This window comes from Hyaena hyaena, unplaced genomic scaffold, assembly GCF_003009895.1.
Source record: "Hyaena hyaena isolate Hyena2069 unplaced genomic scaffold, ASM300989v1 scaffold_180, whole genome shotgun sequence".
Lineage (NCBI taxonomy): Eukaryota > Metazoa > Chordata > Mammalia > Carnivora > Hyaenidae > Hyaena > Hyaena hyaena.
In genome coordinates this window covers 907,569-1,051,747 of record NW_024080811.1, presented here as the reverse complement: position 1 = coordinate 1,051,747, position 144,179 = coordinate 907,569, and the positions used below count along the sequence as shown (strand labels likewise).

The 144,179-nt window shown below is 39.5% G+C and overlaps 2 protein-coding genes and 1 long non-coding RNA gene across 6 annotated transcripts; 2 read left to right on the top strand and 1 right to left on the bottom strand.

Annotated features, from left to right (window-relative positions):
* Positions 1–27,848: 27,848 nt before the first annotated feature.
* Positions 27,849–94,647, bottom strand: CD86 (CD86 molecule). Of its 4 annotated transcripts, XM_039240671.1 has the most exons (8): positions 94,532–94,647; positions 59,310–59,359; positions 45,990–46,325; positions 43,423–43,728; positions 40,422–40,571; positions 31,632–31,677; positions 29,703–29,793; positions 29,458–29,526 (listed from the first exon to the last, which is right to left on the bottom strand). In XM_039240671.1, exons 1-7 carry the CDS (start codon positions 94,543–94,545, stop codon positions 29,706–29,708), a joined length of 990 nt encoding a protein of 329 aa, XP_039096602.1. In that variant the 5' UTR covers positions 94,546–94,647; the 3' UTR covers positions 29,458–29,526; positions 29,703–29,705. The 4 variants fall into 4 exon arrangements, with proteins under 4 accessions (XP_039096601.1, XP_039096604.1, XP_039096603.1 ...); XM_039240670.1 differs by lacking the exon at positions 29,703–29,793 and having other exon boundaries at positions 27,849–29,526; XM_039240673.1 differs by lacking the exons at positions 29,703–29,793; positions 40,422–40,571 and having other exon boundaries at positions 28,604–29,526.
* Positions 54,818–59,932, top strand: LOC120237394. The gene is made up of 3 exons (XR_005529935.1): positions 54,818–54,848; positions 56,369–56,418; positions 59,666–59,932. It is a non-coding gene; the product is annotated as an uncharacterized LOC120237394 (long non-coding RNA).
* A 17,338-nt stretch (positions 94,648–111,985) lies between the features above and the next one.
* Positions 111,986–142,451, top strand: ILDR1 (immunoglobulin like domain containing receptor 1). The gene is made up of 8 exons (XM_039240600.1): positions 111,986–112,117; positions 124,564–124,734; positions 126,067–126,216; positions 129,812–129,931; positions 130,203–130,349; positions 136,985–137,116; positions 137,334–138,163; positions 142,377–142,451. Exons 1-8 carry the CDS (start codon positions 112,063–112,065, stop codon positions 142,416–142,418), a joined length of 1,647 nt encoding a protein of 548 aa, XP_039096531.1. The 5' UTR covers positions 111,986–112,062; the 3' UTR covers positions 142,419–142,451.
* The last annotated feature ends 1,728 nt before the right edge of the window (positions 142,452–144,179 follow it).

The following is a 144,179-nucleotide window of genomic DNA, read 5'->3' as shown; positions in this document are numbered from 1 at the left end:
TTCTCTCTCTCTCAAAATAAATAAATAGAACATAAAAAAGTAATCTTTTTCTAGATGATTCTAAAGTGTCCTTGAAAACATAAATATGTAAGAATAAACAACAAAATTTTAAAATAGGAAAGATATCAAGGAGATATTTTCCTCCAGCCAAACAAAACCTATTATGAAGTTAGTAATTAGAAAACATAAAGCTAGATCTAAGAAGACTATGTATTTAGTTTGTGATAAATGGACAATTGCTCAGATATTTTAGAAAAATAAAATCACTCTTCACAACATATACAAAGTGAAATTCCATACAGTTTAAGTAGCTAAATATTTTAAAAAATCATTATACTAAAACTTTTGAGAGTATTTTTATAATTGTGGGATTGGTAAGACCCTCCTAGGCTAGATAAAAAGATAGTTGCCATCTTGTTGGGATGAGCACTGGGTGTTATATGTAAATGATGAATCACTAAATTCTGTTTCTGAAATCATTATTACATTATATGTTAACTAACTTGAATTTAAATTTTTTAAAATGTAAAAAAAAAAAAAAACCCATAGATGCCAAAAGGAAGAGGCAGAGGGATCTGACTATATGAAAAAATTAAAAGTTTCTGTACAATAAAAGGCATTAAAAGCAAAGAAACAGAGAGGAAATATTTGCAATATACATAATAGGCAATATATTTTGGTAATATTTAGAGCCCTTCTGCAAATCAATAAGTAAAATATGAACAACTTAACAGAATAATGGGCAAAATATGTGAATAGGCAATTCACAGATGAAAAAAACACATGTAGCTAATAATATGAAAAGATAGCCTCTTTAATCAGTTGTTAAAATGTAAACTAAGGTGGTACCATTTTTTTTGACCACCAGAATGACAAAAAATCATTATTTTGAGTTTTATATACTCATGGTCTACAACTATGGAAGAAATGAATATACATGTTTGATATACAAACATCATGGTTGAGTGTTTAAATGGTACAGCCTATTTGGAAGGCAATTTGGCCTTGTCTCCCAAAAATTCAAATATGTGTACCTTTTGACTTAGCAATTCTACCTCTAAGAATGTAACCTCTAAAATTGCCTGTCAGTCTAAGAACATCTCCCTCCAGTAAATAAGTGGAACTTAATAGATGGCTTCCCTTGTGCAGAGAAACTGGGATCCTCATCAGTATTTGTGGAAATAGAAACTATATCAATATTTATCAAAAGTTCAAAAACGTCACACCATTTGACCTGGTAAATTCCATTGCTGGTAACGTGACATGAGGGAATTGTCCTATGATTAAAAAAAACTTTATAGATAATGATATCATAGCATCATCATCCTTTATAGCTAAAAAATTGAATGTATTTAAATGAGTCTATTATAGGGAAATATTAAATAAACCATAGCACATTTGCTCAGTGGACTACTCTGACACGATTTGAAATGATATTTTTGAAGATAATGTACTTCTGAGATTATATTTTGCAATAAAAAAAAGCCAGGGTACTAGATTATACACAAATTATCACCACAGATGTGTTAAACAAATAAATATCTACTATTTGGAAAACCTCTTCCCATATAACAGCCGCAAGGCCCTCTGCCCCTATCCACCTGTTTCCCCATTCCCTGCCCCCTTGTCTGCAGGGTCCTCTTGTGTCTGCCTCTCTGTGTTTGTCCACACTGAGGCCTGCCTCTCTGCTGTTTCCTGGCTTCTACCATTTCTTTCAGCATCTGTGGTCCTGTCTCCCCTGTGCTTCATTCCACAATAGACACCACCTTTCTTCCTTCATTCCCCAAGGCTGCAGGAATATAAGGTGCTTGTCTATACTTGATTCTGACTGAGGAGTTATTAGGGATCCTGGGGGGAGGGGGGATTTGAAAGTAGCCCTGAAAAGAGTGTCAGAAGAGTGTACGTTACTTTTGCTAGAACTAGTTGTTCTCTTCCTTTAGTAGAATTCTAGTGCTGTTAAAATAGTAATGTATTTTCCTCTCCCAGTGAAAAAATAATATGCATTGTTGAACTGAGGAAGTATGTGTTGATTTTAATCAGACATGCCTACTCTGATTGGTGGGGCTGCCAAGAGTTCTGTATTCTGAGGTTGGGTTTAGGTTCAGTTGGAAGGATTAGTGCTGTTCTCTGCCATGGCCCAGAAAAGGCCTCCAGTCAGCCATCTTCGTCAGGTTAGTATTAACATTCTGGGATTAAATAGGGTCAGATACTGAGCCCGTTTCCACAGGCAAGGTAGGAAATAAAATTCTCCAGCCTCAGAATAGGGACAGCTTGTGCTGTTCCAGAAGCACATGAAACAAAATTAAAAAACAAAATTGTGCTTTCCTGTGAGATGGTGCTGCCCTCATATCCATATGCTAGAAGATAGATGAATCATGTGGCTCCGTGCCCTGGTCATCCATGTCCACAGGCTGCAGCCACAAGTCAAGTACAGGGCAGGAAATGACTGAGTTGCTTACCAGTTTGTTGCTAGAAAGGAAAGCTGCCAATGTCTTCAGGATATTTATGGGGGGATGCAATCTTATTAAGCTCCTGTTAATAAGCACAACTTCCTTATTTATCAGGATAATGTGGTCTGGGATTAGAGAGCAAGCCTAGTCTTTAGCTTTCAGGAAATAAACTATTTTTTTCTGTTTTACCCCACAGCTGTGAACCCAGTATTAACCATTTTACTGTCACAGTACTGAACTTAACTATGATGAACCAAACTCATATTTGAGTGTTTAGGTCTGTGTCCATTCTTGATTTATAAAATTGTTTCCAACTGATTACTAAGAAACCCATAATTCTAAATATCAAACTTTCTTTCCAAAGAGTGGCTTAGACTGTTTGGAGAAGAAAAGATTCTGATCTTATTTTTCTTTGTGATAGGAGCAAATCTTGAATTTTAGATGATTTATTGATTAGGTCCATCAAATTTCCATCAGAATTTCTAAGGTGAAGTTTACCCTTTCAGGTGGGGAGCCCTGAAGAATGTCTCTTTCTCTCCCTGAGAATTCCTTCTTATTCTGTGTCACAGACTGGTTTGAGACCAAGTGCAATTCAGAAGGAGCTTCCTTCTACCCCAGGTACCAGGCCCCCAAGAGCAGAGTTTCCTGTGGAGCTGCAGATTCCATTAAACACTCTGGGAAGCAGCCAGAAATGGTGACCTTCTGGGCAGCTCCCTAACCCATACTAGGACAGTTTATGATTGGACATTTTATAGTTAGGGAAGTGAAGCAGATGATAGAATGTTGCATGGGGAAAGTTAAAGCATATGAGCTCACTGAAGACCATCAGGGTGTGGGATAGAATTGTGGTCAGGAAAGGGATATATGGGGCCTGGGACTGGGTAAGTGGTCTCCTGTGTAAATCTAATGCCATGCAACTGTTATTGGTAAGAAACACTATAGTGTGTAATGGAGGTCTTGGTTCTTGGATTCCCCATGAAAGATTTACATAAGGATCTGTGCTTGATTAAAGACCACTAGAAGGAAAGTATCAACCACAAAGCAGTTTATTAAGGACAGTACACTCTCAAGTAGGGAGAGTGTGCAGGCCCAGAGGAGGCAACTGCCCTGAAGTTACAGGGGTCTTTGCCTTTTATGTGAGTGGAGCCTTGGGTCATGGAGGGTGGTTTCTAATGAAGGCTGCTTCCAATCATTTGGAGGACCCTTCCTACAAGTTGGGAAGGGGAGTTTTTGACCCTATAAGATTTGCACCAGAACAGTTATGGCAGCCTTCCCCAGGGGGGCACTGAAATTGCAATACAAATGCATTATAGGGATTACCCTGAGGCAGAAATGGAAGGGGAGAATGCATGTGTTGCACTTGTGGCTCTTGGTCTGTTAGCCCTGGGGTCTTGGAAGCCACAGGACACAGTATGGAGGGGTCTTCGAAGCCACAAAGTCAGGATGTTGTGCCCCCAGACTTCTAAGGTATACCTATTTATTGCTGTTCTTACCTCCAACTCATGTCTAACTAACTGCCCACTCTATCACAACCTTCTGTGCTGAGCATGTGGTTGGCAAAATTCCTCTATCCAACTTAAGTTTTCATTTTAGCTCAGCTTGACTAAGAATATTAATAAGCATTACCCAGTGCTTTTTCTTTCTTTCTTTAAACAAATAAACCAAGGCACTTGGCCCAGGTAAATGAAGGAACTCTTCCTTTCCGTGCTTGGGGGTTTTTGCTGAGAGTATGTGTCTTAGAATGACCCTGTGTCATTCTTTGCAGACTTGGTCACCAGGCCTCTGAAAACCTCTATGAGGCTGCAGAGACCACCCGCAGAGACCACTTACTATTTATCTTAGAGAAGCATCCTCGTCTATGACAATACTACCCTGAACGCTCCCGATCTCGTCTGATCTCAGAAGCTAAGCAGAGTCGGGCCTGGTTAGTACTTGGATGGGAGAAGCAACCTCACTGTTTGAGAGAGGCCTCAATAATAAAAGTACAGCTAATTGAACAATAAACATTTATTGAGCATCTAATATATGCTGAGCATTGAGCTGGGTGCTGAAAAATTATTTGTTATAAAATTATATATAAAGTATTAGAATATATATTATATATTAAATAATATATTAAAATAATATGTGTTAAGTATTAAAACCCTCTAGAAGGCCCATTGTTATTCACTTTTTATGATGAGGAACTGAGCTTAAGTGAGTAAGATTAAATGATCTCCCTATAACCATGGAGGTGGTGGAAAGAGATTTAATTGTAAATGCCAGGCCCCCAGTCTATAATATGGCTTACTTCCCACACTATAGTGATGGGAAAACATGGGCTCATTAACTGCATGTTCAGTCTTCTGTTTGTTCACAGTCCAAATATTTAGGTTTGTTTTTGTTATGAGATCTCTACTATTATTGAGGACTTTTCTCAAGGCACTGGAGGTATTTATGTGCCACTGTTTCAAACAGTACTCAAAATGTACTTTTATTTACTTCACTATCTGTTTGCCCATCTAAGCACAGAGTATTTTATCTGTATCAGGTTCATCTGACAACTCCAGGGTGATTTTTCCACCCCTACATGCTCCAAATCCCTTACGCTAGGAGTTTTATTCTTCTGTCATCTCTTCATTGGCTCAATTTTCTCAGAACTTCGTTTCTCAGAGCACGAGTGACTCACACCATGCTAAGTCAGCAGGGTGGCCAGGAGGAGAAAGGGCTGCAGAGTCAAACTTGGGTCTATCCTTATTAGGGATGATGGTTCAGGGCGGAATAGTGTCAGACAAAAGACATGTTGGTAGCCAAGGAATAATAGCCCCAGGTATCAGACAATTACAATAAATCATGGTGCAAGCTTTGATGGAGGTAAACAAGGCACAGTTTAAGTTCCAACATGCATTCTCTCTCCCAGCATTTGTGTTTCTTTTTCATGTTTACTACAATATGAAATAAGTGTGCATGTTTAATTACCTGTTAAATGTATGCTTTTTACGCCAGCCCATGAGCTCCACGAAGGCAGGGGTCTTGTCTGTTGTATTCACTACCGTATATCCAAATTTAGTCACCCACTGTGCCTGAAACAGAGTAAGTACTCAGTATTCACTGATCAAATGAATGAATGAACGGCAACCATTCTATTCTGAGAAGGACCAGAAATTGTCTCTCATAGCAGATGCAGTGTAGAAATGTCGAACAGCAAATTAGATACAGGTAAAAATATAGTTAGTGAATTATAAGATAGAGCCAAAAAATGTCTACAGGAAAATAGCTGGGAAATCAGGTGAAAAATTAAGAGGCAAAAAGGGTAGTGTGGGAAGACCTAAATCAGTTAATCAGCACTGCAGTAGGAGAAGAAAGAGAAAATTGGAGATGCAATATATGAAGAGATACTGGATGAAAACCTCCTGGAAATGAAAAAGAGATATTAATACAGCGACTTAATAACTTCATGGAACCCAAGCAACATAAATAAAAAGAAATCCGTACCTAGATACATCATAATCAAACTTCAGAACTCCAAAGACAAAGAGATTTTAAAATAAGTCAGAAGGAAAAAGAAGACCAATTGCCTTCAAAGGAGGGACAGATTGTTAGCTGACTTCTCAACATAACAAGGAGAGCGAGAAGATAGTGGGATAATATCTTCAATACATCAAAAAAATAATTGTCAACATAGAACTTTATATCTCTCAAGTGTAAAGGATAAAGAAACAAAACAAAGAGTTTTTCAGTAGCAGACCCTCACTAAAAGAAGGTCTAATGTATATGCCTTAAGTAGACAGAAAATTATCCTAGAAGGATGCTAGAGGGAAGTCCTACAATTTAAGAAGAAATAAAGAACAGTAAAAGTAGTAAATATGTGGATAAATTAACTATATAAGACAGTAATGATGTATTGTGCTACCAAAAAAAGGGTATAATTAAAGTATATGACAAAACTAATATGTAGGTTGGAAGGAGTTTAAATGGTATTAAAAGTTTACTGTTGGCCTTGTATTGTCAAAGAGGAGACAGTGATTAATTGTACACCTTGCTAATTTTGTATATTGTTATTTCTGTAGTAATTATATAAATAATGGAATAAAATGCCTAATTTCACACCTAGTAGAGGATAAAACTAGAATACTGGAAAATAGTCTAAGAGAAGCAAGAAAAGAGAGGAAAAATACACATAGAGCAGGTGGAAAGGATAAAAAACACAAAATAAAGCAATATATTTAAACCAAAATGTATCAGCAATTATAATAAATATAATAATAATTGATAAACTGGATTAGTAAAAACTAAGAATAAATGTTTAGACACATCTACAACATAAAGACACTAAGAGGTATTTTAAAAGGATGAAAAAAGATACGGTATGGAAATACTAACCAGCAAATCTGGCATGGTTAATTGACATAACACAAAGCATATTTAATGACAGAAAGAATTAATATATGTAATGAGATTCACTCTATAACAATAAAAGGCTCAATATGCCAGGAAGGCATTACAATTTAAAATTTACAATGCATCTAATTATATAGCTTCAAAATATACAAAGCAAAAATTGACAGAATTATAAGAAATAGAAAAATGTTTAACTATAGTGGGTGATTTAACCAGTTTCTCTCAGTAGCTAATAGAATAACAATACAAAAAAGATCAATAAGGATTTAAATGATTTAAGTAACATTGATTAACAGATTTGACATACTGAACTTATATAGGACACTGTACCCAGCAACTATAAAAGTACAAGCCCATAAGGAGCATATTAAAAAATTTGACCAAATACTGAGCCATAAAGAACAACAAAAACAAAGGCTGGAAATCATGCAGATCATGTTCTCTGACTATAATATAATTAATCTAAAAATTGGTAAAAACAAAACAACAAAAACAAAAAAACTTAGAATATCCCTAATTGTTTAGATAATGAAAAATACATTTATAAGTAATGTACAAGTCATATAAGAAATCACAACAGAATATAGAAAATATTTTGAAATGAACAATAATGTAAATGCTGCATTTTGGAATACAATTAAAGTTTTTACAGGGAATTTATAATCTTAAGTAAGTAGATCAGAAAAGAAAAACACCTGAAGATCAATGGATGAATCATCTATTTCAGGAAGTTAGAAAAAGCATGACAAAATAAACCAAAAGAAAGTGGAAAAAAGAAATAATAAATATAAGAGCAGAAATTAATGAAGTAGGAGACAGTTTATAATAGAGAGGATCAACAAAACCAAAAGGTAGTTTGTTGGAAAGACTAATAAAATTCACAAGCTTCTAGTGAGATTGAGTGCATGTATGGGAGAGAGATTGGAATAGGGAGAGAGCACGGGAAAATAAAGTTACAAATAACTAATGTTAGGAGTGACAAAGGAGCCGTCACTACAGATCTTGCATACATTAATATATCAAGAAGATTTTATAAACAATTATATTTCCATGAACTTGAAAAGTTAGATTGGGTAATTTTCCAGAAAAATATAGCAAAACTGATTCAGAAAGAAAAAGTGAACTCAAATAGTGCCATACTACTAAAGAAATTGAATCAGTAGTCAAAATCTCCTTATAAGAAAATTCCTGACACAGATGGATTTACCAGCAAGGCCTGTCAAACATTCGATATAGAAATAATTCCAGAATGAGACAAACTCTTTTCCAAAAATAGAAAAGGAGTAGCATTTCTCCAACTCACTATCAGAAACTAATGTACTTTTGATATCAAAACTGGAATAGGACAAGAAAACTGGACAAGAAAGAAAAATTACCAGACATCTCACTCATGAAAATGGGTACAAAAATCTGAAGTCAAATTTGGCAAACCAAACCTAGTCATGTATAAAAAAGACCAAGGCCAAATTGCATTTATCCCAGAAATATAAAGTTGAATTACTTAGAAATACAGTAATATAATTTACTGCATTAATAGGATAATATAGAAAAATTGTTATTATTGTTGCAAAAGACACAGAAAACCACTGGATAACACTAAAAATCCATTTATAATAATAGTATAAAAATCTCTTAAAGTAGGAATAAAATTATATTTAATCTGATAATGAATATGTACAAAGACTACTACTGCAAATATTCTTAACTGTGAAACATTGGAAAGGATCTCCTTTGAGATCAAGAATAAAACAATACCTATTATCACTTTATAAAAAATCTTGTTACTTTTTAAACATTTATTTATTTTTTTGAGAGACAGAGCATGAGCAGGGGAGGAGTAGAGAGAGAGGAAGATACAGAATCTGAAGCAGGGTCCAGGCTGTGAGCTGTCAGCACAAAGCTGGTCATGGGTCTCAAACCCACAAACCATGAAATCATGATCTGAGCCTAAGTTGGATGCTTAATTGACTGAGCCACCCAGGCAGCACTACTTGCTATCACTTCTAATCAGTGTTATCCTGAAAATTCTAGGAAATACAGTAAGGCAAGGAAAGAAATACATGGTTTAAATATCAGAAAGGAAGAAATAAAACTCACTAGTGTCAGATGACATGACTGTGTAAGTAGAAAACCTGAAAGAATCTACTGATAAATTAGTAGAATTAACAAGAGCATTTAGGAGGTTTACTGCATACCAAATTAACATACACAAATAAATTGTAGTTCTAGATAACAAAAACAGTTCATTAGATGAAATAATGTGGTAGGAACCCCTCCCTAAGGAGAGAGAAAAAAATGAAGAAGAGAGGAGAGAAGACTTCAAGGTCACCTACACATGGGTCCAGGTGCCTACATCCCCCATGTTCCTGTAAACTGAGACAACTTAATCAGACTGCATGTTTATGTGTGTTACCATATATGGGAGACAAAGAAAAAGGAAATGGATTAAAACAAAACAAAACAACAACAACAACAAAAAAAGAAATCTAGGCCATGTAACGTGGGCGGCTCAGTTCTTTTGCGTACGAACCCAACTGAGCGGTGCCGGCACGAATAAAGTTGCTTCCTGGAAAGAAAAGCCTCGGTGTCACGACTCTCTGTGCGAGTATCCTGTAACGATAAGACTGCGAATATGATATCAAGTGCCAATGATCATGCCTATCGAAAGATGATCAAGTAAGCATGGCCACCATGGAGAAAATTTTAACATTCTATTGAAAGACATCAAAGAAGACATAAATGGAGAGTGCTACCATATTCATAGGATGGAAAACATGATTTGATGAGATGCCCATTCTTTACAAATTGATGCATAGATTTTAAAAAAATTTTTTTTAATGTTTATTTTTGAGAGAGGAAGAGAGACAGAACATAAATGGAGGAAGGCAGAGAGAGAGGGAGACACAGAATCCAAAGCAGACTCCAGGCTCCAAGCTGTCAGTACAGAGCCTGATGCAAGGCTCAAACTCACAAACCATGAGGTCATGACCTGAACCGAAGTCAGACACTCTACTGACTGAGCCACCCAGGCACCCTTGATTCAAAAAGATCCACTTGTGGAATTTGGTAAGCAAATTCTAAAATATATACAAAAGTGCAAGGGCTAAGGTTAGTCAAGACAGAAAGTGGAAGGACTTGCTTGCCAGACTTTATTTTAAGACTTCTAGGTAAGCCCTAACCAGACAGTATAGCGGTATTGGTGTAAGGATGAAAAATAGGTAAATGGGTAAAACACAGAGCCCCCAAACAGATCCATGCATGTCTGGACAAGTGACTTATGACAGAGGCAGTATATCAGAGCAGTGAAGAAAGGGTGGATTCTCTTAGTAAATGGTGCTGGAAATATTGGGTATGCAAATTGAAAAACAAAACGAAACAACACCATTTGGGACATTTACTTCATACCATACACAAAAATAAATTGTAGATACTATTCAATGTGAAAGTAAAAAAACAAAAATATTTTAGAGAATAACACAGGAAGAGAGTATCTTCATGAATTTGCATGTAGGGACTGATTTCTTAAACAAGATATAAAAAAAACACTGATCATAAAGGAAAATATTGATGCTTTTGACTACATTAAAATGAAGAACTTCTGTTATCAGAAGATACAAAAAAGGAATGAAAAAACAAGCTTATGGAGTAGGAGAGGATATTTATAACGTATAAATCTGACAGAAAAACCTTACTAATAATCAAAATAAAGAACTCCTCTGAATCAAAAAAATAAAGATCGACCATCCAATATAAAAACTGAATAAATGGGTTCTTTGCAATAGAGGAAATTTAATTAGCCAATAAGCATATGAAAAGATGTAATCAGGGAAATGCAAATTAAAACCAATCAACCACAAATGAAATGTCATCACACACCCATAAGATTGGCAAAAATCAAAAAGACTGTCAATACCAAGATTTGCCCAGATATAAAGTAGGGAAAATTGTCATACATGTTTATGGGAATTTAAACTGGAACAACAACTTTGGAAAAGAGTTTTGCTTTATCTAATAAAACAGAAGCTAAGTATGTCTCATGACCTCATGTATGAACCTTGGGGACACTTGTTCACATGTACCAGGACATGTGTGTGAGAATGTCAATAGCAGTATTTTCCATAACAGCTGTACTTAGGAAAAATTCAACTGTCCATCAAGATTAAGTGGATTCTCAAAATCATGCTTAGTGAAAAACATCAGTCATAAAAGAATAATACATACTAGTTGTCAAATCACTATGAAACTAATGTAACATTGTGTGTCAACTATACTTCAATATCTTTTTAAGTTTATTTATTTATTTTGAGAGAGAGAGAGAATCCTGAGCAGGCTCCACACTGTCAGTGCAGAGCCTATGTGGGGCTCAAACTCATGAACTGTGAGATCATAACCTGAGCTGAAAATAAGAGTCAGCCACTCAACTGACTGAGCCACTCAGGTGCCCTTAAAATTTGTTAAATTAAACAAAAGAATACCTACTGTATGGTTTCACTTATGTAAATTTTTGAAAATCAATCTGTCATCTATAAAAACAATCTATAATGACAACAAGGAGATCTGGGGGCCAGGATGGAGGGAGGAATGGACTGCAAAGGACATGAGAATCTTTTTGTAAATGTTCTGAACCTTGTTTTTGGCTGCAGCTTCATGGGTACATAAATATGTCAAAACTCATCTAATATTACATTTATATGGGTACAATTTTTAGGTTTTACAAATTGATTTAAATAGTAATGGACAAATGAACTGTAGCATCAAGGCTGGCCATATAATTTGCCAGGCCCAGTGCAAAATGAAAATGTGGGCACCTTCAAAATAGTAAAAAGAAAGCTTTTTCCTTTCTTTTGTGGTTTCTTTTGACATGTTATGGTGTTTGTGATTTGCTATTTAATGCCATGCTGTCTCAGGTTCAGGGACACTCACAGGGGCAAGTGCAGATCTTCTCAGACACTTAGGGGCCCCACCTCATTACTCCATACTGGTGCAGGCATGAAACCCACCAACTAACTGCTGGGTTCTCACCAGCTTCCAGACTTTGTCTCCAAAGTTGAGGCAGTCATCTCCCCTTTCCAACCCACAGAGTATTGCAACTTCATGCCTAGAAGTACTACGTTTCTGGACATGGGTGGATGAGAGGTTTGTCCCTGCCATGTCACCTCTGAATTCCTGGCCTAGAACAGGGACAATGGCCACCATACTCCACCCCAGATACTGTAGGAAGCAATCTTGACCCTCTCTGTGCCCTTGACTAGACCTCCAATAGGGAGTTAGTCATTCCTGCATTGGGTTGGGACCAGAAGGTGACTGGGGTTGAGAGTAGTTAGCCAAAAACCCAATTCAGGAAGATGGCAGGAGTTAGGATCATTCTTGAGTCAAGGTTCCAAGTCTGTGGTACATGCTGTATTGTTCTATCTGATTTCCCTTTTGAAACTAAAATTCAAAGATAAAATTATTAAACCAAGAACAGGCCTTTTGAGTGTGGGACCCTGTATGACTGCCCTGGTTGCATGTCCCATGAAGCAGAACTTGTATAGGATATTCATACAATAGAATAACATGGAGCACACACATATATGTATAAATCTCACAAACATAACATGCAGTGAAAGAAATTAGTCATACACAAAAAACCATAAGGAACAATTTTATTTATATAAAAGTTAGAAACTGGGGTAAACTAATTATATAGTTTAGGACTCATACATAGGATACAAAATAATAAACAAGACAATGTTTATCACAAAGACAAGATAAGGATTACCTCCAGGCTTGGGGAGATGGTGGGCTCGTGACCTCAGTTTTCTTCTCATCTGTTCTTGATCCTTTTTTGGTTATAGATATTAAACAGCACCTCTGAGGATGGCCTGTCTTCTTGCCCCTAGGGGTACCATTTCTGTGAGCCATCTCTAGGAATCACTGAGGCCCCCTGGCTACTGTTCCAAACTTGCTGCCCATCACATTCATGGTGCCCATTACCTCTGATGTTTAAGTGCTGCCCCTGAGCTTTAGCATTCCAGGGTCACGTCATCCTCGATACTGTAAAGCCCACTCTGGAACAGCATCTTCTACCGTCAGTCCTCATCTACAGAGAACAAATATTACTAGATTTTCAACAATGCTTATGTCCCATAAGCATATTTGTTACTGCCTTGGTTAATGCAGTGTCTTCCAGGCCCTCCTGAGAAACACAGTGATAAGTTTTCCAGGTTTTTTGTAGGCTCATTCTAGCATTCTAAGCCCTCTGAGATTTCCTCCACAGTTTGCCATCACAGTTCTGGCACCTCTACCATGTTTTTTTCCCCAATCTTTAAGTGTCATTTCCATAATATATTAGGACTGTCACCCAGGGTGCTTTTACAGCCAGATGTTAAATTCTTTATCTAGATTTTTCATTCTTCCTCCCTTGACCCAGCACCCTCAAGGCTCATTCCCAGGCATGCTTTCTCAGTTCCTGCCAGTACCTGCCAGCCAGGTCCTTCAGCTCTTTTGATATTTTTTCTCTCTGTTCCTTTAGTAAGCCTCAGACTTCCCAGTCAGGTTTTGCTTTGACTTGATATTAATGATGTGATGGGTGCATATTATGAAGAGGGCAAAGGCTGCCTTAAAAATAGTGTTGCCAGCTTTAGCAAATAAAAATACAAAATACAGGATACTGGGATACTGAAAGATCACTCATTGTTCATCTGAAATTCAAATTTAATTGCACATCTTGCATCTTATCTGGCAACCCTACTTATAAAGCACTGCCTCATTGAGACATCTTTGCGCCTTTAAGCAGCAAGTGGGCTGTATATTTCAACAAGGGAGAGTCAATCACTTCTGTAGGCCTAGAGTGCCCAGGCAATTCAAAGTTCTTGATAAATCCTCAGCCTAGTCTTCAAGTCATGCCTCCCCTCTAGCTGCAGGAAATAAGTGTTTATTTTCAATTTTTTTTTTAATGTTTAGTTTTGAGAGAGAGGGCATGCACGTGTGCACACACAGTTGGGGAAGGGTAGAGAAGGGAGGGAGACACAGAATCTCAAGCAGCCTCCAGGCTCTGAACTGTCAGCACAGAGCCTTACTCGGGCTCCAACTCCTAAACTGGAAGGTCATGACCTGAGTGGAAGTCAGACTCTTAACCAACTGAGCCACACAGGTGCCCTTAATTTTTTTTTTTAGTGTTTCTTTAAATGTTGTCAAGGAGACACTCTTCCAATGTTCAAAATTGTTCATTGATAAACCCGAGTCTTTGGTTTTTCTCTCTGCAAAGAATCAGTAGTGATTACTAAGAGCTTTCTCTAAGGTTCTTGTATCTTTTCTTCTAACGTTTTTGTATCTTGTAACTTTCTTACAGTCACTATTGCTCTCCTATTCCTCAACTGCCTGAGATAGTGGTTCCTAAACTTGTCAGCACATTGAAATCACCTGGGAGCTTCTGAAAATACTGGTGTCTTTATTCTTCTCTCTGGAAATTGTGACTGGGCTTAGGAAGTTTAAATTATATGTAGACTGGGCTTAGGAAGTTTAAAAATTTCTAGGTGACTTTAATGCTAGGACATTGTACCAGTTAGTGCATTTTCTTGTGTCTGGAGCCCAATTATAGCTCACTACAGGTAAGTTTTAATAATCCACGACCACAGCATCCAGACAGTATTGAAACCTAGATCTCCTTGTTACCCAGCTGGTGAGTAATCGAACTACAGGAACTCGCTTTTAGTATCTACTTTCTAGAATCCTTCCTGGTATCAACTGTTTTAGGTAGGGTTCTCTGAAGCCAGGGAATCTTATCTGAATAACTTACTAGGAATGTTTTCAGAAAAAGAGACCAAGGAAGGCAGGAAAGGGGCAGAAATAAAAACCAGCAAGGTGATCCTACCTGGAGACTAGCTGTAGGATCTGATCTCAAGAGAAGTTCCTACTACAGAATTTACCCCGTCTTGAAGCAATGGGGTTGACCTTTTGTACCCCTACGTCTGTTAATCTTTGACTGATGTCTGTCCCCAGAGGGGATGACAGAGGGCTGGGGTACAGCTTTTTAGCCAGGGCAGGAACTAGGGTGAGGGGGGGCAGGGTAAAATTGAAGAGTGGCAAAATAAATAAATAAATAAATAAAAACCCCAACTCAGTCATCAAGAAGAACACTATTTTAATGCAATATTTTAAGTAAATCAAAATTAATAAAAATCATAATGAACAAAATGAAATTTTAAAGATAGAATTAGGGGAAGAGGTTTCTATTTGGCCAAGGAAAAGTCTTAGAGAGAGAAGGCAGCTATGGGTGTTTAGGATCAACATTCACAGCATCCAAGGGGATGGATGCATTGGCCTTGGGTGGGGCACTAACATCCATCACACCATCTTTCCCTATACAATATTTGTTTACTGAGTTTGAGTTGACACTATTCCTCTGGGATTTGGGGGAGGGAGAAGTGGAGAGTAATACTAGGACCTGTTTGATACAGTCAGAAATCCCTGGCCATGGTGATTGCTTCAGCAATCACTTGTGACTCAAACAAACCTAATCAGCATCCTCTCAAGAATATTTCTGCTAGACCTAACAAAAAAGATTCTCCAGACAACATAAGCCAGAACTTCTTGTGACCATCTTTCCCAACTGCTTTGAAAGAGTCTGCCTGTAATAGGAGAGAAGGTCAACAAGCAAAGAAAATCCAAGCCAAAATGAAGCAGGGGAATAGAAGAGAGTAGCTTGAAAATATTGATTGTAGCTTTGGACTGAGTTGCACCAAGATTTTCCATTCTGTGATGCATCAATTAGGAATATCTTTGTTGTATAGAATAGAAAGTATGACTTAAGGAATAAAACCAACTTGAGGAATAAAAAAGGGTGAGGGGAGAAACAGAGAGGGAGAGAGAGAAAAAAACTATCGGCTCACGTGACTGAATGTGTGGCTAAAAACAGAGCCTGCATGACATCACTATGATCTATCTCTTAGATCTGCTTTCTTAGGATTGGCTCCATTTTCAGGTTAAACATGAATCAAACAATAAGCTAGGGGAGAGATACTCTGGTTTACTACTTACCCTTTGGCAATGGTTCCATGATTCCTGAATATTCATTACTGAATTCTTCCTTTAGTGTTGCCTAGTATTATCAGTTTTCTTTGCCAGTTCTGACCTCATGATCACTTATACCTGACTCTTAGTGTAGGACTGTGCTCCCCATGCTGCCCCCAATACAATAAAATACTTGTTCATTGCTGCTGTCATACTTTTTCCTCCCTTCTCTAAATTCTGATACTATCTTATTTCATTATGCTTTTATTTTGGTTCTCTCTTCTCAAGCAAGTTCTTAAATGTCTGCAATATGATGCAGCCTTCCTTCCTTCTTCCCAAGATAATATACATAAGCTGTTTAACATAGTGCCTGACATATAGTGTGCTCAATAGTGATGATGATAGTGATGATGGTGATGATGATGACGGTGATGCTGACGATGATAATGATGCAACATAACTTCCTCACATAGGTTTGGGAAGATTTGACCAAACCAATACTTAAGACCCTGATGCAAGGTTTTCTTTATAACTTACTTGTATTTCCTGAGGCAAATAAACTATTTCTAGTAAGTTATGGCTATAAGCAATTAGAGAGAATGAAAACTCTTAAAATTTTCATTGACCTATCACCTTGTTTCTTTAAGTCTTGCTACAATATTTTTTTTCCATCCAGACTGTTTAAACCCCGAGGACATTCACATATATTAATATGCATACCTGGTTTGGACACAGGAATATATTTTTAACATTAAGAATAAGGATTCCTTTTTTTCTTTTTAAATTGATAATGAGAGTCTCAAACTCTGAGACTATGACTCTAAGAGAATTCAGCAAATAAACTGAAAACTAGAGGGGGAAAAACAGTAAAGAAAAAACACTATGTTTTGGTTGTTTGGGTTGACTTTTTTTTTTTTTTTTAATGGAATAGACTTGATGTTTTCCCATCAAGTGGATACAGCTCAACTGTTCTACAAAGGTTATGAGGCCTGAAGCCTGAAGGCAAATACTTGATGTGTGCACTTAAAAAGTGGCTGGTGGACTGGTGGAAACAGCATGTAACTAGTTTTTGTTACCAGTCAACTTGGCAAGCATACCCTGGTGTGTTCTAATGAGAAGCTTCCGGCATATCCTCCGGGTTGCAAATACGAACTTAAAGAGTTTTATTTATTTGGTAGCCAGCAATCTGGGAAGCAAAAAAAGCCTTGGCTTCCTGCTCTGTATCCCTTGTCTCTCATTTGTCAAATCACCTTTGTCCTACTGCCATACTGGATCTATGGTATTGAAAAGGATCTTTTCATCTTGGTGACTATATCAAAAACTGTGATTTATTTATTTATTTTTAATTATGTTTTTAAAGAAAAGAGTTTTATTACTGAGTAATGCTTCCATTTCATAAAAGAATTCAGGTGCCTTTTCTTTAAAAATTTTTAATTCTGCTATAGTTAACAGTGTTATATTAATTTTAGGTGTGTAGTATTGTAATTCAACACTTCCATATATTACTCAGTGCTCATCACAGTAAGTGTACTCTTTAAAAAACATTTTAGTGCTTATTTATTTCTTATTTTTTACTTTTAGAAACTTGCATTTATTTAGAACAAAGTAGACAGAAAGGAGACCCAGAACATCTAGAATAATTAATTTTAACATTCTAGAATTAAATGGGATTGCTTAATTTGTTTGATGATGGGGGAAATGGTGGGAGAAAGGGAGAGAGGCAAACCATGAGAGTACTTATTTATTTTTGAGAGAGAGACAGAGCATGAGCGGAGGAGTGGCAGAGAGAGAGTAAGACACAGAATCTGAAGCAGGCCCCAGGCTCTGAGCTGTCAGCACGGATGCCAACATGAGGCTTGAACTCATGGACTGTGAGATCATAACCTGAACCAAAGTTGGATGCTTAACCAACTGAGCCACCCAGGGGCCCCATGATAAGTATACTCTTAATCTCCTTCACCTATTTACCCCTCCCCAACCTCCCCTCTGGTAACCATGTTATCTATAGTTAAGAGTCTGTTTTTTGTTGTTTTTTTCCCCTCTCTTTTTTTTCCTTTGTTCATTTGTTTCTTAAATTCCACATATGAGTGAAATCATGTGCTATTTGTGTTTTTCTTCAACTTGCTTCTTTCAGTTAGCATTATATTCTCTAGCTCCATCCATATTGTTGCAAATGACAAGATTTCATTTGTTTTTATGTCTGGATAATATTCCATTATATATATGTATATATATACCACATCATCTTTATCCATTCATCTGTTGATGGATACCTGGGCTTCCATAATTTGGCTATCGTAAATAATGCTGCCATAAATACAGGTGTGCTTACATCTTTTCAAATTAGTTTTCATTTTCTTTGGGTAAATACCCAGTATTGGAATTACTGGATCATACCAATTTTTAATTGGATTTTTAATTTTTGGTGTGTTGAGTTATATCTTTGAATAAGCTGTGTAAGGAGGTCTTGTGTACCCTTCACCCACTTGCCCCCAGTGGTAATATCGTGTATAGCTGCAGTACAACAGTTAAAACCAGGAAATAGACATTGATATAACCCACAGAGCGCATTTAGACTTCACCAGTTTTATGTTTTATGTGCTTTCATCTGTGTGCATGTGTGTAGTTCTATGCAACTGCATCACATATATAAATTTATGTAAAAACTGTCATTCATGTAATAAGGAAATCTTCCATTACCACAAGGCTCCTTTGGGCTATCCCTTTGCAGCGGTGTACCTCCTCCTTTCTCCACCACCTATAACCATGGCAACCACCAATCTGCTTTCTTGTCATTATAATTTTGCTATTTCAACAATGACATATAAATGGACTCATGATATGTAACATTTTGGGATTGGCATTTTGTAGTTTTGATTGATGGTTTCCTTATGATAAGTGATGATGAGCATCTTTTCATGTGTCTGTTGGCCATTTGTATGTCTTCTTTGGAGAAATGTCCATATCTTCTGCCCATTTTTAAATTGGATTGTTTGTTATATTTTGGATACAAACCCTTTATCACATATGTCATTTGTAAATATCTTCTCCATTCACTAGGTTTTTTAGTTTTGTTGATTGTTTCCTTCACTGTGCAGAGCTTTTTATTTTGATTATTTTTGCTCTTGTTTCCCTTCCATCAGGAGACATATCTAGAAAAATGTTGCTATAGCTGATGTTAGAAAAATTACTGCCTATGCTTCCTTCTAGAGTTTTCATGGTTTGGGGTCTCACATTTAGGTCCTTAATCCATTTTGAGTTTATTTTTTTAATTTTTTAAAAACATTTTTTATGTTTATTTGTTATTGAGACAGAGAGAAACCGAGCATGAGTGAGGGAGGGGCAGAGAGAGAGAGGGAAACACAGAATCCAAAGCAGGCTCCAGGCTCCGAGCTGTCAGCACAGAGCTGGATGTGGGGTTCGAACCCACGAACAGTGAGATCATGACCTAAGCCAAAGTTGGACACTTGACTGATTGAGCCACCCAGGTGTCCCTTGAGTTTATTTCTGTGTGATGTAAGAAAGTGGTCCAGTTTGTCTTTTGCATGTACCTGTTCAGTTTTTCCACCAGCATTTGTTGAAGAGACTGTCTTTGTCTCATTATTTATTCTTGCCTCCTTTGTTGAAGATTAATTGACCATATAATTGTGGGTTTATTCAAAGACTATGATTTATACTATTGTTTGTAGTCTACTAGCTGTGCCCAAATTATGTTGCCTTTCCAACATCATTTAGCATTTCTTTTATCCCATTCTAATTGAGTGCAGAGAACTCCTGTGGTCTATCTCTCCTAAAGCATCTCCCTTAAGTTTCCCTTTTTCTGTTGTTTGGATTTGTTTCTGTAGTGGAGTCTACTTAGACCTGCCCCTGATCTGTTGAGCCCAAGCACCAGGATCCAGCCTGGAAATGGAAGGAGGCTCTTCTAGTTCAGCAACTCAGAAATGCTAAACTTGCAGGGGCTAATTGTGCCCATTTTCTAACTGGTTTTCCTGCCTCTAATTTGAACACCCTTCCCCTCCAAAACCATTCTCTGCATAATTGCCCTCTAAGACAGAGGTCTTCCAAACTCTGGGCTTGGAGTCCCTGGCCCTCAAGAAGTCCCCTTTTTCTCTCAGCCTGACTGCATACAATTTTATGTTATATATAGTAAGGGCAGAACTCTCTGCCATCTTGATAGAAAAGTAGATGTTATTGAGTCTGGAAATAATCTTGACAAAGATAAAGATCTTAAAAAGATGACTTTGGCTTCAGCAGTAAGGATGGAAAAGTCCCATGCATATAAAGTGATTGTATGGATCATCTCAGTCCCTGGGTTGAGATGCTGAGAGAGGGACTTCTTTAAGTGAAGCTGATGTAGGAGTTGCAGGAACATTTCTCGCTTTCAGCAGGGTATGGAGGGACTTCTGGGCTAAGTGTTACATGAAAGAATCCACACCCACCACTATTACTCCATGATAGCTTCCTGTTCCCATCCTCTCACCACTAATGCCCACTCATCACCCCCCAAACCCACCCTACTGAAACAAGTGATATAATTGCTTGTTTGATCCCTTCCCTCCTCCCTCCTCTCCTCCCCTTCTTTCTCTCTTCTCAACTGTATAATTTTCATATCTTTCGGATTGTGCTTGATTTCGTGAAGTAGGTAGGTATTATTAACCATATTTTACATAAGGAAACCTAGAATCAGAGAGATTAAGTAATTTGCCCAAGGTCACATGCCAACTATAGCAGTGCCAGGTCTATCTGACCCAAAGCCAATGCTCTTGCTACATTATAATCTGTTGATGCCCATTCCCCAGCTCTTCTAGCTAACTGGAAGCACAGAGGACACCATAAGGTAGAAAGCACTAACCTGAAGATCAGGAACCTGAGTTCAGGTGCTGACTTTCTTTGATGTTTGGTGAATCCTCCTTCTCTCTGCCCTTGTTTGCCACATCAAATGGAAGGGCTCCACTGGATGATTTCTACATTTCTTCCATTTCTAATCAACTGTTAGGAAAATTTACTGACTCTTTACTCTGTATTCTACACATTTTAGAAACCTATGAGTTCACAGAGTGTAATCTCAGAAATAATGCTATACAATCAGATTGTGGGAGAAGAAGCCACTTTGCCACATGCAATTAGTAGGAGTAAGCTGTCACTAATGCCAGGGTGGAGAACTACTCCCTGAAATAAGTTCACATATATTTTTAAAGGACTTCTTTTCACAATAAGAATTTTATTTATTTAATTTTTTTTAAATTTATTTATTTATTTATTTCTAGGAGAGAGAGAGAGAGACAGCGTGAGCAGGGGAGGGTCAGAGAGAGAGGGAGACACAGACTCAGGAGCAGGCTCCAGGCTCTGAGCTGGCAGTCAGCACAGAGCCCGACGCGGGGCTCGAACCCACAAACCGCGAGATCATGACCTAAGCGAAAGTCGGACGCTTAACCGACTAAGCCACCCAGGCGCCCCTCACAATAAGAATTTTAAAAAGTAGTGAGCACTCTAATCTTTATACATAATAAGTTATGTTACACTTGTTTGTAAAAAAAAAATCCTATCTTGTTTTTTGTATATGTAAATAGGGAACAATGTAAATGGTGCCAGGATGGGAAAGGCTGGGTGCTTAGTCTCTTCTGAAAACATCATTAGTAAACAGCCTAGGTCCAAGACACAGCATCTGTGGTTCCCTCAGCTCTGTGATTCTGATTTAGACTTTATAGGTATAGGGCTCCATGAATACTGAGATATATTCCCCTTTCCTCATTCACTAAAGAAAATGTATTAATCACTGTAATAGAATGTGTAGATTAATAGGAAATAATCCAAGAAGTGGGAGATCTTATGTGTGTTTTTCATAAGACATGAAAAACTCCTGATTCTTATCTCTTTTCTGTTTCATTCATTATCCGTGCCTTTTACCCTTAATGCTTGTTAAAGTACTGTTTGCAGACAAATATTTTCATAGGGAATGTATAAGGAACAGACAAAAATAACTACTCACATAATTAGAAATGTTTTATTACATGCTGGTAAACTTAAAGTGTAGCAAGGTTCAGATATGTTGCTGTAAACAGACAGTTTTCCTTTTCTATTCTACTTTAAGCTTCCCACTACCCTACCCATCTCTGAGTGAGTTCATTTTCTGTTTCCACATCTCTCCGGCTCCTGATTCTTAATTCCTGTGGTATCCAGCTTTTACCTCCCATTAGGGTCAAGGAATGTTTGAGTTCTCTTAAGCTCTAAAAGTATATGATTCCATGAAATGAGAGGTTTTACTTAAGTTAATAAGGATGTTTACTAAAATTGAGGGGTAGGTACAGGGCACACCTTTACCTCCTGTGTAGGACCATGTGACTCTGTAATCCTGCTTCCTATTGGCTGGGAAGATCTGGTCTGGTGTGACTGCTTTGAAATAATGGGTTCAGAAGACTGAGATGGTTCAAGGGATGATTATCCTGGGTGGCCAGAGGCAGCATTTTTAGGAAGTGAATCCAAGTCATACTTAGAGTGTGAAATTAAGATTTTAACCTGGGAGGAGGAGTTGATTGTCAGGTGTCAGTGGTATGGCAAGGTCAAGAGGCAATGGGGTGATCAAAAGTCAAAGCGAGGATGATTGGTAGAAGTTGGCATGTAGAACATGAAACTACCCAGACTAAGATATTTAGGACTACAGCTATGTATAACAAAATAACATGTGCTATTTGGTGGCTTAAGTTCCCATGGGAAACCTAGAGATCCTCTATATATTGGCCAAGGGCCAGAATCATGGTGGTTGTTAGGGAAGGAAAGTTTTAGGATAGGAATGAATTCTTGCTGTAAGGGGCATTCTGTGATCCAAGGATATGGTGTTACTGTGCAGCCTGGGTAGTTGTTAAGTATGTGGCCCAACAGAATTAGTGATATTTGAGCCAGGTTTTAATGATGAACAAGACTCCATTAGGGATACCAGGGTGCCTCAGTCAACTAAGTGTCTGACTCCTGGTTTTAGCTAAGGTCATGATTTTACAGTTTGTCGGTTTGAGTCCTGCTTCGGACTCTGCACTGACAATGCATAGTCTTCTTGGGATTCTCTCTATCTCTATCTCTCTGCCCCTCCCCATCTTGTTCTCTCTCTATCTCTCTCAAAATACATAAATAAACTTTCAAAATTTTAAAAAAGGAGTACAATAAACAAAGAGAGAGATGGGGAAAAATATTCCAGAGATACGGAATAGTGTAAATGGAAACAATCCAGATACTACAAGCTATATTTCAGAAATTATTGGTAGCTAAATCTGGCAGTATCATGGTTTCCAATATGAGAAGAGGGAAAAATAAGATTGGTAGAGTTGAGTTAGTTTCAAATCACATTGTTGATGACTTTGGATGTTAGACTAGAGGCACTCAATGGTAGAGTCCTTGAATAGTGGAGTTCCAGGAACAATGGTAGATTAAATACTCACATCTAATTCCATGACCTTCTAAAATTCCACTAAAACTAAAGAAAAAAATTTTTAATTTAAGTGGACAAATTTAAAAGTATAAGAATTAGAAAGGACACAACAGTTTGGAATCTGAAAAGTACATGGATGAGTGGGTAAGTAACTTAATAAGACAGGATAGCCAAATCTAACCTGTCAGTGCAGAAGCCCAAAAAACAATATAGTTTATATTCCAGAATCATCAAAAGTCTCAGGAACTGGTAGGACCGAGAACCAATTGAGGGTGAAGGTTGAGGGAAAAGATAAGGGCCAAAATAAGGAAGACTGGGTAGAAGTTGTTTGTTAGAGCTGACCGCTCCTTTTCCACTCCACACCACTGGGCAACTTCCTTCTCCCACCCTGGCACAAGTCAGGAGTCTTGTTCTCTGGAGAGGGTAAAGCAGAAAGTGTTTGAATTGGGAAATATCTCACACATTTGAGGATTGAGTTACCATACTGAAAACATAGATTAAGTAAATTTATTCATACTGAATAAAGCCTGCAGAGACCCCACCACTATCACATGTGCACATATGGCTTTTCTCTTTTCTCTCATGTGGCTCCCAAAGTGCTGACAGCCAGAGAGTATCTTTCCCAGGAAAGATACTGGAAAACTGCCAACTGAAGAGGAAAGACTTAAATATGGTTTCCAGCCAACAAAGGGAATCCAGATCCCTTTACTGTAATGGTAAAGTTAACAAGCCCATCCATAGACTTATATCCTCCAAATAATTTTTAATTCCTTACTCTTAATCATGAAAAATCAAGCATCATCAGACATCTGAGGAATCCTCCAACATGGATGATATAGACCAAAGCCAACAAATAAAAAGAAACAAGTTGGAGGACACAGAGATAAGGGAGGAAAAATAATACTTAAACAACAACTTATTAACATCTTCAGAAAGTCAAGAGATGATATTGCAACTGTTAAGAACAGATTCCTTGCAAAAAGAAACATTCAGAGAATAAAAAAGAGCTCTTGGAAATTAAGACATGATAGCAGAATACAACAAAAAGGTTGGAAGTTATATTTGAGGAAATCTTTAAGAAATAGAACAAAAGAGGGGCGCCTGGGTGACTTAGTCGGTTAAGCGTCCGACTTTCGCTTAGGTCATGATCTCGCGGTTCGTGGGTTTGAGCCCCGCGTCGGGCTCTGTGCTGACTGCCAGCTCGGAGCCTGGAGCCTGTTTCAGTCTGTGACTCCCTCTCTCTCTGACCCTCTCCTGTTCACGCTGTCTCTCTCTCCTAGAAATAAATAAAACACTAAAAAAAAAAAAAAGAAATAGAACAAAAGACAAAAAGATGAAAAAGGAGAGAGAAAGGTAAGAAAATGGGAAGATCAGTCTAGGAGATCCAACATTGGAATCCATATGCTAGAATGAGAGATTAATGAAATAGAGGGAGGAAAATAATCAATGAAATAATTCAGGAAAACGTCCCTAGAGTGAAGGACATGCATTTTCATATAGAAAAGGCCACCTCAGATAAATCACAGTGGATGAATAGGCATTTTATTACAAAATTTAAGAACACTGGATATAAATAGAAGATCTTAAAAGCTTCCACATAAAAGGATAAGGAGTCAGAATTTCTATAGCTTTCTCAAAGTGGAAACTAGAGACAATGAAAATAACTTCTAATCTAAAATTCCATATCAAATCAAGTGATTAGTTAAGTGGGAGAGTAGGGTAGGATAAAGACATTTTAGATGCACAAATTTCATTAATTTCCCATATATTCTTTCTCAGAAAGCTATAGGTGGATATGTACCACCAAAGAGAGGGAGTAAGTCAAGAAAGATAAAACATGGGAACATTTGGATGGCTCAGTCAGTTAAGCATCTGATTCTTGATTTCAGCTCAGGTCATGATTTCACACCCGCATTGGGCTCTGAGCTGACAGCACGGAGTCTGCTTGGGATTCTCTCTCTCCCTCTCTCCCAGCCCTTCCCCCATTCTTTCTCTCTTGCTCTCTCTCTCTCAAAATAAGTATTAAAAAAAAAAAGAAAGACAAAAAATAAAATGCAATAAGTGGGAGATCCAGTTCAGGGTGACTGTTCATCACACCTAGGGTATAACTTGTTTAAATTGGAGCAGGCTCAAAATTTGTGTCTAAGGATAATGCAGGACTCCATATCTTTAATTATTTTTTCTTCTGCAGTGAACAGGCAGGTGTTGTAAAAGCCAATGGGATCTCACTTTTATTATAAGATTCACAATAATGTTGGCATATGGGTGAGACTGAAAGTCAATACAGTAATATATTTTTAATATGAAGAATTCTACTGGAGACAGGTGTCTCTTTCAATTATCTTAGCAAGAGTCTTATGTTTAGGCTATTTATTTGCTTAGGTGTAGAATAAAACCAAATCTGCCTGAGTAAGGGGAAAAATATGCACACACATGTGTATATATATGTATGTATAAATGTATGTATATACACTATATATGTATGTATATGTACACACACCCACACACTTATATATAGGCATAGTGTGTCTATGGAAAGATACATAAGAACCTGGAGCTCATAGTTGCCTCTGTGTGGTTAGGGAAAAGAAATGAGGGGAGACCTTTTCTTCATTATTTATCTCCTTGTTCCTTAATGATTTGGACAGGATGCAGGGTAAGAGAGACAATAGACTGGGATCAGTAGAGATTGTCATGTTCTTGAATTGAGGAAATAAGGACCTGAACGAGAAAAGAAGAGGTGGATGCTGAAGTCAGAAGAATACTTGCCTGGTCTTGTGATAACCAAATGTGGCAGGAAGATGGGTTGGCAGTGGGTACTGAGGGAAAGTCTAGAGGGCAGACGTCAGAGACGACTCTTTGCTTTCTAGCCCAGGTTAACAAATGTGAGAATGCTGAATAGATCAGAATGGCAGAAAGAGGAGGGTGGATTGCAGAAGAATAAGTGGCAGGGGTGGAGGTAGAGGAATTGGAAGCAGCAGTTGTAGTTTGTTTTCCTTCTGACCAAAATTTCATTTTTCCTCGTCATATCATGTGCCTTATCATCCACAGCTTCTCACCTTGTGAGATGATTGAATGGCTTCTAGAAATCTCAGTGATGTGTCATCAGGAGGCACCAACTCAGAGGGCTGAGGGAGTGTAGTGCAAAATGTGCTGTAGGCACTCAACCAACCAAAATACTCTCTATGGCTGAGAGACAAAGGGGTAGAGGGACTGATGCTTTGCAAAACTTTCTCCAGCTCTGTCACTTACTAAGTTAGTGACCTTGGGTTAATCACTTTGACCTATGTCTAGTTTTCCTCATCAACAAAATGGTCATTATATCCCAATACCTACATCACAGGGTCATTGTGAGGAATAAATGAGATAATGAGTTTAAAAGTTTAGAAGAAGAGGGGCACCTGGGTGGCTCAGTCAGTTAAGCCTCTGACTTTGGCTCAGGTCATGATCTCACAGTTCATAGGTTCGAGCCCTGCATCAGGCTCTGTGCTGACAGCTAGCTCAGAGCCTGGAGTCTGTTTCAGATCCTGTACCTCCCTCTCTCTCTGACCCTCCCCTGTTCATGCTCTCTCTTTCTCTCTCAGAAAAAAAAAAAGTTTAGAAGAGTGCCAGGTACAGGGTAAATAACAGTAATGTTAATGAGTACCGTTATTATACTTAATGCATCCTTTAACTTTTCTTTGTGTCTCTTCCCCCAGACTTGGAACATAGAAAATCTAGAGAATTTAATATACAAAGGAGGGATATTTTCACCAGAGTTATATTTGTGTTTCATTCAATCTTTGAACAAATAGTTTTGAGGTATTCTTAGGTGCCTAGGATTCATTGGTGAAGAAATTAGACACATTGCTGCCCTTACAAAGCCTAGAGGGTTTTTTTCCCAGAATTTCCTTGGGTCTTCTCACATGTAGCAATATATACTAAGTGAATGCTATATGCTAAGTGCATATACGTATATGTGTGTGTATATATATACATTTATTCATTTTTAGTAGAGATACAATCGACATATAACATTGTGCCAATTTTATATGTACAACATAATGATCTCATATATGCATAGATTGTGAAATGATTGCCACAATAAGGTTTGTCAACATCTATCACTACACATAGTTACAAACTTTTTTTTCTTATGATGAGAACTTTTAAGATTTACTCTCTTAGCAACTTTACAAATATGCAATAGTTATATGCAGTATAACTATGCATATAACTATGCAATAATCAAGGTATTTTAAGGAGTGTTTTACATTAAGCTTTTGTTTAATGTACATATGACCACATAATTTAAAATTACAGAATATAAAAAGTTACAAACTTAAAACGAAGTATCTCTTCTCTCTTTCCAAATTTCCCAGTTGACCTCATAAAGAACCTCCCTTACTTGATTTTTTGTGCCTCATGCCTGCGATAAACATATAGAATCATATAAGCCCCCTTTTATTATACAATGATTAGGGAAAGGGGAATAGGAGAGGGATTGGGATGAGTCAGAGGCCATTAATAGGGTAAAGTACATTAGGACGACAGAGGAAGTAATATCAGACTACAAGGGTTAAGTAGTACCATTGAAGTAGAGGCAGAAAATGTAGACTTTTAAATCAATTTAAGAAAAATGTATTAAGAACTCACTGTACAAAACATGTTAGGAAATAAGATGTTTATGGCCTAATGAAGGCAAAAGCAGGGCAGAACACACAAATGGTAATATTACAAGGACAAGCATGGCTAGTACAGCTGTCTACAATCTTCTAGATTCCTTTATGTAGAATAAGAAGAAATATTTCTTTGGTTGGACCTCTCAAAGTTCTCTCCTGGTTTGGGTTGAGGCTGCTTCATCCCTTAGTGATGCTGCAATGGAGCCAGGGTCATCTGACTCATTTTTACTGGGCTGGTATAGTCCTCTTGTGTACCCAGTTTCCCCATCATTTCTAATGACATATAGGCAGTCCTCAGACACAAATTCACCATCCTTGCTCTGGGCTAGCTTATCTCTACCTAGGGCACCTGCCAGCTAAATTGGCCTGCAGATGATTTACATCTCGGTCCTCCTAATTCTATTCTAGATCTTTGTGTCTCAGATACAAGTTGAAAGAGTCCTAAGCTTCCTTCCCTTTATCCTATTATCAAGATGATAGCTCTCCTTCCTCAGCTCTACCTGCAGCTGGATGAAACATTACAATAACTTGATTATTATCTGAACTTCTGATCAACCACCAGAGAAGCTACTGTCTGTCTTAAGTCCTTTTGGACAGACTGTCCACCTGTTGCTTGTCCCAAGGTTTATCAGAGGACTGGACAGGTGGGGCATTCATGTGTATCTTTGTTGTCAAGATCTTTCTTTTTTTTTTTTCTCTCTCTTTTGAGTGTTGTGATCTCTTAGTTGGCTCTTGCATAGTTGTCCTGGACCATCATCTCAGTCATTTCTTTCAAGAGAAGTAGGTTCACAATGCACAGTGCTTGACCCAGTATTCTCTGCTAAAGCTTATCTATAACTTGTTCGGCAGGTGGATCCTTCTCAGATAGAAGTGGTTCCAGGATCCGGGACTGATTCTGTCTTCATTGTTCTTAATTTTCCAAATCTTGGGTTGGTCTGCTCATCATTGTCAGTACACCAAGCCACCATTTTCCGACTGATCCTCACAGAGGGAGAAGAGCTCCCCAGCAGTGATTTTCTCAAGGCAGAGTAATTACATTATTATAGGACACATCTGTTTATGTTTCAAGATATTAATAGCAACACTATAAAGCCATAAAACACATAATTCTCACCCAGACTGAAGAGGAAGTTGTTCAGTCACAAATATAAAGACAGAATGAGGCACTACCTTAGAATTAATCATAGATAAAAACCATTATTCCAGTAATTGGGAATTATATATAAAACACAATCTGTAAAATTAAGAAAAAAAAGGCTGAATGTGAAACAGGAAGTGTTAGTCTTGTCAGGAGCCAATCAGGTGAGGTTGGCCCATAAATGCATTCTGAAATGAAAAGAAGCAGTTAAGGTCTGCTCCTGGGATAGGGAGCAGAGTGGCATTACATGACTCCTTCTTTCTCAGAGGGAGTCATGGAGCCCCCGCTATTAGTAATGGTAATAATAATATTAATAGACAAGAAAAAGCTAAGCCCAAAACTTGAAAGGGAAGGCATATAAACAACGGATAGTCATATGGACTTGACTCTTAAAAACGTGTAGTACTTTTGTCGCCTGAGGCTGTCTTCAAAATGTTAACACGCTGGGCTTCATCAGACCTCTCAGGTGCATGGTATTGTACTCTGGAGAAACAGAAAAAAAAAAAAACTGGGTGAGATTTCACAATAAAGCTGCTTTCCTTTTCTAGATTTCAGTGATAGGGTGGAATATAGGGGCCCACTGCAATACCAATAAGGAGGAACAAACTATTGAAGAGAGAGATAGAGATGTGCTCTTCATGCTACCTTCAATTAATTACCCTTTATTTTTGTCTGGGCCTGGCCCTGCCGTATGTTGATTCCTTGCTGCCTTCTCTCTGGAGGCTCTTCTGGACCATTTCTGAACTGGGTCTGTGAGGACAGGCAACATCTCAGCACCTGGGCTCATCATTCAGGATTCCTAGACTCACAGCAGCTTGTGCGTTAGGTAAATGGTGGGCACTCTGAGGGCTGTGCACCTTGGGGTTATGACTGTATCTTTGTGACCAGGCTTTTGAATTAGGATTGCTTTGACCCTAGGACTATGTGGCCAGAGCCTTGATATTCTTGAGAGCCCTGTTCCTCAGGGAGGATAAAGTACAAATAATCTGATTTCATCATGTTGTGGAAGGACTGATCACTGGATATCCTTATGTATGTTTCATGCATACCTTCATTCTTTCAACAAATATTTGTTACAATAGCTAAGATATGGCAACAACCCAACTGTCCATTGATAGATGATTGGATAAAGAAATTGTGGTATATACATACAATGGAATATGATTCAGCCATTAAAATGAATGAGATTTTGCTATTTGTGACAACATGGATGGACCTTGAGAACATTATGATAAGTGAAATAAATCAGACAGAGAAAGACATACATCATATTATCTCTCTTATATTTGGAATACAAAAATAAATAACAATAAACCCCACCTCATAGACACAGAGAGGAGATATGTGTTTTCCAGAAGTGGGGGCAAGGGGTAGGGGAAATGGACGAACTATTTTTGTTTTTAGTTTGAATAAATTGAACTTAAAAACAACTGAAAACTTGAACTCTTAAAAAAAACCCATATCACCACATTTGTCTACTATAGCCCCTAGTATGTGGATGAAAGATAATATAAAGAAAAGGATATACACATTTCCCCCTGTGCCATATTTAGGATTGCTTATTTGGATTTGATTAGGTAAAGAATCTAGAAAGAAAGCAAATAAATGAAAAATAAAAATCAAACAACTTATAATATTGCTCAGCTGAAAGCAAATATAAGAGAAAATAAGCCCTGATGAATAGTATTTACTTTTCCATGAAACTCTCTTTCAACATGTTATATATATTTATCATACCACTACTATGTAAATTTTATGAATATGTCCCAGTATCTGTAAAACAGTAGATGCCATGAAAATTATAACTACAGACAATTATTAGTATTAAAAAAAAGCTACTTTCTATGGACTAAAAATTATCTGCTGCTACAATTTCATAATAGAAAAAAATTATTGAGCACCTACTATATGCCAGGCACTGTGCTGGGTGCTGGCAGCTCAATGATAATCTTAACTGTTATGGTCTCTACCCTCTATAAAGTTCAGTGTAGTTCATAGAGGTTAATAATGTAATTGAACAAAAATGTAAGTATTACTTGGTGTTATGAAGATAAAGCATAGGGATCCATATGATTCTATAACAGGCTAGTATAATCTAATTTAATAAAGGGCTTTTTTGGAGGTGCAGCTTGAACCAAGATCTGAAGAATGAGTAAAGAAGTGGCAGAGGGCACAACAGATGTAAAGACACTGAAGCTAAAAACAGCATGTTCTCTCTCCTCACTTATTTCTTTATTCCTTCCACACATGTAGGATTCCCACTAGTCCAGGCATCATGGTAGGTACCAGGGTTACCATGTGAATAGTATACAGCCCCCACATACCACACAGACCCTGTTTGGTATTGATTTTTTACTTTGCCATGACTGAGCTTCCCATGCCCCTTGAGCATTGTGCATTGGATATCCTGCCATCCTTTTACAGCTAGAACATTTCCTACCAGATCCTTTCTAGTCTCACTTTCTTTTCTCTCTCCATTAGTTCATGTTTACTAAGGTCTCAGCATGCCCCAGACTCAACTGATGGTCAAATTATAGATTCTCTGCAGATGGTACCTCTTTCAGCAGTGTTGTAAGGTCAAGACTCACCTTTCGTTGGTCTGTTCACTCTCTTTTCTCTTCATTTTGATGGTTTCTGAAAGAGACCAAAACAACTTTAGAAAATGTATTGCCTTATAGACACTAAACAGGAGAAAATCTGAAGAGAATCCAAAGTTCTAGGACTCAAAGAGAAATCATGTGGTCTTACAGGTGGAAAAGATGGTTACTTGGTGCAATTTCAGGAGGACTGAGAAGGAGTTTTTCTGCATCCAAAGAGCAAATGCCTTCCTTTATTCACTGTGCCTTGAGTTCTAATATTGGAAATAGGTTTTTCACTTATAGCTCTATTCTTTACTAAAATAAAAGTACTGCTGGGAGGCATAACATATTTAGTTTTAGCAATCATTTAGTGATTAGAAAAGGTTTAAATCTTTTTCTGAAAGTAAAGGTTTAGAAGGAGGAAGAAAAGGAAATCCTAAAGATGTTGACTAACATCTAAATGGTTGAGTCAGTTGGTGCTACCCACTATTATACAATGTGGCATGGATGGGCCCAAGTGGAAATCTCTAACTGGCTTGATCTCCCAAAGCCTGAGTTGTTATTGATATGGACTTAACCACTGATGCAACTTGGAGTATGAATTCCTTTAGGTTGACTATTGTGATAGTGCTTTTATCTCAGAGCCTTCCAGCAGGGATTGTTAACCCGGGTGTCCATGGAGGACTTTAGGGAGTAAAACAATACCCTTGATGGTTTTGAGCACTTCTTACCATTAGAAGTTCTCAGGTGTGTGCGTGTGTATGCGTGTGTGTGTGTGTGTGTGTGTGTTTAAAGATAATCAGCTTTATTGAGGCATAATTAATACATGATAAAATCCAGTAATTTTTTTTTTAGATTTTGATGAGTTTAGCAAATGAATGCAGTCATATAACTACCATATGGAACTAAGATATGGAACATTTATATAAGCCCCAATAGTTTCCTCCTGCCCCTTTCCAGTCAATATTTTCCCCCTATCCCATCCTCTGATAATCACTGATCTGGTTAATATCACAATAGATTTAATTTTTTAAAAATTTCATAATTCTAAATGATCATAAGTGTGTAGTCATGTGGTCTTTCTGTGCCCGGTATCTTTCTCCTAGCTTGCTTTTTTTAAATTCATACATGTTGTTGCATGTTACTAGTAGTCCATTCCTTTCTATAGCTCAGCAGTATTTCACTGTTTGAATATACCACCATTATTGGTCCATTTACCAACTGATGGAAATGTAGGATACCAGGCTTTCAGTATTTCAGCTGCTATGGATATTTATGTATGTATCTTTGTGTAGACATATGTTTTTGTTTCTCATGGGCAAATATTTAAGATTGCTCGTTTGTGTAGTAATGCGTGAGAGTTTCAATTGCTTTACATTCTCTCTAGCACTTGATATTTACCACTACTTTTAATTTTAGCCATGTTGGTGAGTATATAGTGGTATCTCATTAGAGTACTATTTTGTATTTCCCTAATGACTAATGATGTTGTGACTGTGTGACTGTGCTCATTAGGTATTTGCATATTTCATTCTATGAAGTATGTGTTCAAGTTTTTTTGCTCCCAGCCTTTTGTTAAATGGATTGTCTTCTTTACTAGGTAGTAATATATAATTATATATTCTGGATATATAGTATATAAGTCCTTTTCAGATATGTATTTTGTAAACATTTTCCTCCAGCCCGTGGCTTGACTTTTGATATACTTAACAAAGTCAGAGGACAAAAGTTTTTTAATTTTGATGAAGCCCAGTTTATCAAGTTTTACTTTTTATGATATACTTTGTGTTTACTATGTCCTATCTATGATTTGCCTATCTGATCATGAAAATTTTTTCTGATTTTTTAAAATCTCTTATTTTTAGGTCAATGATCCATTTCAAGTTATTTTATGTGTATGAAGGTTCATATTTTTCAATGTGGATATCTAATTGTCCCAAAACCATTGTTGAAAAGACTATCCTTTTCTGCATGGAACTACCTTGGCTCCTTTGCCCAAATCAATTGACCATATGATTTTACTTTTTGATTATCCATCTTGTTTCATTGGTTGGTATGTCTGTGCTTTCACTAATACCACACTGTCCTGATTACTATAGCTATATAATAAATATTGAAATTAGGTAGTATAAGTCATCTGTTTTTATCTTGTTTTTCAGAATTTTTTGGTAATTGTATATCTTTTGCATTTCCACATAACTTTTAGAATTAGCTTTTTAATTTCCACTAAAGAGCCTGCCAGTATTTTGACTGGTATGTTAGTGAATCCACAGATCAATTTGGGCCAAATTGATATCTTATATCTACTCTTCTGATCCATGAACATGGCATATTTCTCCATTTATTTAGGCCTACTTTAATTTAGTCAGTAGTAATGTTTTTCCATTTTTAGTGTACAGGTCTTGTACTTGATTTTAAAATCTACTTCCAAGATTTTAATATTATTTGATGCTACTGTAAATGGCATTTAAACATTTTTTCAGTTTCCAACTTGTTTGTTGTTAGTATATAGATATACAACTGATTTTGATTTTGTGTATTGACCTTGTATCTTGAGACTTAACTACACACAATTAGTTCTAATAGCTTTTTACAGATGCCTTGGGCTTTTCTATAAAATGATCATGTTATTTGTGAAAAAAGACAGTTTTTCTTCTTCCTTTCCAATATGTGTGCCTTTTCTTTCTTTTTCTAGATTTTTGCATTGGCTAGGACCTCCAGCACAATGTGGAATAAATATAGTATATTTAAATGTGGTATCCTTCCTTCATTCCTGATCTTATGGGGAAAACAGTCAGTCTGTTATCATTAAATATGATGTTAACTGAAGGTTTTGTTATATGTCCTTTGTTAGGTTGAGGAAGTTCCTCTATATTCCTACTTTTATGAGAGTTTTTCTTTCTTTTTGAAAATTATGAATGAGTATTAATTTTGCCAAATGCTTTATCTGTATCCACTGGCATGATTACATGGCTTTTCTATTTGGTTTGCCAATATGGTGAATTTTATTGCTTGATTTTTGTATATTGAGCCTATCTTATATTCCTGGAATAAATCTCACTTGATCATGATGTATCATACTTTTATTTTTTTTAATGTTTTATTTATTTCTAGGAGAGAGAGAGACAGCGTGAGCAGGGGAGGGTCAGAGAGAGAGGGAGTCACAGACTGAAACAGGCTCCAGGCTCTGAGCTGGCAGTCAGCACAGAGCCCGACGCAGGGCTCGAACCCACGAACCACGAGATCATGACCTAAGCGAAAATCGGACGCTTAACCGACTAAGTCACCCAGGCGCCCCTATCATACTTTTAATATATTGCTAGATTTCAGTTGGTAATTTTGTAAAGGGTTTTGCCATTTATGTTCCCAAGGTTTAGGTATAGTTTTCTTTCCTTATCAGAGCAGCCTGGAAACTGACTTTAAGTAGTAAGTTGGGGGGCAGTCATAGGGCTCATCTCATCTTTTCCTTCTTTCAGGGACTACAGTTTTCTACAGCTTATTGTCCAATGCCTGAAAACAGTTGTTTTGTATTTTGTCTGATTTCCAGTTGTTTACAGTACCAGGGAAATTCCCATAGCAGTTAATCCGACATGGGAGGAAGGAGAAGTTTATATCTTCTATATAGTTTTAAAAGAGCCTTAATTTTTACAACTCAGTCATATTTCCTTATACCTTCTTATAACCATGCACAGTTAAGTACAATTTTTATACTCTATGTCAGGTCTTCAGATATTTGAAGGGAACACCTTTCTCCTCCCCAAAGCTTCTCTTCTGGCTAAGCATCCTCTGTTACTGGAACTATTTCTTATTTGACTGAGCTTCCAGACACTTTATACATCTGGCTAGGTTTTGTTTTTGTCAAGGTTCCTTTTTTAAAAATAATGCTTGGGGCGCCTGGGTGGCTTAGTCGGTTAAGCGCCCGACTTCCGCTTAGGTCATGATCTCGCGGTTCGTGGGTTCGAGCCCTGCGTCGGGCTCTGTGCTGACTGCCAGCTCAGAGCCTGGAGCCTGTTTCAGAGTCTGTGACTCCCTCTCTCTCTGACCCTCCCCTGCTCACGCTGTCTCTCTCCCTCTCCTAGAAATAAATAAAAACATTTTTAAAAATTTTTAAAAAATAAACAATAATTCTTATAGCTGAATACAGTTTTTCATATGTCTGTGGACCAACATAGAATATTTATATTGTTCTTTCATACCCATGACAAACAAAATCATCGCCATTTAAAAAAAAAAAAAGCTCCTATTTTAAAATGAAAGCAGACAACAAAAAGGCAGATTCTAATCTTGTGGAATCGATTACAAATTTAGCATTTTGAAGGCCAGAAGTGATGATATCACCAACTTTCAGTTTATAAGTCCTATGAAGGACTGTTTCTGTCTAAATAGTGGTTAAAATTATTTATTTCAGAAAAGACACTTGCCCTTTAAGAAAACATTCCTGAAAGAGCTGAGACTCTTCCAGGTTTGGTGGAGGGAGGCAAACTGTAAAAACTGTTGTTTGCTAGGGCTCTATTTCATACAGATTTCAGTCACATAAGACCCAAATGAGGAAGTACAACTTCAGGAGGAGCTATTTTTAGTCTCTTTCCCCCATGGGTAAACTGATAGGGTAACTTCTGATTGGGAAAAGACAGTAATTCAAGGTTACAATTTCTCATGCCTAATCTGCCCTGTTTGACAAATCAAAAAAGAGAAGAGAGATTAGAAACTAGCTAGAAAAACTGTGGCATTTCCCTTTTATTCTTTTAACAGCCTGAACAGAGTAAATGTTGATAGTTGGGGCATAGAAAAAGTATAATTACTAAACAAACAGTGGAAAAGACTTTTTATGCTGTTATTTAGTTTGAGAGCTGTCTCTTCTGAGAAATGGATTAATATTGGATTAGGAGGAAGCTTCATTGTTTTTTGGAGAAATTCCTACTGGTTATCAGTAAGCTTGTGTCTCTTGTGGATGGATCATGACTGCTTCCATGTCTATTTGTCAGCAGAATTTAGTTCCTTGTGGTTTTCTGACTGAGATCCCCATTTCCTTTCTGGCTTACAGCTGAGGGCCAGTTGCAGATTCTAGAGGCCACCTACAATCTTTGTGTCATGGTCCCTTCCTCTATCTTCAAAGCTAACAATGATGGGTTAAGTCTGTCTCAAGCTTTGGATTTTTCCTCCTTCCATTTCAACCCTCTAACCCAGCATGGGAAAGATGCTGACACATGTGATTAAATTGGGCCCATCTGGGTAATCCAGGATAATCTCATAATCTTAAAGTCAGTACCTTAATCACATATGCAAAGCCCCTTTTGCCATGTAAGATAACATATAATAGGTTCTGTGAATAGGAGGTGGACATCTTGTGGGAGGCATTATTTAGTCTATCATATAGGTAATGCCAAAGGTATCCACAAAGCAAGTGTAGATATTGCTGAATTATAGAACCCAAATTTACAAATACATCTACATGGGATGGTTACTTGGTACATCTCCTCCAATGATATCAAGACTCTTCTCTTTGACCAGCTCACTAGCACAGGTGATTGTCTGACCAAACTTTCCCTATCAATATTCTTTATCACATTCTTGGGAGGAAGAGGTCATAGATATGCTATGTTCTCTTGTTATTTTCTGCCTTTTACCACTCATAGCTCTGTTTGGCTATCATATGCATACACACAGCTTCTTTTTATTCTTTTCATATTTTTATTTAAATTATAGTTAGTTGACATACAGTGCAAAACTGGCTTCAGGAGTAGAATTCAGTGATTCATCACTAATATACAAACCCAGTGCTCATCATAACAAGTACCCTCCTTATACCCATCACTCATCTAGCTCATCCCCCACCCACCTCCTTCCATCAGCCTCATTATCAACAACAGGCAAGCTATGGAAAGAGCCCAAGTGTCCATCAACTGATGAATGGATAAAGAAGATGTGGTGGAATATTATTCATCCATCAAAAAGAAGGAAATCTTGTCATTTGCAGTTCCTTGAACCCTTTTTCAACTTCTTTCATGTATACATATACATCCTCTTTAACTCTCTTGTTTATTCTACTGAATTTTTCTGATTGCTTCTTAGGGGAAGAAGCATTCTTAATTTCTTTTTCTCCATTTCTTTGTCTTTGTTTCATTTGTAAGCTAATCATTCCAATGTGAAAGAAAATTTAGGAGACAGCTTATTTTCAAGCTGAAGCCTGCTTCTGCACATTTAGCTAATTCTAAATGGCAATGAGATTGAAAGAAAAAGCTCAAAATTGTCACCTGGAGAAGTCAAAGCTTTCGCAAGCACGATATATTTCTATATCTTTCCCTGTGCTCGAATTTTACAACTTCATATCATAGAAATCTATTATTATATCAGCCATACTTTGGCAGTTTGAATGAGTCTACTATTGGCTTAGTATTCATTTATTGAAATTGGATAATCATTCCCCAATTTCCTGTTTTTAAAGTATAGCAGGATGATAGGGTGTCTGAGTGGCTCAGTCAGTTAAGTGTCATACTCTTGGTTTCCACTCAGGTCATAATGTTACAGTTTGTGGGAATGAGCCCTGCTTTGGGCTTCCTGCTGACAGTGCAGAGCCTACTTAGGATTCTCTCTCCCTCTCTCTCTGCCCTTCCCCAGCTTATGCTCTCTCTTTTGCTCTCTCTCAAAATAAATAAATAAACTTTAAGAAAATATATAGCAGGATTCAATGAGTGACTGCTAATGTTATCCATCTATTTTCTAGTGGATCTTACAATCAGTACAATCAGCCAGCCAGGTGACCCCAAATTTTATCTATTTATATATTAAGGTTTATTTATTTATTTGTTTGTTTGTTTATGTAAGTAATCTCTATACCCAACATGGGCCTCAAATTCATAACCACAATCTCAAGAGCCCCATGCTCTTCTGAATGTCAGAATGGCTAAAATTAACAACACAAGAAACAACATGTGTTGACAAGGGTGCAGATAATGGGGAACCTTCTTGCACTGCTGGTGGGAATGCAAACTGGTGCAGCCACTCTTGGAACAGTATCGAGTTTCCCCAAGAAACTAAAAATAGAACTAACCTACAATCTAGCAATTGCACTATTAGGTATTTACCCGAAGGATACAAAAATACAGATTTGAAGGGGTACCTGCACCCCAATGTTTATAGCAGCATTATCAACAATAGCCAAACTATGGAGATAGGCCAAATGCCCATCTACTAATGAATGGATAAAGAAGATGTGGTATGTATATACAATGAAATGCCATTTGCAATGATGTGAATAGACCTAGAATGTATTATACTAAGTGAAATAAGTCATTCAGACTGACAAATACCATGTAATTTCACTCATCTGTGGAATTTAAGAAACAAAACAGATGAACATATAGGAAGGAAAGGGGTAAAGAGAGAGAGGAAAACAAACCACAAAAGGCTCTTAATGATAGAAAACAAACTGTGAATTGATGGGGGGAGATGGGTTGGAGATGGGCTAGATGGGTGAGGGGTACGAAGGAGGGCACTAGTTATGATGAGCACTGGGTGTTGTATGTAAATAATGAATTGCTGAATTCTACTCCTGAAACCAATATTGCACTGTATGTTAACTAACTGAAATTTAAATTAAAAATTATAAATAAATAAATAAAATCATTTGTGAACATTAAAAAAATAAAATCAGTACACCGAAATCTTAAATAAGATCCTGATCAGAAGCATTTATTCATCTGATGCTTTTTACCAAAGTAAGAAGGTTACCTAATTATCAGCACCACCAAACTTCTACTACAGGCATTACTGGTACAAAGTCAAATCTTACTCTACAACTTTGCCCAAACCAGCCCAAACCACAAAGAAGTATAAGATTATTATAAGGCCAAGGGAAACTTTGTCCCCCATTAAGCACATTCCTACTTTTGCAAAAGTCAATGAGGAGGCTGCTCAATGCAGTGCTATTTACAATAGCAAAACTACGGGAACATATTCTAGGTGTGTAACAATATAGAGTTAGTTAAATAAATTAAGGTGTATCCACAAAATGGAATATTTCACAGCCATTTAAAATGATGCTATAGAAAAAAAAATGATGCTATAGAATGATACTTAATGACATTGAAAATTTTCTTGCTACATTTAGTATAAATAAGTACTAAAACTCTGAAAAACAGTCCTTATAATATTATTCCACTTATTGAAAATAACACAGATTCCAGAAAAATCTAGAAGATACACACCAAAATGTCTATATAACTATTTCTTTCTTACTGGTGGAACTATAGATGATTTTTACTTTTGGTATAATTGGTAATGGGTATGTAATACTTGGTAAGCAATAAAAGTTAATATTATTTTTAACAAGTCAAGGGGGAACAATTCATTCCACTTTTTTTCCTTAGGAAACCTAGACTTTTAGAGATGAGAAGGTTAATCTTATGGTCATCTAATTCTCCCCTCCTCCCACCAAGCTTCCCTGCTTGAACTCTGCCAGGTCCATAATCACTGACATTTAGAAGTGTTTTCACCGTTTTACTTCATTGAATGTTCACAGTAAACTCATGAAGTGAGGAAGGTAAAGCAAGGAATAATCACCTTTGTCAGGAAACCAGAAATACGTTTGTAAACCTTAGTTTAGAAATGTTGCCTCTCCTAGAAATCCAGAGCAATGTTGAGTCCCATTTATATGGGCTCCAAACCCTGAGGGAAAACCTTTTCCTCCAACCACTTGCTGACTTTTTGCCTGTCTGAGCTCAGCCAATGAGCTCCAGAAGGCAGATTACGAGGTAGCTGCAAAATAGCAATCTGCAGAGAGGACAAGCACTGACTCACCACATTCACGAGAGGGGCCAGGCTGCTTCTTCTTCCTTTTCCTTAGTGTTTTAAAGGACATCATCCCACAAAAAACGACAAACATTACAAGTATAGCCGCAATCCAGAGGAAGTGGCCTTGTTTAGGGTCTTGTTCCTTAGGTTGTGCATCTAGAAATGACCACATGTTTTCAATCAGCCAGGAAGGTCTATTATAAAAGGTTTATATTACTGTTGTCTTGATTTATAAGTCAGCATCTCACCAGGGTTCTACTGCCAGAGGACCAAGAAATCCACAGTCTGAGGCCATTGAAGGCCCCAGTCACAGGACCTCAGCAGCTAAGAACCAAGCCAGTGCTTCTGGTTAAATGCTTGGACTAAGCTACCTTCTCTTCCCAGAGGTAGGGATGACAAGGACTGTGATATGGAAGAAGAAGGTCAACCTGGCCCTTGGTTCTGAGCATGGGTATGGTACCCATGCTTAAGCTTTTGAATGAATAGTCATCTGTGCAGCATCATGCTTCCTCAGCCCATGCATAGTTGGGCCTGGGGTCCTGAAGTTTCCCTTATAATAATTTCTCCATCTACTATCATCTGTAGATCAGGTGCCAGACATACCCCACTTGGACAAATATAATAGCTTCCTATCTCCAGTTTTTCTTGTTTGTTTATTTGTTTCTTCCACTGAAGTCACAGTGGAAAAAGCAGGTCTTTCACAATGTATCACCTACTAGCATAAGGACTTCTAAGTTTCTACAAAGTTGAAAAATAGGCTTTGGAGGGAAAACTTAGAACTGAGTGGCCCATTTTATAGACAATTTATGGGAATTGTTTGAATAGTTAATCTCAAATTATAGGAAAATAGAACCCACTGACCTATTAGTTCAGTTGCAATTTGCCTACACATGCCCTGTTCCTGAGACATTAAGAAAAGGAATTGCTGCCATTACAGGCCATATTCAACACTTTTTCAGTGTGTCCCAGTTTATCCCACTCAGGCCTGTTTGGCACTCCCAGTATAGGAGAGTTATACTTGATAACATGGAGACTGCTACCTTTTGACAACCAAGAAGATTCCTCAATTCAGGGTCAAGCCATAGAACAGGGATACAGAGAGAGGTGAGCCCTGGCTTCCTGAGGCATCTAGAGCTAAAACATTTCTGAGTATGGTGGTAGCTGGGAAGGTTTTTACAGTAGTTGAGAAACAGCAGAAAAGTGAGCCATGATGAAGCTACAGCGGTGACAAGGTCCTGCTCATTTGTAGACTGTGGGAGCCATGGCAGAGGAAACTATGGCAGAAGGCCCCAAGGCATGTCAGGTATGGTGGTGTTGCTGGCTCCAAAGAGGTGCTGAACCTCAGGGATAGCTTAAGAGAGGCTTCTGTTAGGCCAAGAGAGGCTATAGTAGAAGCAACCAGGACAGGCTATGTGGCCTAACTATTTACTGGGCTCTCAGAGCCAGAGGTGTCTTCGCAGAAGGAAATCAGTAGAAGGAAAGGATTGGCCCACTGGTAAAGCTTATTGGCCCCAAGGGCTGTCCATAAGAATGTGTCCATGAACCAAGTTACGTTTGAACAATGAGACACCAGGAGAGAGAAAGCAGCAAAGTTAGAGGAGTTGGATGGATGCCTTAGAAGAGGGAAAAATCAAAAGGTAAGAATTGGAGAAGGGGCCAAGGCAGATGTGTGGGAAAAGGGGTCAGGATCAGAAGCAGTGATAGGGGCGATGTGGGTGCAGGGTCCCTTTATTGCAGGAAAGAACTCTTTAGTTACTGCTCCTCATAAGTCAAGTCTCAAATATGGATGCATTTCTTCCAGGGCAAAACTAGGACTTCAAAGTGTCAGGCTCCTATTAGCAGATACCACTTATTGTCAACCCTTCCCTCCAGCTAGACTGGACCCTGTACTATACTGTCAACATGCCACAAGAATTTATGCTTCTGAGTCTTTCCTTGATGCATATCCCTACCACCACCACCTGAGCCCCTATCAGATAATGTGAATTGATTGTGGTCCTCTCACCTTTTTTTAAAAAAAAATGTATGTTCATTTAGAGAGACAGAGACAGAGCACAAGTGGGGAAGGGGCAGAGAGAGTGAGAGGGAGACACAGAATCTGAAGCCAGTTCCAGCCTCTGAAGCTGTCAGCACAGAGGCTGACACAGGGCTCGAACCCATAAACTGAGATCACGACCTGAGCCAAAGTCAGATGCTTAACTGACTGAGCCACCCAGGCGTCCCACCCTCTGACCTTCTAAACCTGGATGCTGTCTGAGAATTTTTCTTTCTGTTCAAGAAACCACTAGTCTAATACCTGTCATCTCTTCACCATACTTTTAAAGCTCAGTTATCTTTTATGGTGTTTTAAGGTACCATTTCCTTTAGGAAGAATTCTCAATGAACTTCCTACCTCTGAATACCTATAAAACTGATTATCAGTCATTCTTGTTTTTAAATTGGTCAGATATTTCCATGGGATATGCCTTAGATTCTAATTCTAATCTTTTTAAAATCCATTTTTCAATGCGTGTACATCATGGAGTTCTGATACTATTAGAAGGTCCTTGAGGGAAGAAAGCATGTCTTATACGTTTTAGCTTTTATGTCTGCAGTCCACAATGTGTAAAATGGTTCTATCTTCAGCATGTACTGTTATGTATGAATGTGTGTGTGTGTATGTGTGTGTGTGTGTGTGTGTGTGTGTGTGTGTGTGTGTGTATGAATGGAAGATTTCTAGCCTGGAGGAACCTTAGATTTCTGACTTAAATTTCAGAATCTTCTATCCAAAGATAGTCCCTAAAGACTGGGCTAAGAACATACTTCCTCAAGTGCAGCATGTGTTCATAGCTTCTGGGACCCTGCAGCACTCAGATGAAGAGAGGAGTCCTCTCTCTGGTTCCCTCCCAATAGTACCACAAAATGACCCTGTTGGAGGCTTCCTTGCAAGCAGGCACATTGAATGATTTGCCTCAACCATTTGTGTATAATACCTGTTGAAAGAAATAGTCTTGGGAAGCAGCTTTACCTATATTGAAAGGTAGGGAGAGCAGTATCTCCTGTGTCTCCAATTTCAGGGCACAGAAGACGGTCACACTGTGTGCTTCAGGGACTGAGAAAGACAAGTTGACAGAAATGTTGTATAGTTCTGTCACATTATTTTGAGATTTCTTCATGACAGTATCATACTTCGTAGTTGAATTCTCAGTGTTTAGCTGAAAATACATCTCCTTGGGTTCTGGGTAACCTTGTATAGATGAGCAGGTCAAATTAATGATGCCAGAATTTTCTGTTCTATTAGAAGTTACCATTATTTCAGGTTGACTGAAGTTAGCTGAAAGGAGAATAAAGATACAAAAAAAGAAATCAGTCTAAATTTAGATGTGTCTGGAAGACAACTGCAAATAAATGGCCCTGATGCGGGAACTCACTGGGGGCACATCTGGGAGCCTCCAGGTATCTAAATTGAGGGATTCAGCCCATAGTGAGAGCTATATAATGACCCCACATTTATTTTTCAAGAATGGAGTTTTGGGCCATGCTTACTTCCTGCTTGCCCAAATCAGGGGGCTCCTCTCTGAGTGACAGGAGGGCTATAATTGAGTCACCAAAAATTCACAATGAGGCCATTGTTCTGGGGAGTGAAGTCTTGGGAAGGAGAATTGGTGTGACTTTAGAACCCAGCTGTCTTATGGGGTACATTCCAGCTTGCCAGACTAAGGAAGCAGAAAGGGATTGACACCGCAGAGTTTATGGTGCTGGCCTGCTGGGCGACATATCTTCCAGAAACCCAAGCAGGAGAGTGGTAAGTGAGTGGATGGGGATTTTGGATTTAGAAATTCAGAATATTGGTTTTGGGCATAACTGTCATGTTTTCTACATCATGTTCAACAAGATGAAGGTCAAACTCAGCCATTTTAGGGGAAATATATGATCTTGATAAACACAGAGTTTCTCTCGCCTGGGTTTGCCATTTAGATTTCTGTGGCCATTGAGGACCACTGGTACCTAGCCCCTTCTGCCAACCAGATCCTTGTTCTTCTTCAGTAGTCACTGGGTAGTTTTCAGGTACAACACACTAATTTATAATTTAGTATATTGCCTTTAAAACCAGTGATTTGTGTGTCATCTTTATAAGTTTTCCTGTATCAACATACTACTTAAGTACCCTGCCTATATTTTATGGAGTCTGTAGAAAGTGGGTTGCCATGGTGCTACTTACCTTGCCCTCCTTAACAATATCTGTAGAATCACAGGTTGGGAAATGATTGTGTCCCACCTAAAACACTCCATGTTTCTCAATAGTATCTGGCCACACCTTAAAAACATTGATTTAGCACTTGTGCAAAATGTTCCAAAAGTCCTGTAGCCTACTTTGAATCACACAGGACTTAAAGGGAGGAACTCATCATTCTATTTATACTTTTGCCTTTGCTTTAACTCTGTGGTTTCAGAATCAGTGTTGCTCTGCCTTTACCAGTTTCATTAAAAATTAATCTGAATCTAGTAATCTCACACCTGGGTATCCACCTTATAGAAATGAAAACTTAACATTCACACAAAAACTTGTACATGTTTATAGCAACTCTATTTATAACAGACCCAAACTGAAAACAACTCAATGTCTTTCCATGGGCTGAGTGGGTAAAATATGATACTCCTCAGCAATAACAAGGAACAGGCTTTTGATACATGCAACAATTTAGATGAATCTCAAAGGCATTATGTTGAATAAAAGAAGCTAATCTTAAAAGGTTACATACTATGTGGCTCCATTTAAGTGACATTTTCAAAAGTTAAGACTGTAGGATGCAAAATAGGGGTTATGCGTATGGAGAGGGTATGATTATAAAGTGATACAGCATGAGGAAAATTTTTTAAGGTGATAAAAATGTTTTTTTATCCCATTTATAGTGGTGGTTACATAAATCTATTCATATGTTAAGTAGAACTGTGTATCAAAATAAAAAGAATTAATTTTACTGTATTATAATAAAAAATCTGTAGTTATATATAGGCTTTCCAAGGCTTGAAAAAAAAGAGGAGCTGAATTGTCACTTTTGGGGATTATGTGTCCCGAGTTATTTCCCTTCTGTCTACCGGGCTCTGGTTGGGCAGCAAACAACTCGTAAATGACCTCCAGGAGGTTGAAGGAAAAACCCAAGTCAATCAGCTGTCACCTTTGCCAGTTCCTCTAGGCAAAGATATAGTGGGTGAGAAATCTTGGACCAAAGGAAAAAAATGAACATAAAATCTGAGGCCTATTATAACTTTGCAAACTTAGTAATGGCCAAATTACCCATGGTTTTCCCTTGGCCACATTAACTTTGTTCAGTTAGCTCTATTTTGTCCACAAAGCAGATTCTTAGTGATCCTTCAGTAGCAAACTATAAAAAGTACAAGGACTTTCAGTTCCCTATTACTACCCTTGCCTTCCCTTCAAATGGGCTTCCCAGAAATGGCTGGCCCTTCTCTCTCCAGGTACCATCCCCACCCCTCTGACCTCCCCACTCCCCTCCTCCTGCAACATTTCTCAGCTCATTTTAGTCTCATCTGAGAAAGCCAGGGATCTGAAATATGCCATTTATTACATACCAAGCACTGATAGGTCAGAACTCATTTGGTGTATGGAAACCAGTCCTTTGGGCCCTTTATGATGAATGAAACAGTGATATGTGCCCTTGTCCTTGATCTGAACATTGTGGAGTCTCAGAGTCCAGTTGTCCTTGTCAAAGCTTGTGCGTCCCTTATATTTGAGATGAACATTTTGAGGGTTCTCTTTGCCTCTGAATAGGTCATACAGAACAAGCTTATCCTGGTCCTGCCAAAATACTACCAACTCATCCAGGCTTATGTTTTGAGAGTTTGTAAAATGGCATGGCAGTTCTCCAGTCTTGTTGAAATATGCTTGACTCTTCATGGAAGCAACACCTAAAAAAGGAAAGGTAGAGATTGGAGAAGGTGAAACAAGAAGGAAGAAGAAAAAATTAACTCCATTTATCTTTATACAATATCCAGATGCTATCTTACCAGTAAAGATACTAAAGAACTAGGTATAAAATTCTGGAATGTGCATATATACTGGCATCTGGAGATTGGGACCTTTGTCCTCACTCCACTGCTAACTAAAGTGGGCCTTGTATAAACTGCATCCACTATGAAGCTCACTTTCCTTATCAGTTTAATGAAGGGGTGGACTAAGTATTCCAAGAATCTTTCAAGTACTGTGGTTCTATGAATTTAAATCCCAAGACAGGGAAAACCATCAGAGTTAGACAACACATTCACCCATTCATTAACCTTCCTGTAACCTGAATATTGATTCTCTTCATTGTAGCTGTTACAAGGTCCATTACTTCTATACTGTCACCAAAAGTTCTCCCTTCCATATCCCCTTATTCCTTGGCCTGTTATAGTTGAAAGATTTCTGATAATGGCTACAAATTTGATATTCTCTCCCTTTCATTATGCCTTTGTAGTTGGATATTACATTGAGTAATATCTTTAAAATTCAAACAGTTCCCTTTACAGAGTTTCCCTCATGAATACTGCTTCCATGGTCAGCTCACCCAAGGATATAAAACAGTTTGGAAATGACACAGTCAACCAAAGCCTCTATTTTCAGTGACCTCTGTAAGTTCTTTCAGGGATCAGAAGGAGAACTGTGCCAATATGATGGTTGTTTTGGGTTTGTGGTGGTCAAAAACCATTTAAGGTACATGAATGAAATCCTGGAAATGAATCATAGATGAGAAGGTGAGGATGTGCTTTTGGAGTACTGGGGAAACCCCAGGTACGAGAAACTTGCTCTTCCCAGTATGTATTGCCACTGGAAATTTTTACAACCGCTGTAGGACATGCTGGGAAAGTTCAGAGAAAGGCTTTCACCCTTAAGGACATAGTGAAGGCCCATAGAGATATGGGCCACCTAACTCCTTAAATGTGACTGATTATAAGGTTTTGCAGACTTATTCTGGGTCACAAAATTACATAAGAGTTGGCCACGAAATTAAGTAGTGGTGAGTGAGAAGTGCAGAGCTAGTGGGAAATTAAATGCTGTTTCTTAGTTAATAAAAGTTTAATACCACCCTGGGAAAAATGTTTGGGTGGGTTTTGAATAAAGCTTCATCATTCAAGACTTCAGTGAAGAGACATTGACATTAAGGTGGAAAGGAGAGTAGGTTGGTAAAAGAGATGACAGGAGTTTCCTTTGAAGTATTCTTTGAGGGCGGTGGGAGAAATTAAATTGATCTGATCAACGGGTTTCTCTTCTAAGAGGGAGCAGGACACATAACAGTGACATGTTCTTGGCAAAATTGAACTATCCACAGAGTGGCCCAGTGAGAAGACATAATCAAGAGGTTTGGTGGTGGTATTGAACTCTAAGGGAAGAGGACTCTGGGCACTTGTGAACGTTAGCACAAGTTCAAATCACTGACTGTTGCAGGCAGAGAAGGACAAATATCATATGTTTGCACGTATAGGAGGATTAGGAGGAACTTAACGGAGGATCAGGGGGAAGAAGAAGGGGGAAATGGTGGGGGAAAGGGAGAGAGGCAAACCATGAAAGACTCTTGAATGCTGACGAAAACTGAGGACTGATGGATGTGGGGGGGAGGGGGGATGGGCATGGAGGAGGGCACTTGTGGGGATGAGCACTGGGTGTTATGTGGAAACTAATTTGACAATAAACTATTTGTAAAAAATAAAAAATAAAAATAAAAAATAAATCACTGACTGTTGCACTGTGCTCACTAGAACCCTGTAAAACACTTGGCAAGTATGAAATGCAACATCTGTACAGGATGTATTCCCGTATTGGAGGGTGGTGGGAAATTTTACCTGAGTACCTGGAACTGTGAATGGAGAACCCAAGGAAGATTTACTGTATTCAGCAGTTGCCTTACAAGGCAATCTCAGGGCTCCTGCTACTTCCTTGCTAAACTCTGAATGATAATGTAAGAGTGCCACCTGCTGTAAAAACTTCTAGTAGCTATATCTCTGGGGGAACTCACTCTGCTTTTATCGTTAATTTATCATAGATATAAGGCAGATGACCTAAAGGTGAAATCAAACTCATAGTTGAAAATTCTACCAGTTAATGGTCAACCTTATATTATTGCTTAGTGATCAACTGTGACTTCTAGGCCTGGAAACGACTTCAACTTTGGCTTCTTCTGTCTTTTTGATTTATGACTGTTTCTCTGCAGAACCTCAACTCTCTCTCCTTCCTAGTCACTCTTTCCACTCACAGATCAATCTAAATTCTCTGACTCAGGTCCCCTTTCCCTAAGATTATAAGGGCTTTTCCTTCCACCCATCTGACTGTCCCATTTCTCATCTACCAATCAAAAGTGAAAGGCATGGGATGGTCAGAAATGCGGAATCTCTGCTCCACCTCCACCACCAGACTTATGGAGTCAGAATCTTCATTTTAACAATAGCTCAGTTTGAGAAGCTACAAGAGGGGATCTCTACCTTTGTCTCCAGAGTAGAACAAAGATACTGATAGGAACAATTTGTTCCTATTTGTCCCTCCTCCCTTTCCCCTCACTCTAGGGTAGAAATCACTCTGAGGCCCATTTTGAGTGGAACTGAAAGTATTTCACAATTTACATTCCAAGTTCCTCACCAACCACTGGCTTCCATGACATCACTCAGAGCTGCACATGCTAATTCCCTCTCTGATGATGTGGGGAACATTTAGCTCAAGGTCTATTTTTGCTAAATGGCTTTAGGCTTCCCCTGTTATGACTCCACAGCTTACGTCACCCAGCTACTGGACTCATTGAGACTCCATTGGTGGGTAAGCATTGAGATTCTCTCCCTTGCCCAGCACCTGGGTAATAGAAAAGGTCTGTGTCTAGTTATAACTGATTGCTATGATGATGCCAGGAGCTAGGCACACAAGAATCCATCTAGACACCTCCTTAATCAAATAGAGAAATTTGTTTCAAAGGATACTTGAGGACTTTTTTAGCAATATAATGTTTAAAACTTACACAAAACTGTTGTGCTCTAACCTTGTGTGATCTCTGACTATACCTAGGACTTTAGTTTTTCCAGGCCACTACCCCAAATGAATGTCTTTTACATTTAAGGTCCATATTTTTCTCATGTTACTATGCTTATCTATACTCATAAATTTTTCTTCTTTTACTAAAGTTCCTTCAAAGCTTTACTACGCCCCTTGGAAATCTTATTCCCTTATAATAAACTCCTCTACGTCTTTAATCTCTTCATCAAATGTTTCCCCAATGTTGTGCTTTCATTGAAATCTGGTCCTACCTCAAGCAATCTCCTACTACTCAGTGCAGAGCCTGATGGTGGGGCTTGATCCCATGACACTGGGATCATGACCTGAGCTGAAAACAAGAGTCAGATGCTTAACGGACTGAGCCACTGAGGTGTCCCTAATTTTAATTAATTTAAATTTACATAGCTATATGTGGCTAGTGGCTATCATACAAGATAGCACAGGAATGGTATATCTTTCCATTCATTCTTTTGGCAATAAACTTGTTCTGTTGTGCAGAATTCATCCTAAGGACACTTAACTTTTGATCTACATACCTGTTCTTACAAATAAGTAATTAACCAGTACCAGAGAAATTATTCAATTGTTCAGACTGATGACATTACACATCTGTAGTCTCCCGTCTCACTTAATTTGTTCTCTGGGCTCATTACACTGCTACACTCTCCCTCATGGCAGTTACTTCAGCAATTCCTTCACTACTGCTTTTAGTTTCTTTTTCTCTTATAGTCGAAGTCTCTGAAAGAGTAAGCAGCAATTGCTGCCTCCACCCCCAGGCTCTGTCCCCCACCTCTCTGCCAAAACTTCCCTCACAGAGGTCGTCCGTGATTTCCCACCAATGCCAAATTCAGAGCTCTTTTCAGACCTCATGTTATTTGACTACTCTGTTGAATGTCACAGTGTTGGCCATATCTCCTTCTGCAAACTCTCATCTTTACCATTCTCTGACCTCCTGGTCAGTTTTCTTTTTAAAAAAAATTTTTTTTACATCTATTTATTTATGAGAGAGAGAGAGACAGAGTACAAGTGGGGGAGGAGCAGAGAGAGAAGGAGACACAGAATCCAAAGCAGGCTCCAGGCTCTGAGCTGTCAGCACAGAGCCCAATGCGGGGCTCAAACTCACAAACTGTGAGATCATGACTTGACCTGAAGTGGGTCACTTAACTGACTGAGGCACCCAGGTGCCCCTCCTGGTTAGTTTTCTATGATCACTCTTTAAATGCTGATCATCTCAAGTGTCGGTTCTTGATCTTCTCCTTACTCTCTACTTTTTCTGTTTTTTTTTTCTCCTCTAACCCCCTGGATTCATTTCTTCTCTATTCCCTTGTCAAGTATAAGCTAATAATTCATAGATGCTTTTCTTCAGCCAGTCACCTTCACTAGAGTTCTAGATGTCCATATTCAACTGTCTGCTGAGTACTGTTATTTATATGGCAACAGATAACTCTCTTCCTCCCCTGTATATGTTCCTGTCCTCTATCTTATTGAATTGTTCCCCCATTTGCTGCTGTCAGTACTTATCTGAATCATCTATAGAAAATACCCAAGAGAGGGTCATCACAGATGTGGCTGAGGAGATCTAGAATAGAATTATGATAACCAGAGCTGAACTCTAATATGGGAAAAAGAAGGGTGAGGAGACAATACGAAGCAAAGAAAAGGGCAACCAGAGACAAAGGATTTTGTATTTACCCAGAGATCCTGGAGATATTACCTTTTAGGTATGACAAAGACTCTTTGCTTGATCAAAATTTATTCAGGCTCCTGACCTACTCCCAGTCCCATCTGTGTACATAGGTATGACAAAGACTCTTTGCTTGATCAAAATTTATTCAGGCTCCTGACCTACTCCCAGTCCCATCTGTGTACATAGGTATGACAAAGACTCTTTGCTTGATCAAAATTTATTCAGGCTCCTGACCTACTCCCAGTCCCATCTGTGTACATCCTTGTAAAACTCAGTTTTAGCAAGAACCCTGTGAAGTCATTTTAGCCAGAATCCCCAACATTACTATCTGATTATACTTGAATATCTAATTGAGTTCCTCATCTTCCACTATCCCCCAGGTGATGTCTGATTACTCTGACCTGTCTTTAGCAATAACCCTTTTAGGCTGGTTTGGACAGAATCCCCCTTTACCCTTGTTTCTTCTTAGTAATTTTCCATCCACTGACCTCCCCCCATGTTGCCCCCTCTCTCTCCTTGGCTATAAATTCCACCTGCCCATGCTACAGTTGGAGCTGAGCCCAGTATCTCTTCCTCACTATAAAATACCTTTGTAGTGGTCTCTATGCCTTTCTCAATAGCACTTCCAACCTTTGGATAGTCTTCTTCACTGTGCTATAACAAGTGTCATCTAATATTTTTTTCTTTAACTGTTAACTAAAGAGAGATCCTCTGTTATAGAGCAGGGATGGTTCTTCAGGAGTTTTCATGGGCTACATGATATTTTAGGCCATGTTAATGTTAATACTAGCTTTGCTTTCATTTCAAGCTTACCATGTATCTTATTATATATATATTATATATATATAATATATATATAGTACAGAATATCTATATGTTTTATAAAATTATAAAAGTGTATTTTATGAAATGTTATCTATTAAAATATATGAAGCATCATATAATGTACAATGGAAAACATATCATTATACATTAAAAAACCTTAGTTCCTTTGAAGTACAAGCCATCAGACTATAGCATCCATAACCCCTCATGGCTGCTGTTGCCCGTCTTCTTCCTAGGGCCCCTTTTTCACTTAAGATCTGAGCATCTGGCTTGCTACAGCCATCTTCTCCTGCCTTCTCCTTTACTGCCCCTGTCTAGGTGATTTCAGCTATGTGCACACAGTGTCAAGCCTCCCACTTTCTTGTCCTCTTCCTCTCCAATGGTCCTATTGTCCACTTGACCCCAGCCATCTCCTCACTGGACCAGACCCCAGACCAAAGTTCTACCTCTATATCTCCTAAAACCTCTCAATATCAAGCACCTCACCTTATTATCACCACCTCCTGTATTTTCATTTCATTCCTTCTACTAATACCACTCCAACAATTCTTCTGCCTCACTGAGATAGATTTTGAATTGGAACATTTCTCACTGAGTTTGCAGATACTCCCCTAGGCCAAGCCTCCATTACATCTCCATTGGGATAATTGCAATTGCCTCCTAACTGATCTCCCTACTTTCATCCTTGCCCCCACATCTGGTTATTTAAGCCCAAATAATCCTTTAAAATATATCTCAGATAATATAATTCTCCTGTATCTGATGACTTCCCACCATACTGAAAATTAAATCCATATCCTTTCACATCATCCTGAGAACTAAATCCAAAAATCCATCCTATGGCCTATAAGGTCTTGTATAATCTGGTCCCTGGTACCTTTCAAACCTCTTTCCCCTCACTTACTCAGCTCTAGCCACACTGGCTTCCTTGCTATTCCTCTAAAAGGCAGGCACACTCTATCTCAAGGCCTTTTCTTATATTGATCCCTCTGCCTAGAATGCTCTTCCTCCTTACAGTCTCATAGTTATTTCTTCACTTCATGTAAGTCTCTCATAAAATGCTACCACCTAGGGAGATTTCTCTGACCATTCTATTGAAGATAGTATCCTTGTCACTCCCTATTCCTTATACTGACTTATTTTTTTATCAGAGTAGTTATCATGACCTGACATGATGTAGTATGTTGGTTATTGTCTGTCTCTCCCATGGAATCCAGCACCTAGTTTAAAGACCTATGTGTGATTTTTTTTAGTCCTGATCCTAAGCAATTATAAATGTTTTACCTAGCAGCCTTCATGGGGGAGAACTGTCCTTCCCACACCAGACCTAGTGCACAGCCCATGCACAGCAGTGTCTGATAGGAACCGTAGTCAAAACTCAAGATCTGTGGCCAGTCATGCTCATTCACATATTTACATTCATAGCCCAGGCACCTTCTTTCCTAGATTTCTTTGAGTTCCTGAGCAGAGGCCTTCACATGCCTTTCCTGAGGCCTCCTCATGTTGGGGAAGAGGAAGAGCCTTGAAGACACTTTTATTCATGCTGTCTCAGTATGTCCACCCTCAGCCCTTCCCTTCATCTTTCTTCCCCACCCCAACCTCAGAGTCCAAAACACTTATGGAGCCTTTTGTTCTGGGCTCCCTCAACAATGAGAAGACCCCCTGTCTGTTTTGATTTACCTGACCCTTTGGTTGGCAGGCTGTACAGAAAGAGAAAGAAGTAAAAATGTGGAAGAACAGATTGAGTCAGGAACAGTTAGTCTGAGAAGCTCTAGAGTTTCTTAAAGAAGAGAGAAGAGGGAATGGTAGGTAAACTATAGTTGAAGAGATAAAGATTGTGAATATTCAAACTGAGAAGAACATGGGTCCTCTGATTTAAAGTATATTCTAGGTATCATGGATGGAACTCAAGGGTGTTATGCTGAGTGAAATAAGTCAGGCAGAGAAGGATAGATAGCATATGTTTGCACGTATAGGAGGATTAGGAGGAACTTAACGGAGGACCATGGGGGAGAAGAAGGGGGTAAAAATAGTGGGGGAGAGGGAGGGAGGCAAACCATGAGAGACTCTTGAATGCTGAGAACAAACTGATGGGCTGAAGGGGGGGGAGGGGAAGGAGGAGATGGGCATGGAGGAGGGCACTTGTGGGGATGAGCACTGGGTGCTATATGGAAACCAACTTGACAATAAACTATTAAAAATAATAAATAAAATTTAAAAACATTTGAATTGGTAGACTGNGCTGAAGGGGGGGGAGGGGAAGGAGGAGATGGGCATGGAGGAGGGCACTTGTGGGGATGAGCACTGGGTGTTATATGGAAACCAACTTGACAATAAACTATTAAAAATAATAAATAAAATTTAAAAACATTTGAAAAAAAAATAAAGTATATTCTAGGTACCAAGTAAAATAAATGAAAATAAGTTCATACCTAGACATGTTGTGGTGAAACTGCTAAACTTAAAGCATAAAATATTTTTTTCAAATTTACAAACTCATTCTTTAAAAACTGAAGAAAGAAAATCTAAATGACAATAAGATTGAAATGTCCTTAGCAACCAAAGAAGACAGTGAGGTCATAACTTCTAAATGAATAAAACACATACACAAACACAATAAATTTTGACTCCAATTCAATGGACTAATACAATTTCAAAAATTATAAAAATAAAAATAATTTAGAAACTTTAGAAAGTATATATGAAATAATATTGAGTAAATATAAGGGATTCTCATATATATTGTGTTCATAACTGTATATAACTATTTTTACTGTCTTATCTGTTGCTTTATAGTAAATGCCAGGAAAATGATTTTTAAATGGGGAAAGGAGTTTAACGCCTTTTAATAGGCACATATGTAAGAAGAAGGAATGAAAGAAGGTGAAAATAAAACCAAGAATGGGTAAATACTCTTAAAGAGCTTAAAAGTGTTTTCATAGCTTTGGAACTATAGCCCTGGAAGTTGGCCCTATGGCCTGACAATATAAGAGGGGTCACTTCTGTGGAATAGATTGACTCTAGAAGTAAAATGTTGCTTATATAGTAAGGGCTACTAAATGTTTGTTTTTGTTTCCATAAATCACAACAGTCCCAAGGGGGCTAAAATCCAGAGTTACATATTCTGAAAATGGTATTAAGATCTCCCACAAAATAAAAATAAGCCACTGTCTCTCAAACTCATAACTCCTTTCTGAAGGAATGTGTCTACCATTGAAGCCTCTGTGATCCCTATTCGAATTGAGGACATAGGTCCTCAGATCAAGAGTGCATTCTAAGTACCAAGCAATGTAATTGAAAATAAATCCACACTTAGAGAAATTCTCTGTTCCCAGTTTTATTCTTGCTTCCAAGCAACCCAACACTTATTCTATTCAGTGACTATCTCCTACTAAATTATCATGGCTGACAGCCCATATTACTCTTATTTTTTCACTTTATTTTTTTAATGTTTATTTATTTTTGAGGAAGAGAGAGAGACGGAGTATGAGCGGAGGAGGGGCAGACAGCAAGGGAAACACAGAATTTGAAGCAGGCTCCAGGTTCTGAGCTGTCAGCACAGAGCCCAATGTGGGGCTTGAACTCACAAGCTGTGAGATCATGATGCAAGCTAAAGTCGGACACTTAGCCAACTGAGCCTTCCAGATGCCCCTTTTTTTCACTTGAAGAGAGAGTGTGAGTGAGGGAGAGAGGAGGAAGGGGATGGGGAGAAAGAAAGAGAGAGAGAGAAAGAGAGAGAGAGAGAGAGAGAAAAAAAATCCTAGGCAGGACCCACATTCAGCTCAGAGCCCAACATGGGGCTTAATTCCATGACCCTGGGATCGTGACCTGAGCTGAAATCAAGAGTCAGATGCCCAATCAACTGGGCGCCCCCAGCCCATACTCTTTGGAACTTACTAAGCACTCAACTAAAATGATTAATTACTTTGGGGTTAAGTTACTACCTACTGGGTTGTATACATGTATTTCAAAAGACCCTGAAACAGTAGCTTAACATGAAGGGGTGCTCTCAATAGGAGAACTATTAGGCTTCATGACAATTCTTTGGGAATTTTGTAATTAAGTCTGAACTATCTGTTTACCTCCAGGTAGTGATTTTAGTGACCACTATCAACAGTAGCAGGAAATAGGAGTCAAAGTAACCATATATATAAACATAATCCCCATGCAACCATCAACTAGGAACCTGCAAAAATCTGAGAGGAAACAGTGGACCTTTCCATAAGATGTGGAATGAGAGTCTGACCCAATTTTATGTAGATTTTCAGCTACACTCCAGGTACATTCATTGAGCCAGAGGTATTGATCAAGAGAAATGGGAAGCACTACCAGACAATAAGAGAGCCATCATCAAAAGTCAAACAAGAAATAAATTTCCTTATGATGTCTGAGCTACTGATTTTCTAAATACCACTCTGGTTCCAGCTTTAAAGAGGTACAGAGACTCTGGGACAGCAGCAAACAGAACTTGACAGGTAAATGTGTCTCTGCAAGTGGCACCTGGAAATTCCCTTAGCTTTATAAATACAAAGCACAAATTGTAACCTAATTCTGCAAGGCCCTCTGCCCTTTTCAGTCTTAAACTCTCAGCCAGTTTTCACCTGAAGGGCAGAGGTGGCCACTATAATGTCTAATTTCTACAACTGGGGGAGGACACAAAAGATATGAGGGAGAGGAAAAACAGAATTATTTTGCTACACTGTTTTGTCTCTGCCATCAAATAAATTATTCAGCCCTGCATTTTTGCTGAGGATTAACTGGGTCAATTGCATCTCTTTTCTTCCCTTGGATACCTGCCTATGGCCAGGTCAATGCTCACCAACCTAGTAAGCAGAGATGTGTCCTGAGAAGAGAGACAGATAAAATTCAAGTTGACTCTTTTCTTTCTTTAAAAAAAGAATGGTATCTGTTTTGTTGTTGCTCTTCTTGTTATTTTTAATAGCATGTGAAGTATTGGCAATGTCATATTCTAATTATAATCAGGTATCACATTTTCCTATCCCAGTATTGCAATTTATACTGCCAAATATATAATTTATTCTTTTAATGCCATAAAACTTAAGCAGTTACCATTTTGAGAGGTTATTTTTAAGGTTTCAATATTGGTAATCCTCTTTTCTGAGGCTAAGAAGCGTCCAGGCAGTTTCAAAGGCAAAACAAGGGAAAAAGTGACATCTGGACTCAGTTCTGATAGGACTTCTCAGCTTCATTCTCACTTTCAGTGTGCAAAGTCAGAAAGTTTAGGGGAAAATGGTATCTCAGTTCAAACTTTTCTAAAAATTTGTTTCTAAGCCATTTTTATTCATTTTTTCCCCCAAGTCATAAGAGCTGGGCTAGCCACTGTAATGAGAAAGGTGGGGGCCCAAACATTAGAAACAGCTGAGGTGTTGGCTATAGGGAAGGTGGATTACGTGCTGGTGGGGATATTGGGAACTTGGCTGAGGCATAAGAGACATTATCTACCAAAAGTGTTTGGGTCTTCAAGGAACAAATCCTACCACTAATGAGTGTTTCATGAGCAAGTTAGTAGAGGCAGCATAATGTCAAGGTTGAGTGAATGGATGCTGAATCTACACTGTGGGGTATGAATCTAAGCTCTTCCACTCATTACCTATGCTGGTCCTAGACAAATTACTTAAGCTCTCTGGGCTTTAGTTTCTACATCTATAAAATGGTGAATCAAAATAAGACCTAAAGCGGCACATTATTGTGATGTTATTATTGTGAGTTATTATTGATAAAATGCTTAGAACAGTACCTGGCACAAAGTAAGTGCTACATCTAAGTATTTGTCAAGTATATAAAATAGGAAGTGGAATGGGAAGGGCTTCCTGCTGGATAATGTTCTCCAGAGCCCCTTTCTCTCTTACTCTTGTTCACATATACTTTCTACCTCCCTAAGAGCTAAAAATAGCTGATCATTGGCCCTGGATAGTAGAAGCTTCTGTTCTGACCTAAATCAGTGAAGTGGTCAGTCAGCACATCTCGTACTCATACTCATGGACTCAACAAGCTCCAAGGCATAAGCAGAAAACAGAAATTACAAAAGGCCTGTCCCAGCCAGCATCAGTCTGAGGGAGCATCTCTCCCTAGAACTGTGACTCATCACACACAGCAGGCGTGAGGCCAGTGGCCTCGGGCCTGGTGTATACCCATGTGGAGGAGGTGAACTCATTGGGCATGCTGGTTACTCAGGGGCAGCCTGCCTGCTGCTACAGCCAAGAACGGGTTCAGCTCACCCTCCCTTCCTGCCCCACATCAGGACTGGGATGGTTTCTCTCTTGGTGCTGACGGTGTGGAAAATGAGCAGCAGGAAGGGGTGGGAAAGGAGAAACTAAAGGCCTCCAGTCACAGGGTATGTGACAGGAACCTGATCAATCCCAGTTTATAGATGAAGAAACTGAAACTCAGAGAGAAGCAGCAAACAGGGAAGACCTGAGTTTTGTGAGGTCTGACTCTTCTAAATCATCTTTGTTGGGGGTGGGGAGGGAGGGGCAGTTCTCTTTAAGAAAAAGAATACAGAATTCAAATACAAAATGCCCATGGCAACTACCGTGACACCCAACAGAAAAAGAATGTGATGAGGAGAGAAGCTTCAGTGGAAAGAGACAGTGGTCTTAACCACTGTGATTAAAATATCGTATTTATGAAAATTTTACCAAAGCATGAGACTCATGGTCACACTCCTACGGCCTCCCTTATGGGAGGCTTGGAGGGGACTTTGGAAAGGGCTTGTGTGAGAATCCCTGAAGCTCAGCTTCCTTCACTTTATGGTGAATCCACTGATGCAATTAGCTGAAGGTCACTGAAGTAGGTAGTAGCAGGGCTGGGCTTCTTGATCTTCCTAGTAAACAGTGGCCACTATGATCTATGGGCATGGGCTGGTAGGGAAGGCAGTGGAGGAGGAAAGGGAAGGGAGGGAACATGGAAACTAGTGCTCCCTAATGGAAGGCTTTTAGAAGCCCGTTAGCTATTTTCTAAAAGCCTGAGAATGCCAGGAATGGGAACAGAGATGACCAGAAGGAAGTACGTGTGGAGCAGAGTTAAGCCTCAGGGGTGCCAGAGCATGGGACTTACCCTAGCTCGCTGGGTGCTGCTGTGTACCTTACTTTGTGTATCTAGTACCATGGGTGTAATATAGGACAGGAGGAGGATGTGCAGAGGGTAGGGCTCCATCCCAGGCTATCATGATGCTGCCGCCTTCTCCAGGAACGTGTTTTTTTTTTTTTTTTTTGCATGTGGGATTGTGCAACACTGTATAGAAGTTAAGTAAAACCCACCAAGCCTCAGGCCTGGGCTCACAGTGGCGAACTCATCGGGAGACAGTAGAAGGATTTCTAGGACTTTAAAAGTCAAAGGTTCTTACCAGAGAGCAGGAGGGCCATCACAAAAAGAGTGTTATGCAGTCCCATAGTGCTAGAGTTAAAAAAGAAAAGATAAAATTTTATTAGAAAATGACACTGGAAACCAAAACATGACAGGTGGAGTTTGGGATTCATTTAGGCCCATGGGTGTAGCAGAGACCATGCTATGTGTTCACCAAGGTTATTTCCTCTTACCTCCTGGTTCCACAGATATGCCCTACATCCCAGCCTCCCCTGCAGTTAGGTGGGCCATGTGAGTGGGGTTCTAGCCAGGGGAATAGTGGACAGAAAAGACTGGTGTTGCTTCCAGACCTGCCACTAAAGCTTCCTCTCTTTCTTCCCTCTCCTACCTTCTTAGATGCAGAGAACCCAGAAAAGAGTCCAAGGCCCAAGAAGATGGCAATGCCTCACTATGAAAGGAAGCTGGTTTGGTGAACAAATGAATAAAACAGTTCTTTCCACTCTAAAGTGATCCATATTGGACTGTAACATGAGCAAAACATAAACTTTTATGGTATTAAGCTAAAGAAATTTTGGGGATTATTTACTGGAGTAGTTAGCACTACTTATCTTGACCAATACAATGGGCTTGATGGGACAAATAAAGAGTATGTTTAGAAATCAACTTGCCTTTGGTTTCCCTGTGATTCTCAAACTTTAATGTGCATAAAAATCATCTGGAAGATCATGTTAAAGCAGTTTTCTGGGCTTTGTCCTTAGAGATTCTGATTTAGTAGGCAGGGTGAAACACATGTCCTACTAACTCACAGGTGATGTTGCTGCTGCTGGTCTAAGGGCCCCACTTTGAGAACATGATGGAGCTGAGGAAAACAACAGGCATTGCTTTATACTCTCATCTCTTTCTTCTTCTCTCCCTCTCTCTTTCTTCACTCACCCTCTTACCTCACCTTAGACAAAAAAAAAAAAAAAAAAAGGCTGTAGAGTGGCTTATAGGGAAGCATAGAATAAGGGAGAATGACCAAAATTAGAAACAGCTGAAAAGCGAACCAAATGCAAGAAGTAAAAAAATGGAGCCTGGTACAAGCCCAACGCTAAATGCTTACCACAGAAATCTGCTCATGCTGCATTGGTTCAGGTTGTAAGTTTGGCCTATAGTTCTTTACCAAAGTGAAAATGAAAACCTAAACTGGTGAGTTAATCTACAGATCTGTCTAATTAAGATAAAACGAACCAATGCCCAGAAGAGGATGTACAACTATTTCTGATCCAATAACAGAAATGTCTTCGTTGTGGGGGGGGCGGGTGTCTGTCTAGGAGCCATCCCTGATCCATTTGGGCTATGCTACATACCCTTCCTCTCTGCTCCCGTAGCGCTCAGCATAGGGCTTTGGGCTAAAAGTCTGTTAGTGTTTCCTCCCTTCTAGACTATAACCTCTTCTTTTCAGTTAAAAAATTTTTAATAGATTATACCTGCAAGTTGAACTAAATTTAAAAGGTAAAGGTGACAAATGGTGGAAAGCAAGTCTCTCTCCCAACGTGTCCCCTAGCTATCTAGGTTTTCCCCCACAGATATAACTAGAGTGACCACTGCTACCTGTTAACAGTTTCTTGCCTATACTTGCAGTTATTTTGGGTAAAACAGAATGAAAACATAGACTCATACTCTTTTTTTCATTTTATTTTTAAGCACTAAAGGTAGTTTTTTATACACAATTTTGCACACTTGCCACTACCTTAGAAATTGATCTGTATCAGCATGTACTGGATATCCTCATTCTAACAGTTGCATATTCTGTTGTATTCTATTGAATGACAATAATTATTTTACCAGCCTCTATCAATAGACACATTTTGCTGCAATGAATGTTTGCTGTTATGTTCTCCATGAGCATTCTTCTTTTCACACAGCTTTTTCCAACATAGCATGTTTTCTAATTTGTCATCTTTACTGATAGGGAAAGTTAGGATGACAACTCACTGAAATTTTCATTCTTATTTAAAAAATTTTTTAATGCTAATTTGAGAGAGAGAGAGAGAGAGAGAGAGTGAGTGAGCAGGCGAGAGGCAAAGAGAGAGGGAGACACAGAATCTGAAGCAGGTTCCAGGCTCCAAGCTGTTAACATAGAGCCGGATGTGGGGCTCGAACCACGATCTGCGAGATCATGACCTGAGCGGAAGTCAGACACTTAACTGACTGAGCCACCCAGGTGCCCCCTCATTGTAATTTTTAAAAATTATTTTTCATTGTGGTAAAATATACATAACAACAAATTACCATTTTTCCCATTTCTTTTTTTGAGAGAGAGCCCATGTGTGCAAATGGGGGAGGGGCAGAGAGAGAGGGAGAGGGAGGGAATCTTCAGCAGTCTCCATGCCCAGCATGTTGTGGGGCTCCATCTCAAGACTATGAGATCATGACCTGAGCTGAAATCAAGAGTTGGAGGCTTAACTGACTGAGCCACCCAGGCGCCCCCCGCTCTTTTTTTTTTTCTTTTGAGAGAGAGAAAGAGTGAGAGCAAAAGCGAGAGAGAGAGAACATCTTACTCATTTTTTAAGTGTATGGCAGTTTTAAGTACAATTACATTGTTGTGCAACCACCACCACCACCATTCATCTCCAGAACTCTTTTCATCTTGCAAAACAGAAACTCCTAACTTATTAAACACTAGCTCCCTATTCTCTCCACCCAAGCTCTGAAAACCACCATTCCACCTTCTGGTGCCATGAGGTAACTCTAGGTAAGTGGAATCATACAGTATTGGTCTTTTTGTGACTGGCTTATTTCACTTAGCATAATTTAATCAAGATTCACCCATGTTGTAGCATGTGTCAGAAATTCCTTCATTTTTAAGGCTTAATAAAATCCCACTGTGTGTATATGCCACATTTTGTTTATCTCTTCATCTGTTGATGGATATTTGAGTTGTTTCCACCTTTTGGCTGTTGTGAATAATGTTATGAACATGGATGTACAATTATCTCTTTGAGGCCCTGCTTTCATTTCTTTTGGTTGTATAGTCAGAAGTAGAATAACTGGATCATATGGTAATTCTATTTTTAATTTTTGAGGAACTGGAGTACTGTTTTCCACAGCAGCTGTATAATTTTACATTCCCATCAATAGTGCACAAGAGTTGCAATTTCTCCACACGTTTGTCAGCACCTGTTATTTTTTTCCCTATGGTATTCATCCTAATGAATATGAGGTAATTTTATTTTTTTAATTTTTATTTTTTAAAAAATTTAAGTTTATTTTTAATTTATTTTGAGAGAGACAGAGACAGTAATGCATGTGGGGGAGAAGCAGAGAGAGACAGAGAGAGGAAGAGAGAGAATCCCAAGCAGATTCCGCACTGTCGGCCCAGAGTCCAATACAGGGCTCAAACTCACAAAACCGTGAAATCATGACCTGAGCTGAAACCAAGAGTCAGACACTTAAGTGACTGGGCCACCCAGGCACCCCCTCACTGTAATTTTAAAATGAATTCTGTTATTATGAGTTTGAACATCTTTTCAAATGTGTAAGAGATAACATTTTTTGTTCCATGTACTGTTCATACATTTCTTCTACATACTTTTGAGTCTTTGAGCTTTTTATAAGTGTTTCTTATAAAATAAAATTATAAAATAATTTATATTAATTTAATTTTATAAAATTAAAATAAAATTAATAAAAAAATTAGTGTTAATTGGTAACTACTTAGAAAAGTAGAGCTTTGTGACACTGAGTTGCAAATATGTTCACTTGCTGAAACACACAGTAGGTGTTCAGTGTATTAATCTCACGCTTGTTCCCAATTACTCTCTCTCTTCCTTCCAATGATTTCAGTAGGCTACAGAGCTTAGGCATCATCTGTTGGGCCAAAGATGACACCACTCAATGTAGAGCCTAGAAAGAGAGGTTCCTGTGCACTTCCTCATACTAAATTATCACCAGCATCCTATTTGTCATAGACTCTGAGGACTAGGCATCCTTTGAGTCTCAACTCCCATCTAATCTCCCATTGTTTGCAATCCAAAAATCAGCTTGCTTGACCTAACCAAAGATTTGTTTTTCCTAGGGGTTATGTGTTGAACAGTGACACAAAGTCAAATTATACTTCACTGTAAATTTAACAAATCACCTTTAATTCAAATTATTACATGAATCAGTCCAGCCCAAGAAATCTTGGACAAATGGCCTCTGTAATTCATACATTGAGGAGAAACACTGCATATGACAAGGAAATCAATACCATTTTAACTTCTCTATTTGGAGATTCTCTCTTCCCCTGAGTGAGAAACTGCCTCTCCTTAACTTCCTCTCATGGACACTGCTGTCACTCTCTGGAGCTACACAGAGAAACCTTAATACACTTCTGCCAAAGCCCTTTAAGAATTTGGGGACAGAGATTACATCCCTCCTCAAAATCCTGGCCCAGCTGTGACGGTCCTTCTGGTAAACGTTACTAACATTAGTTTAGAGAGTGCACACTGCCCTGGACAACACTTTGGACATTTTGTTTGTCAGAAACCCTCGTAAAATATGGTGCTAAAATACTTAAGATGGACATACTCCTCTACTACTCTACCCGTGTGAAGAATTTCTCTCAACTCTACCTATGGTGTATGTGCAAGGATGCGGGTTTAGGTTGGGAAGCCAGTTTCTTCAATGTTTTGGCTCTGAAGAAGAGCAGAAACGTCACTGTTCTCTCAGGTATGAATTCTCAACCACAACCACGAGGCATTGCTTTCTCCAGAGGGCCTGAGAAGTAGAAACTCTTGGTTTTGAAGGGAGCTAGCAAAAAGGGGAATGGGAGAGGAAAGAACCTAAGAATTTACGGGGGGATTCTCTGAGAAGAGATATCTGTCAGCGATGAGCAGAATAAGGTCTGTAGGTTGGGTGAACTGACCAAAAAACTAGTAGTAGGTTTTTGCCTCCATATAGCTGGAGGCCTATTGCAGAAACCAAAGCAGAGCACCTACCCTAGTACCCCACTTTCCCTTACTGTATATGCCTGGCTCATCACAGACCATGAGTGAGAGTCAGCTGAATGACTAATTACACTCTTATTCCTCACAGTCAAGTGGGATTATCTGCCCCCAAGTTACAGATGAAGAAATGGAGCCTCTGAGAGGTTAAGGAACTTGCTCTAGCCACCCAGCAGTAAATGACAGAGTTGAGGTTTAAACCCACACAGCTTCTCTGTGTTTCTTTTAACACTGATATACTTCCTTTAAAATTTCCAGCCAGTTTCAGCTGTGCTATGGGAGCAAGGAGAAAGGATTATGATTCTACCCACTCTTATGGTAGTGGGGGAGCAGCACATCCCAAAGGCCAGGTGTGAAGGTGGCTCCTGAAATCAGAGTGTACATTACAGGAGAGATACTGGGAGGAGCCAAAAGGTCCCTTCCTATCAGAAGAGTTTCTGTCCTGAGCTTCCATTCACTCCACAAAGATTACTTGAACACACCCTTTCTGTGTCCAGCAGGGAATGTTCCTCTCCACTCCAGCCCCAGACAGGATATCAGTGTACTAGTGTGGACTTAGCTCCAGGCACAGGTTACTGTGTTTCAGCAAGACTCACCTGGAAGAACTCTGGGGAAATTCAGGTATTTGGGCAGAAAGAGGAGCGGATAAAGAAGGGGTCTTTGGTGTCTCAGATCTGAAGGAGATCTGCCTCTATTTCAGGCAAAGAGCTATAATGAAGGGATGTGAGGTGGTGTTGGTCAGCTAGAGGGTGGGACAGGGGAGTGCAGATATGATGACACAGGAAGTGAGAGAAGAATTCAACGTACAAGTTGGGGGTCAACAAAGAAAAATGTTCCCTGTTTCATGACTTTATCTAGAATATTAGCCATGATCAGGGTATCAGGAAAAATGCTAAGTTTGCTGGTGTCTAAGGAAAATTGTTTGTTCATTGAGACCTTCTCTCTTGCAACATTTACTGAATTTACTCAGTGACAGGCTTGCTCTACAAGTTGTGGTGAATATAAAAATGTGTGGGCCTTGGTCCTTCACCCAATACTGAAAAAAAATAGTGCCCACATATAACTATAAATTAAGCTCTAGGATCAGTGTGGAAGGTGGCAATGCTTATCTCCTCATGGCACATGTGAGAGTCCTTGCTCCAAGCAAAGCAGGAGATGATGCTACAGCCTCCATGGAAGGAGGATTAGGTCAGATTCAGCCCAGTGCTCTGGGCCTGGTCCTTTGCCTTCTGCCAGTTCATCCTGTGACTGGGCAAGCCAAGCTTGCTGGACTGGCACTGTGAGTGAAGCCCAGGAGGATCACAAGCTGCCTGGGGCCTTGGTTTGCCTCTGGTTTGACATGCTGCATGAATTATTTCTCAGAGCTTCAGAATCTGAAGGTATACTTCTAGAGCAGCTATTATTACCTTTGAGGTACTGGGAGGAATAGAGCAGGCTTATTTTCTTTTTTATAAAGTTTTTGAACTACAAATTCATAAGATTTCTGGGAATGGAACGTATCTGAATTTTAACAGGGCTTCTGACAGGGTGTCTTGTGATATGCTTGAGAGCAATATGGAGAAATGTGGGATCAATATTATTAGTACAGTTAATGGGCGAAAAGCTGTGTCCTAATATCATTCATTCATTCAACAAATATTTATTAAAGTAGGAGTTGTGCTAGCTGCTCAGAATATATTAATGAACAAAACCAGGATCCTCTTCATATGGTTGCTGATAGTTTAATGGAGGAGCAAGAGAATCACACAGATAGGTGTAAAATTGTTAATGACGACAAGTGCTACAAAGGAAAGGTTCATGGTACCTTGAATGCCTATAATAGGACTAGTCTTAACTGAGATTTGAAGAATGATGTGATAGATTAAAGATGGACACATATTCTTTGTTACTCCTCCCATGAATAGGTAAAGTATAATCTCCTTCAATCTGGGCTGGTCTTAGAGACTTCACAGACTAATAGAATGCAGCAGAAAGGATGTTTCATAAAAAGCCTTGTAGCTTTTGTTTTTTTTGGAATACTCCTTCTGGGACTCTGAGCCATCATAGAAGATGTCCCACTACCCTGAGACCACCTTGCTGAAGAGGCTATGCATAGGTGTTTAGGTCAACAGTCCCAGCTGAGTCCTGCCTTCCAGCCATCTCTGCCAAGCCATGAGACATATGAATAAAATCTTGGATTCTCTAGGGGTGCCTGGGTGGCTCAGTCAGTTAAGCGTCCAACTCTTGATTTCAACTCAGGTTATCATCTCACGGTTCAGGAGACTGAGCCCCACATTGGGCTCTTTGCTGACAGTGTGGAACCTGCTTGGGATTCTCTCTCTCACTCTCTTTGTCCTTCCCCTGCTCAAGCTCTCTCTCTCCTTCTCAAATAAATAAACTTAAAAAAAAAATCTTGAACTTCTAGATCAGAGGTTAGCAAGTACAGCCTGCAGACCTAATCTGGCTACTATTTTTATAAATAAAGTTTTATTGGAATGCAGCTATACCCATTTGTTTAATTATTGTCTATGGCTGCTTTTTCATTACGGCAGTAGAGATGAATAGTAGTATCAGGCCTGCAAAGCTAAAAATATATTTTCTATCTGGGCTTTTATAGAAAAGAATGGTGACTCTTTCTCTAGGTTAGCACTGTCCATTAGAAATTTAATGCAACCATATGTGTAATTTGAAAATTTCCAGTAGCCATATTAAAAAGTTAAAAAGAAATAGGTAAAAATTAATTTAATAATGTATTTTCTTTAATTCAGTATATCAAGAATATAATCTCAACATATAATCAATATAAAATTATTAATGGATATTTTACATTCTTTTTTCTGTACAAAATCTTGTAGACATTTTACACTTACAGCACTTAGATGAACTACATTTCAAGTGATCAGTAGCCACGTATGTAGTGCCTACTGAATTGGACAGGTAAGCTCTACACTAACCCATTCACTAACTTAGTACCAACCACCACGTGACTTCAGTTGATGCCATGAGGAACGGAAAAATCACTCAAAACACTGCTCAAATTTCTGGCCCACAACATTGTAAGTTAGAGTAAAATATTCATTGTTTTCAGCTTCTGAGTTTAGGGGCAATTTGTTAGGTAAACAGAACAGACTGAAAAAGTGCTAGATAGGTGAAGGGAGTGGCTTGGAAGGATTCTAAACAAAAGGAAGAGCAGGTGCAAAGGCACCAAAGCAAGAGGGCACATGAGGGAAGGCTGATGTGGCTTAAATGACTAGAGGGGTGGGAGATAAGCCTGGAGAGGTCACTGGGGGTCAGACCATCCTTATCTTAGGAGCCAGCGAAGGATTTTGGTGTCTATTGTGAGTGCAATGTGAATCACTGAAGAAATTAGAGGAGTGACATAATCAGGTTTGGGTTTTGAAAAGATGACTTTGGCTACTGTGTAGCAAATAGATAGCAGGGAGGCCAGAACAGATGCCAGAAGACCAGTAAGTTGGCTATTGCAATCATTTAAATGAAAGAAGATGGCTGTTTGGTCTAGAGTGGTAGTAGCACAAGCAGCAGTGGATAGGTTGAAGCAATATTTAGGATTATAATTGACAGAATGTGGTGATGGATTAAGTCTGGGAGATGAGGATAAGGTATTTATTGATTGGTTTATTTATTCATTCATTCAACTGAGTGTCAGGAATCACTCTTACTTAATAGACTAATACAGTGGATGCTATAGGGCTTTTTAACTTTTTCACTTGCACAAATAATGGGAAGTTCATTTCTTTAAGTAGAGCAGGATAGCTTAATGCGGTCTGGTATGTCAGATGAGTTTATATTTGATGTGATAGAAAATTGAGAGTTTGGGTTTGATGGTTTGGAAACAGAAAACTTATGTAATGAAAGTTTAAAGAAAATGAGCCTATCGGTGGTCTGAGGAAGGAGGTGAGGGCTGGTATGAAGAAAGCCAATATTAAAGTCTCACAGACCTCAGATGAAGAGGCTGAACCAGCACTCGGACAGTAGGTGTGACAAGAAAGAGAAGAGCATGAATGATACCTTGATGAAAACATAAATACTTCCTGGTATCTGGGGGACACAGATGATTGGCTACTGATATGTGTCGTCCATCTTGAACTTTGCTGAGCTCCCTGACAGCCATGTCTCTTTCCAGCTCAAGTGGACCATGTGTCTGACTTGGTCTCCAATCTCTTCTTGGAGTACATCCTCCTGGGCCCCCATTTGTGGAGAATTTTTCATACCTAACACTGTCTTAATTTGATTAGCTGTCCTTTCCTATATCCATTTGGGAACACAATGTTTCCACACAGATATCAGGGGAGTAGCATCAAAGATGAATACAAAGAAGAAATATCTATGTAGATTCATATGGAGGAGAAGGCTGCTTTTATTCATTCCCTGATATGGTAGGTAACTAAAGTATTAAAATTAAGGGTCCATTCCCCTCACTCACCCGGAAGAAGGAGCGCACGTAGCATGGTTAGCTTTCCAGTCTCCTTATAGCAAGTTTGTGTACAAGACAGAGGCCTAGTTTTCCTAGTCATAGCTAGAATCAAATATTTCTGAGTCAAGGAGCATCCGTTTTCCAAATTATCAATGGTTTTGGAAACCATTTTTTCCTTTTTTGCAAAAAGGTGCCTGTGAGTAAGCGTCCTGCAAAGTTTTACAGGTGAGTTTGTGTGCATCTGGCTAAGGGCTCTGCCTACCACAAATAAGACCCCAAAACTCACTAAAAGGTATTTATGCCAATCCTGGTCCCTTAAGAGGGCCCCTTCCTGTTCTCTCAGAACCAGAAACATGGTCAAAGAGAGAAAGCCAATGTATCAAGGGAACAATTTGAGGGACGTCCCCTCTCCCCATTCTGTGTACCAGCCCTACCCCGGTGCTTGGAATTCCCAAATTACTCATTCCTTGGGCTAAGGCATTTTTGAAAGCCCCTATTAAAATGTAAATGCTAGCTAGAAGGAAGAAATGTTTTCTGTTTTTAGCCATTAAGAGTTAAGTTCAAGTTAATATAGTTAAATAGGAAATGGAACTCAGAAATACTCCTAAAAAGAGGGAGAATAATGAATGGGAACTTTCCTACACTGATGGAGAGATGGAAAGTGCCAAAGACATATTTTTCTTCTACATATATTCAAAATGGTGTCTATTTCCCAAACCCCAGCCTGAGTATACTCTGATGTATGCTTTAGAAACTAGTCTCTATGTTAGATTAGAGATGAGGATAAAGGTCCAATAAAAGATTGTGCACCTTTATTGTGCACCATCCTATGGCCCTATCCCTTTGTCCTGCCCCCCAAACACTCTTATTTGCCTGACCATGAAGGGTGAATTGTCAACACTTGTCTGGACACTGGATAGCCACTTAGGAACCTTCCCACCACCCTCCTTGCTTGTTTCAGACATGTTAGGTTCTTGTTCTATTTGTTCACAGCTTCAGCCTCCTGGCAGAGAGACCCATAAACTTCTCACCTTTATCTGATTTTTGAAACATGGTATTTGAACCTTGATTTTCTCTTGAAGAATCTGGCTTAGCTCACTTTTTCACCTTTTATCCTCTTTCCTCTCCCACTTAGCCTCAACTCCATAAAATCCAATTCTCATCACCACCAGGAAGAGATATCTGATATCCAAGAATATTAAAACAACCAAAATATCAAGCTCAAAGACATAGTTATTAAACAGTGAGTACATCACAAAAAGCCATTTCTTTCCCTTCAAAGCAATGTTGCTATACAGTTATTTTAGTGTGACTGCTAATACTGTTTTCCCACTAAGCTAAAAGCTTCAAGAGTACAAGGACCATGACTTTTATGCTCTCTGTTAAAATCCAGGACATAGTTAATCACTCAAATATATTTAGAACACACTAATGAACAGAGATTTATAAAAAGCTTCCATTATACACAGGATAGCTCATGTAAATAGAATTAATGGTACCTTCAACAGCAAACAGATGAAATAATATAGAACTGTGAGCTTGTGCATATAATTAGACTCATTTAAGTCCAGAGCCTTAGTCCCAAGATTGAGGTTGCATGTCAGAGGAATAGATCTTCTCCCTAGTTATTACAATTTGAGAGGAGGGGGAAGTTCCCTTGGCCAAAAATTATTTTCACCTGTCTCTCCTTAAATAACTATAAGTGGAGGCACTATTTTAAGCCTATTTGCAAATGCAAATATGTTCATGGTATACAGAACACGAGAAACCACTGCCTGGGCTCTTTTTTGACCTAAGACTTTCTTTTCAAATGAGCTATTGGTCTCTGGTGCCAAGAGGAGCCAATATTGTGATGGGGCATTTAGATGGGAAGAAGAAATGGAGACAAGAGAAAAAAAGAGATAGGGGAAAAGAAAGGCCAAATAAGAAATCAGAGACCACTGCAGAGGCTGTGGGGTTTGCCCCAGTTCTCTGGACTTCTCACTGGCACAAGGGGCTCAGGCAGGACCAGCATCCTTGGTTAGCTTCTCCTGCAGCAGAGCTCCTTGGAGCCCCTGGCACCCTGAGACCAAGGGCAGCTGCCGGTTGTTTGATAAGTGGTGGCTTCTGTTTCCTGCCTGTCCTTTCTCTTAGCTCACCAAAGCAGACAAAGGATCTGGCTGGAAGAGACACATTTCTATAATGTCCTACCTCCAATGTAGCCAGTCTCAGAATCAAGCCTAATGGTCAAATATGCACATATTCCACAATCCTTCTCACCCATTCCCTTACCAGCAATCAGCCCAACCTCTGAACACCTGCCCCAGATGCAGCTTTATCTAACACCATGCTCCCCAGGCATACAAGCTTCATAAGAACATACCTGTCACAAATGCCCATCCACTGCAGCTCCCAGAGACCAGGGATGTAAGCCCAGTGACATTCCCGAGGAACACAGAAACAAGGTATTAAGAATAAACCGTGAGGATCCTTTGTGCGCTCCCCATAACTTCCTAACACTCTTTGCAGAGAAAGAAATAATGTCAGGGCTGAGACTAGAACTCAAATGCAGAAAGGGGAACTGACAAGAAAGAAATAGCACCACAGACAGGGGCTGGTTCCAGATAACTTCTGATGGCAGGTGGGCATTTCCACCGATGAAAATGACTACAAATGCACTGGTGGAGAGTGAGTGAATGTAAAGCCCTGAGGAAACTCCCCAAAGACAGCCCAGCCACAAACATGACAAAGACTGACAGAGATCCAGGAGCGCAGCCTTTGAGGCCCATAGGTGAAGGTTCAGCTCAGTTTAACAAGCGTTTTATGGGGCAGCCATGTACCAGGTACTGTTTCCGGCTTAGCAGGGCTGCAGGAGACAGTCTGCAACCACAGAAACCAGAGACTGGGTATTTCTCTTCTCACCCCAACCCCCTACAAACCATTCATTTGAGTATATCTTCATGGATCCTGCTAGAAGCCAATTAACATACACAGCTCATTTTTAAATTATCCTCATCTAATCCTAACTGTCCTAATCTAGAATATTTGGCCCCTATTCCTGGAAGTGGGTGGTACTCTTGAGTCTGGGGACAAGTCACAGCAGAAAAGTGATAGTTGTATGAATGACAAACGTATTTTCCCAAACCTAGTGCTTCAGGAGGGATAGGCTTCACACATATAATCGTCATCCAAATGTATAGCTTCTTTTCTAATCCATTCAGACATTGAAAAGCCCTCTGCTCAGTGTGGAAGGCATGTATGTGCCTCTGAGCCTGCAGCATTTGCCCCTGGGAGAGCAATAGCTCCCTGTGAACATGCCTCCTTTGCTCACTTGGAGGCTAGCTGTGCCCTGCAGGACTAGAGAAATTAAAAGTAGCAAAGGGAAAGCTGTTTGTTGTCTGGGTTGAGAAGAGCACCCAAGCAAGGACGTGTGGTGCAGGCGAAGTAGCATAGCATGGACTTGGAATTGGTGGTACAAGGTCAAATCCTAGCTTGACCACTAGATCCTGGACAAGTTATTGAACATCTTCCATTTCAGTCTTCTCATCTAGGAAATGTGACCAGTATCCTTGCCGCATTTTTCTAAAAAAAAAAAAAATGGGATCTTGCATGTAAATCACCTGGTACAGAGCATGCATGCTCTGCAGCTATTTGGTCTTTGTTATTTCTTTTCTGTCTTCCTTTCAGACTTTACAGTTCTGACTTTGACCTCTGATCCTTAATCACTGGAAAGGTGATTATCATTCTTCCCAAAACAGGTCTGTAAACTCCTCACCTTCCATCCAGGGCCTCTCAAACCCAGGGGGCTCTTACGTGGGTCCTGACCCTGACTCATAGGGTCTTCACTTCCTCTCAGCTATTCTATGTGTGTACCTTGGAAACTTCATCCTTTACTCGGATAGGCCCCACCTGGGGTTTTCCTCTGGATTTTACAATCATATATATTTTTTTATTTGAAAGGGTCCATTTAGTTTCCTTATTGTAATACATGAAATTACCCATGTATCAGAGCGCAGGAGAATTAATTTACATACCACTCTGTTTTCAAGTTTCCTCCTTTTCCTTGTACTCAGCAGTCAAAATATCAGATAGGCTAAATTGGAAAGTCTTGCTATCAAAATATTTAGAATAGTATTGCCCAAACTTCAGTCATCCTAGTCATATCAGTGTAAAAATCTGCATTATTTTTTATACACTCATTTTAATTTTGGCTTACTTTAAGTCAGTTTATTTTAAAAGGAATCTTCATATAATTACTAAAAATTTTAAGGAGTAGTATTATTTACTATAAGTAAAGGGTAAGTTCAAACTGTGTGTGTTCAAACCTGTGTTCAAACTCTGACCCCACCAGTTAATACCTGTGTGTTCTTGAGGAAGTCACTTAACTTCTGAACCTTAGTTTCCTCACAGAGGTAATGCTAAATATCTCATAAACCTGTTGTGAGGATTAAGTAGGAAGACATATATGTGGTGCCTCACACAGATCCTGGCCTATGATAGGTTTTTTTCTTAAGTTGTTTCATTGTTTTCTCTTTCCCATATCCCTTCTCTCATCTCCTTATTTCAGGTCCTGCTTAGAGCACTGTACCATAGAATCAGTGGGAGATAAGTGGTGAAGCAGGCAGCAGAAATAAAGGACAATTCATTGCCAAGGAATTCTCTTACTCTATGACATAATTAGCATTGCAAGGTTTTTTCAGGGACCTCAGAAGTCATTTGTCTCTCACCGAAGCAAGTACTCCTCTCGGTGTTATCTCTAATAGATGGATGACCAGTCTTTGCTTTCTCACTTATGTTGGAAAACTCACTACCTGATAAGACAGTTATGAAAGAAAGGTCTTCTTGATAATAATCCCAAATCTCCCACCACTCACTCCCCAGCCCCTTAAGTATCACATAGTTGTCCCTGTCCTGTTTTCTAAAACTGCCAGTATATATATATTTACCCCTTCACATAGAACCCTCCAAATAATTGAAAGCAGATATATCATAAGTTTCCTTAATAATCTTTTCTCTCAGCTACATATTATCAGTGTCCTCAACTGTTCCTCATATGATGTGGTCTCTAGAACCCTAACCAGTTTGGTGGTTCTCCCACCAGCATTTGTCTCCCTGAATTTGTCAACATACCTCTTTGCAGAAAGGGCTTACAGAATGAAATGTATAGTGACAAGATCACTTTCATTAATGAGTCAGAGATCAAATTAGCCTGTAAACAGTTGTGCTGTAGTGGCTGACTGTGATTTTTTTTTTCCCAAATGTCATGTCAGATCTCTACCTCCTGGCACCATCTTATTTGTATGTCAGTGTTCAGCCAATCAAAACTACTCTGAATCCTATATATGTCTTTCATTGTACTAGACATCCCTTTAAGCCTGTGCCACTCAAAAATTTGATACTGAAGTCTACCCAAGGACCATTAGAGCCAAGGATGGACGGGGTTCAGCAGTGATGGTGGTCAACAGTATCAAATGCTGAGATGAGGTTAAGCAAATTGGAAAAAATCAGTTCCTTGTGTTTAGTGAGGAGGAAGTTACCAGTAACCTCAGAAAGCTGCTTTCTGTGTTGGGCTGCTTCCTCCATGCCTCACTCCCAGATGTTCTCATGTCTGAGGAGGCCAAGGCTATAAAAAAAGCAGCAGGAGGAGAGTGGCTATAGATGGTAGCTGGGTTGGGAAAGAGATATTTCCCAGGGACCACATAGTTAGGACCTACTCTGGGGGCAGAGGGGCAAAGCTAGAAACTTGTGGGCATTTGGAAAGATCCAAACATTTAGCTAATTTTCCAATTCCAGCTATATATTTGTTTGCTACACATAAATGGCTTCCTGTAACCACTGGTCAAGGGACACCCGTGTGGATGGAACTGGAGAGTATTATGCTAAGTGAAATAAGTCAATCAGAGAAAGACAGGTACCATATGTTTTCACTCATATGTGGATCTTTAGAAACTTAGAAGACCATGGGAGAGGGGAAGGGAAGAAAGTTACAGAGAGGGAGGGAGGCAAACCATAAGCGATTCTCAAATACTGAGAATAAACTGAGAGTTGATGGGTGGGGGAGAGGGGAAAATGGGTGATGCGCACTAAGGAGGGCAATTGTTGGGATGAGCACTGGGTGTTGTATGGAAACTAATCTGACAGTGAATTATGTTTAAAAAAAAAGTGGCACTCTAAAATTATTCTAGTTCTAATACAGGACAAAATAGTCTCCACAAATAATTGTAGAGGCAATACTTATTGAAATGTTAGTGTTTTCTAAGATTTCTTTTTTTTAATTTTTTATAGTTTATTTATTTTTGAGACAGAGAGAGACAGAGCATGAGCAGGCAGAGAGAGAGAGGGAGACACAGAATCTGAAACAGGCTCCAGGCTCCGAGCTGCCAGCACAGAACCTTATGCGGGATTTGAACCCATGAACTGCAAGATCATGACCTGAGCTGAAGTCCGATGCTTAACCAACTGAGCCACCCAGGCACCCCATGTTTTCTGAGATTTCTTGACACATAGATTTTTGCAGAGAAGAAAGCAGAAGAGTCAAAGTCAAAGGCACTTTTGGACTTTTGTGAAAGAGATAATATAGATGTCCGGGGGGGGGGAGGGGGGAGAGAAAATAGAGTGCTTTTGAGATGCAAGACGAAGGAAGGGCAGAGGTGTTTGGGTCCTATGAGCAGAGGGATGGAAGCACCCCCTCTCAGTGCTCTCAAGGGGATAACAGCTTTGGGAATGATGGCTCATACCTACAGAGGCAGTGCACTTGGTTCATGTCCTCAGGAAATAACCTCATTCCTCACTGTGGCATAGGGCTGCTAGACTTCACAGACCAATGTGGTTTAGATAGTGAGGTTGCTAATGGCAACCAAAACAGTCTAGGGATTTGAGGACCTTCCTCCTTTTCTAGGCACCAGGTAAATTTCCTGAATTCTGGCTGGGCTGTAAGAAGAAAAGGGCACCCCAGTATGATCAAGGTGGAATCTCCTTTCCAACTGGTAGAATGGGTTTCATAGGTGAGATTAGGTTGAATTAAAGGAAACACCGGAAGTGATCATCTCTTACATACTTGGATTCATGGACAGAAATTCATACCCTATGCATAGTTCCTAAATTATTTTTAATTTAGAAATGATGCAGCTCAGGGTGGTCCTGTTCTTATTCCCAGCCCTACTGCACAACCTCTCTCAGAGTGCAGGATAGCCAGCCACTGTCCCCAGGACCTGACTTTCCCCTTTTAAGAAAACTCTTCTGGGTCCACAGACAGAGTTCTCTGATACTACTCAAGAAAGAACATAAAACATTTGCTATGAATTTTTTATTTTACTGTTGTTGTAAAATTGTATTTCTAAAACCCTTCCTCCTTAAAACATAAAAACACTAAGTGTTGAGAGAATGAAAAAGAGAAGCCACAGACTGTAAGAAAATATTTGCAAAACACATATCTGATAAAGGACTTGTCCAAAATGTACAAAGAACTCTTAAAACTCAAGAAAACAAAAACTCAGTCTAAAAATGGGCAAAAGATCTGATCATACACCATACCAAAGAAGATATGCAGATGGTAAATAAACATATTAAAAGACGTTCAGTATCATATGTCATTAGGGAATTGCTAATTAAAACCATAATGAGCTACTACTACATAGCTATTAGAATGGCTAAAAAAGAAACCCAAAAAAACAAAAAACCAAAACCTTGACAATACCAAATGCTGACAGGGATATGGAACAATGGCAACTCTCATTCATTGATGGTGGGAATGGAAAATGATGTAAGTAATTTGGAACTCATTGTGGCAGTTTTGTACAGCACTTAACATAAGCCTACCAGATGAACCATCAATCATGCTCCTAGGTATTTACCCAAATGAGTTTCAAACTTATGCTCACACAAAAACCTGTATATGCATATTTATTGTAGCTTTATTCATGATTGCCCCAAGTGGAAGCAACTATGATGGCCTTCAATAAGTGAATAGATAGACAAACTGTGGTACATCCATACAACAGAATATTATTCAGAGATAAATAGAAATGAGCCATCAACCCATGAAAAGACATGGACAAACTTTAAATGAATGTTGCTTAATGAAAGAAGCCAACTTCAAAAGGCTACATACTGTATGCTTCCAACTAGATGATATTCTGTAAAATACAAAAACACTGAGACAGTAAAAAGATCAGTGGTTGCCAGAGGATGTGAAGAGGGATGAATACAGGAGCACAGGGGATTTTTAGGGCAGTGAAACTTTCTGCATGATACTGTAATTAATGGTGTATATAGGTTATAAATTTGTTAAAACCCATAGAACTGTAGAACCTAAAGAGGAGACTTTAATGTAAAGTGTGAGTTTTAATTAAAAATATTGGTTTATTAACAAATATACCACATCAATGCAAGATCATAATAATAGAGGAAACTGTGTGCAGGGGAGAGGGTCTATGGGAATTCTCTGTACAATCTGCTCAATTTTTCTGTAAATTTAAAACTGTGATAAAAATAAAGTCTATTAATTAAAAACATACACACACAGTACACAAGCACTGATTCCTGGTAAAGCAACTAAGTTAATGACATGACATTTTAGAGGACTTCTACCCAGTGGGTAAGAAAATTAGCAACAATTTCACAGTCGAGAGGTTTGCTTCTCCATGTTGCACACTTGTAATCAAATGCCATTTGTGAGACATTTCTGTGAAACATCTATAGCTTTGTATTTCTGGCCTTTATTTTGACATTTTCTGCATCTTTCTGGTGTATAATCATAGATTTTTATGTCAGTTCCTTGGGTACATTAAAAAGTCCCATTGTTTTCTAAGGGCCAGATTGATAAAAAAAAATAGCTTTCAGTTCCATGTTTCTGGAGGAACATTCTTAGAAATGTAGTAAGCTTCTTTTTTCTTTGAGTAGGAGATACAAGTTGACCTGTCCTTAAAAGCAATTTTATATAGTTAAGCATTGGAGGCTGAATCTTTTTCTTTGAACCAAAGTTTTACAGCCTCCATATTTATATCCTATAAGAGGGTCACCAAAGTAGGGAGAGACCCTCACTCTTACAACCTCTAGCGCATGCTTCTCGCTAGTCCTGTGTTGGTTTGTTTGGTCTCCCTGGCTGCCCTGAGGTATCTTATTTTTTTCACTTTCTCATGATGCAAATTCACACCCATCATTCATGCATGTTAAGAAAGAGGGAACGTGTATTGTTTCTTGATTTATATTCGATTAACTTCTGAAGACAGAAACTAGGACTCAGTGACACACTTTTGCCTAGATGTGCTCTAAAGAAGAAGTCAGAAAGGCAAAGGACACCAACAGTTATTTACAAGATTCTATTTAAGACCCTTGTCTGCACTTTCTCTCAAAACCAAAAGGTGGCTTAATAAAACATACCCAAACTTCAGCAACAAAATTTATTTGGATTGAAAATTACATTCGCATGTTATAAAAGGTAGGGTAAGGAAAAATTGTCAAAAGGTAAGTATCAGGATGAGCACATTTTATCAAAAGAAGTACTGTTGTACCTGGGATGGCTATGGCCTTTACATGATCTGTTGCTTTTAGCTATATAGGCAAGTGGGGAAGATAAGAAATGTGGCGCTGTGTAGAGCTCAGGCTAGGGACAGCAACCCCAGCTAGTAGGGAGCCAGCTATCACAAACTCAGGGTCTGACAGTGGTCAGTGGTCTGGTGGAGACATGGCAGAGTGGGGTGGAGGTGTGCTGTGGCACAGCCAGAATCAGGAGTTTCCAGGCAGTGTGATATCTACAGTGTGGTGTGTAGAGATACTTCATAGTTTGTCCCTGTGAAATAAGGCCCATCACTGGGAGACAGGCCCCAGGGACCAATGAGCAACGGGACCACAGATCAGGAAACAAAGCCATGCCAGAGAAGGACTAAAGCGTGGAGAACTGAGGAACTCACAATTCACCCCTCGGACACTGGAGACCAGGATTATAGCAGCAAGCCCACACCTGGAGCCTCCTCCCACTGGCTATTTATACAGACACTTCATAAAAGGGACTGAGCAGAGCTTCAGGAGTGGTTCCAGAGTGTCCATGGAAACTAGTAATAACTATAGATTCTAGTGACACACAAATGCACATATTTTTATGCTTTACCTTTGTTTCACCCATCTTTGTATCTTAACAGTATTTCCCACTTTTGAATAATATTTTAAAATCCACTGATGTAATTGTACCATTTGCAAATTTCTACTTTTTAATTTGCCTTCATTCATTCAACAAATGCCTAACCAGCCCTAACTGAGTATAGGACTTGGGCTGGTCCTGGGATACAAGATGAGGAAAAGCACAGGTACGGTACCTGCTCTGCAAGAGCCTGAAGGTGATTACGGGAGACCTATACCAATCTGGGAGTGTCAAGGGACCTGCCACCACGTGATTTTCAACATAAACAGCTTCAGTTACTAATGAATAAATAACATCTTAAGAGTACGTGGTAGATACCAACTAGGTTGTATAGGTCACAATTAAGGAAAATTTCCCCAGGCCCTCTGACTCAGGAATTGACTCCTCTAAGAAATATTGGTTCTCCTTCGGTTCATATTGTAAATGATCACTGTGTCTGCATGATCATCAGTCATGGATGGCGCAGTAGAGAACTCACTCTGAGAGAAGGGTAGACAAAAGTGAAACTTAACTTCTAATTTGATAATTCTATATTCTAGCTATTTAGCAATGTTTACAATACAATCTTAGAATTTCAGGACTTCTGAGAGTTTATACAAAAGATGGCCTGTTAATTAACAAATAATTAACTAAGTATTTGTTAACAAATAACAAAAACTATGTAAAATCTTTCCAAGATGAATGAAATACATACAGCAGCAAGTTAAAAAATTTGCTGGTAAACTTTTTGGTAAACTACCAGCATCAGTGATGGCACTTTTTTGAATTCAACAAAGTAAATATATTATTCCAAACATATTGTTTCAATCTTTAGTGGTACGTAGGAACACTAAACCCAAATTCATAAGACTTTGATCTCTGAATCAAAAGTGGCCCATTTGCTTAAGGATATGCCCTTATGCATTCTCAGAAACTGTCATCTCTTTCACAAAGTATCTGACATTTGCCATTTCCTTTCAACTTTAGTTAGAAGAAATAAAATGAGGTAATATTCTAAGTATAAAAGTTGCTTGAAGAGTAAAGTCCATATGCTTTTTCCTATTTGTGCACAGAAGGGAATGTAATACATAACAAAACTAACACATTTTAACAAATGGCACCATATTTCAAATTTAGGGAAGCATGATCTGTGAAAGCACCTTTTTATGCAAAATATTTATATAAGAGCATAAATAAAATGTGCTCTACAAAGTAAAATAAAATAGATTGAGGCATATAGAACACAGCCAATATGACTAAGCTTGTTAAAAAAAAACCAAAAAATAAAAACCACTGGATTTTTTAAAGCTTCCATTTCACAACAGGGTTGAAGGAGGGGGCATTGCACACGCAAAGGCTCACTTCCCTGTGGCATCTTTGTAACCAAAAGCAACTAACATAAGACTTCTGGGAACCTTTAAAATATGCACTTTTCAACGTGGATTTGCAATTTTCAAGTTGGTTGTACAGAACCATCAAGGTGTAATTTTGTAGCTCCCTTCACATGCCTTATCTAGAAGATTCTAAAGATCCCCCACCACTTAGACATGTTGCCATTTAAAGAAATTTTCCACATCCATTCATCAGTGATGGACATTTGGGCTCTCCCCATAGTTTGGCTATTGTTAATAGCCCTGCTCTAAACATTGGGATACATATGCTCCTACGAATCAGCACTCCTGTATCCTTTGGATAAATCCCTAGTAGTGCTATTGCTGGGTTGTAGGGTAGTTCTATTTTTAATTTCTTGAGAAACCTCCACACTGTTTTCCAGAGCAGCTGCACCAGTTTGCATTACCACCAACAGTGCCATTTCTCCACATCCTCGCAAATATCTGTTGTTGCCTGAGTTGTTAATTTTAGTCACTCTGATCCATGTGAGGATTAATAAATTTTTAAATCTATAAAATAAATAAACTAGCACCCTGCATCTTAAGAAGAACAACAACAAAATTTCCAGTAAAATAAGATGTCATTCTTCCTACTCTTCCACAATGTGAGTAAAGGATAGCCTCTTTTGAAAAATACCTTAAATAGCTTTCCTCAAATCTGGCTTAAGATGGGAAATGATCTCAAATAAACCTTGTGGGCTACAATTTTAATGTGAGGAATTGGAATTCTTAAGAAAGACAGCATTTGTAAACCAATTCGATCTTCGCGATTCAAGGATTAAAGACAAAATATTGTATTTGTCATCATACTTGAGTTGCATTTTCACTATGTATGGCCTATTTGCATACAAACAAAAGAGATTATTTTTAAAAGAGGTTTTCTATGTTTTTGTTTTGGTCCTTTGGGATGACTGTGGGATGACCAAGCCATTTTCAAACCATGGACTTCACACATTATATTTATGTCATCCTACACTTCCTCTTCCTCACCACCCACTTCCATTTCATTGGTAGCCAGTTTTGGGGTCTCTGTCACCTCTTGTCTGAACTACTGCAACAGACTCCTGGCTGGATCCCTTTCACTATCCTTTACCCTATCATTATCTTTCACCAAAAGCAATCTGACGATGTGACTTCCTTGTTTTGAAGACTTGCTCCTTTTTCCTCATGGACTAGTGGTCATATTCTTAGCAAGACATACAAAGGACTTCACAGCCTGAATCCAACATTTCTCTTCTGCTTTTATCAGTCAACCCACACAACTGTTCACTGACCCTTGGTCCTCCTAGACCTTTCAGGACTTTTTGCCTTCTTTGCCTTTGCACAGGCTATTTCTTCTGCCTGGAATGCCTTTCCTGCCTTTCCTGTATGCAGAACTCCATCCACTGTTTCTTTGAGACCTAGATCACACTACAGTTCACAGCTGGAAACTTCCCTGTAATTCTTCCCTCCTTTAACACTTTATCTGTATCTTTCTCCCTCCCAAATCACATCACTTATTCTTTCATTATAACAATTTCCTCATTGTGTTAAAATTTCCCTGCTTATATAGATGTTCTGTCCTGACTTCCACAGGAGAAGGCAACATCTTTAATTCCCTTTGCATTCCTGTTACTTAGTGCAGTAACAGGTATGTTAAACATAATTAAAGTTAATATCTGTTAACTGATCACTTATAAGCTAGGTATTTTGCTAAGTACTTTAAGTGCATTGCTTCATTTAATCTCTACAATAAATGCAGGAGGTTTTACAGATGAGGAAACTGAGTTTCAAAAAAGTTAGGCCACTTGCCTATGGACACACAGCTGGTGGTGACCTCAAGCTTTAGTAGGATATAGAATTGAATCTGTTTTAACTTCTAGCTTATTATGCTATATGACTATCATTAGAATGTCAGATAGATGTCAGTGTACTTTTTTGGTGTGGTTTGGCTCTTTTTAAGTAAGACTCTCCACTCTACCTTTTACTAATTATGCAACCTTGAGTAAGTTACTAAACTTCTCCAAACCTCAATTTCCTCATTTTTTTTTTCGGTGGGGGAAAATAATACCTAATTTACATGGTCATTATAAAGATTCAGGGACTACACCTATGTGAGGTTCATAGCCCATCCTTGCTCATCACAGCAATCACTTCTTCCTTCCTGCTGTCAGCCATGCACTATATATTCCTCCATTCACTCACCTAATCCTTACCCTCTGAAAATTGGAAACTATTAAACCTAACAGATGAATAAACAGTCTTAGAGAAGTAAGTAACCTGCCCCAAATTCCTTTAATCAAGTAAATGTTTTTTCCTAAGGTTCCCCAGAACTGAATGGGGGCCCTCAGATCAATACCTAAGTGTGTGTAAAGTGATCACTCTGCCTGTATGTGTAAAAACACAACTAGAGGCATTAAAGAGATTGGGTTTGGGTTAGTTTTCCTTTTTGTCTAACTTTTTTTTCCTAGTGACCTTAAACACTTAACAAGTCAGAGAATCCTCTTAAAAACAGAATCTTGGGTGAGCCATTGCTTAGGCATATTAACTTTTTACTCCCTGCTGTCTCAATTCTCCATGTCCCTCAAATTCCCATCCTCTCCACTGAGACCTCAATCAAGTTCCCCCTTCTCTACCAGTCTACTTCGTTCTAACCTGCAAGCAAAGAATTTGGACCACTTCCAGCCCAGTTAGTAGGGAAGAGTTGTAAATGGTTTCTGCCTTAAAATCTGGTGCCCTGGGGGAAGTATCTTGCTGGGTTCATATTTTCAAACATCCCTAGCTTCTGTAACTCCCAGCTCTCACTTGTCTTCATTCCATTTGGTTACTCCTTCCCACCTGCTGATGCCTCACTATATAGGCCAAGGCTTTTAGATGGTCCTGGCAGGTAATGTAAATAAATGAGCAAAGTAGGCCATCTTGGAAAAGGAGAGCTTTTATCCCCTTGGAAGTTGAGCAGCCTCTTCCAGATTCACCTGTTGTTACTATATGGAAATGTGGGTTCCCTGTTACCAGGTATTCTAATTTCCCAGAGGAGCTGGATATCCAAATTTCTGTGAACTGTCCAGATTTTTAAAGAATTGGCAAATAGTTATAAAGATTTTTAAAAAATTTTTTAAAGATTACTGTCTATCACTATGTTATTTTTGGTCTACCAAGCTTTAAGTTTTCAACCTCTGCCCCAGACCACTTGCTCCCCAGTTTTTACTTTTATTACTTGGTTGCCAGAGCTTGTTTTGGGGTCTGATGTAACACAGCTTTCTCCAAGCACAAATATTTCTACCCACAAATCTTCTTGCTGCTAAGAGTAATCCTCCCCCATCTCCCATAATGTATGCTCCCATAATGCTGCTCAGAGCTTTGGTCTAGATTTAGATTGGGGGCTGGAATCCTGGCTCTGTATCAGCTGTGTGACCTGGACAAGTTATTTAACATCCCTAAGATTTAGTTTTCAGTTGTGGAAAATAGAGAATAACAATAGTAGCTACCTCCTGGAGTTGTAAGGATGAAATGAAATCATATATGATAGAATAGAATATACCATAATGCCTGCCATGTGGTAAGAAATGCTAGCTATAATGAAACCTTCTCCCTTCATTGCTGCTAAATAGGATCTCTATCTGATTCATCTTCATTTTCTCAACATTAAGTAAAACTTTATTGAATGAGTAAACAAATAGTTCCAGCCCCCTCTTTTCTAGCCCTGATTCACTACAGCCTGGAATTTAATATATTCTTAAACCTCTCCATCCACAGTGTCCTCACACTCCTCTGAACCTCTGTTGCACTAGAGATCAGAGGTCAAAACTGGAAGCCTGAGCCAAACCAGCCCTTCTAGACATTGAGGCGTTACATAAAAACCAGGAGATTTCACATATAAATCTACTACTCTAACTTTTCTCAAAAAATTGAGATGAGGTTGTACTGGACCGCACTCTGGCACACAAGACAACAGAGTGGGGACTAGCAGCATTGCTCAAGATGGGGCTCATCTGCGGGGTGCCTGGGTGGCTCAGTCAGTTACGCATCCAACTTTGGCTCAGGTCATGATCTCACATTTTGGGAGTTAAGCCCTGTGTTGGACTCTGTGCTGACAGCTCAGAGCCTGGAGCCTGATTTGGATTCTGTGTCTCCCTCTCTCTCTACCCTTTCTCTCTCTCTCTCTCTCTCTCTGTATCAAAAATAAACATTAAAAAAATTAAAACAGACAAAAAGATGGGGCTCATCTGCTTGTGTAATGAAGCTTCCACCATTCAGGCACCATGAGGGTGTAATAAACCATAAGCCTGCATCACAGGATCTCTGTAGGCATTCTGTGTTTGCCCTTCCTGACTTAGAGACTGTACCTCACTACTAGGTTGCTTTTTATCTTGATTTTGTCCTGCTTAGCAGAGCAATATAAATTCACTGTAGATTTAGCAATTTCAAAGGAAAAAAAATCTATTTCTGTAATCATACCAATCTAGAGGTAACCACTATGAGTGTTTTGACATACTTGCTTGCTGTGTTATTTCTATGCATTATTTTCCTTATAATTCCATAGACTTATGTTTCCTCTGTCATTAAAAAGTCATCAACACACACACACACATACACACACACACACACACGTCATCAACAATTTCACTTTTAATTTACTTAACCATTCACCTACTATGAAAAATTCAGGTTGATTCTTATTTTTCATTATATTAAATAATGCTATAATAAACATTTGTGTGCACAAATCTTTTCCATGTCTTATATTATTTATCTATATCTTTAAAGGTGAAATTATTGCAGAAGAGGAATAAACATTTTCATGATAAGCAAAAGTGGTAGTTTACATATTTTCTAAAATTAGAAGTGCGAATTTGAATATGTTACCCATGATGACTAATAAGAAAACAAGTCTTTATAAATTAAGAGCAGATATTACCAGATGTACCATATTTGAAATCCAGAAGGCTAAAAATGGAGCTTCATCGCTTCATGAAGAAACACATAATTACCAATTATAGGACAGGATTTTATTTTAATGTTTTTGGTATCCAATCTTACATGAAATATATTTTAAGTGGCTTTGTTTTGTGACTTTCATCTTATTCACCTGCTTTATGCCTGCCCTTCTCTTATCTATAATTAGAGGTTTACTATAGTGACTTACGGGTTTTAGGTAAGAATTCACTGGCTTAGGGGTGCCTGGGTGGCTCAGTCAGTTAAGCGTCCAACTCTTGGTTTCAGCTCTGGTCATGATCTCACGGTACATGAGTTTGAGCCCCATGTCATGCTATGTGCTGGCAGTGAGGAGCCTGCTTGGGGTTCTCTCTCTCCCTCTCTCTCTGCCCCTCCCCTGCTCTCCCTTTCTCTTAAAATAAATAAACTTAAAAAATCCATTTGCTAGAACTAAATCAGAAAAGGCAGAGCTGAAGAAATTTAAGACAATTTAAAATATAGAAAATAATAGATTTTAAAGAAAAAAATGTGAAGACTAAAACATTTTATTTCCATGAGACTTCATATCCACTATAAATTCCTCTAAGTCTCATGGCATTGGTTAAGTACTCATAGCCACATTTTACAGGTGAGGGCACTGAAGTTCAGGGAACTAGATAGTTTCCCCAAGATGACATGGCTAGTAAACAGAGAGCTACTTATTAACTAATTACTATTTGACACCAGCCAGAGTGACTCAAAACTCTGGCACTTATCCAAGACATACTGCCTACAGACAAATACAAAGCAGTTACCTTTGCTCTCCTATGGAACCTCGCACACTTTACTGTTATTTTTTTAAATCATCATATTTGATAAATTTACCATGAAACTGTGTTCCTTGAGAAATCATGTCACTCATTTTGGTGTATTTCTACTATGTTGCCCAGAGCCTGAAACAAAGGTTCTGAATGAACTGAGAAATTACTAAGAACATAGAGAAATAAGCAGTTGGCCATAATGGGTGTTTTTGAGCATTCTTAAGCTTCTTACAGCTGACAAATTGCTTTCCAGAAAGGTTATAGCCATTCATAACCCCACAATCAATAGTATGTGCAAGTACCATTCTTCTTGTATACTCATTAGCATTATTATCCCCACCCCAGCAAAACATAAATTGTTAATTTGATAAATAAAAATACCTCACTGGTGTTTGATTAATATTTGCTTAATATTCAGTGATGAACATTTTGGATTTTTTTCCATTGCTGTTTAAAATTAAGTTTTTAATTTTAATTCCAGTGTTGTTAATGTACAGTGTTGTATTAGTTTCAAGTATACAATATAGTGATTCAACAATTCTATACATTACTCAGTGCTCATCATGCTAAGTGTACGCTTAATCTCCTTCATCTATTTCATCCATCTCCCCATCCACTTCCCCTCTGATAACCATCAGCTTGTTCTCTGTAGTTAAAAATCTGTTTCTTGGTTTGTCTTTTTTTCCTTTGCTCGGTTGTTTTGTTTCTTAAATTCCACATATGAATGAAATCATATGGTATTTATCTTTCTCTGACTTATTTCACTTAGCATTATATTCACTTGCTCCATCCATGTTGCAAATGGCAAGATTTAATTCTTTTTCACGGCTGAATAATAATCCATTTGAATATGTATATACCACATATTCTTTATCCATTCATCTATCAATGGGCACTTTGACTGCCTCCATAATTTGGCTATTATAAATAATGCTGCAGGAAACACAGGGGCACATGTATCCCTTTGAATTAGTACCCAGTACTGCAATTACTGAATCATAGGGTATTTCTATTTTTAACTTTTTGAGGAACCTCTTGTGTTTTTTATTGTAGCCATTCTGACAGGTATGAGGTGATATCGCATTGTAGTTTTGATTTGCATTTCCCTGATGATGAGTGATGTTGAGCATCTTTTCATGTGTCTGTTGGCCATTTGTACATCTTTGGAGAAATGTCTGTTCAGGTCTTCTGCTCACTTTTCAATTGGATTATTTGTTTTTTGGGTATTGAGTTGTATCTTTACTTTTTAAACGTTTTGTTTTAAAATAATTTAAGATTCAAAGGAAGTTGATAAAGCTGATTAAGGAGGTCTTGTGTACCCTTCACCCACTTGCCCCCAGTGGTAACATCTTGTATAGCTGCAGTACAACAGTTAAAACCAGGAAATTGACATTGGTATAATCCACAGAACACATTTAGATTTCACCAGTTGTATGTTTTATGTGCTTTCATCTGTGTGTATGTGTGTAGTCCTATGCAACTTCATCATGTGCATAAATTTATGTAAAAACTGTCATCCATGTAATAAGGAAATCTTCCATTACCACAAGGCTCCTTTGTGCTATCCCTTTGCAGCGGTGTACCTCCTCCTTTCTCCACCACCTATAACCATGGCAACCACCAATCTGCTCTCGTCTTTATAATTTTGTTATTTAAAGAATGACATAAAAATGGAATCATATGGTATGTAACATTTTGCGATTGACATTTTCACATAGCATAATTCTCTGGAGACTTATCCAAGTTTTTGTGGGTATCAACAGTTCTTTCCTTTTATTGCTAAATAGTATTCTATGGTGTGTGCGTGTGTATATATGTGTGTGTGTATATATATATATATATATATACATACACCACAGTTTGTTTAACCATTCACTGAGTGAAGGATATTCCTGCCCCCCCCCCAGTTTTTGACTATAATGAATAAATCTGGTATGAATATTCATGTATTGGTTTTCGTGTGAACATAGGTTTTTCATTTCTTTGGGATAAATGCCCAAAAATGCAACTGCTGGGTCATATGGTAAGTGTATGTTTAGTTTTGCAAGAAACTTTCAAACTACTTTCCAGAGTGGCTGCACCATTTTACAATCCCGACAGCAAAATATGGGTGATCCAGTTTCTCTGCATCCATTTTTTTTTTAGCCATTCTGATAGGTGTGTAGTGATATCTCACTGTGGGTTTAATTTTCATTTTCATAATGGCTAATGATGTTGAACATATTTTCATGTGCTTACTTGTCATCCATGTATCCTCTTGGAGAAAATGTATTTTTATATCTTTTTCCCATTCTCTAACTGGATTGTTTACTGTTTAATCTGATAAATTAAAATAGCTCATTGGAGCTTGAATTGGCATTTCTTTAATATGTACTGAAATGAACAATTCTTGGTCATTTATATTTATTTAAAAAATGCTTAATTATTAATTGCATTTGATTGCTTTTGTCATTTTATAATTGTTGGTTTATCTTCCTAATTACACTATAAAGATTACATGTTGGCTATTGTTTTCTGTATTCCACACAGTCCTTAAGAAAATCAGGTTCTTGATAAAGATTTATTGTTAGGTTGGTTGAAAATAGTTGTAAGGATGAAGGTGATGATCTAGGTTTATCTTTTGGGTAGTTACTTTTTCAGGTTTTACTCCATGGTTAGTTTCTGGCTGATATTGACTAATTTGTTTATTTAACAAGTGTGCAGAAGTGGCGGGGGCGGGGGAGAGAGAGAGAGAGAGAGAGAATCCCAAACAGGCTCCACACTGGCTGCTCCTGCGCAGAGCCTGATACAGAGCTCGAATCCACAAACCTCAGCCAAAATCAAGAGTTATTCACTTAACCAAATGAGCCACCCAGACATCCCATTGACCTCAGACTTTCTAAGAAGATGGTTTAATACTTCTTTATTCCAATTCTACTATATTTTTCTGCTTAAATTATAAGTGATCCCCAGAATCCCACTAATGTTTGTCTTCTTCTTTACATCATCAGATTCACCACAAGCCCTCATCTCTGAGAAGTCTCAAAAAATAACTTTCTTATGGCTTTGCAAAACAGAATGGAATCTGTGTCAGTAATAAAAATCTAATTTGTGGGGAACCTGGGTGGCTCAGTCAGTTAAGCCTCTGACTTTGGCTCAGGTCATGATTTTGTGGTTCCTGAGTTCAAACCCCACATCAGGTTCTGTGCTGACGGCTCAGGCCTGGAGCCTCCTTTGGATTCTGTGTCTACCTCTCTCCACCCCTCCGTGTTTGTGCTCTGTCTCTCACTGTCTCTCAAAAAAATAAACATTAAAAACAATCCAATTTGCAAAATCATAGCTGCAAAAGTCCTTTTCTTCCTGAAATCCTTCCCAAACCAGTTTGGGTAGAAAAAGACTGCTTTTCTCTCCTGTGGTTAGCTATTATAGTAGAGGAAGGAAAACTCCAGGTCTGGCTGTCTGGACTCTAAGTTGTTTCCATGTGGCTGTTATGGACAGCAGAGGTGAGTTTTGATCCAGAAAGGAGGTCTCCTTTTATTGCCAGATGTTTGGCAGGAGTGGTCCCTGTTCTGTCTCTGTATTCTCAGCTCTCTACAATTTACTCCCTCTACTCAAGTAGGAGATGTCTGCAAAGGTCACCAAGGGCCTCTGGACTGACATTTTCAATCATTCTCCTACTTCACCTTTCTGTAGAATTTGACACCATGACTACCCTCTGCTTTGTGAAGTATTTTCCTTCTCTTAGCTCAGGTGACATAATCCTTTTTCCTCCTCCACCCCCCCATACACTTATGTCCAGTTTCTTTCTCTGGTTGTATGCACTCTTCTCACCAAGGTATTATGCACACTTACCAAGTGTGTAAGTTTGATAGCGTTGTAATAACAAAGTACCACAAATTGTGGCTTAAACAACAGAGGTTTGTTGTCTAACTGTTCTGGCAGCCAGAAGACTTAAATGAAGGTGTCAGCAGCACTGCTTCCTTCTGAGGGCTGTGAAAGACAAGTCTGTTCCAGGTGTCTCTCCTTGGCTTTTAAATTGTCTTCTCCATATCTCTTCATATCCTCTTCTCTCTATGCATATTTCTCTGTCTACATTTTCTCTTCTGTATCAGCACACCAATCATCTTGGATTAGGGTCTCCCCTAATGACTTCATTTTAACTTGATTATCACTGTAAAGACCTTCTCTCCAAATGTCACATGCTGAGCTACTGGGGTTAAGACATCAGCATATCAGTTTTGAGGGGACACAATTCAGCCCTTAGACTTGCTTTTTCTGTTGTATCTCATGTGTTCTATGTAGAAGTTTGGTAAATATGCTTTGTCTTTCCCTGGGCACGTTCTGTTCTTTCTTTCATCTATCTCCTCCCTTGGTTTCTAGAGGACATCACTTTTCTCCTACTTTGCTTCAATCTCTCTAGTCCCTCCTTGATGTGTCTATTTTGGACTCTCCATCTCTCCCCTTAAATGTCATGGTTTTCCAGATTCTATCCCTGGCTTTTCTCACTCCATCATCCTCTCTCCCTAGTGATCTCACTCACAATGAGAATTGCAGCTATGCTGAATCTATTCCAATCCCATATATCTTTTTTTTTTATTTTTTAACTTTTATTTATTTTTGAGAGACAGAGAGAGACAGAGCATGAATGGGGGAGGAACAGAGAGAGAGGGAGATACAGAATCCAAAGTAGGCTCCAGGCTCTGGGCTGTCAGCACAGAGCCTGATGCGGCGCTCGAACCCACGGACTGAGATCATGACCCGAGCCAAAGTAGGATGTTTAACCAACTGAGCCACCCAGGTGCCCTCTCATATCTCTTTCTTGAGCTTTGTACATGTATATTCACTTCTCTACTTAGGCATCACCATCCAGCGCTCCATAGGATCTCAAATTCAGCATGCTCAAAAATGAAATCACCATTAGTCCTCTCTTTTCCCTGGCTCAAACCCAATCCACTTTCTATATCCCCTATTTTATGAGAGATGCCACTGTGTACTTAGATCTCTTCTTCCAAGCTCCACATCTTTCAGAAACCAAATCCTGTCATTTCTTGTACTTAAACATCTTCTAAATGCATCCTCTCCTCTCTGATCCCACCATAACTGCACTGATTTCAGGTCCTCAACACGTCTTCTTGGATTATTCTAATAGTTTCCAAAATAATCTCCTTGTTAGCCCAGATCAGTTCTGCACTCTACTGACCAAGGTATTTTTTTTTTAAAGCAGATGTTATCATATATTTGCTTGTTTATTAATTTTCAAACTTGGGCTATAATTTTAGGATAATCATGGCTGGATGCCTGGATTCTCGGTCTCCTTGTTCTGGCCCCTTCTAGTTTTCACCTCATCCTCTATTATTACTATCTGTCAGCTATATTTGCAGTCCCTCCCCACCCCACACACCCCATTTGTCTATTTAACCACTCAGACATTGGGTCTTTAAACCATGTTGACTCCCCATGAAGCCCGCAGTTAGAGGTCTATAAAAGCCTCAGCAGATCTCTGAGCCATCTCGCCCTATCTCTGCTCCTGGCTGCTCCCTCCACCTAAACTGACTCTGCTTTCTTAGCTTCTCCCTCCTTATCTAGCATTTGGCTTCCCATTGTGATCAGAGTCACTCTCTATAGTGGCCGGCTTTGTCCTGGGGCTCTGTCTTTTTCAGGTCAGCTTCACTGTGAGTCCACCTTGGGGTTGTCTTAATAGACTCAGAGGGTGTTACACACTTCTATTGGAAAAAAACTTCCTGAATTCTAGTCCTAGCATTGTCATCAAGTAATTGCATAATCTTGGACAAATCACTTCCCCCCTATTTCTTAATTCTAACAGCAATAACAATAATAACAACTAATTATAATTACTGAGTACTTATCAGAGCAAGGTTCTAAGCACTTTACATGGGTTATCTCTCACAAACACCTTATGACAATCATCACAATTATCTCTACTGTACAATAAGGAACTAAGGATTGCAATTTTTAGGCAACTTGTCCAAGGTCACATAGCAAGAAAGGAGAAGTTAGGATTCAAGTCCCAATGCTCTGGTTCCAAAGCATAGTCACTTAATCACTGTCTTGTTCTTCCTCCCAATATGCTGCTCACTCTAGACCCATGCCATCACATGGCATGTAAAATAAGGACATGAGCACTCTGGTCTTTCCACATAGAACTTCTATGAAAACAGGCCCATTAGAATCTAGTGAGTATATTTTGAAGAAGAGTCAAGAGAGAAAAAAGTGAGACACAAAGGGCCAAAACCCTAAAAATGGAATTCCACAAATTATGTGAACTCATAGTACTAGACAGCTGTCTGCTTTTCTGAGAGAAGCCACATATTGATTTCTTTTTTTTAATTATCTGGTTTTATTTTTCCGCCTATACATGTGATCCAAGTTCAGAAGCACAAAGTAGAAAATAAAAATCATCTGTATTTCTGATTACATTGTGTGTATACAGGTATCATGTATAAAAGTCATAGCACTGTATATTCTGTTTTTTTCTCTAGCAAAACACATTAAAAATTGTTCTACAATAGAATTTTTAATGATTTCATGGTATTTCATTATGGATGTTCCATAATTAACCAATTACATATTTCAAGACATTTAAGTTGTTTCTAAGGTTTTCACTATTAGACACAATGATGAGAAAAATATTCATGTTAACAAAAACTTTACAAACATATATGTTTATGTCTTTACAATAAATTTCATTTTTAAATTTTTTTATTAAAAAAGTTTTTTTTAAGTTGATTCATTTTTGAGAAAGAGAAAGAGACAGAGTGTGAGCAGGGGAGAGTCAGAGAGAGAGGAAGACAAGAATCTGAAGTAGGCTCCAGGATCTGAGCTGTCAGCACAGAGCCCAACACAGGGCTCGAGCTCATGAACTGTGAGATCATGACCTGAGCAGAAGTCGAATGTTTAACTGACTGAGCCACCAGGTGCCCCTACAATAAATTTCTAAAACTTGAACATCTTGGTTAAAGAGCATATAAATTTTAAGGGCTTTTGATTTGTATCACCAAATTTTTGTCTAGAAAGATTATATTAGTAATAAGGTATAAATGTTCCTCCTTTCTTAGAAACATGTAGGGTTGTTGCTTCTATGCTAGTTACTTCTTAAAAAGAAACTTGCCATTCAGGGGTGCCTGGGTGGCTCATTCAGTTAAATGTCTGACTCTTGATTTTGGTGCAGTTATGATCTCATAGTTTGGGGGACTGAGCCCTACACTGGGCTTCGTGATGACAGCATGGAGCCTGCTTGGGATTCTGTTTTTCCCTTCCTTTCTGCACCTTACAACCTTTGTGCTCTCTCTCTCTCTCTCAAAATAAATAAAGAAAAAGAGAGATCTGTTTTGATAAATAAAAATGATATTTTGCAGCTTTAATTAGCACTTCTTTTCTTTCTGATGAGATTAAATATTATTTATTGGTCACTTATATTGTAAATTTTGTTTATTATCAATTTTCAGGCACTGTAACAGAGAATCTTAACAAAAACAATACAGACAGTGGCCTGTGGTTCTACAGATGTCTGCAGGCAGCATTAGCATAACTAAACAGTATCACTTCTAGTTCCACAAAAAAATATAAATTCTAAAATTTTTTCATACATGTGTAATATTTCAAAACTCTAGAGCAAGGAAAAAGACTCTTTACTGGGAAATTAAATTCTAACCTTCTGAAATGAAATCAGCAAAGCTATTTCCCTAACCAGTAAGTACTGCGTAGATGAGGGCTACTTAGATTTTCAAAGAACAGTAATAAATAATGACTGATCCCAGCTGCCACCATCCAACAGGAGGGTGATGTGACTGCTTCCAGTAAGTCACTGCCATGGGGCTGTGCCACATGGGAGGAAACCTTGTGGTTCAGAGCAAAGCAGCAAGAAAGATTCTAGTTCTATTCCTTATGAGCCATATGACCTTAACAAGTTATTTAGGCTCTTTTAAGTCACAGTTACCTCATCTATAAAACAGAATGATATTATTGTCTGAGAGCCGTTGTGAAGATTAAAGTTCAGTGAAATAACATGAATAAAATACAGAATACATCATGTACATTCAATACCAGAGAGTTAATTGAATTAGTACTCTAATTCTTTCTAACTACCTCATCCCGTTCAGAATCTTTCATGGCCTGTTTGTGACTCATTTTCTGGGTTCTGCATTTTCTTCTAACACCTCTTCTTCCTCTTACTTTTCCTTACAAAGGAAAATTTCCTCTCTAGCCTATGTAATACTTATGCAGACATTTAAATTTTTTCTGATTCTTAACATCAACAACTGCAACATTTAAATATTCAAAAAACAAATTTACAAAATTAAAATTAATCACTTTAAAAAAACCCAACAACCAGTAAACTTTGTGGCACCTCAAATAATTTTTGCCTTTGAGTGGCAGTTAAATGTCTTTGGTAGAAATTTCTTTAAAAGGTCCCCTGCCTTGGAGCTACAAGATCCACCTAAGGAGATACTCTCAGAAGGTGAGAATTTGGGACTTTGTCTAACTCTTCACAACATAGATCTTCATTATCCCAAGTGTTCGTGCTTTTGGCTTGTGCATCATTATGCTCTTAAAACTTATTAGCATTCTTGAGCAAGAACAGAAAACAGAGGATGAGCCCCATCCTTAACCTCAGCCTGCTGCTGAGGTCACTTAACTCTTAATTGCCTTTCAGAAAATAATAAGAATGATCACTCACCACCCGAGATCCATCCTGATTGTGTCTGGTGCTGTGCTAATGTCTGGGAATGGCTCTTGTTTATCTGAAGAATCAGCTTTACAGTGGAAGGAGGAGCAATCTCTTCTGCGCCTGTGAAAGACTTCTTCCTCAATGACTGTATATCCTGTAACTTTCTTTAATAAAGGCTGTTCCTCTTTTTTCTACAGATTTTGCCAACACTTGTGGAAGAAATTTAACCCTTTCCTTGCATTTGAATTCACTGACCTAGATCTAGACATGTTTTTAAAAATAATTCAGTGGCTTGAGTTCCAGACATGACATTAAGATGAGGCTGACTAAAATTCCCCCTCTTGAAATTCCCTCAAAAAACCTAGAAAATAAAATAATTAAAAAGAAAAAAAAATCTCTGCTTATAAAAATAGAATTAAAAAATTCTAAAGATTTGTTAAGATAAGAAAAAGCATGATTTATTATGGATTTGGATTCGGAGTGAGTAGCCTCCTCTTACTGATTTCCACCACAAAGACAATAGAAGATTTCACTGAACTTTGGGGACAAGAGATAGTCCTCCTGTGAGAGGTGCACAATCAAGGAAGGCAAACAAAAACTACAACTTTTATTTCATTCTTACTGCAGCCAAAAATTAAATAGGTCAAAAAGAAGTTTCCTGAAATAGAGGCCTGAAAAAAAAAGCAGCAACTTAAAATTAAGAGACGTACTTGAGAGAAAAACACAAAATTCATCAAGTAGAAACTGTTTTCAGAAGAAAAGAAACTTCCACATATGAACTGAAAAGGACACTATTAAGGAACTCAAAGGATTCAAATTGTCCAAAAAAAAGTAAGAAAATGGATATTCCTCCAGACAAATACTTGTAAGAATTTTAAATTAAAGCTAAAAGCAAAATGTAAAAAAGTAGGATGGTTATAGAGAAAGGGTAAACCAGTATGACCTCTTACTCAACCCTACATGTCAGAATACCATAGCACAATCTAGAGAGTTTTGAGGTAGCATTCTCTACCTAGAGAAGATGCCAATTAAGTAGCACGGTCAATGGGAATATATTACCAAGTAGACAGAACAATAACAACAAAAATACCACTATAAAGATAACCTTCCTAAATAAATTACCTAAAGAGTGTTCCAGAATAGTAAAAAATGAATTAAAGTTGAAAGCATAAAGATAGAGAAGTTATTGTCTAGTTGTCTGGCTCCAGAAAGAGGGGAAAGAGAAAAGTGGAGAGGGAGGTAGGGCACAGTGAAAGCAAGAGCTAAGGTGGAAATTTATAGACGTATTAAGAAAGATCTCAAAAAAAAAACCAGAAAGATCTCAAATCAACAACTTAACTTTACAACTTAAGGAACTAGAAAAAGAAGAACAAACTAAATCCAAAGATAGCAGAAGGAAGGAAATTGTAAAGATTAGACAGATAAATGAAATAGAGAATAGAAAAACAATAGAGAAAATCAATGAACCCCAAAGTTGGTTCTTTGAAAAAATAAAAAATATTTAACAAACTTTTAGCTGCCAGTTAGACTACGAAAATAAGAGAGAAGACTCAAATTACTAAAATCAGAAGTGACCAATGATCAAAGAAGAAATCAAAAGTTTCCCTTTTGATTTCCTTCTAAAAGAATCTTGAGGCAGACAAAAATGAAAACACAAATTACTGAAACTTATGGGATGTAGCAAAGTAGTTCTAAGAGGGAAGTTCAGAGAAATAAATGCCTGCATTGAGAAAAATGTAAGATCTTAAATAAACAATCTAACTTTGCATGACAAGGACCTAGAAAAAGAACAAACTAAGCCAAAAGTTAGCAAAAGGAAAGAAATAATAAAGATTAAAGCATAAATAAATGAAATGGAGACCAGAAAGACAATAAAAAAGATGATCAAAACTGATAGTTTGTTTCAAAAAGATAAACAAAATTGACAAAACTTAAGCTAGATTAAGAACAATGGAGAGAAGACTCAAATCAACAAAATTATAAATGAAAGAGGAGACATTACAACTGATACCACAGAAGTACAAAAGATAGTAAAAGAATATAATGAACAATGCCAATAAGACAGGCACATGAAAAGGAGCTCAACATCACTAACTATAACTGCTTTAAAGGCCATATCTCCAAATAAAGTCACATTCTGAGGAACCTGGGCTTAGGACTTCAACATATGAATTTTGGGGGGGCACAATTCAGTCTATACCAAAATCAAACTTCTGGAAACCAAAACCACAATGAGATACCGCCTTATACCTGTTCCAATGGCTAAAATCAAAAGACAAGAAATAAGTGTTAGTAAGGACTTGGAGAAAAAGGAATCATTGTGGCACGGTTGATGGGATTGTAAATTGGTACAGCCACTGGGGAAAACAGTCTGGAGGTTTCTCATAAAATTACAAATAGAAATATCATATAATCCACTAATTCCACTAGTGGGTATTTATACAAAGAAAAGGAAAATATTGATTTGAAAAGATACATGCATCCCTATGTTTACTGTAGCATTATTTATAATACCCAAGATATAGAGCCAACCAAAGTTGGATGAATGGATAGAGAAGATATAGTATACATACACAATAGAATATCACTCAGTCACAAAAAAGGATGAGATCTTCCCATTTGTGACAACATGAATGGACCTAGAAGGTATTATGCTAAGTGAAATAAGTCAGAGAAAGATAAATACCATATGATTTCACTTATATGTGGAACCTGAAAAAACAAAACAAATGCATAACAAAAAGCAGAAAGCAGACCCATAAATACAGAGAACTCATGGTTGCCAGAGGTAAGGGTAGTGGAAGGTTGGGTAAATGGCTGAAAGAGAGTGATACAGGCTTCCAGTCATGTAATGAATAAGTCACAGGAATAAAAGTTGCAGCATAAAGAATATAGTCAATAGATATTGTAATAGCAATGTATGGGGACAGATGGTAGCTATACTTCTGGTGAGCATGGCATAACATATCAACTAGTTAAATAACTATGTTGTACACCTGAAACTAATGTAACATTGTGTATCAAATATACTTCAATTAAAATGAATAGATAGAATTGGCAAAAAAATCATATACCAACAAATTGGATAATTTAGAAGAAATTGATAAAATTCTAAAAACATATAACCTACCAAGGCTGACTCAGAAAGAATAGAAAATCTGAAGAAACCAATAATGATTAAGGAGATTGAAGAAGTAATCAAAAACTGCATCCAAAAAAATGTCCAGGACCTGATGGCTTCACAGGTGAGTTCTACCAAACACTTAAAGAGGAATAATGCCAATCTTCCTCAATTTCTTCCAAAAAACTGAAGAGGAGGAAACAATTCCAAACTTATTTTACAAGACCAGCTTTACTCTCATTATAAGCTAGATAAAGGCACTATCATAAAAAAAAAAAAAAACGATTACATGCTGGTACTCCTAATGAACATAGATGCAAAAATTATTAACAGAATACTAGCAAACTGACTTCAGCAGCACATCAAAAACATCATACACCATGATCAGGTGGACTTTATCCCTGGGTTTTGAGGATGATTCACCATTTGCAAGTCAATAAACATGATATATTGCATTAACAGAATGAAGGGTAAATATCCATACTTTTGATTTTAAAAAAAGACTCTTGACAAATTGGTATAGAAGAAACGTACCTCAATATAATAAAGGTTCATAGTTAACATTATGCTCAACAGTAAAAAGATGGAAGCTTTTTCTCTAAGATCAGGAATAGATAAAGATGCCTATTCTCACTGAAATCCTAAAATTTGTATGGAACCACAAAAACTCTGAATAGCCAAAGCAATCTTGAGAAGGAAAAATAAAGATGGAAGCATCACACTTCCTAATTTCAAACTATATTACAGTTTTTCTGTCAGCACTTTAATTTTTTAATGTTTTATTTATTTTTGAGACAGAGAGATAGACAGCATGAGCAGGGGAGGGTCAGAGAAAGAGGGAGACACAGAATCTGAAGACAGGCTCCAGGCTTTGAGCTGTCAGCACAGAGCCCCATGCGAGGCTCAAATTTCAGCACTTTAAATATGTCACTCCACTGTCTTCTTATTGCATGGTTTCTGGGAGAAAAAGCCCACTGTAATTCTTATCCTTTTTCTTCTGGAGGTGATTTTAGTTTTCCTCTATGTATTTTATTCTTTATAAAATTTTTTTAAAGTTTATTTATTTATTTGAGAGAGAGTGAGCACAAGCTGGGGCAGGGCAGAGAGAAAGAAAGAAAGAGAGAGAGAGAGAGAGAGAGAGAGAGAGAGAGAGAGAATCAGAAGCAGACTCTGCCCACTGTCAGCACAGAACCTAATGTGGGGCTCTATCTCATGAACCACGAGAGCATGACCTGAGCTGAAATCAAGAGTCTGATGCTCAATCAACCGATGCATTCAGGTGTCCCTTCTCTGTGTATTTTTTCTTTGGTTTTGGTTTCCAGAAGTTTGACTTTGGTATAGACTGAATTGTGTCCCTCCATAATTCATATGTTGAAGTCCTAACCTCAGAATGTGACTGTATTTGGAGATATGGCCTTTAAAGTGGTGATTAAGTCAAAATGAGGCTGATATGGTGGCCCCTAATCCAATCTGACTGGTGTCTTTATAAGAGAAAGTTTCGACACACAAAAAAAGACATCATGGATGACATCCATGGACAGATACAGATACAGCCATGTACAAGCCAAGAGGAGATTCCACAGAAGAAATCAACCCTGCCAGCACCTTGATCTTGAATAGGCAGCATTCAGAACTGTGAGAAATAAATTTCTGTTATTTAAGCTACCCAGTCTGTAATATTTTGTTATGGTAGCCCTAGGAAACTAATGCATATATGATATGTGTAAGAGTGGAGTTTGCTTTGTTTTGGTTTTGGTATTTATCCTTCATGGTGTATTCGGAGCTTCTTAGATCTGTGGCGTGACATATGGCACTAATTTTATGAAACTCTTGGCCATTATTTCTTTGAATATTTCTCTATCTCATATTCTTTTTCTCTGTTCCTTCTGAGATTCCATGTATAACATTTGATATTTTCCTTCAGCTCTTGGTTGCTTTGTTCTGTTTATTGTCCCCCATTCTAGCTTTTTCCTCTTGTTTATCAGTTTATATAATTTTATTGACCTATTTTCAAGTTCCATGTTTTTTTTCTTTTGCTGGGTCAGGTCTACTGATGGGCCGGTTTAAGGCATTTTTCATCTCTATTACTATATTTTTTAAATTTCTTGCATTTCAATTTTATTCTTTTGTTTATAATTTACATGTCTCTGATGAAATTATCTTTCTGATCCTGTATATTATCTTCCTTGTCCATTATATCCTTTAACATATTAATTATAATTTTTTAAATTCCCTGTAAGATAGTTCCAACATGGGTCATATTTGTGCCTGGTTCTGATGATTGTTTTGTCTCTTCAGATTTTGATTTTTCTTGTCATTTTGTATTCCTTTGCTATAGATTGAATTGCATCCTCCCACAAATTCATATGCTGAGGCTTTAACCCCCAATGGATGGTATTTGAGGTCTTTGACATGTGATTAGGGTTAAATTAGGTCATGAGGGTGGGGATTTCATGAGGAGTAATGCTCATATAGATGAGACATCAGGAAGTTTGCTCTCCTCTTGTCTACACCATATAAGCACACAGTGAAAAGGCAGTCATCTGAAAGCCATAAAAAATTCTCACCAGAACCCAGCCATGCTGACACCCTATTCTTAGACTTCTCAGCCTCCAGAACTGTAAGAAAATAAATTTCTGCTGTTTATACCATCCAGTCTATGGTATTTTGTTATGACAGCCTGGGCAAACTGGCAGCCTCATGACTTTTTGTTCAAAGTCAGATGTGTTCTATAAGATAATAGACATGGAGTATACATTGTTTTATGCTTAGAGATAAGCATGCTTTTCCTTTTTGCTAGGCACTTAGCGATGTGGGGACTGGTGTTATGTTTGTCTGGAGTTGAGTTGGGTTGGAAGTTTGTTGTTACTATGGTTAACCTCAGTGTACCACAGGGTTCAAATTTCTCTAGCGATGCCTGTGTGGGCTGTTTGCCAGGATGTTTTTCTCAGTGTCTTCTCTACCCTCAGCTTCATGTCTTTCTGCTTTCTTTTGGGTCTTCCCTTTGAACTGCTTCCCCAAAATAATCTGTCTTTTGCAGTTCTCCTAGCTGTATTCCATTCTTATTTTTATTTAATGTTTATTAGAGTGGTTGTGGGAGGAGGGTAGGCAAGGCCTAGTTCTCTAATGCTTTAATTGCTTCAGTTTTCAACAGACATTGTGAACCTGTGAGCCTTCACTTGTGTTCCTGCCTTCCACTGGACTTAGTGCTGGGCCAGAACCTATTCTCGACTTTCTCTCAGGGGTAAACATTTATTTTCCTGTTTTCCTTTCCCACAGGCAATAGGCTTCCATCACTACCCTAAGAATACAGTTTTTGTTTCCATTAACCCTGCAGATTGAGCCTTTTGTTTCACAAAGGTGTTAGAATAGATGGTTTTGAGCAGTTTTGGCAATGATTTCTAGTCCCCCTCATGAAGCCATTCCAGTAAGGAAAATGTCCTCAGAGTTTTCTCCAATTTTCCTTGTGAGCTCTTGGTGAGGTTCTCATAGAAAAACACTGCAAGAAGGTACAGACCCCCAAGGGCTTCACTGTATCACAGTGGTCCATACTCAGCCTTTAGCAATTTATTACAGTTTTCCAGGTATTCTTGTGACTGGCTTAGATGGCATCAGGAGGCATCTGCCCCATATAATAAAATGCTCTGATTCTCTTTTTCTATATAGGAGTTTGTCTCCCCAATTTTGGGTTACATTTTTGCCCAGTGATAGCAATTCTCTTAAGGGTTCAAGAATCTGTATTAGTTTTGCAGTTTGTCTAGCATTTTATTATTATAAGGGTGGGAACAGCTCTCTTTATAGCTTTATAGAGGTGAAACCAGAAGTAATTTCTATATCTTTTCATGTATTTCATACAATTTCTGGGACTCAACCAAAATAACCAGACACACAAGTTTGCTGAATACAAGGTCAATATATGAAATCAACTGAAAGTCTATACAACAGCCATAAACAACAGAAAATACAATTTTTAGATTTTTAAATTGATGTAATTTACCATCAAATTATATCAATACCTACAAATAAGCCTTATGAAGATGTATTTCTGCCAAACAAAACCCCAAACCTAAAAATTTTAAGAAAAACTGAAGAAAAACAAATGGAGGCATATACTAGGTTCATTAAATTGGAAGGCTCAAAAATATAAAAAATGGCAATTCCTCCCAAATTGATCTATTGATGTAAGGCAATCCTAATTAAGCTCCTAGCAGATTTTTGTGTAAATTAGCAAGTTGATTCTGAAATGTGTGTGTAAATGCAACTGGCTGAGAAAAGCCAAGTCATTCTTGAAGAAGAAAATGAAATGGGAAGACTTGCTCTAGTTGATCTGAAGACGTGTTATAAGGCTATCATAATTTTAAAAGTGTGGTATTGACACAAAGATAGGCAAACAAATAGAAAGACCAATGAAAGAAAGTAGAGAATCCGGAATCAAACATACACATGTATGGACACTTCACTTTTGGAAAAGTTGACATTGTTGAGCAGAAGGGAAAGAAATTTTTTCGTTTTCTCTTTTTCTTTCTTTCTTTCTTTCTTTCTTTCTTTCTTTCTTTCTTTCTTTCTTCTTTCTTTCTTTCTTTCTTTCTTTCTCTCTCTCTCTCTCTTTCTTTCTTTCTTTTTCTTGGGGGCAAATGTGCTGCTGAAGCAAGCATATATATTAATCTTCAATAACTAGAATATTGTTATGAGAAAAAATGGAACTTAACTCCATACTTTATATGTCAGTTTTATGTGGATTGTAGATCTAAATGTAAAAAGCAAAATACAACACTACTAGGAGATGATAGAGAAGAATATCCTCATGACCCTAGGAAAGGCGAGTATATATTAAATAAGACACTAAAATCTTAAAGACATTAAAATAAAAGATTGATAAGTTAAACTTCTTTAAAATAATAAATATATCTGTTCAGCAAACAATATCATTAAGAGAGCAAAAAAGCAAGTCACAAATTGGGAGAAGGTATTTTTTAACCTATATAAATCACAAAAAGGACTGTATCCAGAATACCATAAAAAACTCCTATAAATCAAGAAAAGAATAGAAAACTGAATAGAAAAAAAAGCAAAAGATTCTACTAAAGCCAAAGAAAAAGAATATCCAAAAGTCCCAAAAGCCAATAAACATATGAAAAAGTGCTCAACTCATTAGTCATCAGGGAAATGCAAATTAAACCACAATGCAATACCATTGCATACCCACAGTAGAGCTATAATTGAAGACTGTCAACCCCAAATATAGCCAAGGATGTGGAACACTAAAACTTTCATACACTAGTGGTAAATTTGGAAAAATCTAAGGTTGAACATATGCTTACTATACTGATAATCTAATGCCGCATAATAGCAATATTATTTTAGTGTCTTATAACAATAAATATATTCTCTTTCTGTGGGTCAGGAATCTGACACTTGTGTCAGTGTCTCTCATGAGTTTACGGTCAAATGTCAACTCTTCTGAAGATGTGATTGCAGCTAGAATGTTTCCTTTCAAAATGGTTCACTCATATGATCTTTGGCAGGAGGCCTTAGTCCCTTGCCATGTGGATCTCTCCATAGGTTTGCCTTAGTATTCTCATGATATTGCAGCTGGCTTTCCCCAGACTGGCCAAGAAAGAAGCTGTAATGCCTTTTGTGACCTACTCTTGGAGGTAATACACTGTCACTTTTGCTGTTCTATTCATTAAGTGAGTCACTAAGTCCAGCCTGTACTTGAGGGTCTCTTTTGAAGAGAGGAGGGTCAGAGAATTTGGGTACACATATTAAAATCACCACACATACCCTATGACCAGACAATTTTACCCTGAGTTAGAGAAGCAAAAATGGGTTAGTATATGGCTCTCCAAACATTTACAACAATGTTTATAGTATCATATTCATAATAGCCAAATAGTAGAAACAAAATGATTGTCAACAATACAATAAATAAGTTGTGGTATATTCTAGCAATATAATTTTATTCATAAATAAGGACTAACAAGCTTATGGATATATACAAAGCTATATATGAATCTTGCCAATACAATATTGAGCAAAAGAGACAAGCTCCAAAAGTGTTACTACATTATTTTCTTTATGTAAATGTTAAAAGGGGCAAAACCAATCTATAATGTAAGAAGTCAAGATGGTGGTTACCCTTGGGGAGGAAAAGGGAGGGAATGATTTAGAGGGGTTATAAGGAAATTCATTACTGATCTATAACTTGCCAAGAATAATAATAACAAAGATGTTTACACCACGATAGTTCATTGAACCATATACTTCTGATTTGTACAGGTTTCAGAATTGTCTTATACTTCAAATTTGGAAAAATTTTTAAAAAGACGTCAAAGGAAGAAAAAAATTATACTTCAGGCAAAACCAAAATTGGTCTGTGTGCTGAATTTGGTCTGCAAGTAGCCAGTTTGTAATATCTGCTTTAGACCAGGTTGGTAAATATGATCTTCAAAAGGCCTCAAAGCATACGGGTTATGTTAGACTTTTGTGGTAGCACAAATTTATTCTTATAGAATTTAGAATTGTCAAATGTTGGCTGTGGAAAAGCCTTTCTGGATCATTTAATCCAGTGATTTTTTCAAATCGACCTCTCTGGCAGAGGCAACCCCTTAGGTACTCCACAGAATGCAAGAGCTTCTCAGAACACCAGTGTAAAAACCACTGATCTTGCCTAACTCCCTTGTGTTACAAATAAAAACCTGAGGCTTAGAGTGTTATTTGTTTAGAGTCAAAGAGCTACTTGGTGGCAATGTCCTTAGATTCACTCCCGTGTGAAGGTACCATGAGTATGTTGTGCTGCCCTCGTGAAGAAACCTAAAAAGGGCAGTAACATATCTCAGGACCTTGGTCTTTGGAGTAGAAACTCTCCTATTCTGTCATTCAAGGTGGTGGCAAAGCAGAGTTTTCAAAGATAAACTGAGACAAGAAGTGTGTTGGAAAGTGTTCTGTTTAGGGACTGCCCTGGGGAATGCCCTATTTGCTAACAAAGATGAGGGGCATTCTCTCATCCAGCTCACTCTTCAAGTAGCTTCTCAACTCTGGCTGTACATTAGAAGCACCTGGGAACTTTTGAAAAAATACTGCTTCCTGGGTCTCCCCACAGACTAACTAAATCAGATTCTCTGGAGTGGGCTGGAAAGAACTGGATATTTGAGCTTTACTGAGATGTATATGGACTGAGCTCATCATCTCAGAGAAGCCCTGAATCTCAACAACAAATTGGGCCTTGACACAAGATGAAAAAAACACTAGAGAGAAAAAAAAAAATCCCTCTGGTGGTAGCAAAAGTCCAGGCTGCCTACCTTTGTTTTGCTATGAGGACTTGGGCCTCTTCTCTATGGCTCCAGCCTCCACAATGCAGCCCCCCATTTGTCCCTAGATTTTCTCCATATAATAAAATATTGGGAAAACCAGATTCTTAGGCCTTCCATAAAAAGTGCAGTTAAAGTGCCTTGGTTTCATGTATGGCTTTAGGAGAACATGGAGTCTACACCTCTACTTAGAATGGGTAGAGACCATTCTCTGAGGGAGGTCACTTTTAGGAATGCATTAGTTCTGGATTCCTCTGTCCAGGCAAGAAACCCTGACATCTTCCTAATCTGGGTCCTTCTCACTTTTGTAGAATGCCAGAGGTGGGAAGAACCGAAAAGGTTATCTCATCCAGTTTCCTGTTTGATAGATAAAAACATTCCTGGTCAAAAGTGTCTTACCTAAAGTCACACTGGATGTCAGTGGAAATGTCATAGCCCAAAGACACATGGTCTCATTCTACATTCAGTGCTCACTCTTTTTTGTCTTAAAAGCATTTTTAACTACAAAATAAGCCAAAGATACAGAAAAGCATATAAAATAATACGCAGCACCATTCATATCACCTAAATGTAACTGATTGTACGTTTTTAGTATGTTGGTTTTGGATATTTAAAAAAAATTTTAATGTTCATTTTTGAGAGAGAGAGAGAGAGAGCAAATGGGAGTGAGGGAGACAGTGAACAGGGGAGGGTCAGAGAGAGAAGACACAGAAATCTGAAGCAGGCTCCAGGCTCTGAGCTGTCAGCACAGAGCCCAATGTGGGGCTTGAACTCACAATCCATGAGATTATGACCTAAACCGGAGTTGGATGTTCAACCAACTGAGCCACCCAGGTGCCCTAAGATTTTTTTTTCTCCTTTTTTTTTTTTTTTTAATATTTTTATTTATTTCTAGGAGAGAGAGAGAGCATGAGCAGGGGAGGGTCAGAGAGAGAGGGAGACACAGACTCTGAAATAAGCTCCAGGCTCTGAGCTGGCAGTCAGCACAGAGCCAGACACAGGGCTCGAACCCACGAACCGCGAGATCATGACCTAAGCGAAAGTCGGACGCTTAACCGACTAAGCCACCCAGGCGCCCCGCCCTAAGATTTTTTTTTTTTAATAAAATGTTATAGATTCAGCTGAAGTCCCTCCTAACACATACCTCTCCTCCTTCCCTCTCAGGAGTAACAACCCTCCAAGATTGGTGAATTCTATTTCCTAGAATGTTTTTATACTTTGTTCTACATATAAATGAATCTTCCATAATGCTATATAATATTGTTTTTGTCTTAACATTTGACAAAATACTGTAAATAGTATCCTACAACTTCTTTATTCATGTAAAATATTTTTAATATTCATCCATGGTATAGATTCAGTTAATTCATTTCAACAGTGTCATATTATCTCATTCCATCAATAAGCCCCATTTTATTTACTCCCCTCTGCTGGGAAGTTGTTTCCAGGTTTTTGCAGACTGTGTTGCAACCAACATCCAAGTATCTGTGTGCACAAGAGTGAGAATTTTTATAGATTGGAGACCTAGAAGGGAAATCAATAGGTGCTGGGATATATGCACCTTCAACTTGATGAAATTTTGTCAAATTGTTCTCCAAAGTAGTTGAACCAATTTATCTTTATCACATCTTTATTGACACTTGATTTGCTCAGACTTTTACATTTTAACCAACTTGTCACACATGAAATAGCATTGTTTTAAGTTGACAATTTCTGATTACTAGTCAGTTTGAGCATCTTTTAATATAATTAATAGTGAATCAGATTTCCTCTTATATGAATTGGCTATTTGTCTCACTTACCATTGGGTTGTCCCCTACATATTATTATTTAGGAGTTTTTCTTAAAATATGCTGGTCATAATTTTTTTTTGCCTTTGAAATGCACAGCAAACATTTTTCTCTAGTGTGTGCTGTTTTTTCATTTTGTATATATTGTCCTTGTTTATAGAATTTTAAAATTTAACATAGTCTTCTGTATCAGTCTTCCTTAATGAATTATTCTTTTTGTTTTCTGTTTAAGAAATGATTCTTGGAGTGCCTAGGTGGCTCAGCTGATTAAGCATCCACCTTCGTTTCAGGTCATGATCTGATGGTTCGTGGGTTTGGGCCCCACTTCGGGCTCTGTGCTGACAGCTTGGAGCCTGGAGCCTGCTTCGGATTCTGTTTCCCTGTCTCTCTGCCCCTCCCCAGCTTGTACTTTGTCTCTCTCTATTTCTCTCAAAAATAAATAAACATTAAAAATTTTAAAAAGAAAAAGAAATGATTCTTTTCTTCAAGGTCATATAGGTCTTCTACTCTATTTTCTCCTAAAAGCTTGAAATTTTTGCATTTAACATTTAGATTTTAATCAGTTTGGAATTTTGTATGTAGTATGAAAAAAAGATATTTTTTAACATAACAAACACTAATTGTCCTAGCATTACTTATTGAATAGTTTATGGTTATTCCATTGAATTATAATGCAATCTCTGTAATATATCAAGTTCCCATCTATATGGGTATCTGTTTCCAGAATCTCTGTTATGTTCCTTCCACTTGTCTGTTTGCCTATCTATGCCAGTGCCACATTGTTTTAAGTGCTCCAGCTTTTTCATTTAAAGAGACCAATTTCCCTTTTCTTATTTTTTCTTCAAATTTATCTAAGCTATTTACCACTGTATTCCATTTGATTTTAAGAATATCTTAGGAAGTTCTGGGAAGATTTTTCAGGTTTTTGTTAGAAATATTTAGAATTAATTTGGAAAAAAGTATTGTCTTTAGTGATATTGAGTGTTTTTATCTATGCATATGGTACATCTTTGCATTTATTGACAATTTTCTCCATAGAGCTATTTCACATATATTGTTAGATTTATTCCTACTTTACAGATTTACTGCTATTACAAATGTATATTTTATTTTTATTTTTTAAAGTTTATCTATTTATTTTGAAGGGGGGGGCGATGGGACAGAGAGAGACAGGGAGAGAGAGAGAGAATCCCAAGCAGGCTCCACAACGTTCACAGAGCCTATGACACAGGGTTTGATCCCACAAACTCTGAGATCATGACCTGAGCTGAAATCGAGTTGGACGCTTAACTGACTAAGCCACCCAGGTGTCCCACATATGTATATTTTAAAGTTATATCTTCCAAATGGATGTTACTGGTATATACAGATGTCAGTGACATTAACATATTAACCTTGTTTTCAGCAACTTCTTGTTAGTCCTTATGTATATAGATTCTCTTCAGATCTGTGTAATCATAACACTGTGAATAATAATATCTATATTCATGTTTAGCCTTTTTAATTTTCTTATGCTAATTAGAAGATTCAATATAATGTTGAACAGGAGTGGTAATAATGATGAACATATTTGTTCTGAAACTTCTTTCCCCAGATTTTATGATCTCCTGCTTTACCCCTACTTCCAGATGAATTGTTTACTGGATTATATTCTACTGACCAAAAAGTATATCTTCCAGTCCCATCTGATCCAGACCTCTCTTATTAAACATGCAGCTCCTACCAACCTCACTCAAACAACTGTACTTAGTAAAGGTGTCAAACTTTCCATAGGAGTTTCATTTGGATGCTCCACTATTCTCTCAAGTGCAAATGTGTCTAAAATGATTCAAAGTTTTTCTGTATATCTGTGTATAATGGCATCACCACCTACACAGACTTAATCGGAAATCTATATTCTCTCAATCGCCACATCTAATTTACCATCAGTCTTGTCAATTCTACATTCTAAATATCTGCCAAAGTATTTTTTCTTCTCCATTCTCAACATCAATGACTGGGTTGAGTCCTCAGTATTTCCATCTTGACCATAGTAAGTTTCCTAACTGATCTCTCTGCCTTTCATCTCAGTCCTTGCTTACCAGTCTTCTCATTGCTGACAAGTTTATCTTCCTAATACACAAGTCTGAACATGTCTTGCACAGCTTAAAACCCTTCACTGCCTCCCTAATGTCTACTGTATAAAGTCTTAGTTCTCTAGCTGGTCATGCAAGGCCCTTTATTTACCCTGGCTCTCTAACATATTTTCCTACCACTCCCCACCTTGCCCTAGCAAAATTGAAGTGCTTATAGTTCAGCAATGCTACTCCCTGGTGCTATGATTTTTGCACATAGTCTCTCTGCTTGGATTGCTCTGGCAGAATTGTTCATTTTAAACCCAGCTCATATGTTACTTGCTCCAGCAACTATAGATAAAGAACTCAAGAAGATCTATTGAGCACTACTATATGCCAGGTGCTATGTTCTTTGTATGCCAGATGTACAAAATGAATAAGATACGTTCCAAATGTTGCAGCATCAGTTAGATACTTTCATTTCTTGCCTCCCTTTAGGCTTAAATGCCTGGAGCAAGATTCTTACTTACATATTTCTTTATTTTCTTTCTTCCATTCTTGATAAATACACAGATGTACAAATATCAAACTATTCTCAAGTAGAGATGAATATGCATATGTAGACACAGTGTTCAGAAACATTTGTGGACAGTTTTAACTAGAAAGTATGATTATTAATGATGAAATCATAAGTTCTGTACTTTGTGGTTAGACCCGGGACCAGTGAACACAAAGAAACACAATATGGCTAGGATAATGATTAAGGGTGTGCTCTCCAAAGGCAGATGGACTGAGTTTGCATCTCAGCTTTGCTGCTTACAAGCTGGGTGACCCTGGGTAAGTAACTGAACCTTTGTGCCCCAAGTTCCTTAGCTGTAAAATGGGGACAATAATAGTCCATGCCTCAGAATATTGTTGAGAGAATTATTGAAGTTAATACAAAAGTGCTGAGAATAGTGTCCAGCACAATATAAGTGTTTAATAAAAGTACCTATTGTTACCTTTTATATGAAGATACTTTTGTCTCAGTCACTATTCAGCAGGTAAAGTGATTTCATTTCTATATTTAGCAATGAAAGCACTGTTTGTTGTTCTGAGCCAAATGTATATTTTTATCAAATCTTATTGAATCAATGGTACATGTTGGCAGAATAACAGGTCCAGGAGAGCTCATGGTAGTGGAATGGAGTTTTACTTTATGTAGATCTAAATGATATATGTGGAAACAAACTGCCTTAGCTGATAAACTAACTGTAAACACAGATTGAGACATAGCTAGGTGAGAGTGTATGGTGTAATAACCAAAAGCAGAAAGGTCTAGAATCAGACTACCTCACTTAGGCTCATAACTCCACCCACTTACTTCTTTGTACCTCAGCTGCCACATCTGTAAAATAGAATTGATAATAACAGAATAACCAGTCCCTACTTCATATAGTTATTGTAGAAATGCAATGAGACAATGCATATAAGGCTCTTACAACATTGCTTCATATAGAATATAGGTGGTAAAGAAAACAGATGCACGTAGTATTAAATTGACCTTTATATCAAAGCAAGGGCTGAAAGGCATGGGAAGTAGGTTTGGGAAAGAGAGGGCTCATGCTTTTTTAGACTTGGATTGAAATTTGCCTAGAGCAATTTACAAATCCAGGAGCCACACAAATCCCTCAGGGTCACAAACACTCAAATACATACAATGTTCCTGGGAGCATGTGCACAGTATCTGGAAGGGGTACGGGAAGCATTCCTCACATTATATCCTGCTTCTGCTGCTGTGCTAAGATCCCACTGTGGAAGATCTAAAGGCCCCTGAACATTCTGTACCATCTGCCTTTGGCCATTTACTTACTGCCTAAATTTACTTCCTACTTTCTTGAAGAGAAGTGGCTACAGGAAAAACATTTAAAGTGGAGAGGCCAAATTGGGGAACTAGAAGGCAGACTAAGGGGGAGGAGGGGAAACTAGGAGAAGGGATTGGGTTGACCTCTAGTTAATCTCAGGACAAGGATGTTCCTCTGGGTGGAAGTGAGATAAGGGGCATGAGTAGCTCTAGAGAAGAGAACCCTTCACAGCAGAGCAGGGCAGGGGATACACTTAAGAGAATAATATTGACTTCTAAGGTCACTGAAGAGAATGGGAGCTTCCCGAGGGGCAGAAACCATGTTTAATGCACCTTTATAATTCTTTTCTTGAGGAAAAAGATGGTGGCTAGAAGGGAGTGCACATGAACAATCCCTAATAAGGGAGAGGTGTATAAAATAGCTTGTTATTTATACTGACCAATGTATAGATGACTTTCTATGTTAATTTTGTCGGTTGGTCCCTGAAGGCAGGTATGTCTTCTTCCCGTGTTTTATGGTTCCCTAGTGGGTTCCTGCTAAGGAAGGAGGGGCAGGATTATATCCTAGTTGGCCTGGTGCAAAGTGACCTAGAATCTTTGACCTTGGAAGGGCTGAGTCTGTGAGGGGCTGTGGAGCTGCACTTCATAAAGGATGGAAATTAATTAAAAAGGACATTAACAATGCCTAACTATGGGTGGTGGGGGCAGGATTTTTTCTTATTTCTAATAATTTCTATTTTTCTAACTTTTCTGTAATAAGCATCCATGAGTTTTACATTTGTGGAAAATTAAACTTATTTGTCTAGTTTATACCATACATCTTTCTTTTCTAGAAAATCTGAGCAAACATGTGCAAACGTCATATTAGTGTGTTTTTAGTGGGGGGGGGGTTTCCAAGCACATATGAGGGAAAGGAATTATAACGCAGGAAATCCACCTAAACAGTTATTTATGTCCACATAAATTCTGCAAAAAGAGGGAAGAAAGTTGCTAGGGGTGAGATTTCCCAAGAACTTATGGGGGGAAAATGTTAACGTTTTTTATAGCGGGAGAGTTATGGCAAGAGATGGGGTTCCAGTGAGGAGAACTACCTGGAGTCCTACGGAGGAGGAGGAGGAGGAGGAGGAGGAGGCAAGGCGGTGGCAGGTAGGAAAGGTAGCCGTGGTCCTCCGGGACCGGGGGGCGGAGCAGGAAAGGGCGGTGCGCGGGGCGGGAGGCGGGGCCGACGGGCGCGCCCCAGGTGGGGATGAGCCGGACCTCACCTGCTCGGGACGGAGGCCGGCCCTTCCGCCGCGCAGCGCCGAGTGAGGGGAAAGCGGAGGGATTCCTTGGAGAAGTGGTGCGTCCTGGGGTGACAGCTGTGGAAGAGAGCTGCCTTGTCCCCGGAGCCCCTGAGCTGAAAGGGGCGAGGGAGCGACAGGCATGGGCCCCGAGCTGCCTGCACCTTGGCTGCTCCTCTTCACCTGGCTCCCAGCAGGTGAGCCTTGGGAAAGTGGGTCTCACCCTGGGCCCAGAAAGACAGGAAGCCATTGTTGCCTGGCCTGGCAGGGCAGTGGAGGCCTGGGCCTCGGTCTGGCAGCTCCTGGCACAGGCGCCAGGAGGTGCGGGGAGTGGCTCGAGTTTCTGCCTGTGGGAACCTGTTGTTTTCCTCAGTTATTAGCCCAGGCCCTTCTGAAACAGGTGCAACTAAGAAAGAAACCCAGAGCCTCTGGGCTTCCCTAGGTACTTCTTGATCTCTAAAGCTGAATCGCTAAAGGTGGAAGCACCACTCTTTTGATTCTTACTTTGCTTATTTTACAGGACTAAGCCATGTGGCTCTCTGCTATCCCTGTTCAGTGTCAATGTTTACTTTCTTTGTATCCACTCACTTTCCGAACTTATCCCTTGCTCAGTATCTCCCCACCAGGCGCCCGCACACCCATCCTTTCCTCCCTTCTCTTAATCTTCCTACCCTGTCTGCTTTGGAAAGCATGGTTTTTGTGTCTCAGTGTATCTCTTGGAAATATGATAGGAGTGTGTATCTGCATGAGTAAAATCAGGTGAAAGGATAGCTGAATACTGTGCAGGACTTTCAGCCCTTTTCTTTAAAAAAAAAAATATTTTAATATTCTATTTACTCCTGGGGCGGGGGGGGGGGCAGCGTGAGCAGGGGAGGGCCAGAGAGAGAGGGAGATACAGAATGTGAAGCAGGCTCCAGGTTCTGAGCTAGCTGTCAGCACAGAGCCCGCGCGGGACTCAAACCCATGAACTGTGAGATCATGACCTGAGCCAAAGTCTGAAGCTTAATGACAGAGCCACCCAGGTGCCCCTTTTCAGCCCTTTTCAAGTAGGATGTATGTGTGACCTTGCAAACAAGAATGTATGAGTGCCCTTGGAAATTCTGCTCTGTTTCATTCCATTTTACCTTCCCTTGCCCCCTTTTTAGGAATAACTGCCCTCTTATCTCTCAGTGGGAAGTCAGCTCAGTTTGCTCACAGACCAATTTGAGTCTTGTATTTTTCTGAAAGAGAAGATGTAATTTGAAGGTATGGCAGAGTTTCATTTTTACCTGCTTGATAGGACATGGAAATCACTTGGTTGTAACTATATCTCATTCAGACAAGATTCTACAATAGCTTAAGCTTAATGCTGAGAATAAAAAGGAGATACAATTACAAAAGGGTGAGAAAACTGGAAAATCAGTATCCCTAAGATCCTCTGGCTCATACCATTTTCTACAGGATATATGTCCTATCAGTTGTCTGAAGCCGAGAAGGCTAGATGTCAGACACATGATACACAAGGAAATGGGCTAAACCTCACCTAAACTGAAGTCCCCAAAATTCCACCAGAGTAGTTACTAGCTGAGACTGTGACAGCAAAATCATAAAAATCCCTGCTTCTCACAGTCCTCTGTACTGTGCCTTATGTGTGCAGCTCAAATTCCGTGGCAAATAGGGATTTCTAAAGCTGCTTGAGCTGCCTTTTCAAGAAAATAGAGGTCTATCCCCATCTCGGCCCTTAGCACCCCACCTCCAGATTAGGACTTCATAGCCAGCAGTTATCCAGGTCAATAGAATAAGAAAAGAAGCCTTACAGACAAAAGTGTTATTAGAGTATAAACCCCAATCCTTAAATCAGCATAATATTTTAAAAGCTATTTGATTACTATGAAGAATATTGAACACTAAACATTTTTCAAATACAGTGATTATAACCAAAGAGTATATTCTTATAGTAAGCAGATTGCTGAATGGACAGGGACTTTAGAAAGTGGGGCTGCAAGTGTTCAGGAACCAGCCCTGCAGTGTTAGTAGCCAGGAAGCTGAAGTGGTAAAATTATACAGACTGCTGTGTTTGCCTGCAGTCTTTAAATGGAAACCTACCTGCATGACCTATTTTAGAACTAGAAAAAGCTGAATTTTAAAAAAGTCCTAAGTAACATCTAACCTCACTTTTATTTCTTTTATTTCTTCTTCTTTTAGATAGAGAGAGAAAGAGAGAATGCAAGGGGCAGAGGGAGAGAGATTGGCAATCTTAACCAGGCCCCACATTCAGCGCAGAGCCTGATGCAGGGCTTGATCTCACGAACTGTGAGGTCACTACTTGAGCCAAAATCAAGAGTCTGACACTCAACTGAATGAGCCACCCAGCTCCCCAAATCTCAGCTTTATTTCATAGGTGAGAAATTGAGATTTCAACTCTTCAGACTCCAACAGTTTGAAGGGAAATAGCTATTTTAGCAGATATTTTCCCTGAATATGTGTAGAAACTATAAAAAAAAAAAGCTGTATCTAGCTATTTAATGTGCATTTGGATTTTACATCCACAATGTTTGTGTAACTCTGGTCAAGTTACTGAACTACTGAAAGCCTGCAGTAAACAGGAATGATTATAGTACATATAAGGTTTTTGTGAAGATTAAGTGAAATGAAGATTTTTAAGGCACTTAATATAGTGGCTGAAACAAATGAGGGTTTAATGAATGTTAGCCACAGGGATGATGATACTCATGATTTAGATGCAAGTAGTATATTTTAGAGCTAACCTGAATGAAACAATTTAAGTTTCTCCTCCTCCTTCCCCTATAGCTAAGAAACTGCAGTTAATAGTCAGATGGACTATCAAGTTGGGATTCAGAATCTGCCTCTTACTAGTTGTGACTTTGGAGGAATTACTTCAATTCCCTTCATCAAGATAACAGGTGAAATTCCTGATGAGCCCCTCATACCCCCACCCTCCCATCCCCATAAGGCCAGCTCCTTAACATCAAGCACAAGGTCTACAAAATGGTCATCACTCAGGAAATATTGGGTCCCTCCACACTGTCCCCACCTCTTTATTTTAAGACCAAACTTCTTAAAATTCTCTAAGATCAAACAGAAATCAAGCTTCTTCTCTCAGTTCCAGTATCTACCAAAGAAGTGCTTTTCAAACATTTTTTACAGCTCTCAGTAAGAAATAGAGTTTATGTTGTGACATGTACACATATAGAAGATTTATAAAACAGAAACATAAGCACACACTCAAATCCATTACTATGTTGGGTAAAAGAATAACAAAGTGATATCACATATTATTTTAATAACATTTAAATTAGTACAAAATAGTCCCCAAATGAACATTAAATTGAAAAATCCAGTAAGTTGATTTTCTCAAGATCCGCTGCCAATTGCAATATGAACTTTGGAAAACCCTAGAGTATGTTCATTTTGATTCATCATCCTGTTCTCTTCTGTTTCTAAAGAAGAGTTAACCCAAGCTTCTAGTTAGCATCCAAGTTTCTACAGTTGTAAAGTGTGGGACATTAGTGAAATTAACTCGCAAGTCTGGTCAGTGTGGCCTAGGGACCTGATGAAGCTTCTCAGATCAGGGAGTCCTGGGAAGTTCCCCAGTCCCTGTGCTCTGAGCTGCTGAGAGGTCAGTTGTCAGTGTTTTTGTACTTTTCAAAGTTTTTTTCTTTAAAAAGAAATGTTTAGCACACAAGTGATACTTACCCCTTAAAACATTAAGATAATCTAAAGAAGGTAACTGCAGCCTTTTGCGTTATCGGCTAATAGTTCTGGTTACCTTCATTGAGTCTCTCAAACTTTTATTCCTGCCATGAAAGTTTAGTTTTCCACCCACATTCTAAGAGTGTGTCTTATTTGGGCTTTTGTGAATTTTTTAAAAAGATTATAGCTTCTTATTAACTTACAGATTCACACAGCTATCAACTTGTATTATCATTCTTTGGGAAATCAGCCAGCTGACTCTACACCACAAGATTCTTAACATATAGACCAGCAATTTTCTCTTGGTGGTGGGGGTAAAGTGTGGGATCACACTGAATACTGAATGACATCTCCATCTCCAATGTAGTGGATAGGAAAGTGGAGCTTCTCAGGCTGAGGAGAGTGTGGGTGGTGGTTGAGAACTTCCCACTCCGCTCCTTCCTTACCTTCATGGGACCCCTGAAGTACCTCCCAGGACTCTGCTGAACTCAAGTAGAACTCACTCCCAGGCCCTGTCTGTCTTCTCTCTGGGCCAGTTTTGCAGATAAGGAAATCTGTGTTCAGGAAAGTCACAAATGTCAGGTTGACATAGTGGAGTTCGTTTGAGAGCTAGGACCAGAACCCTGGCATCCTTGTTTTTAGTACATTGCTCTTTCCCCTGTTTCATACCTTGGAGTAAATTTGTTTTGTCTAATTGAATCCTAGCAGGCAGAAATAGAAATAGATTGTCTAAGTAAATGCTATTTATTAAACATGTTGCCCCAACAACAATGCAGTGGAATGAATGCTGAATAATTAATGTACTGTTGCCTGGGTTTCTTTCTGCCCAATACAATGTTTCATTATGTACTGTATACATAATAAAATAAAATTTGTGTTTTAAGAATTGGGAAGACCCAGATCATGTTTCCCTTCATCTTTATTTCTGTATCTTTCAATCTGTAAATCTTAGGGTAAGGTGGGCTCAGAGGAAAGCAGTTTTGATACTGTCTTCATTTCCTGAGCCCTGTTCATCACCTTGTTCTGTTTCTTAATCCTAGGCTCTGCCCCCTTCTTTTCTTTTCCAGGTGATAAACCTCACACTGGCTTATTTTAAGCACCTTTAACCATCTTGCCTCTTTTCTGTCTAGTTCTAACCAGCCTCTACTCAGATGATAGGTTAACCTACCTGGGCTCATCTTTTCCACCTTCATTTTAATCCTCCAAGAATCTCTCTTAGAGCCCCATAGCTTATAGAGTGGATTAAAGCTCTTTGTTAGGATTTCAGGGCTCACTCATTCTGGCCTCACTACTTTGGGCAGCCTTCTCCCCACTGATACAGATTCCTGTACCTCTTGTACCTCCTCCCCCCCAGAAAGATACACCCTTCTTTGTTTTTTTGTCTGCCACCCTACAAATTGTTAACTTTGTTTATTTCCTATACTTTTAGAACACTTAAAATTTGTTCCAAGCTGTTTAGCCTGTCTTGTATGAATTTAGTTTTAGTCAGCAAATGTTTAATGCATACCATGTATAAGACATGCTGGCAGACACTAGCTGTGTGGTCCTGAACCAGTTATTTCATCTCCTTGAGGATTTTTCTTATTTATGAAATTGAGATAAAGTAAGGCTTCTTAGCACCACCCTGAGCCTCATACTGTTGAGTAGCATATACTAGACTTTTGTTAAACACGTAATACATAGACCTAATTTCTTCCCCCACCCCAACCCTCTTTTCTCCTAATTCTCTGGATCCCTTTTTGTTCACGGTCTTGGCAACTCCCTCTTCCCCTTGATTCCTTTTATATTTGCACTGTTATCTAAGGAAATGTAACAAGTACTAATGGCAAATATACTTGGGGAGATAACTTGTTCAGACATAAACTCTGATAGGATTAAACCTGTGTACTTTTTGTTAACCTGATTAGTAGAGCATAGGTGGCTGATTACCTAAAAATCACTCAAGAATCAAGACTTTCCATCAGGTGCTGGCACTGGGCCACTGCCCCTTGCCTGGAAAGACCATGCTCCCCCATCCCCCATTGCCACACCCCTCTAGTCAGGGCCCTTCATGTGTAAAGGAGGGGAAATGTCATTCAGTCCCCTGAAAACTAAGAACTAAGCTTTGTACCTCTATCCCTATGTTGTATGGATAATATATTCTAGAAGATGTAAAACATCTTGCCCAATCTGATATTACACAGGGAAGACAGACTGAATAAAGTAATGTACAGAGATATGCATATGTTTGGAACACACAGCATTTGGTTTTAAAGATAATCTTTCATTGGTATGTTTTCCTTCGACTTTAATATAGGATGTAGCCCCCACTGGCACTGGAGCGTAGTCTTAGAAAGTACTTCATGGCAGGAACCAGAATCCTCTGCCACTTCCCTCCTTCCCACAAACTCCCAATATCTCATCTGAAGTTACCTTTTCACCCTTAAATGACAGCTTTCTCTCCCTTTTTCCTCAAGGAGACTAACTGGGTTTGCCAGGGTACTTTAAGAGCTTTTAATGTCCGTTTACATTTGTATCATTTTAATCCTCTCAAAAATGCCTCTACATGCTGTTCTAGTTGACTTCAATCAAGGTTAGGCAAGATAAGTACTGATGAGACAAATAACAGCTAATGTTTGTTTCTTCAGTGGCTATTATGTCCTACCCTCTTTGCTAAATGCTAGACATTTATTATCTCATTTACTTCCCACTACAACATTATCAAGGAAGTATTATTATCACTCCACATAAAGAGGCAACTATAGTTTGGAAATCATTTGTTAGGCCTTTCAGCTGGTGGGAGAGTGGAGACAAAATCTGAACTCAGGAAGTCAGTCTCCAGAATTAAAGTTTTCAAAAGAAAATGATAGAGATATTTAGGAAATGAAAGGGATGCCACAGGATGAAGGAAATTTAGGGAATAGGAAAATATATATAAGTATTTGAGGGGCCCTGGGTGGCTCAGTCAATGGAGCGTCTGACTTCAGCTCAGGTCAAGATCTCACGGTTTGTGGGTTGGAGCCCCGCATTAGGCTCTGTGCTGACAGCTCAGAGCCTGGAACCTACTTTAGATTCTGTGTCTCCCTCTCTCTCTGCCCCTCCCCTACTCACCCTCTATCTCTTTAGGTCTCTCAAAAATAAATAAACATTAAAAATTTAAAAAAAAAAAAATGTAAGAATTTGAAAACAATTTAAAGAGCAAAGATCCGGGATGCCTGGGTGGCTCAATTGGTTAAGTGTCCAACTTTGTCTCAGGTCATGATCTCACATTTCGTGGGTTCAAGCACTATGTCGGGCTCTGTGCTGACAGCTCAGAGCCTGGAGCCTGTTTTAGATTCTGTATCTCCCTCTCTCTCTGACCCTCCCCTGTTCATGCTGTCTCTATCAGAAATAAATAAAATAAAAATAAAAAAGAGCAAAGATCCAGGGCACCTAGGTAGTTCAGTTAGTTAAGCATTGGACTCTTGATTTCAGCTCAGGTCATGATCTCAGGGTTGTGAGATTGAGCCCTGCCTTGGGCTCCATGTTGGGCATGAAGTCTGCTTAGGATTCCCTCCCTCGCCGCCCCCCCCACCATCTCTCTCCCCCACTGCCCTGTCTCCCTCTCTAACTACCCCTGCCCTGTTCTCTCTCTCTCTCTCTCAAAAAAGCAAGCAAGCAAGCAAGCAAGCAAGCAAAGTTCCAATAGAAACCTCTACTTTTTTGAGTTTGTTCCTATTTTCACCCCAGATTCTGCTGTTCTTAATCTCTTCTTGAAAACTTTACCTGCCTGGTAGTGTACATAGTGTACACTACGAATGTAGTGTACATGATGAATATGGTTGGTTTTACTGAGAAGTCTGAGGCTACAGGACAAGAAGGATGGGAAGTTTTTGCCTTTGAGATAGGCTGCTCTCCTCCCAATCTGGAAAATCCTCCTACTTTTTGAGTTTAACACTTGACTTCCACTTGGAAAGTCAAGCTTGCCTGTTTGGGAAAGATCAGGTTTGCGTGCCAGCGGAAACAAATCCTGAGGCTGAGAGAGGACTTGATTTATTATAGTCTCTGACGCTTTGCCCACATATATGAGCAGGGCTAGTCTCACCCTCGAGGGGTTTCTGAGTATTAGAGGCAATGTATGTACATCACCTGGCACACAATAGATCCTCAGATCCACAGCAACAGCTGAGAAAAATGGAGAGAGGTTTGCTGTTGCTCAGTAACTTGTCCTGGGACTCTTCCCCACTCTTTTTGTGGAGGGTAAGAGGTGTAGGTCAGAGAGTGCAGACACTATGGGGCTGAAAGAACTCTGGAGAGAGTGCGAGTGAGCTCAATACAGTCAAAGTTGTGGGAACCTGATCTACTTCAATCAAGGCTTGAAATTCACATAAGGGATGAAATCTAAGAGAGGATGAAAGGGTAGTACCCAGGCAGCAAAGCCAGTGCTGACGTTGATAAAGGTGAGTCATGTCACCTCAGCTGTGTTTTGGCTATAATAAAGGCATTCATGGAAGGGAACTGAATGAGAATTTGGCAATGAAAGTGGTCACCCTTGTCCTCATTCTTCTCCCTCAGAGTGTAAGATTCAGCAATTTTCAAAGCTACCCCAGAACAACTTCGAGTTTCAAACAAATTCCTTTCTCTGACTCCCGGCAAACCTGCCCTCCCTCTTAATGTTCCATCTCTATACAAATAATGTTCACTAGAGTCCTTTGCATAAATTGCTATTTATATCAAATTACCATTCAGCAAAATAAAGAACATGCAGGTTATTAATCACAGTATCAGTGATTGCTGCTGATTATAGCCTGGCTCTACACTCCACAATTATTTGCAGGATACTGAGTACCAAACATCTTCCTTTATTTAAAGAATAACCAGGCATAGTGGCAAGAGCACTGCTCAGGGGTGGAATCTTTACTCTGACCTTCTTAGAAAGTAGAGTGACTATAGACAAGCCACTCACCTTTTCCAGTCTCAGATTTGTGGTGTATGAAATGGCACTGCTCATCTCCTCCCAGGGATCATATTTAGTGTGTAAAAGAAAATATTTGAAAGTACTGCATGGACATAGGATTTTGTTTAGGCCACAAGTAGGTGTTTTTATTTCCATTCCAGTCTATGTTTTTGCTGAGCAAAATAAGCTGGTGTTGACAGTGCCATCCTGTCATTGTCAAAAGCTTACTGGTAGCGACTTCTCTTCAGTTAAAGCTGTGTTGGGGAAAAGCTCCAAGGTCTGTGTCAAGTCAGTTCTGGAAAAAACCAAAGAGGGTGGTGAGGGTAGAGAAGCAAAAATAATAAAGCAGATTACAAAACAATTCATGTTAGGCTTGAGATGCTGGCAGCTGGCTCTTCCATTCTGATTGGACTAATTTCCAGGAATCTTGTAGCTGGTAAAAGACAGCAATTTCAAAATGATGATCTTTATAGCTAGATGAGGAAGTCACGAGTCTTACTCTTTTGCCCTATTACTCTACAAAAAAGTCTCCAGTGATTATCCATTAACTAGAAATAGATGCTTCAGTGTGATTTAGACTCTACCACCAGCACCACCTTATTTATTCCTCTGTTTCCCATAAAGCCAGAATACTAGCCAGTTAGGTGCCCTCTTCTCTCTGTAAATAACTGTCCCTTTCTGATAAGGGCCTTTGCTCACTCTTTTCTTCTGTCTTGAAGCCATGAGTTTCTCTGCCTCCTCTCTATTTTTCATGTGTGATCTTAATCCTACCTGAGTCTTAAGGTCCAGCTTATATATTTCTTCCATGAAGTCTTCCCCATATACAGGTCTCCCCTGCAGAACCTCTTTCTAGCAGGTTTGTTATAGGCACATCCTCATTTCAGCCCAGCCCTGGAGACAGTTTAGATCACTTCTGGGGGCAAGGGACTGCCCTGAGCAGCACTCTGCTCTTTCTGTGGACGTGAGAAAAGTGGGTGCATGTGCCCATCATAAGTCACAACTTACTATTTCATGAGGGCTGTGTCCAGAGGTGAGGCAGGACTCAGAACTGTTTGGTGCTGGCCTTTTGAGCCAGGCTCACCCAACTATTTTGTAAGGAGTGAGAGTGGAGGCCAAATGTTTGTGTTTGTAGGAATAAATCAGTCATATTGAAGCCATTCTACCTGAGAACCTCCTGGAGAGAACCCCAACTTGAACCCCTTTCTCTTTGGCCTTCATAATAAAGGAAAAGAGGAAAAGAGACTAAGACTCAGACGTTGACACTAACACAGCAGCCTATGTGCCGGGCACATGCCAAGTGCCAGAAGAGAATTATCTCACTACATTTTTTCAAGGACCTGATGAGGTTAGTACTATTATAATCTCCAGTCACAGCTAAGAAAACAAAAACTCAGAGTAAATAACTCGTATAATGTCCAAATAAATAGTGAAATGTTATTTGAACCCAGTTGTATCAGAGTCCAAAGCCTGTTTGTTTTGTTTTTAATCTAGTCTACACCAGTGGTTCTCAAAGTATGATGCCCAGAGCAGTAGTATCATCATTTCCTGGAATCTGGTCAGAAATGTAAGTTCTTGGGGCGCCTGGGTGGCTCAGTCGGTTATGCGTCCGACTTCAGCTCAGGTCATGATCTCGCAGTTCATGGGTTCGAGCCCCACGTCAGGCTCTGTGCTGACAGCCAGCTCATAGCTTTGAGCCTGTTTCGGATTCTGTGTCTCCCTCTGTCTCTTACCCTCCCTGCTCACACTGTCTCTCTCTCTCTCTCTCTCTCTCAGAAATAAATAAAAACATAAAAAAAAAAAACCCAAAATGTAGGTTCTTGGGCCCCACCTGTCTTCCTGAATCAGAAACTCCTACTGGCAGTGATCTGGGCTGTTACAAGTCTTCCTGGCGGTGCATGTTCAAGTTTGAAAACTATTATTCTGAGCTAAACCTCCTATGAGAAAGAAGATCCCTTATAACTTGGCTTAGAAACCATATTGACATAGAAACATTCTAAGATGTTGTTTATGTGTGGACCCCTGACCACACCAATGTCCCACCTGATTTTCTGTGCCACCTGGTTCCTCATCAAAGCAGACCTGGAGCCGCAAATATGTTTGTAGGCTTTGTAGGCTTAAGAGGCTTTGGGGAAAGTAGTTTTAAAAAAGAGAAAGGAAAAATTCTTAATTTCTTCAAGTTTTTCTTGATAAAATTTGTCACAATCTTATCATTTTTATTTATGCTCTCATGCTTATGTCAACAGCCTGCACTGCCAGTTTCTACTGTTGATGTATTCTTGGTCATTCATTCCATTATTTATTCAACAAACATCTGTTGGGTGCCAAGGAGGTGACAGCACAGGATGAGGTGCTTGTGCTGAAACAATGAGTCAGAGACAAACTCAGTCAGCTGCTCAGAGCCTGCACTTAACTGGCCATCACCAAGGCATGTGAAAAGTGTTGCCTGGGGGTAGGAAGAGGCACTTTGGGAAAACACAGCGGTCCCCTCTCCCATGTTTGCGGCCAGGGAAGGCTTTTTTTTTGTTAAACATTTATTTATTTTTGAGAGAGAGAGAAAGTGCATGTGCGTGCACACGAGTAGGGGAGTGGCAGGGAGAGAAAGAGGGAGACATAGAATCTGAAGCAGACTCCAGCCTCTGAGCTGTCAGCAGAGTCCAATGCAGGGACCAAACTCACAGACCACAAGATCATGACCTGAGCCAAAGTCAGATGCTTAACCAGTAGAGCCACCCAGGCACCCCAGAATAGGCTTCTTGAGGAGGCAAGGGTGCCACTGAAGCCCTAAGGAAGATGTGAATTCTCTTGTGAAGAGAATGGAGTGGTAGCTAGCTCTAGACGACTGATCCAGCCAAGATGTCCACAAGCAGGAAGACCTGGAGAAGGCGTGGCATGGGAAGGAATGAAGCAAGTTCAGGGTGGCAGATACCCTCAGTATGAGGTGGGGTGTGAAGGGAGATGAGGCAGCAGAGAAAGGGTGAAGGCAGACTTGACCGGCCTCATAGGCCTACTGAACTTCCTTGAGGAAGTGGAGACACATTTTTTTTTTTTTTTACAGAGTGCTATTTTTTTTTTTTTTTACAAATAGTTTATTGTCAAATTAGTTTCCACATAACACTCAGTGCTCATCCCCAAAGTGCCCTCCTCCATGCCCACCCCCCCTCCCCCCCACATCCATCAGTCCTCAGTTTTTGTCAGCATTCAAGAGTCTCTCATGGTTTGCCTCTCTCCCTTTCCCCCACCATTTCCGCCCTTCTTCTCCCCCTTGTTCCTCCATCAAGTTCCTCCTAATCCTCCTATACGTGCAAACATATGATATTTGTCCTTCTCTGCCTGACTTATTTCGCTCAGCATAACACCCTCAAGGTCCATCCATGTTGCTACACATGGCCAGATTTCATTGTTTCTCATTGCCATGTAGTATCCCATGGTATAGATAAACCACATCTTCTTGATCCATTCATCTGTTGATGGACACTTAGGCTCTTTCCATGTTTTAGCTATTGTGGAGAGTGCTGCTATGAACATTGGGGTACATGTGCTCCTAGGCCTCAGCATTTCTGTATCCCTTGGGTAAATTCCTAGCAGTGCTATTGCTGGGTCATAGGGGAGTTCTATTGTTAGTTTCCTGAGGAACCTCCACACTGTTTTCCAGAGGGGCTGTACCAATTTACATTCCCACCAACAGTGTAGGAGGGTGCCCGTGGAGAAACATTTTAAGAAAAGTGACATGAGAAAATATATACATGTATTAGCAAGCTCATGCTAGTACATATACAGCCTTCTTTTAATACAGTTTATTGTTGGATGTGTTATCACCATCAATGGACCATGATATCCTTGCAAATCATCCTTGCTCTTTCTCTCCTTCATTTCATCCAGGATGTCTGCAGTCTCTGCCTCTGACTCTGCCTATGAGCTCTCAACTAGTCAGTGTGTTCACTTATTTGCATTGCTTTTATTACCCCATGAAAAGAAGTAGATCACCTCTCAGAGACATAGTATGCTTTCAGCGTTGTCTCCTGCTCTTGGCTGCAGGGTGCCTGTCCTTGTTGGTGACAGTCCAGCACACGGAGCGCTACGTCACCCTGTTTGCTTCCGTCGTCCTCAAATGTGACTACACCACCTCTGCCCAGCTCCAGGATGTGGTAGTGACGTGGCGCTTCAAGTCCTTCTGCAAGGACCCTATCTTTGACTACTACTCTGCATGTGAGTGCCCTCCCCACTCTGCCCAGGCCCTTCTTGTGAAGCTTGCCATAAGGGCGTAGGAATTATTTAGGATCACAAATCCTTTTGAGAAACCACAAAGCTCACTTAATGCAGTCTCCTCATTTTATAGATGAACAAACAGCCCAGACAGATGAAGTAACTTATTCCTGGTCACATGCTATTTTATTTTAAAATTTATGTCCAACCTGTTCCTAAAAAGATTTAGGCAGCTCAGACATTAAGTTTTTTTAAAAGGCAGTGCACGTCCTGCCTCCCAGCCCGTTCCTGGTTGCATGCCAGCACACTGAGAGGAGTCTGCAGACTGCCACCACCCCCCTCACCACCTTAGAATATAGACAAGAAGCCTCCTACACTCGCCAGGACCCTGAGGAGTGGCCGTTTGTGAACCTCCACACACTGCCACACTCTGTTTTACGGCCAGCCTTCCTGGTGGCCCACTGAACCCTCTCAGTGAGCAAGAGCTCACTGCCCCCAGGAACACATTCTCAGGGCTGCACAACTCCCTATGCTTAGCTGCATCCTACCTCACAGTAGCAGCTGCCCCACTCACAGCAGTTCTGCACTCAGAAAACAAAGCTCTTTCTAGCTGTCTACCTCTGCCTCTCTCAAGGAACAGAGGAGCGCAGATCCTCACTGGCAGCCCTGGGCAATTAACCTTGTAGAAATTTTTGATACTAGAAGTAGACACTGTCTTTGTAGGAAGGAAGTGAGCATCCTGAGATGAGGAAAAATGGGGCGGGGGAGGCATCGGCTTTACCTCTTTTAGCCCTGATTAATGTCTTATAGTATGAACCCTGATACCTAAATGTCTGAGTCACTGACAGAACCTGGCCTCGTCCCCAAGGACACATCTCTAAATCAAGGCATGATTTACAGAGGGTTACTCTTTACATAAAGAGAGAGGAAGAGAGACCAAAGTAGTAGGCATCTGCCACCAGCAAATGCATTGTAAGGGCAGGTGGATGAACCCTTTGGTAGCAGAACCTGGGGTTACCAAAAATGAGGCAAGGGTAGTTGGGATGGGAAACACGGGCATGCAGCCAGGATTTAGAAATGATGGCCTTTTAGAGGGGTCTGGGTCTTGCGTCTCAAAGATTCATTAGTATCACCTGGGGAGATCATTAGAACTGCAGACTCAGATTCTTACTCCAGACCTGCAGAATCAGAATCTTCATGTTTAGCAAGATTCCCAGTAGATGCATGAGCCCAGGAAAAATTGAGAAGCTTCCCTGCTCCAGGGAAGGGTAAACGTGCCTTTCTTCATGGAAATCCCCCACTGCTGTGTGACTTAGCTGTGTCCCCTTTCCTCAGCTTACCAGGCAGCTTTATCCCTGGGCCAGGACCCATCCAATGACTGCAACGACAGCCAGCGGGAGGTTCGCATTGTGGCTCAGAGGCGGGGACAGAATGAGCCTGTGCTGGGGGTGGATTACCAGCAGCGCAAGATCACCATCCAGAACCGTGAGTGCAGGGGAGGCAGGAGGGAAATGGGGGTGGCAAGAGATGCAGACACCATGCCTGACAGGCTGAGTCATCATGGGGATTTCCCTTTTTTTTTTTTTTTTATTCCATTTGTTTGTTTGAGGCAAGTGCCAGATACATAGAGTGCTGTACCACTATCTGAAGTCACTCCCCTGGAAGGTGTCTCTGGATGAGAAGATGTCCTACAGCTTTGGCTAAAGGTCTGAGAGTGGGTGGTTTCTTTTGCTTTTTTATGGCTAAGGTGTGGATCAGGCTTGTTTGCTCCCTCCCATAAATTGCTCTCAGGGCCCCGAGTTTCCCTCTGGCCACTCCTATTGTACATATCTAAGGGACTTTCAAGTAGGTGGCCACCTTGACACCATCATCACCCATTGGCAGAGGAAAGAGCATCATGCTTAGAATCAAAAGACCTGACCGGGTGTCCCATTGCTTCCGCCTGCTAGTTCATTGACCAGTAAATTTTTTTTCTGACATCCAATACCACATCTGAAAGATGGACATAGTGGGCTCTGTTTCCCTACACTGAAGTAAGTATTAAACATCATATCTAAGAGCTATGTCTAAAACATATTTATTATTTGTGCCTAGTACAGGGAGTGGTGGTCAGAGTCCTCAGTCTGCAGTCAGACTCTGGTGTGGGTCCCCATTCTGCACTTATAGGGTATGTGAACTTGGGCAAGTCCCTTTGATTTTTTTTCTACACAATGGGACTTGCCGCAGTATTCCCCATCTCATGGAGATTTGTCAGGATTAAGTGAGATGATATGCACAAAGCACTTAGCAAATATTAAGTGTTCAGTGAACTTTAGTTACGATCACTCAGCACATTTTTGGATGAATGGATTAGATTACATTCATACCTTGTAATCCAGGATTGCCATGATGGATTATTCAAGGCCTGTTTTAGTGAGCTTCACATGCGTGTTAAATAAATATTTGCTGCTTAAAAGGGAAAAAAAGGTAGAGAATACACTAAGTAGGCCACTCAGGGTACCTGTGGCAACAATGTGAGGAAATCAGTGAATATTCAGTGATCATTTAAAAGTAGATCATTTAAAGGGAGCCAACTTAACATTTGCTTCCAAATTTGTGTCTAATACTTTAGCTGTAATATTGAAGTCTGATCCTTTTACATGCAATCTCTGCTGTCCCCAAGCGAGCTCTTGAACTCTTAGCTTTAGGGAACATCTGTCCTATTCTGGTCTCTAGGTACATTCTCAAAGATTCAGGGTGGTTTTGTTTTTCCCAGAGCCTGCAGAATGAGCCCTGATCTGACTCCAAAATTTAAAGTCTCTTTAATTGGCAAGTCTCATTTACAGTTTTTGAAGGATAAAAATCCTCATAGGTGACAAGGTGATAGACAGTCCTTGCTTTTCTTTTTTTGTTGTTGTTGTTCTAATTTTGAACAATACTATCCACTGTTACCACTCCCAGTCACTTTTGGATCAAACTTTGCTTCTTCCTTACCCCCATGGAAAAGCAGTATTTCCTCTTGGTTTTTATTTCTACTACCTCCATACTTGTCCTGACTTTCGAGAGCCCTTCTTTTCTGACACTTCTATGCCCTGTGCTTTGCATCATTTGAGATGACCCGGTCAAATTGGTTCTTGGATTGTTTAAAATTTTAACACATCCAGGGGTGTCTGGGTGGCTCAGTTCGTTGAGCGTCTGACTTCAGCTCAGATCATGATCTCACAGCTCGTGAGTTTGAGCCCCACATTACTCAGAGCCTGGAGCCTGCTTTGAGTTCTGGGTTTCTGTCTTTCCTTGCCCCTCCCCTGCTCCTGCTCTCTTTCTCTCTCTCAAAAATAAATAAACATAAAAAATCTAAATATTAACATATCTGAATGTCCTCATTTCTGTGACATCCCTGAAAAAAAAATGCTCTTGTTTCTAATAAAAACTAGGGCAGACCTATGAGACACATTAACTTGGAGGGAGAACCTCTCCAAAGCACTTTCCCCATTCTTCCAAGTCTAGGGGAAGCTCATTTCTGGGAAAGGTAGTGTGTTTGGAAAATCATGGGTAGGAAAAAATCGTAGAGATTGACGTAGAAAGAAAAGGAAACAAAAGTTGAAGTTAGGCCCAGTGGTGCATGATCTTGCATTTTTGTTTCATTTCCTCAATAAATATTTTTTGAGAAACAGATAATGGAGAATTGTAGATATGATTGACAACTAAGCAGGAGCAAGTCTATAAGGCTAAGGCTCTGTTTGTTGGTTTGTTGGTTTGTTGGTTTTGTTTTTTTTTAAAGACTTTGAAAATGTCCCCTGTCACTTACTTTGAGTGAAATAGCAGGGATGTGGAAGCTGCCCTGATCCTCTGACTGGACTTTAAGCCCTGTTAGGACAAAGGAGTCTTGTTCCTATGCAGATCTTCCCAGTCTCTGACTCAGTTCTGGACCCACAAAAGATCTTTAGTGAAGATTTGTTGCATTTACTAAACTTGAACATACCATTCATCTTAAGTAGCACAACACTTGGTGCACCTGAGAACTGAAAATCCTTTCTTGAATATTGAATAACATTTACCCTTATATATTGGCATTTCATCCTTACTTATTCAACTTCATCTCATAACCCAAGATCCAAAGGGATCCATGCATAGCCAGTGAGAGATGTAGGCTGTGGAGTTTTCCACAGGACTTAGTGGAAAGGACATTAGGACTTAGTGGTTAAAAGCACCAGCTTCCCAGCAGAGAGACATGCATTTGAACCTACTTCTGCTAAGCACTATTTCTCTGTTCTTAGGCCAGTTTCGTGGCCTCCTGGAGTCTTGATTTCTTCATTTGAAATGTGGCTAATAATCATACTTACCGTCTCAGGATTGTGTTGAGTTTGATTGTGAATAAGCAAAAGCTCCAAGTATTAGAGACTTAATAAAGAAGTTTTTTCCCCTCTCATGTATAAATTTGGAGGTAGATAGTCCAAAATTAGTATGGTGGCTCTGTTCCATTAAGTCCTCAGGGATAGTCCCAAGCTCTAGCTCACCAAGAAACTCTTTTTCTCCCTCGTGGTCCAAGATGGCAGTCATCATATTTGCTTTACAGATAACAGTGTAAAAGAAAAGATGAAGAAAAGGACCAAGGTGTTCCCAAACTGTTTTTAGAAAGTTCCTGGGAGCCATCATGTGACACTTCTGCTTACATTCTATCCACCAGAACTGAGTTGCATGTTCATGTCTACCTGTAAGAGATGACAGGAAATAGTGACTTTATTCTAGATGGCCAAGTACATGACCAAAAATTATAAGACTGGGAGGAAAAGGGAGAAGACACCCTGGGAGACAGTGTAATGTCACCTCACCCACTGAGAGAGCTGTGGTGGGAATTCAATGAGACGATGTCCAAATTCCTTTCAAGGCACCTGGGAGGGTTCAATGAATGGTGGGGAGTTCTACCATTATTAGACTGTTTGGAGAAATAGGATGGTCTCAGAAAAAGGAATTGAGGCCTTCCTCTGAACTTTGAGGGGCCCTTTAAGGATGTGGAAGGACAGTGCTGAGTCCTAAGCCATAGGTCAGATACCAGGGCCCTCTCTTTAACTCCTGGTACTTTTGCCCTCCCTCCCTGCAGGAGCAGACCTTGTGATAAATGAAGTGATGTGGTGGGACCATGGAGTGTATTACTGCACCATTGAGGCTCCAGGGGACACATCAGGAGACCCAGATAAGGAGGTGAAGCTCATCGTCCTGCGTAAGTGCTGCTGGAGCTTTCTATTTAGCCACCTCATCACTGTGACACTTTTACATACAGCACAGAAACAAGTAAGCCCGAGTTATTGTTGGATTGCCAACCTCTGAAGGTCCCTTATCAAAACTAAAACTTTATTTATTTATTTATTGCCAGTAACTGATTAAACTTAACCTATAGGTCAAGAACTCTATTTATTAGACCTCTAGAATTTTAGACCGGGAAGCATTCACCTGCATATTTGATTAGCTTCCTCTTGGTGCTTCCCCTGCAGACTGGCTGACAGTGATCTTCATCATTCTGGGAGCCCTCCTCCTGCTCCTGCTGATTGGAGTGTGCTGGTGCCAGTGCTGTCCTCAGTATTGCTGCTGCTATATCCGTTGCCCCTGCTGTCCCGCCCTCTGCTGCTGCCCTGAGGAAGGTGAGAGAGAACAGATGGGCAGTGGGATGGGGTGGTGCTGGAGCCTGATGTCCCAAACAGATGAACTTCACACTCCCACATCAAAACCTTGGGTTCCTCCAGGTTCTCCTCCATGCCCTTCTCCCTTCGCAGGCTCAGAGGTCTTTGACCTCAGTGCAGAATATAATGCTCAAGGAAGCTTTAGACCCAAGTGGGAAGATTTCTGTCTGTCTACAGCTGAGCCTGCCTTAGGCCTCCTTCCAATGGTTCTGCTTGTTGATGGCATTTCTTCAGTGGCCCTGATATGCCTGTGCTTCAGTACTTGTTCCTCGAACTCACCTTGCTTGGACAGGGAGTGGCTAGAGCAAATGGCTTGAATGTAGTGGTAAGTGAGAAGGCCACCTCTTAGAGAGGACTTGAAAAGAACAGATAGAGGAGAAAGGAGTTACAGCAGTGATTCTTAAACTTAAGAATCACCTAGAGGACTTGTTAAAACTTAGTTGCTGGCTCTATGTCCAGAGATGCTGGTTTAATTGGTTTGGGGTAGGCCTAACAATTTGTATTCCTCAAAAGTCACCAAGTGATGTGATGCTGCTGAGCTGTGGGCCACACTTTGAGAATCTCTTTTTAGATAAAGAGATTTAGATGAAGGAGAGAGAGAACGGAAAATCTTGCTCTTAATGTGATCTTTCTCTGGGCTAAAATTTGACGTCAAACGTTTATTTATTTTTGAGAGACAGAGAGAGAGACACACACACACACAGAGTGTGTGTGTGAGAGAGAGAGAGAGAGAGAGAGCGCAAGCATAAGCAAGGGAGCGACATAGAAAGGGAGCAGGCTTCAGGTTCTGAGCTGTCAGCACAGAGTCATATATGGGGCTCAAACTCACAGACTGTGAGATCACGTCCTAAGCCAAAGTCAGACACTTAACTGACTGAGCCACCCAGACACCCCTAAAATTTGACCTTTTAAACCAAAATTATGATATACCCTAAAAAATTAGGTTGTGGAATGCCAAATTTTTAAAGAAAATTATTCTATAAATGATTTTTCTTAATAAGTAGCTGGAGTGGAATCAGCTGCTTTAAATGGAAGGAGTTTTGTGTTATGAAAATAACATTGTTTCCCCTGATGATGTAAGTAAAAGTATGACATTGTAGAAAATTTGAGAAATTCAGGAAAATGTAAAGACTAATCTCAGCACTCAGAGATAATCACTTTTATCAGCCTGGTACATTTGAAAGGAAATTTTTTAAAAGGAAAAATAAGGAATTACCTCCTAAGATAGAAAAAAACTTAATCTACGATGTCAAGAATGTTAAATGGCCTGAATCTAATTTCAGGCCTGTGTTCTGAGGTTGTTGTCTTACAGTGTGTTCTGAGGTTGTTGTCTTACAGGAAAAGAGAACTAAATTTTATTGGATGTCTGCTATGTGTAGGCCCCTTGGATCTATTTCCCTCTGTGAATCCTCACAACCCTAGAAGGCTATGTTATTACTACTTAACAGATGAGGAGACTGAAGGTCAGAGAAGTCACACAGCTAGAAAGTAACAGTGGCAGTATCGTGTTGAATCCATGTTCATCTGACTTACAAGTGCCTGAATGTCACACAGTAGAGGCTGCCACAACTTCTATGTGTAGATCACAATGGACTTGGCAGAGAAACCAGTGACCTCCTGAAAGAGAGGAAAAATAGCAGAGAACTCAATATTGGGCTGTGGAGCTCCCTACCTTTCTTTCAAGAGCCTCAGGGAGAGATACCAAGGAGAAGTCACTATCACTAAAGTAGTAATATATATAAAGAGATGAGAAAACCACTCCCGAGATGCCTTCTTAGGATCCTAAGTCAGTGGGACACTAAAAACAGGCAGAACTTGGGACAAAGCCAACACAAATGATAAATGTATCCACTGTCAGTAAGCTGATAAACAGGTTCTGGGAGAGAATGATTTCTCTTAAGTGGTTAGAGTTCATTTAGAAGTACTGGTAAAATAAAGAAATGAAGGCCACAAATAAAGATCCCTTGACTTGAGCAAATGAGGTCACTTTCAGAGTGAGTCACTGAGGCAGACTGTCTTGAGAATTTTGATGACAAGATGAGATTGCATAGAGGGGACAGAAGTTGTTAAGGAGGGCTCTTGCATGGGGAAGGGGGTGTGTGTTGATTAGAATATGAAAACCCCAAGTACATTTGTAGGCAAAGAACCAAGGCCCGTAGGAAATGAGTAAAATGAAGCCTTAATTTTTTTTAATGTTTTAAAATTTTTTTTAATGTTTTATTTATTTCTGAGAGAGAGAGAGAGAGAGAGAGAGAGAGAGTATGAGCAGGGGAGGGTCAGAGAGAGAGGGAGACACAGATCTGAAACAGGCTCCAGGCTCTGAGCTAGCTGTCAGCACAGAGCCCAATGAGGGGCTCGAACCCACGAACCGTGAGATCATGACCCAAGCCAAAGTCAGATGCTTAACTGACTGAGCCACCCAGGCACCCCAATGGTTTCTGTTTTGTTTTTTTTGTTTTTTTGTTTTTTTTGAGAGAGACAGAGCACAAGTGGGGGAGGGGCAGCGAGAGAGGGAGACACAGAATCCAAAGCAAGCTCCATCCATGGAGCTCAAACCCACTAACCATGGGATCATGACCTGAGCTGAAGTCAGACGCTTAAACCAACTGAGCCATCCAGGTGCCCCGAAAGTGAAGCCTTTTGAGGTGAGGCAATCACTGAGCAGGTGGAACAGTTGGGATTGACATCAGGTGTACAGCAAAAGGACTATCTATAGAAAGGAGGAGAAGGGCAGTGTGACCTCTGGAGAGAGAGAGGAAGTCATTAAAATGTGGGGAATGATCCAAAGTATAAGGGAGGAAGCTGAGGGATCTCATACCGGCCTGTCTTAATTTCAGTAAATCAAAATTCTAGAGGCAGAACAGAGCTTGAGAATGGCATTAGTGTGTCTTGGCCTTCTCTAATCACAGCTCACGTCCCTAACTTTCTCCCACTTCACAGTGAGTTAATAGAGGACCAGCAAGGAGAAAAATGAAATGACACCAAATATTAGTAACCCCTGATATTTCACTTAGTACTGGTAAATGACCCACAGTAGAACTAGAAGATGAAAGTTACTGAAACTGATCCCTATATCAGTTACTGGCCATCCCACCCACAGGGCCTCTAGGCATCCCCCGAGTAGGGTCATGGGCCACACTGGGAATCTCTCATCTACCCACTCACCTCCCCATTCTGCTTAAAGCTGAAGGAAGTAAGGCCTAGAGAGACTTTTGCACAATTTCACATGGCTAGTTAGTGGCAAATCCTGGACTAGACAGTTCTCTTGATTCTATACCCAGGGCTGGTTCCTCTTCCTCAACCAAGATGATGTCATCAGCTGAAAGTTCATGGGGGAGGGAAAGACATGAGAAGTGGGGAATGTTTAAACTACTGCTCTAGAGGAGGGGATTGGGGTTGACAGATCAGTCAAGGGAAGCTAGTTGAGGAGGGCTACTTGAAGTCAGTTGTCTGTGTAGTCAGCTCTGGCAGCATGGGTCCAGAAGCTAGAGCTGAAATGCTAAGAGTTCAAGTGCATGGGATTCTAGGGATCTCCTCAGGATGTCACTGAAATGATTAGCCAGCCAAGTTAGGGGGACTGGTAGTATGGGAAAAAGTGAAAGGACTGTGTGACCATGGTTCGAAAGAGAGTAAAGAAGGAGTTCTGTAAAAGTGGGGAGTGGCTGGTAAGCAGTTACAGGCAAGTGCAGTTGGAAAGCTTCAAAGCACCACAGATGATGCTGGCTACAGGGAAGGAGAGGCGTGGGTCTCTGGAGGAGGGGGAGGTACCATGTCATTTCTGTCACAGAAGAGACGTCTTAAAGAATATGCCCTGGGTTTTCCTCAGAAATGAAGATAAACATGTCTTTGGTAGTTTAGGCTCCAAATGTGTACTTTTGTTTCCTATGAGATCTAAGGCAAAAAACATGACTTATTCTAACAATGAGAGCCACTATCTCTTGACTGTCTCTCATCTATTAGGCATTTCATATGTATTGCTTTTTAACCTCAACTTTACGGAATAGGTATTTCCATTCTTAGCTTACAGATGAGGATCCTGAGCCTGCACACTCTGGAACGTCACCCAAAATCAGATGGCTGGTACGTGCTAGGATTCAGGCTGAAGTCCATCTGACCCTCAAAGCTTATATTTAAGGAAACTAAACCTTGAGGACCATAGTTCTCAAGAGGTCCTTGAGAATCCTTAATAGGAAACTCCAGTTGGGCTTCCTGCACTAAAATTAGGAAGCTTATTGAAAACACAGCTGTCACTTGCTTTGCTTGAGACTGAAGAATATCTGGGAGCAGGATCTAGTAATCTGTATTTTTCACTAGCTCATTAAAGTGATCAAGGCAGACTACTCCACTGAGGTTCAGAGATAACTTATTAGGAGCTTTTTTGAGGCTTAGCTACTTTCTCCATGTCTCTTATTTTCTTGCCCATCTGATTCCTCAGTAGGTGAACAGAAGAAAACCCTGACATCCCCATGGGACCAGAGGGCAAGGGAGAAGCTCAGAGCCCATGTTTTCCACTCCCATCTCAACAGTTCCATTGCATCAGGGAAAGGAGGGCCCCTGGGGAAAAGGATGTGGCAGCTAAGAAGGGAGCAGGTGGGTTGATCTCTGAAGTATAGAAAATTTAATAGGAAAGCTCATGAGGATCTGGAAGGGTTTCTAGGGAGGTATCTGTGCAGAGGGTCCCCATCAGTTAAATCATTTGAGGAGCAAAGAGTAAGCCCAATTTTCCCTTTCTCTACTATTGAATTAAGGGAGTAGGAGAAGGAAGTGGCCAGGATTCAGTTAGAGGGGTGGGGAACTCAATTGTTCCCAACTAAGTCAGATGCCCCCTGGCCTTAGAGGCAGAGAAAGTCTGGAGTGGGTTTTGAAAGGTGTGGAGCTGAGTTAGAGAGTAATAAAGGGAGGAGGTACCACTGTGGAAGGTGTTTTGTTTTGTTTTGTTTTTCATCACAGAAATAAAGAAGTCTGGGACTCAGTGATTTGACAGAAAGAGCACGGGCCTGGGCATGAGAGTGGCACCTCTATCCATCACCAGCTATGGTACCTTAAACTGAGAAGTCAACCTCCCTGCACCCAGCTTCTTCATCTAATTCCTATGTTAACAGATGGTTCTGAGGATTAGTTAGCCTATGTAAAGTGACAGACACATACATATTAAGCTGGGCATTATGTGTGCTGATGGTAGCACATATAGGAAGCTAGGGGAGGCATTTTTAGCAAGAGGGAGAGGAAGGTGCTAAAGCATGTGGAGGGTCTAGAGTGCCGTCCAGTGCCACAGCATGAAGGTGTGGCAGCTGGGTGAGCTGGTCTAGGTTTGCATCTGATTTCCTCCAGGCTGGGTTGTGATGCACCACCAGGGCTGGAGCTCCGGACATTTCTTGGGGCTCTGCTGCAACCACTTCCTGTTGTGCTGGAAGTTTGTTTCACACTGGAGCCATTGGGTCCAGATGGTCAATCAGCTGTTGGCCTCAGAAAATTCCCGGCCCTTTGCAGCAAGGTCCAGACTGCTTATCTGCCCCTCTTACTGTACCAGGAGGAAGCTTGAGGCAGAGCCCTGTTGCTTTACAGGTGGCCACAGGCCTGGAGGAGCCCAGGAGGAGGGGAGAGTGCCAGGTGGAGGGCCTGAGGCAGGCAGTTCCTGCCTGAACTCACAAGTCCATTTCCTACATGCATGGATGGACTGAGACCTTGGGACACAGTCACCTCAAAATAGAAATTCATGAACAAAACCAACTAAATGATTTTGTTTTTAATTTATACTGACAGCGGGCAGAGAGGAGGGGATTGTGTGCTTCATTCAGATGGCTGCACTAGGGAACCGGAGTGACATTTCTACAGATCCCTTGTGCTACTTTTTTAATATGATTTTCTTTGCCCTGAAAGAAAATGGTATTTTCCTTCTTCCTTCTCTGCCTTCACTGCATCCCTTAGAGATTCCCCCTACTTAGGATAAGAAGAAGAGTAGAAAGGATCCACTGGGATCTACTTCAGCTTTTTGCATCTCTTGCCTCCCTTCCACTAGTTTCTCCCCTCTGCCCCAGGGCTGCAGGGCTAGGATACCAGCTAGAACATTCTTCAGTGTCCCTCCTTTTACCAGTAATTCGGCCTATTGACCTCAGCATCTACATCTTTTTTTTTTTTTTTTAAGCTTTTTTCACTCTGAGCAGGCAGCCCTGAGCTTCCCTGGAAGGCCCTGACTCATAGCTGCCTTGAAATCCTTTGCATCGACACCTTCTAGATTTGGCCTGTGGCTGAAGGCCTTGTTGGCCTGGGACTCAAGATTGGATTGCCTACAAATATTCACGTATATACCTACATCTTAGGTGAAATTGGGAATGGCAGTATGATACAATATTTTCAAGACTAGGAAGTCAAGTTTATAGGTATGCTTTCCTTGGGTACAGGGGTTGCAGCCTGTACTCCAGGATTCCCAGCTTCTTGGCAAGATGACCAGTTGTTTACTGTTCCCTTAACTCTCACTCATAGATAGATAGATCAGAAACTGGCCTCTTAGCAAAGCCTCCTAGCAAGAGAAGTGAAGTGGGAGGTATGGGGCTTGTCCTGGCTGAGGGTCTGCATTTCTCCTTTTTCCCCTCTAGCCCTGGCTCGCCACCGGTACATGAAGCAGGCTCAGGCCCTAGGCCCTCAGATGATGGAAAAACCCCTGTACTGGGGGGCGGACAGGAGCTCCCAGGTTTCATCTTATCCAATGAACCCGCTGCTGCAGCGAGGTAAACCTTGCCAGAGGTTTGGGATGGGAGAGGGCAGAGGGCAAGGGTAGGAATATGGGCTGCGTTGGTGCCCTCTTGACAATATAGTGAATATCTATGATCAAGGATGGGGACGGGATGGATGCAAGCTGAAAAATGTGGCATTTTGGTGCCATGGTTGTGAGAAACATGTTTTGGGCCAGCAGTTCTGTATGTTCTTATCTTTGTTTCCATTCAGATTTGTCCCTGCGATCCAGCCTCCCACAGATGCCAATGAGCCAGACCACTGCTCACCCTCCCATCACCAATGGTGTCCTAGAGTATTTGGAGAAAGAGCTGCGGAATCTCAACCCAGCCCAGCCTCTGCCCCCTGACCTCAAAGCCATATCTGGCCAAGCCTGCAGCATGCTGTCCTCCCTGGGCTCTGAGGTTGTGGAACGCAGAATCATCCACCTGCCTCCACTGATCAGAGACCTGCCGTCCTCACGGAGGACCAGCAACTCCTCCCGCCAGCAGTGGCTCACCCCAGTTCCCCCTGGAGCCTGGGATCTGAGGGAGGGACGAAGGCAGCCCCACTACTCTGATTTCCACCAGGAGCCCCAGGACGGGGAGCCTAAACGCCACCAGGGGTTGGAGGGACGGGAGCTGAATCAACTTCGGAGGGGAAGGCGCCACTCCTCAGGACTGCGGGGGTCACCCACGCCCTGGTCAGACAGGGACAGCTTCAGTGACGGCCCCTCGTCCAGTGAGGCCCGCTGGTGGCCCAACCACCCACCTGCCCGGAGCCACTACTCAGGCCGACACCACAGGCCCAGTGCCTGGGAGAGTGCCCAGAGGCCCCGGAGGCGCAGGCCCCGCAGCTACTCCCCTCCCTTGCCCTCCGGCCTCAGTTCCTGGAGCTCTGAGGAGGATGAGAAGGAGAGGCAGTCCCGGAACTGGGGAACCCACCACCGCAGCCGCAGCTCACACCCCTCAAACTGGCCTGAGGAGAAGCCACCCAGCTACCGCTCGCTGGATGTCATGCCAGGCAAGAATGGCAGGAAAAAAGGGAGTGTGGAGAGGCGCTCGGTGAGCCTGGGGCATCCTGCTGAGGGTCGGGCATGGGCAGAACAGGTCTTGGCCACAGCTGACACGGGCCACCCCACGGGCCACCGGTGAGGGTACTTCTTCCTTGTTTTGCACAGCTTGCCCCGTGGGCTTGGTGAGACCTCTTGTTAGAGCTCAACGGGTCTGGGTGAGTGCAGAGGGCCAGGGAGGGGTTGATGTTTGATGCTTAAAAAAGGGCCTTCTAATGCTCAGACCAGCCCTCATCACAGTCTGATGAGGCAGAGCTTCCCCATTTCACAGATGGAGATGTGAGGCTCAGAATAATTAAGTGCCTTGTGAGTAGTGGAGCTAAGACTTAAACACAGGCTTTATGGCTAAGGCTTTACTTCCTGTCATACCTGCCTGTCTTTACTTAGCAACCATATTTCCATACCCCAAATTAGAACATGCAGCCTGACAGAGGACATTTGTGCCACTTCTGAGTGCTGCAAGTCAGTGTGCAAGGCCTTGTATTCAAGGATGAGGTCCTCTGAGACCCCCTGGAAAGAATCTAAGAATCCTTAAACTGATGAAAACAAAAGAAAACAATAAATACCTCATACCCCAAATATGGGTAAAACTTTAGGGTTCTATGAACAGGCAAGGTACTAGTTATAGCTTACCAGCCTAAAAAGGGGCACAAAGAGGGATTATAGGCCTTAATTTGTTTTTTGATTAAAAAAATTTTTTTAATTTATTTTTGAGAGAGACAGAGACAGAGCACGAGTAGGGGAGGGGCAGAGAGCCAGGGAGACATAGAATCCAAAGCAGGCTCCAGGCTCTGAGCTGTCAACACAGAGCCTGACATGGGGCTTGAACTCAACAGACTGTGAGATCACGACCTGAGCCGAAGTTGGATGCTTAACCAACTGAGCCACCCAGGCGCCCTGGCCTTAATTTGTTTTTTAAGATGTGGCTTTAAAAAATCATTTTATAATTAATATGTCCAAGTGATGGTATTCCCTTAATGTTGTCATTTTGCAAAGGTATGCTTCCACTGCTCAAAAATATCCCGAACTGCCTTCAGAACCAATTTACATGAAAATTTATTTCTCTATTGGACCAAAATCTTCTGTTTGCTTCTGTTGAGATAGAGATATGTAGTAGGCTCTGAGGGAAGTTCCCAGAGTAGAGGGTATTATAGGAAAAAGACTTTTAGTCTCTAATATACTTTCAAGGATATATCTTTCATTTGGAAATGCAAATTCTGCTGTGATTTGTTTAAAAAACAATCACATGTATGTAGTGTGCAAAGAAACAGGCACCTTGTGGAGGCTAGAGTGCTAGTCTTTCAGGAAAAGAGCCTTGGTGAGAGAGTAATTCATGAGGAAGGTAGTGAAGGACTGCAGGCAGTTCTGAAATAATGGCAATTATATCATATTCTCACAGATGTCCCATGAAAGAGGCAAAGCCCAGTAACAATGAAACTTAGTAATATCCTTACTAAGTGGTACCTAGCTATGGGCATTTATGCATTTATGCACGATCTCATTTAATCTTTGCAACACTCTGTGAGGTTTTTACTATTATCTTCATTTTACAGTGGATACAACTCTTTCTTCCATGTCACCAGTAAGAAAATTATATCCTGAAAGAAAACCCAGAACCAGTTAGAGCTGGGACAATGGCTGTTACTATAGTCATTAGTGACTAAACTGTCTTTTATTTTAACAGAAAAAAAAGTAATGTAAAAGGCAGTGTTTGACCCCAAATCCAAGTGCTGTTTTCTTATAATTTTTTCATTTTTTTTCATTTTCTTTAAGTTAAATTATGTGGTTTCTTGTAAGAGAGAAGGGTAAAAGGAACATTAATGAAATCCCAGACACTGGGGTAAGCCCTTTCTAAACCTTATTTCATTTAACCTTTGCAATATCAGGTAAGGCTCAGTGAGATTAAGTATCATGCCAATCACACATGCCAATAGGGAGTGAAACCAGAATTTGAACATAGACAGCTCTCTGACTCTCAAGCCTGTACCCTTTCAGTAACTCTTAACGCCTCATTCAAAAGAAAGAACAATCATCTGGGGGCAGTGATGTTTTCCTTCTGTATGTCTTCCTGGTGACTTTATTTCTTCTCTTCCCCATTTTCTGAAAGTATCACAGCTTCCTTTATCATTAAGATGTACATACCACTAATTCTACCACAGGCAAACCAAATTTTCTATTGTAAAGTTGCTCATGAGACACACAGATTTCACTCAAGATCATTTTGAAAGCCTTCATTGTTTTGGATCTCTGAGCTTATCTCCCAAAGAGTTATCACTTTACTTTATCACATTCAACTGTCTACTCATATTCTGAGTGACTAGAGGCCCAGGGCCAAAGCTGGCTTTAGAAAATTGGTTGGTTTGAAAGGGCACAGTGTTTTGTTTATAGTTGGAATTTTGAATGCCTTTAGTGAAGTCTCCAGGGCCAAAGTCTCACTCTTTGCTTCTTCTGTGGGGCTGGATGCTTCCCACACACTTTCCTAGCCTCTGAAGTCTTCAGAGCTTGCAGATAACTTCAGAACTTATAATACACTTAGGCCACTAGATGGCAATCTTTGATTATGTATTACTAGAAGTTTCTGTTCTTGAGTTGATGGTTCACCATTTTCTTAAATTTTTAGCAGTTACAATTTTACCATAACTTTTTACAAAATACTTTTTTTTTTTTTTACAAATACTTATCAAAATACTTTATTAAATATTCAGAGCAATATGCATGAATCAAAAACTCTTTTGGCTTACATGGAAACCTCTCTGAAGAATAATGTTTAACAAATATATACCAAGGAGCAAGAGCTTCCATCCAAAATAGATAAGAATTATTCTTTGCACAGTGCCCATGAAAAAAATGGAAGTTATATTGAAGAGTCTCCCATTTGACTACAAAACCAGTTGAGATCTGACCTCAGGTCTGGTGTTTGTTCCACTCCACCAGACCTCAGAAATCTAAGAAACTATAATATCAAGCTTTAAACTCCTGTGGTTTCACACTGCATTGCCCCCGTGTTCCTGACCTCCTTCAAACTGATTATCTTTCTTTCCAATCTTGCCCTAACAGAAAGGGCTTCCCAAGGCATGTCTGGTGTCTGGCAAGCTTGGCCTATACACACCTGTTCTAATATAAGAGAAACTATTGCATTCCTTCCTCTCCAAGTTAAATTCAAACTTTCTATCGAGAAGCCAAGATTTCTTTTTTCATTTTTCTTGACTCAGTTTAATAAAAGCTTTTTTAAATCAACATACTTAATCTATTTTTAATACAATGCCTATTCCTTGATCATGTGTAGGTTTTTCTTCAGCAAGCCCTGCACAAGGAGCTTTCCTTTCATCCCATTTCATTGCTTTCCTTTGTATCAGAGAACATTTATCCCATAGAATTTTGATTAGAAGCCATGCCCCCTAAAAACCACTTTCCTAATAAAATGGAAATACATTTTTTTCTATAGCAACATGAATGTATATACATATACAATGCATTTTGAACAGTATGTTTTGGGACAGATACCTTAATTTGCCATTTCAAGTAAGATAAACAAGGTCACATTCATGGACTACAGCTGTAGATATTCAAAACTTAGATAGAAATGATCCCCTACAATATATAGTTAGAGAAATATGAGAAGTGTAGGCATAGTCCTTGCCCTGATAGAACAAGTTGAAAAAGCCAAAAGATCGAGTGGACTAACTTCTGAAGAAAAGCCACAGAGTTTGGTCAGGAAAGATAATTAATGATCTCTGAAAAATAACTTGAGGGAAAAACTAAGGTATGAAGCTTAACTTTTTAGAAGGGCTAAGAAGGAATGGTTCAGGAGAATATAAGTAGGAAAAGGCCTGGAATGTGTCTTTATGAACAAATGGTAGGGAGATGGGCTGATGAATGGACAGGGTATTTTTTTTTTTTTTTCAGCCTAAGGGAGACTTAAAGATGTTAAAATCAGCAGGTTACAAAGTGAATGAGACTAGGAAATTTTCAAAAATTAAAGATGTTTGAGGGAGGCTCCAGGGAGATATGAAAGAAGAGAAACCTAAGCCTGGGGAAGAAACTGGCTTTATGAAGAGTCAAGAAATATTTTTTAGATTCATATATGCTGTCCCAGCATCCACCACTCACCTAGGATTTGCACAGAATCAAGTGCATCTTGTATGGTGTATGCATAGACAATAGATCCCAGCTGACTGGATTTTTTTTTGTGTTCTATTCCCCAGGAGAGAGACAGCTCCCATAGTGGAAGGAGTGTGGTCATTTAGTCACCGGGCACAGCACTACTTCTTTGGCTACTTCTCAGCTCTGCATGTCATCAACATCACCAGCTGACTTGGGAGGGACTCTATAAGTCCATATCTAACAGTTGTGGCTTATATTCTGAGAATAAAGTAGAAGAATATTAAAAACAAAAGTTTGAGGAATTAATGACTATAGTGTTAGCTTTGGCTCACACTCTACACATTTAGAGTATCTGACATGTAATGGACCCTAACTGGGATATGATCCCTCAGACACTTAGTAGCTGGAGTCTTCAACTAGGTTACACAGCTCAGAACCATGGCCAATTTCAAAGTGAGAACTCAGGAATCTTTAAGAAGAAATCAAACATGTATCAGGTGCAGGAAATTTATTGAATAGTATATGGGAAATTTCCATGGTAACTTGTCTCTATCTCTATAGCATACCTCCATATTAGGAGTACACTTTGCTGTACCCATGCCCAGTCCTCAGTGCTCTTGAGGGTCAAGTCAGAGATGGCATGGGAAATGCTCCAGCAATATGCTCTCTCATAGGTTATTTATGCAAGTGTTGAAAATCACAAGAAGCAATTTTGCACCAAACTTATTCCTGTCTGTGTTTTCTTCTTGCTTTTTTTTTTTTTTTTTGGCCTATATCTAATTTATATATTCTTACATATTATGTATCCATCAAAATCACTTTGAATGCTTCTTGGGAACAACAAAGTATATAAATAAATTAGAAAGAAAATGTACTGACTTAAGGATTCTGCCCCAAATAAATATCTACTTTGATACAACTCGACTAAATGGAGTTTTCTTCCCTACTAAAGTTGAGAGAAGAGCCAGGCCAACTTGGATAGTTTTGGAGTCACCTTTCTCTTGGCACCACTCAGCCTTGCAGAGTTGAGATTTCCCAAGTAGAAACATCCAGGTAGGTTTTGCCACTCCAAGAAACTCAGGAGGAGTGGGCTATGCCCTCCCTGTAATAAGCTGAACCACTCCCTCCAGCTCCTTTGGTGGTTTTATGAACCCATTTGTGCTTGATGTAGACACCCTCCTTGAGCAGAGAAGGAGATGGTCTGAAAGGAGGGGTGTGTTTGTGTTCCTCAACAGTATCTTTATGTGTATGGCCTTATGCTCAATTTAGATCCTATTGTGTTGACACATTCATTTTACCCCCAGCCTCATTAATTACCTCTAGAGAAAACAGGTTAAATGCCTGCATTGAGCAAAGGTTTCTTTGGGATTTTTTATGTCGATAATATAACTACATCTAAAATAGCAAAGCAGGGGAAAAAATTTAACAGATAAGACATAACATTCAGGATTGCCTGGGTGGTTCAGTCAGTTGAGCATCTGACTTCAGCTTAGGTCATGGTCTCCCGGTCAACAGGTTCAAGCCCCATGTCAGGCTCCGCACCGTCAGATCTTCTGAACCTGCTTTCTCTGCCCCTCTCCCACTTACGCTCTCTCAAAAATAAACAAACATAAAAAGACATAAAACTCAGTAGGTGAGGGTCTTCTGGTCTGGACAAGATGACATAGACCTTCTTTTATTTGCTCCTCCTCAGTAAGTGCAACTTTATAAACCCTGGAAATGGCACAAGAAACAGGCAAAGGAGAACTCTAAAGGGCTCTAAGAAGAAGGCAAACTGGTTTGGGAACCCAGGACCTGAGGAACAACACAGAGGCAGGGCATCTTGAATCCCCCAATCAAAAAAAGATAACCACCCAGAGCTGGCATTTTCCAACTTCCCATCCAGCAACAGAAGGTAACAGCCC

Bases quoted from the DNA above. Each gene is read 5' to 3' on its own strand.
- CD86 (XM_039240670.1), bottom strand. The intron at 40,572-43,422 runs GTAAAGCTGCTT...GGTCATTTCTAG, and splicing joins CTCCCTACCTTTCAATATAG to ATGCACAACCTAAGGAACAA. The intron at 31,678-40,421 runs GTGAGTCAGTGC...GGTCTCTTTCAG, and splicing joins TGGCCCCTCTCGTGAATGTG to AAACCATCAAAATGAAGAGA.
- ILDR1 (XM_039240600.1), top strand. From the start codon at position 112,063: ATGGGCCCCGAGCTGCCTGCACCTTGGCTGCTCCTCTTCACCTGGCTC. The intron at 112,118-124,563 runs GTGAGCCTTGGG...TCTTGGCTGCAG, and splicing joins CTTCACCTGGCTCCCAGCAG to GGTGCCTGTCCTTGTTGGTG. The intron at 129,932-130,202 runs GTAAGTGCTGCT...CTTCCCCTGCAG, and splicing joins GGTGAAGCTCATCGTCCTGC to ACTGGCTGACAGTGATCTTC.